The following is a 144,179-nucleotide window of genomic DNA, read 5'->3' as shown; positions in this document are numbered from 1 at the left end:
GAAAAATTTGGACGCTAATTCTTTGGTGCTTAGAATTGAATATTGGAGTTGGGACCCATGAACTTTTCCTATTTATGACATAATCAATGCTCGTGCCAAATTTCAAGTTTCTATGACATTGGGAAGTGAGAAAATTAGATTCTGTACGTAAAATTTGGACGCTAATTGTTTGGTGCTTAGAATTGAATATTGGAGTTGGGACCCTTGAACTTTTCCTATTTATGACATAATCAATGCTCGTGCCAAATTTCAAGTTTCTATGACATTGGAAAGTGAGAAAATTAGATTCTCTATGTAAAATTTGGACGCTAATTCTTTGGTGCTTAGAATCGAATATTGGAGTTGGGACCCATAAACTTTTCCTATTTATGACATAATCAATGCTCGTGCCAAATTTCAAGTTTCTATGACATTGGGAAGTGAGAAAATTAGATTGCGTACGAAAAATTTGGACGCTAATTGTTTGGTGCTTAGAATTGAATATTGGAGTTGGGACCAATTACCTTTTCCTATTTATGACATAATCAATGCTCATGCCAAATTTCAAGTTTCTATGACATCGCGAAGTGAGAGAATTAGTGGCAGTGATGGAAATCAAACGATCTACGTGGGGGGGGGGGGGGGGCGCAACCATCGACGACGCTCGCACGCGCGCCATTTATCGTAGGATAGTTTTACTATGCCTATAATCTTCCCAGGAGTGTACTCAACAACTTCCCAAAGTTTCATGGCGATCGGATGAATGGTGTAGTAGCGCATAAAGGACAAACACACACACACACAGACAGACAGACAGACAGACACGCATACATTCAATTTTATATATATAGATAAAGTATTACTGATCCTAGGATTTACAACTCCAATTCCAAAAAGTTGGGGTGCTGTAAATAAATGTAAGTAAATGTAAAGAAAAAAAAGAATACAATGATTGGGAAGTTTCATATAACCATATTTTATTCACAATAGAATATATCCAAAGTTGAAAGTGAGACATTTTTCGATTTCATTTGTGTGGATGTGTGGATGTTGTTCTAAAACCTCTATATACTGCTCAGCATCAATTGTGCCTTTTAAGATGTGTAAGCTGCCCCTGCCATCGGCACTAATGCAACCCCATACCATCAGAGATGTAGGACACAAGAAACGGCATCTATGGTTTCCAAAAAGAATTTCACATTTTGATTTATCCCACCACAGAAAAGTTTTCCATTTTCCCTCAGTATATTTTAAATGAGCTTTGGCCCAGAGGAGACATTGGCAGTTCTGGATAGTGTTGATATATGGCTTCTTCATTGCATGGTACAGCTTTAAGTAGCATTTGTGGATTGGAAAACTAGCTGTGTTCACAGACAATGGTTTCTGGAAGTATTCCGAAGTCTATGCAGTAATTTGCATTAGAGAATCATGCCATAGATCTGAAGCATCTAATATTGATGTCGGCCTTGTCCTTTGTGCACATTCTCTGAATCTTTTGATGATATTACGCAATGAACAGGGTGGGATATTCAAAGTCTTTGTAATTGTATGTTGAAGAGCATTTTCCTGAAATTGTTCCACAATTTTTAGATGCTGTTTTTCAAAGATTGGTGAACCTCTGACCATTTTTGCTTCTGAGAGACTCTGCCTCTCTAACATGCTCTTTTTATACACAGTCATGTGACTTAGCTGTTTTTCATTAGTACTTACTTTCTAGATTTTTGTTAACTCTGTCCCAACTTTTGTGAGATGTGTTGCTGACACCAATTTCTAAATGAGTTCATTTTTTAAAAATGAAATAGAAAAAAGTCTCCCTTTCACCTTCTGATATGTGTTCTGTGTTGTATTGTGAATGACACATGGTTATATGAGATTTCCACATCATTGCATTCTTTTTTTCTTTACATTTATTTACATTTTACACAGTGTCTCAACTTTTTGGCAATTTGGGTTTAAGTTAGTCACAGTTAGCGTTAGTTAAATCTACGGTAAAATGTAAACTGCTTGTTATTATAACATCATTCACTTTCATTCCTTTGATCGCAAATAAATGTCATATTGGTTTGTAACTTCTTCTGCTGCATCGTATCCTGAATCTGCTCTGTGACACCAACCACGCTTGCTAAAAAAGATAAAGATAATAAGCAGTACATTGAAAAGAATTTACTTTAATAATATTGTGGGTTTGTGGAAAAGCTACCACTGAAAATCAGCTTATATCAAGTTTTATGATTAGACCATAGTTTGGAATTTTATATACACTGTTATCAAAAAGCACTGGTCTTGACAATTACTTTCATCATATACTTCCATCATAATATTTTATTAAATATTTCGTCACATAGACATTTATGACATACCAATAGGTATGGTGTAAATGTCTGAATGGTCGAGGTCTGGATGCTGAACTCTACTACTTTCTAACAAGGGTGCAGAATATTTGCTACCAGTGGATGAAGCGGTCACTCAAGCACAGACACTCTCTGATGAAGACCCTAAAGCTATGTTTTCATCTGTGTTCAGGGGTTCCTTTATGAGAGCAGGAAAGTAGAAATCTCTGGCCCAACGGACCCGTCTTATGACGGAACCGAATGGCACCAAATGCACTTCATTGATTTTAATGGTTGCCCTTTCGTCTCTATTCAGCTATCCGGCATTTTACTGGACGTAAAAGTCCTTCATGCAGGACTTTTCTTTCCAGTATTTTGTGCTGCCTCTGCAATGGAAGCTCCAAATGGAGTTTCCTTACACAGATGTGAACATAGCCTTTGGCTCCTTTGATATCTGCGTTTGAGCTCTGTTAGAGCTTTCCATTTCTCCGTTCCATTTTGGAACGGAGAAACTGAAATTAACCTGAATTTAAATGGATCCGTTTTTTTCCCATTAAAATCATTGATAGAAAAAAATGGAAATGTTTCCATTTGAATCCATTCTGTTTGACTTCCGTTTTTTATAGGACAAATAGCGTTGCAGACTGTGCAAAAAAAACAGAAGCAAACGGAAGCTTTTCCGTTTTTTTTGAAAACCCGTTGAAATCTACGGGGAAAGAAAAACGGATGATTTTTTTCAATTTTATTTCAGTGTCTCTCCTCAAAACAGAGCAGAGAGATGGAAACCCTGAACTGACCCTAACACAGGTGCGAAAGCAGCCTTAGCTTTTCCGTATCTCTCTCTTTCACTAGAATTGAGAACAAGTGCGTGAAGAGCTTTGCAGGGGAGTCAGAGGTCAGATCCCTACTGATCTGATATTTATGGCATATAATATTGATATGTTATAATGTATTTGAAGGAATAATCATTCTATTCCTGCCGCATTTCTAAGTTTGGCGCCCTTTTTTTTAAAACGAATGAACAGAATAATTCAAACACATAAAACGCGTCGGCAAATTTGCAGTACGAGGGGTTAAAACCTTAACAATAGTATTTTCTAAAAGCTTAAGTGGATTATAAGGTCTGCCAGCGAACTAACCCCCTCCTCTCTGTGCCTCTAGGTTGTTTTTTGTGTCTTCTTGGATGGAAGCCTTCATACCTCTCCCTGGAGCCAAGATTCGGGGGACCCTACAATCTCTCGTCATTTTCCTTTCCATCGATAGCTGCTTTCCCCACTCAGATATTAAGTATTCAAACCTCATTTACATCCTTATTTTTCAATTTGCTGCCACAGTAGTTTAATTTATTCGATATAATTTCTTTTTCTGAGGGGACATTAATCATTGCCCTGTGCTTTTTGGCGCCTGTGGGATATGTGTGTGTGTTTTTTTTAAATCAATAAAATAAAGCAACTCTCTCTCCCCCCCCAACCCTTTGCCACAGGAGAAAAATATAATTTCTTCCTTACTTTTTCCTTGTTTCCTTTATAAAGAACATGGGTTAATTTGTCCTTTTTTCTAACACAGAGCTATGTCTATTTCATACGCAATCAAAGCGTTGCGGTATATTTTAGATTTTTCTTTCTTGCTCCTAGAATACAAATCTGCCACGTTGATATCACAAAGTGTAATCATTTAGCTGTCACGATATTTCTTTAGTATTAAGTTCAAAAGTACCTCTGGTTAAAGGCCTCTTCAGATGAACGTATTTGCGTGCTTTCTTGCATGCGTAAAATAGAAAACAGAATGCATTGATGTCAATGGGTTCTTTCACATGAATGATTTTTTGCGGGCATGTCGTCCATGCGTAAAAAAATAGGACCTGTACTTTTTTTCTGTGTATTTGCGCAGCAAAGGTTCCGACTCAAGGAGGTACACGAAGGCGTACGCAAATGTGTAATACGCTGCACAATTACGTGAAAAAGAGAATGCATCTGCACCTCATTTAGCTAAATAGCCTTTTAAATTGGGGATTGTGAACATGCACTGCGTGCGCAAAAAAGTACATTTCTTTGCACAGGCACGCACGCAAATCAACCTTGTTCAATGCGTAAATACGTTGCGCAGAGGCAAATGTATTTGCACATATACCCGTATGAAGAATCACTAAGGGCCCCTCTACATGAGCGTAAGCGTATTTGTGCGTGTTTTTATGCAGCATTTTTGTGGAATTAAAGCTGCATATTTGCGCGTGCAGCCACTTTTTTTACTGTATTTTTTGTGCACAGAGCCTTTCAGCAATTGATATGGCCAAATTCTTCAATGAGTGCAAGACCTCTTCTTTTCTTGCACAAATAGACAGGAAAATAGAGCATGCTGCATTTTTTGCGCAATGCAATTGCGTACTCAAAATGCGCATTTTGTGAACAGATCTATTGAAATCAATTGGTTTTCTTTTCTGCGTATGATGTGCACAGATACACCTGTGTGAAAGGGCCCTAAGGCCATATTTGTATTGGCAAGTACAATATAGAAAATCGGAACTAGACCGCATTCATAAATTTGCGCTTTTTCAGGCTTCTGCGCTGTGTTTCAGTGTTAAAAACATGTGATTTGTATCGCTTGGAATAATACGTGAAAAATCTGCATGTTGTTCCAATAGCTGAAATGGGAAAAAACACATCACACTCACATGCAAATCTCATGGCATACGAATGCCATGCAATTTTTTTCACACTCCCATAGGGAAGAATACATGATTCTTGCAGTGGAATCGCCCACTAATAAGACAAGCTATAATTTTTTGATCTTGCACTATCGGTACAAGCAAAAAATCGCTCATGTAAAATAATCCATTGAAAATAATCGGTTCTTTTAATGCGTGAGTTCTGCGCATCTTGCTATTGCACAGAATGTGTGCTTGAATATCACCTGTGTACATAAAGCGTTACAGTATTTATATACCACATCACAGCCGAAATGTCTTTCACATACAGTTAATAAAGGAAATAATCCAAATAATGGAATTGATCCCAAAAACGCAGAAGGAAAATTGCATTGAGTTCTTAGAAAATCATAGACTTGTGTTAACTCCTTAAGTGAGAGAGATCCAAGAGATCCAGTGACTCTCCCCGGTCCAGTCTAGGACTTACCTCCTCGTAGAAGCTGATCAGATTAGTTTGACAGGACTGATCCCTCATAAACCCATACTGATATGGAGTTATACAACTATTTTCCTTGAGGTCCTCCAGGACGGCATCTCTTAGAAACCCTTCAAACATTTTACCCACAATAGAAGTAAGACTTAGCAGCCTGTAGTTTCCAGATTCACTTTAACCCTTTCCAGTCCAATGTTGGGCCTGCCCCGACATCATCATTTCCCTCCACAGCTCCGATGTCGGGGCAGGCCCGACACTGCAGTGCAGGAGTGGATCTGCACCCGATCGTCAGGCACATCGGGTGCAGATGCACTCCTTTACTGGTCGTCATCGAGGACCCCTGAGGAGAAGGCAGAAAGGGTTTTTAACCCTTTCTGCCCACTTCTTTATACATTACATAGCACTCAATTAGCGCTATGCAATGCATAGATTCCGGCCGGCGATCATGTGACCGCCGGTGTTACCTGACCCCCGGCGGTCACATGAACGCCGAGCCGGGAGCCTGCACCGTGCAAGGACCTGCTTACCTGACCAGCGTCTTGTGCATTCTCCTTCTGTCTCCCGACCCGGCGATCATGTGACCGCCAGGTGTCACCTGACCCCAGCGGTCACATGATCGCCGAGCCGGGAGGCAGAAGGAGAATGCACAAGACGCCGGTCAGGTAAGCAGGTCCCTCCCTGCACCCTCCTGAACTCTGTCAGATCAGGAGGGTGCAGGGAAAATGTATTTTTTCTCACCCATTCTCCCAGCTCCAATTTATTTGGAGCTGGGGAGAATGGGTCAGAAAAAATAAATGGATTGGAAAGGGTTAAGACCCATTTTTGAATATTGGCACCACATTCATGACGCGCCAATCCAGTTGAACAGACCCTGTCACTATTGAGTCCTTAAATATAAGAAACAATGGTCTATCTATCACTTTACTTAATTCCTTTAGAGCCAGGTGGTGCACGCTATTGGAACCTAGTGATTTTACTATTTTAATCTTTTTAAGGTGGCTCTGCACTTCTTCCTAGGTTAAGGTGGGTACATTTAGTAGAGAGTTCACTTTATCACTCTGCATCTCACCTGACATTTAATTTTCCTCTGTGACTACCCTGGAAAAAAAAAACTATTCAATTGATTTGCTTTCTCTTCATGCCCCTTTTACAATTATTCCTGCATTATTTAATAACCCATTCCCGCTGTAGGACGTAAGTTTACGTCCTGGCAGCGGGTACTTCCCGCAACAGGACGTAAACGTACGTCCTGGAGATCATATGTGATCCCGCGCTATCCCGCAGCGGGAGCCGGCTGTCAGTCACAGCCGACGTCCCGCTGCAACAGTGTGGGGGGGGGGCATCGGAGATTCCCCCCCTCCGCTGTTAACCCCTTCCCTGCCGCGATCTAAGTAGAGCGCGGCAGGGAAAGAGTTCACAGAGGGAGCGCGCTTCCTCTGTGTCTCCAGCCGGCTCTCGCGTCCTGTATTGCCAGTGCCTGAGATCGCTGTATAAGCGATAAGGCATGGCAGAGCAGTAGCTCTGCCATGCCTTATGACAGCGATCATCAGGGCTGTGGTTAAAATCCCCCAGGGGGACATAAATGTTGTTAAAAAAAACAAAGATTAAAAAAATGAATTAAAAATAATGTAAAAAAAGAGTAAAAATTAGAATAAAAAAAGGTAAAAAAAAATAAAACCCCACATACTTGGTATTGTTGCGTCCGTAATGACGCGTACAATAAGATGCACATGTTTTTGACTGTGCACGGAAAAAAATGCAAAAAAAACCGCTAAAAAACTGAGGCAAAATGCTAATTTTTAGCATTTTGCCTCACTAAAAACGCAATAAAAGTGATCAAAAAAGCCATATGTCCCCCGAAATGGTTAAAGTAAAAACTACAGCTCGTCTCGCAAAAAATAAGCCCTCATAGAGCTCCGTACATCAAAAAATAAAAAAGTTACCGGACTTTGAATGCAGCGATTTAGAAAAAAAAAAGATTTCCAAAAAAAGGGTTTTTATTGCAGAAAAGTGGAAAAAACTAAAAAAAAGTAAGAGTTTTGGTATTGTTGTAACCGTACCGGTCCGCAGAAAAAATGGAATGTCTCATTTATGCTGCATGATTAACGCTGTAAAAAAAAATCTATGGCAGAATTGATGCGTTTTCTCTCCCTGCTATCATAAAAAAGAAAAAAAGAAAGTTCTACAATATAGTTAATGTATCCAAAAATGACGCTGATAAAAACTACAGTTCGCCACGCAAAAAACAAGCCCCTATATGACCGCGTCGACGGAAAAATAAAAAAGTTATGGCTTTTGATAAACGGAGAAGAAAATCCGCTAAAAATTGTTGCGTCCTTAAGCCCAAAATAGGCCATGTCATTAAGGGGTTAAAGGGCCAACACTTTCAGTATTCATCTTTTTACTATTTATATAGTTGAAGAACAGTTTATGGTTAGTTTTACTCTCTTTAGCAATAAGTCTCCCTGTCTCCATCTTTGCTGCCTTTATCTGGTTTTTACATAATTAATTTTTGCCTTACAGGTTTTGGGTTCTTCTTCGCTGCCTTCTTGTTTTAGTAGTTTAAATGCTTTCTTTTTGTTGTTTATATTACCCTTTTTACATCTTTATTGAGCCACATTGCTTTCCTTCTATTCCTAACCCTTTTATTCCTGTAAGGAATTAACCGCTCACAGTAGGTATTTAAGATGGTTTTTAACATTTCCATTCATTGTCTGTTTGCTTATTTTGGAGGACATTATCCCAGCCAATAAGGTTAAGGGTATCTCTGAGCTGATTGAACTTTGCCTTCAAGTTTCACATTTACGCAGCTCCTTGATAAAACTCCCTATTGAAAGACAAGTGGAAATGTATTATATTATGGTCACTATTTCCCAGGTGCCCTTCAACTTGCCCCCCTGTAAACCAAGGGTATGGCCATGGAGGAGAGCGCTACTAGCGCAACTGAAGCTTTTGTCCAAAAAAAACCCAGCAACAGCTTATGACTGTTATCTAGAGATGAGCGAACGTACTCGTCCGAGCTTGATACTCGTTCGAGTATTAGCGTGTTCGAGATGCTCGTTACTCGTGACGAGTACCACGCGATGTTCGAGTTACTTTCACTTTCGTCTCTGAGACATTAGCGCGCTTTTCTGGTCAATAGAAAGACAGGGAAGGCATTACAACTTCCCCCTGCGACGTTCAAGCCCTATACCACCCCCCTGCAGTGAGTGGTTGGCGAGATCAGGTGTCACCCGAGTATTTAAATCGGCCCCTCCCGCGGCTCGCCACAGATGCATTCTGACATAGATCAGGGAAAGTGCTGCTGATGCTGGAGTTGCTATAGGGAGAGTGTTAGGAGTTATTTTAGGCTTCAAGAACCCCAATGGTCCTTCTTAGGGCCACATCTGACCGTGTGCAGTACTGTTGAGGCTGCTTTTAGCAGTGTTGCACATTTATTTTTTTTTTGTATATCGGTCGTGCAGAGCATTGCGTCCTCAGTCTGCAGTAATTTTACATAGTATAGGGCCAGTAGTGGTGAGGCAGGGACAGTGGGAAAGGTGAAAGAGATATACTGTCTATATAGGCAGTGGGCTTTTTAAAAAAAATTTGGGAAAAAAAAATCTATTTGGGCTGCCTGTGACCGTCCTGACTGTACTGCGTCTCTGCTGGGGGTAGTAGTCCTAATTAATACGCAGCTAAGTGTTACAGCAGGCTTGCGCAAAATTCTTTCCTGGCTCTGCGTTGCCCGTTACATCACCGCCGTCATCCTATCCAGAGGGAAACAGTCTGCAGTAATTTTACATAGTATAGGGACAGTACTGGTGAGGCAGGGACAGTGGGAAAGGTGAAAGAGATATACTGTCTATATAGGCAGTGGGCTTTTTCAAAAAAATTTGGGGAAAAAAAATCTATTTGGGCTGCCTGTGACCGTCCTCAGTGTACTGCGTGTCTGCTGGGGGTAGTTGTACTAATTAATACGCAGCTAAGTGTTACAGCAGGCTTGCGCAAAATTCTTTCCTGGCTCTGCTGTGCGTTCCGTAAGCGAAGTCAGCCTCCAACCACATTTAATTACAGCGTTCTGTTTCTGCACTACTGGTAATACAGCATGCTGAGGGGTAGGGGTAGGCCTAGAGGACGTGGACGCGGGCGAGGACGCGGAGGCCCAAGTCAGGGTGTGGGCACAGGCCGAGCTCCTGATCCAGGTGTATCACAGCCGACTGCTGCGGGATTAGGAGAGAGGCACGTTTCTGGCGTCCCCACATTCATCTCACAATTAATGGGTCCACGCGGTAGACCTTTATTAGAAAATGAGCAGTGTGAGCAGGTCCTGTCGTGGATGGCAGAAAGTGCATCCAGCAATCTATCGACCACCCAGAGTTCTGCGTTGTCCACTGCTGCAACTCTGAATCCTCTGGCTGCTGCTCCTCCTTCCTCCCAGCCTCCTCACTCCATTACAATGACACATTCTGAGGAGCAGGCAGACTCCCAGGAACTGTTCTCGGGCCCCTGCCCAGAATGGGCAGCAATGGTTCCTATCCCACCGGAGGAGTTTGTCGTGACCGATGCCCAACCTTTGGTAAGTTCCCGGGGTCCGGGGGATGAGGCTGGGGACTTCCGGCAACTGTCTCAAGAGCTTTCAGTGGGTGAGGAGGACGACGACGATGAGACACAGTTGTCTATCACTCAGGTAGTAGTAATTGCAGTAAGTCCAAGGGAGGAGCGCACAGAGGATTCGGCAGAAGAGCAGCAGGATGATGAGGTGACTGACCCCACCTGGTTTGCTAAGCCTACTGAGGACAGGTCTTCAGAAGGGGAGGCAAGGGCATCAGCAGGGCAGGTTGGAAGAGGCAGTGCGGTGGCCAGGGGTAGAGGCAGGGCCAGACCGAATAATCCACCAACTGTTTCCCAAAGCGCCCCCTCACGCCATGCCCCCCTGCAGAGGCCGAGGTGCTCAAAGGTCTGGCAGTTTTTCACTGGGAGTGCAGACGACCGACGAACAGTGGTGTGCAACCTTTGTCGCGCCAAGATCAGCCGGGGAGCCACCACCACCAGCCTCACCACCACCAGCATGCGCAGACATATGATGGCCAAGCACCCCACAAGGTGGGAAGAAGGCCGTTCAGCGCCTCCGGTTTGCACCACTGCCTCTCCCCCTGTGCCCCAACCTGCCACTGAGATCCAACACCCCTCTCAGGACACAGGCAGTACCGTCTCCAGGCCTGCAGCCACACCCTCACCTCCGCTGTCCTCGGCCCCATCCAGCAATGTCTCTCAGCGCACTGTCCAGCCGTCGCAAGAGCAAGTGTTGGAGCGCAAGCACAAGTACGCCGCCACGCACCCGCACGCTCAAGCGTTAAACGTGCACATAGCCAAATTGATCAGCCTGGAGATGCTGCCATATAGGCTTGTGGAAATGGAGGCTTTCAAAAGCATGAAGGCAGCGGCGGCCCCGCGCTACTCGGTTCCCAGTCGCCACTACTTTTCCCGATGTGCCGTCCCAGCCCTGCACGACCACGTCTCCCGCAACATTGTACGCGCCCTCACCAACGCGGTTACTGCCAAGGTCCACTTAACAACGGACACGTGGACAAGCACAGGCGGGCAGGGCCACTATATCTCCCTGATGGCACATTGGGTGGATTTAGTGGAGGCTGGGACAGAGTCAGAGCCTGGGACCGCTCATGTCCTACCCACCCCCAGAATTGCGGGCCCCAGCTCGGTGGTGGTATCTGCGGCGGTGTATGCTTCCTCCACTAAACCACCCTCCTCCTCCTCTTCCTACGCAACCTCTGTCTCGCAATCAAGATGTGTCAGCAGCACGTCGCCAGCAGTCAGTGTCGCGCGGCGTGGCAGCAGAGCGGTGGGCAAGCGTCAGCATGCCGTGCTGAAACTACTCAGCTTAGGAGAGAAGAGGCACATGGCCCACGAACTGCTGCAGGGTCTGACAGAGCAGACTGACCGCTGGCTTGCGCCGCTGAGCCTCCAACCGGGCATGGTCGTGTGTGACAACGGCCGTAACCTGGTGGCGGCTCTGCAGCTCGGCAGCCTCACGCACGTGCCATGCCTGGCCCACGTCTTTAATTTGGTGGTTCAGCGCTTTCTGAAAAGCTACCCATGCTTGCCAGACCTGCTCGGAAAGGTGCACCGACTCAGCGCACATTTCCGCAAGTCCCACACGGACGCTGCCACCCTGCGCACCCTGCAACATCGGTTTAATCTGCCAGTGCACCGACTGCTGTGCGACGTGCCCACACGGTGGAACTCTACGCTCCACATGTTGGCCAGGCTCTATGAGCAGCGTAGAGCTATAGTGGAATACCAACTCCAACATGGGCAGCGTAGTGGGAGTCAGCCTCCTCAATTCTTTACAGAAGAGTGGGCCTGGTTGGCAGACATCTGCCAGGTCCTTGGAAACTTTGAGGAGTCTACCCAGATGGTGAGCAGCGATGCTGCAATCATTAGCGTCACCATTCCTCTGCTATGCCTCTTGAGAAGTTCCCTGCAAACCATAAAGGCAGACGCTTTCGCTCGGAAACAGAGGCGGGGGAAGACACTATGTCGCTGGATAGTCAGAGCACCCTCCTGTCTATATCTCAGCGCATTGAGGAGGAGGAGGAGCATGAGGAGGAGGGGGAAGAGACAGCTTGGCCCACTGCTGAGGGTACCCATGCTGCTTGCCTGTCATCCTTTCAGCGTGTATGGCCTGAGGAGGAGGATCCTGAAAGTGATCTTCCTAGTGAGGACAGCCATGTGTTGCGTACAGGTACCCTGGCACACATGGCTGACTTCATCTTAGGATGCCTTTCTCGTGACCCTCGCGTTACACGCATTCTGGCCACTATGGATTACTGGGAGTACACACTGCTCGACCCACGGTATAAGGAGAACCTTTCCACTCTCATACCCGAAGAGGAAAGGGGTTTGATAGTAATGCTATACCACAGGACCCTGGCGGACAAGTTGATGGTAAAATTCCCATCCGACAGCGCTAGTGGCAGAAGGCGCAGTTCTGAGGGCCAGGTAGCAGGGGAGGCGCGGAGATCAGGCAGCATGTACAGCACAGGCAGGGGAACACTCTCTAAGGCCTTTGACAGCTTTCTGGCTCCCCAGCAAGACTGTGTCACTGCTCCCCAGTCAAGGCTGAGTCGGCGGGAGCACTGTAAAAGGATGGTGAGGGAGTACGTAGCCGATCGCACGACCGTCCTCCGTGACACCTCTGCCCCCTACAACTACTGGGTGTCGAAGCTGGACACGTGGCCTGAACTCGTGCTGTATGTCCTGGAGGTGCTTGCTTGTCCTGCGGCTAGCGTCTTGTCAGAGAGGGTGTTTAGTGCGGCTGGGGGAATCATCACGGATAAGCGTACCCGCCTGTCAACCGACAGTGCCGACAGGCTTACACTCATAAAGATGAACAAAGCCTGGATTTCCCCAGACTTCTCTTCTCCACCAGCGGACTGCAGCGGTACCTAAACAATACGTAGGCTGCACCCGCGGATGGAAGAATCGTTCTCTATCACCATCAAAAACGGGGACCTTTTAGCTTCATCAATCTGTGTATTATATTCATCGTCCTCCTCCTACTCCTCCTCCTGAAACCTCACGTAATCACGCCGAACGGGCAATTTTTCTTAGGCCCACAAGGCTCAGTCATATAATTTTTGAAAACAATTTTTATACGTTTCAATGCTCATTAAAGCGTTGAAACTTGCACCTGAACCAATTTTTATTTTAACTGGGCTGCCTCCAGGCCTAGTTACAAATTAAGCCACATTAACCAAAGCGATTAATGGGTTTCACCTGCCCTCTTGGTTGGGCATGGGCAATTTTTGTGAGGTACATTAGTACTGTTGGTACACCAATTTTTTGGGGCCCTCGCCTACAGTGTAATCCAATTAATTTTTTGCCCACCTGCATTAAACCTGACGTTACATCAGCTATGCTGGGCACTGCAATGGGATATATTTATGTACCGCCGGTGGCTTCCTGACACCCACCCATCCTGTCGGTCCACACAGAGTTGTAACTGCATGTGTCCACTTCTAAAGAACCCCAGTCTGACTGGGGCATGCAGTGTGGGCCGAAGCCCACCTGCATTAAACATGACATTACCTCAGCTGTGATGGGCAATGCAATGGGATATATTTATGTACCGCCGGTGGGTTCCAGGGAGCCACCCATGCTGTCGGTCCACACGGAGTTGTAACTGCATGTGTCCACTTCTAAAGAACCCCAGTCTGACTGGGGCATGCAGTGTGGGCTGAAGCCCACCTGCATTAAACATGACATTACCTCAGCTGTGCTGGGCACTGCAATGGGATATATTTATGTACCACCGGTAGCTTCCTGGCACCCACCCATGCTGTCGGTCCACACGGAGTTGTAACTGCATGTGTCCACTTCTAAAGAACCCCAGTCTGACTGGGGCATGCAGTGTGAGCCGAAGCCCACCTGCATTAAACATGACATTACCTCAGCTGTGCTGGGCACTGCAATGGGATATATTTATGTACCGCCGGTGGCTTCCTGGCAGCTACCCATGCTGTCGGTCCACACGGAGTTGTAACTGCATGTGTCCACTTCTAAAGAACCCCAGTCTGACTGGGGTCTGCAGTGTGGGCCGAAGCCCACCTGCATTAAACATGACATTACCTCAGCTGTGATGGGCAATGCAATGGGATATATTTATGTACCGCCGTGGGTTCCAGGGAGCCACCCATGCTGTCAGTCCACACGGAGTTGTAACTGCATGTGTCCACTTCTAAAGAACCCCAGTCTGACTGGGGCATGCAGTGTGGGCCGAAGCCCACCTGTATTTAATCTGACGTTAGCTCTGCTGTCCAGGGCACTGCAATGGGATGCATTTATGTACAGCCGGTGGGTTCCAGGGAGCCACCCATGCTGTGGGTGCACACGGAATTCCCATTGCGGAGTTGTACCTGCCTGTGACTATTTATAAAAAACCCCGGTCTGACTGGGGCATGCAGACACCATGACAGAATGAATAGTGTGTGGCACATGGGTTCCCCATTGCTATATCCACGTGTGCAGCTCCTGATGGAGGTGGCACAGGATTATATTTCTCATTGCTTCTGTACAGCATTGTGGGCTATTGCCCCGCCCCTTTTAAAGAGGGTTGCTGCCTAGCCGTGCCAACCCTCTGCAGTGTGTGCCTGCGGTTCCTCCTCATGGCAGACGCACTTATAAATAGACATGAGGGTGGTGTGGCATGAGGGCAGCTGAAGGCTGCACAGGGACAATTTGATGTGCGCTGTGGACACTGGGTCGTGCAGGGGGGGGGGGTTGGGCAGCATGTTACCCAGGAGAAGTGGCAGCGGAGTGTCATGCAGGCAGTGATTGTGCTTTGTTGGAGGTAGTGTGGTGCTTAGCTAAGGTATGCATTGCTAATAAGGGCTTTTCAGAAGTAAACGTTGTTGGGGGGCCCACTCTTGCCGCTATTGTGGCTTAATAGTGGGACCTGGGAACTTGAGATGCAGCCCAACATGTAGCCCCTCGCCTGCCCTATCCGTTGCTGTGTCGTTCCCATCACTTTCTTGAATTGCCCAGATTTTCACAAATAGAAACCTTAGCGAGCATCGGCGAAATACAAAAATGCTTGAGTCGCCCATTGACTTCAATGGGGTTCGTTACTCGAAATGAACCCTCGAGCATCGCGAAATTTTCGTCCTGAGTAACGAGCACCCGAGCATTTTGGTGCTCGCTCATCTCTACTGTTATCATAAAATTTTTCCACTATGGGCTTCTCATAGGCATATAATCGGACCATGCCCCGTGTGTATATTTCACGGACAGCACACGGTCCTGTAATAGCCTATGAGGCTATTCACAGGCCCAAAACTTGCTATATGTCCTGTTCTTGTCCATTTTCATGGGCGAAAATATGACATGCTATTTACATGGTTCATGCTGATTGGACTGCTGATGTATCTGTGTGCTGTCCAATGCATATTGTGTCTGAATTTCTTGGGTGCAACACACATATGCCCATGGTAATATGTGCTACTTTACTGGGGGTAGGGGATTTCTGCTTCTCTTGAAATTCAGATAGCAGGATATGAAATGTGTTACAAGGATGAACTGAGATGTTTTATCGTCCTTCCCAATCATACTAAGAGCCCCTTCACATGAATATATTTGCACATATAAGTGTGTGCAAAATTTGCATGCCCAAACCCTCAGAGAATAGCAACTATTGATTTCAATAGGTTCATCTATATTACTCATTTTTGTACATGTGAAAAAAAATGCAAAACCCTCTATTTTTGTGTGCAAATGTCTCCATAGAAGTCTATGGGAGGTGTGCAAATGAGCAGCGCTATTCTGCGGGAAAAAGAACACACGTGGAACTCATCAGGCCTTTAAAATCGTGGTGGAATTAGAGATGAGCGAGTGTACTCGGTAAGGACGATATTCGCTCGAGTACACGAATATTCTCTAAGTGGAATTGTGTCCCATGCCCATGTTAACTGGCCCTGCGAATGCAAAAACTACAGTGATGAATGCAAAAACACGCACAAATGTGCATTGTTCATAACGCAAATGTGTTGTGCCTAAGCAAGTGTTTTTGCACATATGCTTGTGTGAATGGGCCTTAAAAGTGTTTTTTTTTTTTTTTTTTAAAACTACCATTGCATCTTTTTGCATTTTTTTTAAGCTTAAGGGCATCTACCCACTAGCATTTGTTTTAACTCTGCGATATCGCTATGTTTTTTTTTTCAATGGGACTTTCTATTTTTAAAATCGCATCGCACAAAAATCGCAAGTTTGTGCTTTTGCGATTTTTGTGCGATGCTATTTTAACATTAGAAAGTCCCATTGAAAAAACGCAGCGATATCACAGCGTTAAAAAAAAATGCTAGTGGGTAGAAGCCCTAAGCCAGAAGCGGATCCAGCATCAAAGAGTAGTAGAAGTCCTTCCTTTATGTCTCTCCTTCCCTTTGAATCCACTTTTGGCTTTGGCTCAAAAAACTGAGATCAAAAACTGCCACAAAAACTGCAGCTTCTCTCTTTCCCCCTGAAAAATAAAAAAACCTATGTGTGAAGCCACTCTTCGGGCGGCTTGACACGGGCGTATTTATGTGTGTAATATGCAGAGAATAAAACCCACTAATATCAGTGGGTTCATACACATTTTCCATTTTTGTGCTTGCATTTTCCGCACGCAAATAAAATACGACCTACTCTATTTTTGTGCGCATTTGTGCACCAAGGATTCCCAGAGAAGTCTATAGGAGGTGCACAAATGCACAATATGCTGCGCAATATCATGAAAAAAAAAAACACTTTTGACCCTTATTAGGTTAAATAGGCATTTATATCAGGGTGGATTTGTTTGCTGCGTGCAAATGAACATGCCCTGCATGCGCAAAAAGTACATTAAACCGTGCATGACGGATGTGAAGGGAACGACTTCTTGTTCATCATTCAGTCGGTGCATGCATTTACATTGAACGATAATCATTCAGATTGTTGCTGTATCATGGTAATCCAAATGATTATTAGACTGTGTAGTAGGTCCTTTAAGGAGACCCACATGGACGAACTTACGAGCATAATATGCAGAGAATATAACCCACTCTGCATTTTTGCGCATGTGTTTTTGCACGTGCAAGAAAAAACGCAAAATGCTCTATCTTTATGTGTTTTTGCACACCAAAACCTCTATAGGAGTCTATGTGGGGTGCACAATTGCAAGGTATATAAAACCCATTCTGGTACTAATTAGGCTGCTCAGCCTTTTAAATCACCACATGCACCGATGTAAATGTGCTAAAATGCGTGGAAAAAAGACTCCTTCATAGCACAAATATGTTTCTCTTATGCAAATGTTTTTGTGCTTACGCTCATGTAAAGCCGCCCCTAGGGCTTAAACACATGGCCGTGTTTTTGTTATGTCTTATGGCCCCAAAATATGATTAAACGAAACTATTGATTTCAATGGTTTCATTTTGAATAGTGGGATTCTCATGCGGTAATACTATGCTCGAGAAAAGGTAGGACTTGCCCTATCTTTCTCGCACATAGTTTTTCTACGTGAGAGAAAACATAGGGCAGGACCTATCTTAAAGCTTTTTTTTCCCCGTGGCAATTGCGCAAAATTTCAATGGTAAAAAAAAAGAAAAAGAATTTGACTTGTTCATGTGCCAATACGCTCCATAGCAGCGAGCATATTTGCACATGCACCCATCTGAAGCCACACTCAGTCTGTTGTTAAAGGGACTCTCCAGTTGGGGCTCACATTAAAGGAAGAGTATAGTAGGTAGCTGGATAGTGGAATTAATTTCTTACTTTTTATTGTATAGCAATGGGGGTAAACATATCTTCCATAATGTCAGACTACTGCTTCCCCCACTGGTCATAAGAGCATTGATTTCTGTAAGCCCCATTCAGATGAATGGCATAATCACAGAATTTCTTAAACACATATGCCACACATTAATATACCTAATTTATGTCAGGGACAAAGAAGGGGGCTCAAGTCAGATAAACCTGGAAGTTATTTCATGCAACATGATATTCTGCCCTCCATATGCAAAGCCCAGATCTCAAGTATAAAACTGGAGAGGCAGCCCTTTTCCATATGCTTTAAGGGAGGTGAGAGGGTACCATACTCCAAGAATTACCCAGAGCAGAGAGCTGCTGCAAAGAGCTACTTACACTGGTTGACCCAACACAACCATGTATTACATGGTTCCGCATTTGTTTGAATGAGCTCCATAAAATACATAATTTCTCATGCAATGGCACGCGATTACCTCTAGTGTTAACTGCTAGTTGCCAAGCATTAGAGAAACTGGGAGCAAGTGATGTTGAGTTGGGACAATTTCCTTACTATTTCACTAGCCCCCAGATAGATTTGGGTCTATCTGGGACTAGTTTTTTCTCTTGGCTGTTCGGTTAAGCTAGTTAACTAAATACCAACAGTGCCAAAAGTCTTGCTCCATTAAATTTTTTTCAAAGGGGTTTTCCAAGACAAAAAGAAAAGTTAATAGGGTTTTAAAAAAAGCACAAAAGTTGGATGCTAACCCAGCATGAGCGTTACAAAAACATCAAAGTTTTACAATCAAAATCATTTGCAGACAACACACACAATGTCAGTGTTACATATCTAATTGTAAAGAAGAAGGACCAATGCACATAACAACAAGAGTCTGACCTCGGTATTACATTATCTCGAGGTACTAAAATCGCTGTCCTGCTAAAAATTAATGTATCTCTAGACTTGGAGTAAAATAAAGGTAAATAGTGAACTTTTGAGAAAATTGTGGTGCAAAGTAGTGCAGAAAATGTATTTTATGAAATGTTGTGACATATGGCTAATAAATAGCTTCAAAATAACTAAAAACACATTTGAGAGGATAGAGCGGCTCATAAGAACTACAAAAAGTCTAAAAACACTAATGCCGAACGTCAAAAGGCTTATTGAGAGTTTCTCCAAGTTAAGGTGGCCAAGCGTCGTGAGGTGAGTTCTGCACTACTGCTGCCCCACCCTAGCATATTTAGTGCCACAGTTGTGTGGCCAGAATTGAAAAATGATTTGGAACTCATGGATGTGGATATTAATCATTAATCACATCTAGAATTTGTGACTTATGCTTGCTAAACTCAAATTACCGAGGCAACCTCAGATTCATTGTGGGTTATGTGTATATTCATACCATTGTCTCAATATCTGATTTGGAAATGCTGCTGATGGGGGAATGATGACTTACTCTGAAACTACAAAGAAGATCAGTGAAGACATGATAGTCGATACACAAGTGTCCATCGTACTAGGTGGAAATTTTAATAACGATGCCAAGCTGAATTTACAGGCTTAAACTTGGGGGTAAATCTTAACTTTTGCCTGTAATGTTGACGTTGATCTCTTACCGTATGTACGTTATTTCTCATATTACAGACCCATTGGACATCCACTTTGGAAGATGTGGGAAATTAGTTTAGAATTAAGAAATTAGATTTCAAAAATTAAATTTCCAACCTCTACTGACTGGATAATTTATTTCGACAATACCTATCATGTAGTTCATATTCTATGTCCCTAAAGACTGGTGGTCGTGCCCCAACACAGCCCTGTATTTTTTGGGGGGCGGTGGACGGGGGTTCTGAACTCTCCAGCATAGTTTCTTTTGCATTTAGAACAAACTTCAAAAAGCATTTCAAATATACAGTGCCATGTTTCATTACTAACAAGAATGAATTGTTGATACTCCTGAATTTTGTGCTTTCCTCAATAAAGATTTGCAATGGTTACAGTGAGCAAAGAGAACACAAATAACTAGCTGTAAAAGGCAAATTGCATTATATAGCGGAGTGCTTGAGTCATGTTTATAGAGGGAACAGAGGAAAATGTTTGTTGCCTCAAAGCAGGCAAATTCCCTGCCTTGGTCGAAACATTTTAGCATGTCAATGTTAAAAGCATGAAAAGTAGTTTGCACAACATGCTTACCATGCTATAAAAAGTTAATGTGCATTACATTGTTATTTATCCTGTTTGCATTTAGCATAGAAGTAGCATTTTACTAGGTTTTAATACAGATATCAATCTTGACCCTAAAATGGCTTAATAAAAATCGGCTCCTAGATATTGGTCTAAAAGAAAAAAATAGATGGCTAAAAGTTCTTGGAGCATGGGAAAAAGTGTGAAATGTAATATTTAACCCACATTTGAGTACCACAGTCCTAGACTCTATCTAATCTCATGGTAGTTTCAGAATTGTACTATTTTACATAGTCATTGATAGCCAAAATCCGAACTTTATTACCTAATTCTTAGTTGGCTACGTTAAGGGTGCTTTCAGATGGAATTATTATAATAAATGAATATATAGTGAGTGAAGAATAAAAAGTGAAAGACTCTCGTTCGTTGTTCAGTGATTGGCTGTGTTTGGATGGGACAATTGTTCAATTTCACTGATTTGAAAATCTTTTTGAATGATAATTACCATTGAAAAAAACGTTCAAATCAGTAAAATTGAACAATAATTATCATTCAAAAGGACGTTCAAATTAGTGAAATTGTACAATAGTTGTCCCATCCAAACACAGCCAATGACTAAACAAGGAACAAGAATTTTTTTACTTTTCATTCGTCATTTATTAAATGCAGGTATGGAAACCATTGTTGGCTCGTTTGCTTATCATTCCATTTAAACAGCATTCCGTCAGTCTCTCTCATTTGCTTATAAAGCAATTGTGAAGGACTGAACGATTTTTGTTTGAACGAGCCAAACAATGCATTTGCCTGTCTAAACAGGCTGAACAAGAGCGAATGAGTTAGCAGTAATGCCATTCGCTCGTTTGCTAGTTCAAATGAGAATTGGCTTTCCTAAAAAGACTCTAAGCACTCATCCACAAAGTAGAATTGGCAGCATAGTACTATAAAGGCATTGGCACTCCATGTACCACAGTATGATTCCTTGGTATGATGCCATATTATGGAGATATTCTCCCCTGTATATAATTCTACATAATATAAAACAAACTTGCTTTCATAACTAGAGATGAGCGAGCACCAAAATGCTCGGGTGCTCGTTACTCGGGACGAGATTTTCGCAATGCTCGAGGGATCGTTTCGAGTAACGAACCCCATTGAAGTCAATGGGCGACCCGAGCATTTTTGTATATCGCCGATGCTCGCTAAGGTTTCCATTTGTGAAAATCTGGGCAATTCAAGAAAGTGATGGGAACGACACAGCAACGGATAGGGCAGGCGAGGGGCTACATGTTGGACTGCATCTCAAGTTCCCAGGTCCCACTATTAAGCCACAATACCGGCAAGAGTGGCCCCCCCTCCCAACAATTTTTACTTCTGAAAAGCCCTCATTAGCAATGCATACCTTATCTAAGCACCACACTACCTCCAACAAAGCACAATCACTGCCTGCATGACACTCCGCTGCCACTTCTCCTGGGTTACATGCTGCCCAACCCCCCACCCCCCCGCACGACCCAGTGTCCACAGCGCACACCAAAGTGTCCCTGCGCAGCCTTCAGCTGCCCTCATGCCACACCACCCTCATGTCTATTTATAAGTGTGTCTGCCATGAGGAGGAACCGCAGGCACACACTGCAGAGGGTTGGCATGGCTAGGCAGCGACCCTCTTTAAAAGGGGCGGGGCAATAGCCCACAATGCTGTACAGAAGCAATGAGAAATATAATCCTGTGCCACCGCCATCAGGAGCTGCACACGTGGGCATAGCAATGAGGAACCTATGTGCCACACACTATTCATTCTGTCAAGGTGTCTGCATGCCCCAGTCAGACCGCGGTTTTTTATAAATAGTCACAGGCAGGTACAACTCCGCAATGGGAATTCTGTGTGCACCCACAGCATGGGTGGCTCCCTGGAACCCACCGGCTGTACATAAATGTATCCCATTGCAGTGCCCTGGACAGCAGAGCTAACGTCAGATTAAATGCAGGTGGGCTTCGGCCCACACTGCATGCCCCAATCTGACCGGGGTTTTTAATTCATAGACACAGGCAGGTACAACTCCCTATTGTGAAGGCCCTGTGGACCGACAGCATGGGTGGGTGCCAGAAAGCCACCGGCGGTACATAAATATGTCCCATTGCATTGCCCATCACAGCTGAGGTAATGTGATGACTAATGCAGGTGGGCTTCGGCCCACACTGCATGCCCCAGTAAGACTGGGGTTCTTTAGAAGGGGACACATGCAGTTACATCTCCGTGTAGACCGACAGCATGGGTGGGTGCCAGGAAGCCACCGGCGGTACATAAACATATCCCATTGCAGTGCCCAGCACAGCTGATGTAACGTCAGCTTTAATGCAGGTGGGCAAAAAATTAATTGGATTACACTGTAGGCGAGGGCCCCCAAAAACTGGTGTACCAACAGTACTAACGTATGTCAGAAAAATTACCCATGCCCAACCAAGAGGGCAGGTGAAACCCATTAATCGCTTTGGTTAATGTGGCTTAATTTGTAACTAGGCCTGGAAGCAGCCCAGTTAAAATAAAAATTGGTTCAGGTGAAAGTTTAAACGCTTAAATGAGCATTGAAACGTATAAAAATTGTTTACAAAAATTATATGACTGAGCCTTGTGGGCCTAAGAAAAATTGCCCGTTCGGCGTGATTACGTGAGGTTTCAGGAGGAGGATCAGGAGGAGGAGGATGAATATTATACACAGATTGATGAAGCTAAAAGGTCCACGTTTTTGATGGTGATAGAAACAATGCTTCCATCCGCAGGTGCAGCCTACGTATTGTTTAGGTATCGCTGCTGTCCGCTGGTAGAGAAGAGAAGTCTGGGGAAATCCAGGCTTTGTTCATCTTGATGAGTGTAAGCCTGCCGGCACTGTCAGTTGACAGGCAGGTACGCTTATCTGTGATGATTTCCCCAGCCGCACTAAACACCCTCTCTGACAAGACGCTAGCCGCAGGACAAGCAAGCACCTCCAGGGCATACAGCGCGAGTTCAGGCCACGTGTCCAGCTTCGACACCCAGTAGTTGTAGGGGGCAGAGGCGTCACGGAGGACGGTCGTGCGATCAGCTACGTACTCCCTCACCATCCTTTTACAGTGCTCCCGCGACTCAGCCTTGACTGGGGAGCATTGACACAGTCTTGCTGGGGAGCCAGAAAGCTGTCAAAGGCCTTAGAGAGTGTTCCCCTGCCTGTGCTGTACATGCTGCCTGATCTCCGCGCCTCCCCTGCTACCTGGCCCTCGGAACTGCGCCTTCGGCCACTAGCGCTGTCGCATGGGAATTTTACCATCAGTTTGTCCGCCAGGGTCCTGTGGTATAGCATCACTCTCGAACCCCTTTTCTCTTCGGGTATGAGAGTGGAAATGTTCTCCTTATACTGTGGGTCGAGCATTGTGTACACCCAGTAATCCGTAGTGGCCAGAATGCGTGTAACGCGAGGGTCACGAGAAAGGCATCCTAACATGAAGTCCGTCATGTGTGCCAGGGTAGCTGTACGCAACACATGGCTGTGCTCACTAGGAAGATCACTTTCATGATCCTCCTCCTCCTCCTCCTCAGGCCACACACGCTGAAAGGATGACAGGCAAGCAGCATGGGTACCCTCAGCAGTGGGCCAAGCTGTCTCTTCCCCCTCCTCCTCATCCTCCTCATGCTCCTCCCCCTCCTCCTCAACGCGCTGAGATATAGACAGGAGGGTGCTCTGACTATCCAGCAACATACTGTCTTCCCCCGCCTCTGTTTCCGAGCGCAAAGCGTCTGCCTTTATGCTTTGCAGAGAACTTCTCAAGAGGCATAGCAGAGGAATGGTGATGCTAATGATTGCAGCATCGCCGCTCACCATCTGGGTAGACTCCTCAAAGTTTCCGAGGACCTGGCAGATGTCTGCCAACCAGGCCCACTCTTCTGTAAAGAATTGAGAAAGCTGACTCCCACTGCGCCACCCATGTTGGAGTTGGTATTCCACTATAGCTCTACGCTGCTCATAGAGCCTGGCCAACATGTGGGCACGTCGCACAGCAGTCGGTGCACTGGCAGATGAAACCGATGTTGCAGGGTGCGCAGGGTGGCAGCGTCCGTGTGGGACTTGCGGAAATGTGCGCAGAGCCGGCGCACCTTTACGAGCAGGTCTGACAAGCGTGGGTAGCTTTTCAGAAAGCGCTGAACCACCAAATTAAAGACGTGGGCCAGGCATGGCACGTGCGTGAGGCTGCCGAGCTGCAGAGCCGCCACCAGGTTACGGCCGTTGTCACACACGACCATGCCCGGTTGGAGGCTCAGCGGCGCAAGCCAGCGGTCGGTCTGCTCTGTCAGACCCTGCAGCAGCTCGTGGGCCATGTGCCTCTTCTCTCCTAAGCTGAGTAGTTTCAGCACGGCCTGCTGACGCTTGCCAACCGCTGTGCTGCCGTGCCGCGCGACACCGACTGCTGGCGACGTGCTGCTGTTGACACATCTTGATTGCGAGACAGAGGTTGCGGAGGAGGAGGAGGGTGGTTTAGTGGAGGAAGCATACACCGCCGCAGATACCACCACCGAGCTGGGGCCCGCAATTCTGGGGGTGGGTAGGACTCCACTAAATACACCTAATGTGCCGTCAGGGAGATATAGTGGCCCTGCCCGCCTGTGCTTGTCCACGTGTCCGTTGTTAAGTGAACCTTGGCAGTAACCGCGTTGGTGAGGGCGCGTACAATGTTGCGGGAGACGTGGTCATGCAGGGCTGGGACGGCACATCGGGAAAAGTAGTGGCGACTGGGAACTGAGTAGCGCGGGGCCGCCGCCATCATACCTTTGAAAGCCTCCGTTTCCACAACCCTATACGGCAGCATCTCCAGGCTCATAAATTTGGCTACGTGCACGTTTAACGCTTGAGCGTGCGGGTGCGTGGCGGCGTACTTGCGCTTTCGCTCCAACACTTGCGCTAGCGACGGCTGGACGGTGCGCTAAGAGACATTGGTGGTTGGGGCTGAGGTCAGCGGAGTTGAGGGTGTGGGTGCAGGCCAGGAGACGGTAGTGCCTGTGTCCTGAGAGGGGGGTTGGATCTCAGTGGCAGGTTGGGGCACAGGGGGAGAGGCAGCGGTGCAAACCGGAGGCGGTGAACGGCCTTCGTCCCACCTTGTGGGGTGCTTGGCCATCATATGTCTGCGCATGCTGGTGGTGGTGGCTCCCCGGCTGATCTTGGCGCGACAAAGGTTGCACACCACTGTTCGTCGGTCGTCTGCACTCTCAGTGAAAAACTGCCAGACCTTTGAGCACCTCGGCCTCTGCAGGGTGGCATGGCGTGAGGGGGCGCTTTGGGAAACAGTTGGTGGATTATTCGGTCTGGCCCTACCTCTACCCCTGGCCACCGCACTGCCTCTTCCAACCTGCCCTGCTGCTGCACTTGCCTCCCCCTCTGAAGACCTGTCCTCAGTAGGCGTAGCAAACCAGGTGGGGTCAGTCACCAAATCGTCCTGCTGCTCTTCCTCCGAATCCTCTGTGCGCTCCTCCCTCGGACTTACTCCAATTACTACTACCTGAGTGATAGACAACTGTGTCTCATCGTCATCGTCCTCCTCACCCACTGAAAGCTCTTGAGACAGTTGCCGGAAGTCCCCAGCCTCATCCCCTGGACCCCGGGAACTTTCCAAAGGTTGGGCATCGGTCACGACAAACTCCTCCAGCGGGAGAGGATTCGGAAGCATTGCTGCCCATTCTGGGCAGGGGCCCGAGAACAGTTCCTGGGAGTCTGCCTGCTCCTCAGAATGTGTCATTGTAATGGAGTGAGGAGGCTGGGAGGAAGGAGGAGCAGCAGCCAGAGGATTCAGAGTTGCAGCAGTGGACGGCGCAGAATTCTGGGTGGTCGATAGATTGCTGGATGCACTTTCTGCCATCCACGACAGAACCTGCTCACACTGCTCATTTTCTAATAAAGGTCTACCGCGTGGACCCATTAATTGTGAGATGAATGTGGGGACGCCAGAAACGTGCCTCTCACCTAATCCCGCAGCAGTCGGCTGCAATACACCTGGATCAGGAGCTCGGCCTGTGCCCACACCCTGACTTGGGCCTCCGCGTCCTCACCCGCGTCCACGTCCTCTAGGCCTACCCCTACCCCTCAGCATGTTGTATTAGCAGTAGTGCAGAAACAGAACGCTGTAATTAAATGTGCCGCTTATTGGCCTGTGGTTGGAGGCTGACTTCGCTTAGGGAACGCACAGCAGAGCCAGGAAAGAATTTTGCGCAAGCCTGCTGTAACACTTAGCTGGCTGCGTATGAATTAGGACAACTACCCCCAGACGAGACGCAGTACAGTCAGGACGGTCACAGGCAGCCCAAATAGATATTTTTCCCAAATTTTTTTGGAAAAGCCCACTGCCTATATAGACTGGATATGTCATTCACTGTCCCTGCCTCACCACCACTACTGGCCGTGGACTATGTAAAATTACTGCAGACTGTTTCACTCTGGACAGGATGATAGCGGTGATGTAAGAGGCAACGCAGAGCCAGGAAAGAATTTTGCGCAAGCCTGCTGTAACACTTAGCTGGCTGCGTATGAATTAGGACAACTACCCCCAGCAGAGACACAGTACAGTCAGGACGGTCACAGGCAGCCCAAATAGATTTTTTTTCCCAAATTTTTTTGGAAAAGCCCACTGCCTATATAGACTGGATATGTCTTTCACTGTCCCTGCCTCACCACCACTACTGGCCGTGGACTATGTAAAATTACTGCAGGACGCAATGCTCTGGACGCATTGCTCTGCACGGCCGATATACAAAAAAAAAAAAATGTGCAACACTGCAAAAAGCAGCCTCAACAGTACTGCACACAGTCAGATGTGGCCCTAAGAAGGACCGTTGGGGTTCTTGAAGCCTAAAATCAATCCTAATGCTCTCCCTATAGCAGCTCCAGCATCAGCAGCACTTTCCCTGATCTCTGTCAGAATGCATCTGTGGCAAGCCGCGGGAGGGGCCGATTTATATACTCGGGTGACACCTGATCTCGCCAGCCACTCACTACAGGGGGGTGGTATAGGGCTTGAACGTCGCAGGGGGAAGTTGTAATGCCTTCCCTGTCTTTCTATTGGCCAGAAAAGCGCGCTAACGTCTCAGAGATGAAAGTGAAAGTAACTCGAACATCGCGTGGTACTCGTCACGAGTAACGAACATCTCGAACACGCTAATACTCGAACGTGTATCAAGCTCGGACGAGTACGTTCGCTCATCTCTATTCATAACACATTTTTCTATATTACATGACTAAATAAAGGAGAAGCTAGAGAAAAACCAAAGATATGTTATGTTATGTAGCTGCCTATAGGGAGCACACTTTTGTCTATCAACGAAAACCCCAATCAAATAGTAAATCCCACATTAATAACTGTAAGTGGGTTGAGAACTGTAACTCCAAAATTAAGTCAACAAGACCTCAAACTGTTGTCTTACATCTGTATTCAATCCCTCTTTGCAAAATGTTCATTGAAATGTATAGAACTCAATTACATAATGAATGGTAAAAATGGATAAGTCATATGTATTCATGCTTCCAGTTCATAAGATTACAAACCAATTAAATAATTATTAATTTGAATTACACTTTCTAATTCCACATGACAAAGAGAAGAAAGGAAAAAAACAATTAAATTGGCCTTAGATTAATGAGCTGTTTAATTGACAACAATTAACAGTCCAATTAGCTAAATTTATGTTAATTAACATTTTTCCAATTTCCTCAATGAATAATTATTAAATCAACAAAAACAGGTAAAACAGATAGCTGGTAAATATGACTTACATTAATTGCCAACAAAGAAGTTCTAAAAACCATAAGAATTTTGAAATCATTTTTGCATTTGCATGAAGCCCCTCCCATTTGAACACAAAAGACATTAATATATAGATAAAATTAGCATTCATGTGTAAACATAATCTGTACGCAAGAAAGAAAAGAAAGGCCCATATAGGGTTTTCTAGAGCTTGAAATATGAAAGAATGGTGCTCTGTTGCAGGATCTACACTTCCATCTGTTTGGACCTGTAATGATTGGGCCACTCTGTAATGATTGGTACTCTGATTGGGCCAAGGTCGCTAGTGCAGTGCCACAGGGTTCAGTATTAGGCCCCATTCTGTTCAATATGTTTATCAATCACCTGATAGAGGGACAGCATGGTAAAATATTGATATTTGCAGACGATACGAAATTTTGCAAGGTAATTAATACAACGGAGGACAATGTGCGGCTAGAAAAGGACCTAGATAGGTTCGGGGCTTGGGTAGAAAAATGGCAAATGAAGTTCAATATTGATAAATGTAAGGTTATGCACATGGGCAGGAGAAACAGATGTAACCAATATGCACTAAATGGGGTACTGCTAGGGAAAAGTGATATGGAAAAAGACCTGGGATTACTAGTTGACTATACACTTAACTGCAGCAATCAATGCCAGTCAGCTGCTGCAAAAGCAAATAAAGTCTTGGGGTGAGTTAAAAGAGGTATAGGGGCGAGGGACGAGAACATTATTCTTCCACTATATAAGGCACTTGTCAGGCCTCACATGGAATATTGTATACAGTTCTGCACACCAGTGCTCGGGAAAGATGTTGCAGTGCTTGAGGGGGTTCAAAGAAGGACAACCAAATTAATAAACGGAATGGGAGGACCAGAATACCCAGAGAGGCTATCAAAATTGTGATTATTCACCCTGGAAAAAAGATGGTTAAGGGGCGACCAAATAACTATGTATAGATATAATAGGGGATAGTACAGGGATCTCTCCCATGATCTGTTTAAACTCAGGACTGTGTCGGTAACAAAAGGGCATCAGTTACGTCTAGAGGAACAAAGGTTTCATCACCAACATAGAAGGGGGTTCTTTACTGTAAGAGCAGTGAGACTGTGGAACTATCTGCCTGAGGATGTGGTGATGGAAAAATCGATAAAGGAATTTAAGAGGGGACTAGATGTCTTTCTAGAGCACTATGATATTACAGGATGTAGACATTAAATGACCGGCGAACGGGGTTGGTGTTCCGGGTCTTGGAGTCAAGTAGAAACTTTCAAAATGTTGATCCAGGGATTATTCTGACTGTCATTATGGAAGGAATTTTCCCCCCGAATGGGCTAAATTGGCTTCTGCCTCATTGGGGTTTTTTTGCGCTCCTCTGGATCAACAAGAGGGGTGGAAGGGAAACAGGCTGAACTAGATGGATGTTGTATCCCTTCAGCCTAACATACTACGTTACTATGATTGGGTTTTTTTAATTCACACTAATATGTAGATGACTTCATAACATCATGATACTTCGGCAACATAACCTGTGCTATGTCTATTACCTTCCTTGCTAATTTACATACTCTCTACAACTCCTGACTTCTCCTATGCCTCTTCTTTCCTGTGGAATTCCCTTCTACCAGCAGTTCAACATTATAATACTCTCTTGGCCTAAATCAAAAAACTTTAGCTCTACAGAAAAATACGGTATATAATTTATCATACATTTGCACTTCAATTACTGTTCTCGCCATACCTGCTCCACTATATTAATGCATTTGACACATCCTCCCACCTTCTTTATTTCTTTTAAATAATAACTTGTGAGATTGCTGACTTCTGGACATGGCTCTACAATCCACTCAAAGACATATTGCCCACTTAACAGACTTTGAAAGGGGGCACATCATTGGAATGAGAGAAATAGGATAGTAATTTCAATGAATTGCCCGCCATCTAGGTCATCTGACCAAGCTATTAGGAAATGTTGGGAGCAGTGGTTACATAAGGGCATATATGCCTCTATGCCAGACCATATCTCATCATGTATTGCAGGTTAGAAGCTGCCCAATAAAGTACTAAACCCTCCTTTGATTTGTATAGTTTTCCCCAATAAACATAACCTTTCGCTCTAATATTGTACATTGCTATTGAGACAGAATATCGATTCATCACTGAACAAGACATTGTGCCATTCATAATGCTAGATAGTTCTGAAGCAACACCACTGCAAGCATTGACAATGATGGTGCGATGTGGAGGGAAGTCTTCAAAACCAATGGCATGACCACAAACCTGCTGAAGCCAATCAATGAGAAACTGTCAACGTTGACAATGAACAATTAAAATCTTTCTGCACAGTCCATAGAATGTCTACTGCATGGAACTAGATGTGTAGATCTGTTTATCGTGATACTCATCTCAGTGCTCCAGTCCCATTATAATCATGCACATATTTGTTCTGCTGACCAAAGTCTCCAAATCTGACTCAAGGTTTTGGCATCCCATTGAGTTTTTGCTGCATTCCAACACAAATACCAACTTGCTATGCCCTGAATTTGCGCAAAAAGTTTGATTAGGTCTGAATTAGTTCGAGCTGAACCAGAATTAAACCAATATTACTAAAACTGATGTATAACACTAAGGCTGGATTCACATGGGCGTATGCATTTTTACAAGTGCCTGCCGGTGCCATACAAATGCGTGAACGGGTGCACAAACGTTCAGACAGCACAGGCCCGGCGCATATACACCAAAGCCGCAATGCTGTTGGGCATGGGGAGACAGTTTAGCTCTGCTAAGCTGTTTCTTCCTTCCCTCCCCCTTGCCAGCTCACCTCCTCTCTCCTTTCCTCTGGCTGTTTGTAATGGGTTGGGGTCGGAGCTAAGCTTTTTTAAGGCCAAGTTATTGAAATAAAAGAAAAGGGAAGGGGAAGGAAAAAGAAGAAGAAAAAGAAGATTTTTAGTGGATCAGAGAAGATAAACCAGATTTGGGTTCACACTAAACTAAACTTTTAGCAGAATTTGACTAGAAACTGAGTTTGAATGTTTCGGCTCTCTCATAGTACATATGATTAAACCTTTACAAAACTCATCAATTTGATTAAATGGCTCTCAACGGCATCTTAGAGGCATCTTCACTCCTTAAGGCCTTGTTCACACAAGCGCATGAAAACATTGTGGCTATACTGCATTGAAGATAGCATGAATGGATTAATTCCAGCTATCTTAATTAGCCCATTCACAGGATCGTAGGTGCATGGTGCATGTTTTCCAGATCCGATAGGAGTCTATGGAAAGCACACGCTGTCAGGTTCTATCTTTTCTTGCACAACAGACCTTAGATGCGACCTTGCAGTCACATGTCCTATCTTTGATTGGCTTGAGAATTTATGGTTCAAAAGTATTTTATTTGACTGCATCATCCCTAATAATACATGCATAATCGTCATAAGGTTGTAATAAAACAATATCTAATTAAAACGTATCTATCTCATTTGTTAAATATTCATCTTTGTATGCAGTAATTTTTAATAAGGTCCCCCATAACTTATTTCATACAAAGACTGGGGAAACTGTGAAGATCAATAAAAGGAAGAGATGGAAGAAAGAAAGATGGAAAAACAAAAGGGAAAGGAGCTAAGGCAATGGGAACAGGGATGGGGAACACCTGTTCAGTTGGGTCCATTCGAGAGGCTAAGCCCAAAGTCTAACAGCGGGCTGTAATCAGTAGATGACCATCCATTTGTGCGCAGTTAAGTTGTGGTTACATCGTCACTAAGCTAAGCACTCAATCCTGGTGAGGAATGAAACTGTATCCACACAGCCCATGTAGCATAGAATTTGGTAAATCTCAACTTGTCTTTAGAGCATAGTTCCTTCATGTACTTTAGGTTGTCCAATTATTCCAGCCACATCAGTCTTGAAGGAGGGGGTGGTATACTTCCACTTCCTAGGGATGATCTGCCTCACGGCAAATATAAAAAGTTTCAGAAGAGAGCTCTTTATTTGAGCCATCTGGCCCGGAATCATTGACAGCAGAGCGATTTCCGGGGTAAGGTCGATCAGGCTTTTGCAAATCGACTTGTACAGATTGGCCACCTCTTGCCAGATAGGTTGAATTAACAAGCAGGACCACCATATGTGGTGTAACATTCCCTGTTCCTTTAGGAAGCTCCAACACAGATCTGAATACTGGGGGTAAATTTTTGCCAGGCCAACCAGTGTCTTATATCACCTTGTCAGGATTTTGTAGTTCAACTCCTGAAACCTGTTTGATATGTTCATCCATAACTCCCCTGAGTGGCTGCTACCCAGGTCCCGCTCCCAGTCCAGCTCATGTCTCCCACTCCCCTCCCCCACATCCCCCTGTTCAGGGGCTTGTCCAGGTCTGATAAGCACAAGCTCTCAAAAGTAGTCACAGGCCTCTCCAGATTTTGCAGACTACTGAGGGACCTCATGTAGGGGCAAAGTTGCAGATATTGGTACCACACTCCGGTCGAGGGATCTCCTCCACCCAATATCTTTCGCAGAGACTTGATCCCAGAACCTGCCAGCAAATCCCTAACCCAAAGAACCAGATCCGCTATCCTGGCTGTCAGGGACGTACCCCGAAGGAAGGTCAGTACGTCTGGGTTACCCACTATAGGGGTCAGGGGGCCTGGTCTAGTTATAAGTCCTGATTTCGTGAAAGGATCGATCCATGCTCCGATTAAGTTTCCAGGAAAGGGGACATCCCCAAATTCCTGTGTCTCTCCCTCACTGGCAACCAGAGGCACCACCTTTCCCCAAACGGGGCCAAATCCTGTTCAGTCTCTACCCAATGTTTGGATGATCTACCATGGAATAGGTCCAATATGCATTTTGTCAAGGATGCTTTGTAATATATTGAGATATTATGTACGCCCATGCCTCCAAACTCTTTGGGACTAGAGAGGGCTCTCTAGTTCCGCCTAGGCCTCTGACTTTCCCAAACGAACCTCATTACAGACTTCCAAACTCGAGATAGGAACCTCCTCATGAGCTTTACGGGCACTGTCTGGAAGATATATAGGAACGTTGGCAGGGAATTTATTTTGACCTTATTCATTCTTCCAAACTTTGAGAGCAGAAAAGTCTTCCTTCTATCTAGATCAGCCTCAAGGGCTGTGAGCAGGGACCTATAGTTTCTTTCAAAAAGATTTTCAATACCTGTCATTATCACGTACCAAGTATTTAATCTCGTCCCCCTTCCACACAAAAGAGAGCGTTGACTGCAGTGAATCTACCACTGCCTTTGGTAATGTTACATTGGGTATTTGAAACTTATTTAAGTTTACCTTAAAATTAGTCAATTTTCCGAACATCTCCAATTCTTTCAAAATACTTGGTAGTGCTATTCTGGGGTTGGTTACATATATCAGAAGGTCATCTGGGAACACAGCGACCTTGTGCTCGGTATGGCCGATCTCCACCCCTTTAATACTGGTGTTTGCTCTCAACACATTCACCAGTGTTTCCATTACTAATATATATAGAAAAGGAGACAGGGGACAACCTTGCCTGGTACCATTGTTGATCTGAATCAGACACAATAATTTTTCATTAATGGGGCCATCGGGCGGCGGTAGAGGGCCATGACCCAGTTGAGAAATATAGGGCCTAAGCCAATCCTTTTTTTAACCCCTTACCGCTATAGGACGTACAGCTACGTCCTGCGGGCTCGGGGTATGTATGAAGAGAGATCGCTCGGCTATTTCTCTTCATACATTGCGGGTGCAGCCTGTTTATTACGGCCGACACTCGGCGGCAACAGCTGAAATCGCCCATGTGGCCGATTGCGGATGTTAACCCTTTAAATGCCACCGTCAATTCTGATCTATTAAAGTAATGCATTATTTACCACACATGGTGAACATTGTCCAAAAAAAAAATACCGCCAGAAATGCACTTTTTTGGTCACAAGAAAAAATGCAATAAATAGCAATCACAAATTCATATGCATTCCAAAATGGTACCACAGAACGTACTGCACAAAATGAGCCCTCGCACACTTAAGTCTACGGAAAAAGTTATTGCATGGAGAAGATGGTGACAGAGAATAATTTTAAAAAAATGTTATGTTTTGAAAAAAATTAAAAGTAGTACAGCAAAAACAAAAATATATACGTTTGGTATCGTAGTAATCATACTGACCCATGGAATAAAGTTATCATGTCATGTTTGTTGTAATTTGTGCGCTGCAGAAGCAAGACGCACCAAAAGATGTCGGAATGTCGTTTTTTTTTTTTCATTTTACTCCACTTAGAATTTTTTTTAAAGTTTTTCAGTACATTAAATGGTACATTGAATAGTACCATTGAAAAATACAACTTGTACCATAAAAAACAAGCCCTCATACACCTACATCAATGGATAAATAAAGGAGTTACGATTTTTTAAAAGGGGTGAGGAAAAAACAAAAATGGGAAAAAAATGGCCGCGTCATTAAGGGGTTAAGGCCATCTCGAGGAACCCCAGTCCACTCTATCAAATGCTTTCTCAGTGTCCACCAACAGTACTCATAAGGGGTCCTCCAACTGATGTGCCCTCAAAACAGTGGCCAGGGTTTTAATTGTGTTTTCCCCTGCCTCCCCCCTGGGACAAACCCCACCTGGTCTTTATGTACCAACGAGGGAATGAGAGGCCGAAGACACGCGACAAGCATCTCGGAATATATTTTGGTGTCAATATTTACCAAGGAGATCGGCCTGTAACTGCCGCACAAAAGATCCCTCTCAGCATGCATTTAAGTGCCTCCCATTTGATGGGTTCCGGAGTATTATCCAATGCGAGATCTGCCTTAAAGTGTTCTATTGCTCACTGGATGTTCTGCATGCATAAAGCATCATTCAGCAAGTTATTGTTCAGCCTCCCTCTCTGCCCCCCCTCTAGTGACCCCCAGACCGGAGCATGGTAAGATCATAAGAAAGACCCAATGGGGCACCTAGGGCCCCGATCGAGCAGTCTGTGTGAGATGAATAAATAGTCCAGGTGGTGGTAACTGTTGTAGGCCAGTGAGTGGAAACTGTAGTCTGTCTACCCAGGGTGCAGAATTCACCACAAATCTTCTAAGTGCAAACTAGTGAGTTCCCTCTGCAGTCTCTGTAAGGTCGTGGGGGAAACCCCCAACTTACCCCCACTGAGTCGAGGCCATTATTCAGCTCCAAATTGAAGTCTCCTCCCAAGATTATATTGGATTCATCCACAAAGGTCACCAGGGCCCCCAGCATCCGGTTCCCAAACTGGACCTATGCCTGATTGGAAAGCAAGCATTTGCAACGGTGAATATTTCTGTACCCAGCTGTATCTTCAAAAATATATATGGCCCTTCTTTATATATTTCCGATGAGACGAATTTATGTAGGAGTTACTTATGGATGGCTATGGATGTACCTCCTGTTTTTCCTGTGGATGAGGGCTGTGGTGCCAGGAGGTATAGTGCGCACACTTGGGGACTGACTCTGACTGAAAGTGCGTTTCCTGGAAGAGAACTATCATTATCTTTTGTTTGTGCATGTGATCAAGAATCTGCCCTCTCTTGGCCGGTTTATTCATGTCCCTTACGTTGAAGGTGGCAAAAGAGAGACTAGCCATCATGTAACTGCTGTGGAACGACCCTTGACAGCTGAACAGGTGGGGGACCAAGGGCAGGGAACCGACGAATAAAAAGGACAGAGGAAAAAAGAACAAGGGAAAACACACAGAAAGGTTTCCAGCAGCACATAGTAGCCGTTGTTGCTCTCATGGTGAGTCTTAGGCTCTGGCGACATGCCAGAAGGCACACTCGTTCGTGTGGTAAATCACCCCACTGAAAGATTGGGGGCATACAGCAGGCCCAAACGCGGCCCCCATTTGCACCCACCCCGTCTACAATAGCAGCATTGCGACCTCTAGGAGATCTCAAATTTCAACTAAGAAACTCCGGGCACCGGCAGCCCAAATGACGTATGCTGTAACTATATGAAAATCTCCCCACAACCAGGAGACCTCTCAAACAAAGATTAACATGTGAAACTCAACCCCACACTACTCTTGGTAGCCCCCCCCCCCTTTCCCCTGCAATTGGTGGAAGTGGGGGAGGCAGAGTGAAGACAATCCACTTCATGCCTCCCCAAACAATAGTCTGAAGCTCAGCTAATGATGGATAATGAAGATTCTTTTAACCCCTTCAGGTTCGGGAGTTCAAGTTCAAGTATTTTGTACACTTTTCTTTCAGTTCTCCCATTGATGCCTGGGCTGGGACACCTGCTACTGATCCTGTGTCATAAAGGTGAACAGAGACAGACCTTTAGGCAAGTCAGGCAGTACGATCATTGGGAGCTCAAACACCCCCAGAAATATGCGGAGATCCGCCAACGTGCAAAGGACAGCTGATCTGCCATCTTTTCTGGCCGACAAAGAGAAAGGGAAGCCCCATCTATGTTGTATCCCCTGGTCTTTGAGAGCGACTAAGGGCTTTTCTGAGTTGGAGCGTGTGGCGTGCTAAGTCCTGCAATACGATGATTGGTTTACCATCATTAACAAGGAGATCAGGTGCATCTCTGGCTTTGAGAATCAGCTGCATCTCTGGCTTTGAGGAGAGAAGAGCCTCCTGTCCCTCTTCTCTCTGCTGCCGTCTCTCTCTCCTGCAGTTCCAGAGGAGCGAGCGCCATCTTGGCCATATGTCCCACATAGCACGGAGTGCTGAGGAAACGCTCCATCCCTCCACTATCCTCCTTCTCTGTCGCTGCTTCAGTTCTACTTGCCCTCCACTTCCCCATCACTTGCTGCAGATGGAAAATCAGTCTGTCTGCCAGGGTCTAGAGCCCACGCTCGGGTGAGTACAGTGGGAGCTCACAAGAACAGCGTCTCAGACCGCCATGTGCAGGCCACACCCTCATCTGGTTCGAGAATTTAGGGTGTCTAAAATTCTTTCATGAGAACGCTTCTATAGGAAACCATCGGTTCTTATAGTAGCACTATTTTCACGTGCCTTTAATCTGCGAAAACAGCCCTCATGTGAACAAGACGTAATCTGTATCCATACGCAAAAAACAACACAAAGCAGTTTTCATGGGCACGACAATATCCTTATTACGTAAAAATAAAGCTTGTGCCCAGGTCTCCAGCTGACTTCCCTCAGTCTCTTCTGAGAGGTCCCTGATGCTCAAATTTTTCCTTGTGTGCCTATTTTCTAGGTCATCCAGATGCATTGTCAGACCTGCAATTTGATCCACCTGTGATTGTATGGCTTGCTTATGGGACTCTTAAATGGCCGCCGTCCCATCCTGCACTTCCTTAACCTGAAGGAGCCTGTGACCTATCTGGTGCACTTCAGTATGGATCAAATCAAGTGCCTGCTTGTTAGACGTTTTAAAATTTTGTAAAAAGAGCACTCAGTTTGTCCTTGGTAGCAATGGCGACAATGCGTGCCTTCCACACTTCCTCTCCTGTATCAGTGTGGACTGATCCCTCAGATAGCCCACCTGATGGCCACAGTGCCAGTCAAGTGCGAGGGTGTCTTGTCCTAGATGGGACTACTACTCCTATCATGCGTCTGGGATTGCATCTCATGTGCCTGAGAAGGGGGTGATGTCAGGGGTGCAGAGGGGCTGATGCCAGCATTACTCACTGTCCCATATGTATTCCTGGGTCCAGGGTCCCCAATGCTACTGGTTCTTGTAGTGCTCTGCATGAGAACTTCCTGTGTGAAGGAGCTTTGTGCTGAAGAGCCCTCTTCCATCTCCTTGCTGGATATACTCTCCACTGAGCCTCATGTCCCTCTTCTCTCTGGTGCCGTCTCTCTCTCCTGCAGTTGGCCACATGTCCCACATAGCACGGAGTGCTGAGGAAGTGCTCCATCCCTCCACTATACCCCTTCTCTGATACTGTTTCAGTTCTGCTTGTCCTCCACTTCCCCATCACTTGCTGCAGGTGGAAAGTCAGTCTGTCTGCCAGTGCCTAGAGCCCACGCTCGGGTGAGTACAGCGGGAGCACATAGGAACAGCGTCTCAGACCGCCATGTGCAGGCCACGCCCTCATCTGGTTCGAGAATTAAAGGGGTTGTCCCGCGGCAGCAAGTGGGTCTATACACTTCTGTATGGCCATATTAATGCACTTTGTAATGTACATTGTGCATTAATTATGAGCCATACAGAAGTTATAAGAAGTTTTTTACTTACCTGCTCCGCTGCTGGCGTCCTCGTTCCCATGGAGCCGACTAATTTTCGCTCTCCGATGGCCAAATTAGCCGCGCTTGCGCAGTCCGGGTCTTCTGCTCTCTTCAATGGAGCCGCTCGTGCAGAATGCCGGCTCCGTGTAGCTCCGCCCCGTCACGTGCCGATTCCAGCCAATCAGGAGGCTGGAATCGGCAATGGACCGCACAGAAGAGCTGCGGTCCACGGAGGGAGCAGACGCCGGCGGCCATCTTCAGCAGGTAAGTATGAAGACGCCGGACCGCCGGGATTCAGGTAAGCGCTGAGCGGTTTGTTTTTTTAACCCCTGCATCGGGGTTGTCTCGCGCCGAACGGGGGGGGGGGGGGTTTAAAAAAAAAAAAAAATCCGTTTCGGCGCGGGACAACCCCTTTAAGTGTGTCTAAAATTCTTTTATGAGAATGCTTCTATAGGAAACTATTGGTTCTTATAGAAGCGCTCTTTTCACGTGCCTCTTATCCGGCGAAAACAGCGCTCATGTGAATGAGGCCTAATCTTTATCCATTCACAAAAAACAACACGAAGCAGTTTCCATGGGAATGACAATATCCTTAAAGTTAGCTTCAGGGTGGCTTTACCAGGACTTTTTTGCACACAAAGAATAGAGCCCACTGATTCCAATGTGTTCAGTAACATTTCCTATTTTTGACCTCGTACTTCTTGCACAAAAAAATAGGACCTGCTCTACCTTTCTGCATATTTGGGTGGTGCGCAGATGAGCTCAATACACAATGAGATGCGAACGCACCAGGGCCTCATTAGGTAAGTAGCCTTTTAAATCAGGGCAGGGGTGTGTCGCGTGCACATATGGATATGTTCTGATGTGTGCAAAAATCAACCTCGTTCACTGCGCAAATACTATACACTGAGGCGAGTGTATTTGTGCATGTGCTTATCTGAAGCCGCCTTAACAGACTGGTTTTTCCATTTTATCACACTCCCAAATCATGTGAATGGCCAAAAACTGTATCAATTCGCATATCTTATTTGTCTGAACATACCATGAAAATTGCATAATGCTGTGACAAAATCTATGTTTTATCTGAAAATCTAATATTGCACATTTGCCTATGGGAATCTGTAGTATTGGAATGAAGCATGAGAATTTGTTAATAACAGGAATGATGCACATTATGACGCTAGCGCATCTCACTGCCTTTTACTCAGACAGCAATCCCTCTCACAGTCAAGCGGTTTAGCTAGGTTGTTTAGTAGTTTATTTCATCTCTTTGTAGAATTCTTGTAGTTTTGCTCCTGTTTAATTTACAGTACTTGCCTTCCATGCCTTGTTGACTCTCTGACAGCTTTAGCTCTTTATGTGCTCTGTCCATGGTACTGATATGATATTACGCACTGCTGCTTGAAACAATAAAAACTACATAAACAATATGTTTACAGTCTCCATCTCTCTCACTTCCACAGTTACAGGATTTTTCTCTTTATTCACATTGTGTGATGCTGTCTTGGAATATTAATGCATCTTCTAAGGGATTTAAAAAAAACCAAACATGGTGTCAATGTGCATGTATGACCTGGTAGAAGGACTGCACAGTAAAATAGCAATATTTGCAGTTGATACAAAACTATGTAAAGAAATTAACCTAAGAGAGGACAGAATGTGGTTGCAAGTGATAAGTTAGGGAGTTGGATAGGAAAGTGGCAAATGAGGGTTAAGAGCGGAATCACGCTGGTGTATGAGCAAAAATACTCACGTAAGCCCAACGCTGTTGCACCATGAACAACAGGTTTTTGCGCCTATTACTTTACTTTTTGCAGTGCCATTTCACATGCTGCGCCCCGACTCAAAAGGCAATTTAGCCTAATTAGTTTCAGGTGTGTTATTTTTCCCGGGATATGGCGCAATGCAATTGCGTAATGTATTGTGCAATTGCGCAGGTATTGAGTGCGCATTTGTGCACCTTCCAAGGCAAATAGGATCATAGAGTACATGAAAAGAGGTCTAGGAGCACATGATGAGAACATTGTTCTTCCTCTTTACAAGTCACTGGTCAGACCACACATGGAATATCGGGGACAGTTTGGGGCATCGGTACTCAGGAAGGATGTATCAGAGCTTGAGCGGGTACAAAGGCGGGCAACTAAAGTAATAAATGGATTGTGTGGACTGCAACACCCAGAGATGCTATCAAAATTGGGATTATATAGTTTTGTAAAAAGATGGCTGAGGGGCGACCTAATAACTATGTATAAATATATCAGGGAACAATACAGAGATCTCTCCCATCATCTTTTATACCCAAGACCGTTAGAAGGGGGCGCTCTAATAACTATGTATAGATATATCAAGGGACAATACAGAGATCTCTCCCATCATCTATTTATACCCAGGATTGCGACTATAACAAGGGGGCATCCCCTACGTCTAGAGGAAAGAAGGTTTCTATACTGACCTAGAAGGGGGTTCTTTACTGTAAGAGCAGTGAAATTTTGGAACTCTTTGTCTGAGGATGTGGTGATGGCAAACTCAATAAAAGAGTACAAGAGGTGCTTGGATGTCTTTCTTAAGTGATGCAATATTACATGCTATATCACTGATCATTTCAGAAGGGTCGGTGATCCAGGGAGTATTCCAATTGCCCTATTGGAGTTGGGAAGGATTTTTTTTCCCTTAAATGCGGAAAATTGGCTTCTACCTCATTGGAGTTTTTTTGTCTCTCTCTCACTCAACATTGGGGAGTAAGGCCTGATGTCCACTAGGAAATTCAGGCCCGTGTGGATTCTCCATGCAGAATCCCGCAGCGGGACCCTCCTTTCCCGCCGCCACGAGGCCTGAAAAAAGATTTAACTCACCTGTCCGGACGCTGCGGGTTCCCGTCCGTTGCGGCCGGATCTTCTTTCCCTCTGCCCGGCGGATGCGCTCGGCACGCAATTTTTTTTTCTTTTTGAACTCCTGCTCTCCTGCGCTCCCGCGCCGGAGAGCAGAAATTCAGCTGTGTGTGCACCGCGGGACCGGACGGCTTCCATACGCTTCTATGGAAGCCTCTGTGAGCCGTCCGCGCTGGAGACCCGCAGAAAATGGAGCATGCTGCATTTTTTCTCCCGCATGTGAGAAAACGCAAATCCATTAAAATGCCATCCGCGGGTACAAATTTCAATTTAATTGACCGCGGATGGCCAATGATTACCTATGGGCAAAATTTAATGCGGATTCCGCAGCGGAAATCTGCAGCGGAATCCGCAATTCAATTTTGCTAGTGGACATGAGGCCTTATAGGCTGAACTGGATGGACATGTCTTTTTTCGGTCTAACATGCTGGTACTATGTTACTATATATAAAAAGAGAGAGGTAAGAGGAATTTCCTCACTTTCTGGTACACCTGTAACGGTATGCTGTAACACCAATAAAGATGCCATAGTCATGTTAATTTTTTGCAAGTAAATCAGGCAACATTGTAAAAGAAGGCATATGAGCTCTCAAAGGAATATTTATATTTCAGTTTTCAACAGGTGGACATTCGCGTTATAAAAATGACTTCCCTATACAGTGAAACACAACTAGTAAAAGTCTCTAAAAATACTATTTTAGTACATTTGCCTCATTATCATGAATATGTATACTTTTTAAAGAGATAATAATAATGTTCGGGTAATCACCTAATTTAGGCGATACTCAACGGATATCGTAGTCTTATCAATCAAGTATGCTTAGTTATTATTTGATGCATTGGAGAAGAAAACAATGAGAAACATTTACAGGGGGTGGGCAACCATTTGGAAACAACGTACAAAATGCATGCCTTAAAATCTGTCTCTACATGTCTTATTGAAATATGATTTATAATTCCATGTGGAGGTAATATGACACAGATGCTGCCGTGCATAAGTGAACATCTGCCCAAGCTACAAGGTTCTATTGGTCAGGGGTTTGAGCTACTCAGCTGCTGTTATCAGCTGGCTCCAAAAACCACCCAGAGCAGGGCAAGAGGTGAAGTAAACACAAATTTGACAGGAAAGATTTCAGCCAAGCAGCGGTCAAAAGGGCAGCTCAGTGCTAATAGTTAAAACCCATGCCTTTATATAGCAAAAAATTTCCAGTATTTCTCAGGAGTTGATCCTATCAACATCCAATCATAATTCAACCAGAAGTTTATAGCGAATCATAGCAAAGGTTTTGCTTTGTATGCATGTATCCATTATTGCATATTCATGTATCTATAGCTGCATAAGCATAGAAAATTATTTCATACCTTATGTTCTAAAGAAGCAAAATAATCCTTGAAACAGACACATCCAGCACATAAACCAAGAAAGAATGCCAAACTATCTAATAGCATGATTATTAAAACAAGGACATTTGTTTTGTAGGAAGAATTCATTATTATGATTAATGGTATTTTCCACAGCTGACCCCATGCTTCGTGAAGTGAGAGAAATGGCTGTAGGAATAATGTGCTTTTAAGACTATTATACTTAAGTTACTCTCACAATATAATTATTACAATTACCAGAAGTAGTAACAACATGTGGAATCACAATGTTTGACTCTTGTCAACACCATAACTAATGTACTTGGTTCTGGTTGGCTATTTTGATCTGTCCACACTGTTGCTCATCATATATTTTGCCTTTTGCTTTTCATTCTTCTAAGCATGACTGTCCAATATTCCCATAACTTGGGTCTTTGCTTGAGACCGTATGTCCAAAATGAGAACATGTGCTTTAAAGGGAGTCTATAAACAGTTTTGGCAATGCAAAACTTCTGTGAGCACTAGGTAGGGCTAGGGGAAAGGGGATTATATAGTTACATTTGTCCAGGATTTTAGTAGCAGCTACCCCAAGAATATAAAGTTTAAATCTACTATGTACTGCTAATCCAAGAACTCTGTAGTCGGGTCTCCTTGCTAAAGTTCTCTCGTACTTCTTCATTGAGGTGTTCCATAGCTTTGATTGACAGTTGTAGCATCCAACCAGGAGATCACTAAACTTCCTCCCTGAAAAATGGTTGTGTTTGATTTAGTCTAGTTCACTACTTCCTCTACTTTGGTCCTCTGGAAGAAACTTGCATAGGCCCGATGTGACATCATGACGTCAGTGCCAGATCACATGACGTGCTTGCCGGCATATGTGCATTATCATTTGGTGCTGGACACCATGGGAGAAACATCTAGCTTCTGTTATTTTACTTACAGTCCGGCTGAGCTGTCAAGTGTTGTAGTCAGGCTATCAGTGTCTCTTTTTAGGGTATTTATTCTGATACCTCTGTTCAGAGGGTGTCGGTAATACTTTTGTATACTGATCCTTAGTAGGTATTTGGTGATTTTGAGCTTACAGTATTGGTTTTCTCTTTATTGCTTTTGGACTTCTGACTTTGACTTTTAGCTCTTCCCTCCGAAACTTACTATACTCTCTTTTGGACTCTGCTCTTGGACTTTTTTGCCTACCTTTTTGTCCTTTCCCTTTGATGCTGCAATTTTGGCCTGTTTCCGCTCATTCCTTCTGTATTCCCTCTTTCCTATAGGATATCAAGGGGATTATAGGGAATCCAATTAGGCTCTCGTCACCGGGTCACCCTTTTCAGGGTGGGTGCCCCACTTCTCTTTCTAATTCAATTAAGGCAGATCCAGAGATAGGGCCCAGACTACCCTTCTATGCCTTTCCCTGTTTCTGGTATTGTATGGTACATTTAGTACCCTGTTATCTCTTGTGTTCTTACATGTCATTCAGCCAGTCCCTTTGTTTTATGACTTAGAACTGATAAGGCCTGACACTCCATTACCTTATTGCTGAATCTTTTCAACCTGTTTATCTATTATTGTTATCAAGTATTATCTTTGATTTCTTTTGTGTACAGTTCTATGACCCCATTTACACTGACAGATGATCGCTTAAAAGTTGCTCAAATGATAGTTTGAGTGACAGTTTTGAGCGATAATCTTTGCATAGTCTATAGTAACTAAGTAGCTACTTAAAAGCTATGCAGGCAGAGCGGGACACTGCTGCTATCACTCGGTGAACAATACAGCTGTTCTGCATAAGCAAACAGCTGTATTATTCTCCACAATTACAACTCCCGTCCCGCCGTGAACTACCAGCAGGACACGAGTTGAAAGAATCTTATCAATGCTGCCGACTGTGGTAACAGCCTGCACCACAGATAAGAGTTCATTGCTCAATTCAAGAAAACTAGAATTGATCGATGAACAACTCATGCACGAAAACTGCACAATGTCCGTGCATTTAAACGCAACGGTTATCGCTCAATAGATGGCTTTGAGCGAATTTTGAGTGAGAATCGTTGTGTCTAAATGGGCCTTAAACTACTTTTTTCTTGTACTTTGAAATTTTGCCCCTGATTCCTGCTGATCTTCTTCTCTGTCATTTTTGTACCTGCAGGCATAGATTGGCCCATCAGAGGATCCTCCGGTGAGTCTTGACCCTGAGATAATAATAAACCTCAAAATTTGAGCAGTAAATAACCCCAATTGAAGTGGAATTTGGATCCAATATTATGCCACCATTCGACCTTAATGATGTAAAAACCTGTATTTTCAATGGCAACAAAGTTTACAATATTAGGCAACTTAGTTAGTGTTTATACAGGAGCAATTATTTCACTGTGTTAATCTCCCTATCTAAAGTTTGTGATTCCAAAGTCGTGAGCTTTAAAGTGAAATCTGCAATCATTTGTAAGGAAAGAAAAGAAACTGAAAGAAAGAAGTACACACTGCTGAAGTCACTGCAATGTCTTGCAAGAAGCCGGAACAGACCAGAATAGACTCTCATTGTAATTTCTAAGAAAGATTGTCCTAGCCGTGATATGACACTGATAATTACCCACTGATTAGTAGGTGAGCTCCCCATGAAAGTCTAAATTAATGGGGAGGCTGATTGATTGCTTGGTAGCAGGCAAAGGAGCAAACAAAGAACTTGTGATGGTAAGTAAAACAAAGTATGTTCTCACAGAATAGGTTTTACACGGTAGCCATTAAGTGACGTTTATATCAGTTTTAGATAATACTTAGATATACATGTCTGTCCTCAATTCTTTTTTTAATCATGTTAAATTAGTGATTTGACATGACGGTTTAGAACATTCTTCTAAAGACAATCAGTTGATATTGACAAGGAAGTGAAGCAAACTAACTGAAAGTGCCGGTCTGGAGCCCCTGCTAATCGTAGCTAACACGATCACAATTTGCTAGTTTTGTGCTTCTTCTTACAACTTTGAGTATCACTTCTTTCTCAGCCTTGCAAATGTTTTCTAATGGCATTTATGACCAAGAAAAGTTAAAAAGTATTTCACTGAAAAAAAGGGTTTTTTTATGTATATATCTTATAGTCATTTTTTGGTGTTTGCTGTAAATGTAATTCCAAAACTAATATCACTACAAGCAGGGGCATAATGGTACCCCAGAATTGTTATACTGCTTTCCCCAGATCCAGACTGACACAGCAGCATTTCTATGAAGATCAACTCTCTGTACATATAACCCAAAAGCAAGAAAAAAGTTGAATAGTCGCAAGCGCCATTATTCCATATTTACTAGTTGCTGTGTTTGAGTATTGGTTATTCTGATTCTCCAAATAAACAAGTATATATTACTGATATCACATCTTACATAAGGCTAAAGGAATACATCCAAATGCAAGTGTTATTACATCACATTCAGAGGCTTACTGTAACTTGTAGCTGCTGGGCCCCAAAGTTCATAAAAAGTCTCCCTCATCCGGCAAGCTATCACTCATTCTTTATAGTCCCTTTCTTAATAAATGGGACAGAAGAACCTATTGGATCTGGGTGTGATCACAACCTCTCAATCCTCTATAGTCACACCCCTGATTATTGTCACCTATTGTATTATTGACTAGTAGAAAAGTAACTTCATGCACATACAGTAGGTATCCTCATGTGCAGTCATTAAATTAATCAAACACTGTGATGAAATTGTCTCTCACGAGGACTGCCCTAGGAAAGGAAGACCAAGAGTTATCTTTGCTGCAGAGGAAAAGTTCATTACAGTTAGGCATCTCAGAAACTGCAAATTAATTACACCTCTGATTAGAGCCCACATAACTGCTTCACAGAGATCAAGTATCAGACAGATCTCAACATCAACTGTTCAGAGGAGACTCTTGGAATCAGGCCAAATTGCTGCAAAGAAGCCACTACTGAGGAACATGAACAGGAATAAAATTGTTTAGCCCAAAAAACACAAAGAATGGATATTAGACCAGTGGAAATCTGTACTTTGGTTTGATGGGTCAAAATGTGAGATTTTTGGTACCAACTGTCTTGTCTTTGTGAAACGGAAATAAGATGAGCAGATGGTTTCCACGTGAGTGGCTCCCACTTTGACGCAAGAAGGAGGAGGTATTATAGAGTGTGGGTGCTTTGCTGGTGATTTATTCAAAATTCAAGGCACACTTAACCAGCATGGCCCACCACAGTAGAATACTGTGACATGCCACTCCATCTGATTTGTGATTAGTGGGCCCATCATTTGATTCTCAACAGGACAATGAGCCCAGACACACCTCCAGGCTATGTAAGGGCTATCTGACCAAGAAGGAGAGTGATGGAGTGCTATGTCAGATGACATGTCCTCCACAACCCCCAACCTAAGTTCAAATAAGATTATTTGGGGTCAGTTGGAAAGCAGAGAGAAGGAAAAGCAGCCAACAAGTGTTCAACACCTCTGAAAACTCCTTCAAGGCTGTTGGAAAGCCATTCCAGGTGACAACCTCATGAAGCTGATTGAGTGAAAACCAAGAGTGTGCAAAGCTGTCATCAAAGCAAAAGTAGTCCACTTTGAAGAATCTATAATATAAAACATATTCTGGTTTGTTCAACACTTTCCTTATCTACTACTACATGTGTGTTCCTTCAAAGTTTTCATGTCTTCAATATGAATATACAATGAAGAATATGAAGAAAAAAGAAGAACCATGAAATGAAAAGTTGTGTCCAAACTTTTGAATACTACTGTATAATGGACAGTTCTTACTTGTGTTTTAAAACTCAACACTGCCTTTTGCAGAAACAGAACACAGATCCCAAAAGGCAGGTATTCATCACATCAAAAATAACTTAGTCTTCCTGCCATTCCTGGTTACAAAAATCCATCTTTATGTTTTACTTAACAGCTCTTTATGACAATTTTTCCCTTTCTTTGAACTTATGAAAGCTAAAGTAGAACAGATTGTGATCATTGTAAGGAACCGGTATTATATTGACCTAGAATTATATTGTACTACTCTTTCCATCGTATCTTTGTGGCCTCATGGGGAATGAAAACATATTTATCAACGTCAACAAACCTGCTGGATGTGGAGATCTTTTTTTATGGGTTCACTGTATTATATCAAATCGCAGGCTATATATTGTATAATGAGAAAGGAATTTCCAATGCTTGGAAAGGTACTGCGTTCATTTGAATAATGGGCAAAATCAAATTAATTCTACATTAAATAGTTCTGAATAAAGGGTTTAAGTCAGCAGTTTCAAACTTGTTTTCCTTAATTACTTTCCGTGTTTAATGTCATTAAGAAGATTAAAAATTCATTAACAAGAGTACTAAAGTGGCAAATCAGTAAAGCTATCACTCCAGGTTAAAAACTAAGCTGAGGTTGACACTTTATGTACTTCCACACTACCGGCATGCTGTGGAGTGTTCATGGGGAGCAGGAATAAGGATCTTAAAATTAGAAGTATCTAGCAGTACGCTTGAGATAGGAAGGGGGGGTGGAACAGCTTGTAGTAAAAACACAGTGTAACCCTTGTGTATTGCATTTGCATAAGCACGTTGTAAGCAATCTACAGCTTCTGTATGTAAACCATTACAATTACAGGACATTTATGGCTTGTGACTGCTAATGGAAATATTGCTGTTTTCTCACGAAGTCGACTTGAAGACATAACTTGAAATATTTTGGGACATGCAACAACAAGTGAAGGAGCACTAGAAAGTTATCACTTGGATCAAACTGGGATCATGCTGGTCAGGAGGATTGTAGAAGAAGGTGAAGTCGTAATCAAGTACAGTTGTAGTTATCCGGTTGAACTGGAGCATGTGGGGTGTATTCTTGAATGTTAGACATGCTGTAATGCTCCTTTTATGTGGCAAACTTTTCAAAGCAATGCAACAAACTCCGATCATCACACATGTTGATCAGTACTTGTTTCATTTCTTTGCACAGGTTTATAGGGACAAACAATCCTTATTCCGATTGTACAAAAAATTGAATAAGCGGGCATAACTATATTATATTACACTAATATGTAAAAATAGAGGATGCTCAATGTGCCATAGACTATGTAGCAAAAAACTAAACCCTTGTGCCGAATACAAGGCACTCCAATCAATAAATAATCACATTGATAAATACAAGTTAGCTGAAAAGTTAAAAACATTTAAAAATCTCCAAAAGGAGAATATAAAAAAAACAGGTAAAGGGACAATATATATATGATAAGTATTAGTCCCTTGATGCAAACCGCTCTGCAAATTGAATTACTGAGTATAACATCTGTAAAGGAATCAATCACTTCATTATAATCACATACCATACATAACGCCTGATCAGAGAATCCCAATAACATTAGGAGATTTAAAAAAAAAAAAAAAAAGGCATATATACCCAAGATATCACTAATAATACAAAGGTAATGACATAGCAAGCCCAAGGAGAGCACCTAGAAGGTGAGTGAAGAGACTTATCAGGCCATGCATGCTCCTCTGGGAAATATTTAAATAAGGGAGATGGAACAATACCTTTCTTTCTCACTATCTTTCTCACTCTCGCCACCGCTGGAGTATCCAGGACCATTGCGTAATTTATTGTCTATGGAGGTAGCTGAGCATTGTGCTTCGCCATCAACATCAATTCAATAGAAGTGAATAGAGCAGCGGTTACACATACGTACCGCTGCTTCATTCGCTACAGGGAACAGTTAATATAGATTTCAGTGCACATTTGGTGCAGAAATTTATTGCAGATTTACAGGATAAATTTTACACTATGTATGAAAATAGTCAAAATATGGCCTTTTTCTGTGAAATGCCGTAAAGGGCCCATTCACACGGACATATTTTTTGGCCCGGGTGCTTTCTGTACATCCCAAGGACAACACATGGGCCATAATAGCTTATTCACATTAATGATTTTTTACACAAACTGATTGTGCAAAGTGCAGGGTCCGTAGACATCATACAGCATGCAAACGGCCAGCTATGTTCAGTTGATGCAAGTTGTGCCTTGGGCACAACTCACATGCGACCATCTTAGGCTGGTATCACATGATTGGTATCACATGCACTGATGCTCCCACCCATTTAAATGGCCAAATTCTTTAATGATGTGCAAATGTGCAGGAAAATAGAGCATGTTGTGTTTTTTTTGTACTATGCAATTGCACACGCAAAATCCGCATTTGTGAACAAACCTTTTGCAATCAATGTGTTCTAGCTTCTATATATGTCACAGCAAAAGTTTAATGCGAAAATGTGTGCACAAATACGTCCGTGTGAATCTGGCCTTGTGGCAACATACATACGAGCGGTTATGCGCAATATGTATACCAGCACCTTGTTTGACTTAATAGCCATTTAAATCAGGGTGGGGTGAGTCTCCCACACATGTGAACTAGCAGTGGCTGCGAAAAAACATACAGTATTGTGCGCATGTATGCGCACATACCATAGAGCAGGGGGGGGGGTTGACTTGTCAAACTTCGTACTAGTGCGTGTGACTTTGAAAAAAAGCGGGAAGTTAGGTCCTGCCCTATCTTTCTCACATGTAGTATTAACTATATGCAAGAAAGATAAGGCAAGTCCTATCTTTGCTCATGCATAGTAATAACGAGCGAGAATCCGAATAGTGAAAAAAAACAAAACATTGAAGTCAACGGTTTAATTTCATCCCTTTATGTGGCTGTAATTTTCACAACCACATAATGGGAAAAAGCACACCTAACTGTTTGTAGGCCTAAGGGCTTCGCCAGATGGACATTTGTGTAAATATACTTGGGGTAACGGAGCATATTTGTGCACGAACAAGGTTTGGAGATGGCAATACTCAGCCTGAAGGCTTCTTCACACGGCGTATTTTTCAGAAGTATTTTGTGAGCCAAAACTCGGAGTGGAATCCTGCATTGAGCAGGGGGTTGGACCCGATGACTCTGGAGGTCCCTTCCAACTCTACCGTTCTAGGATTCTATAAACTTTCTGACAGTGAGGGTGATCAATGAGTGGAACACTTTGCCATGGGAAGTGGTGAGTTCTCCTTCAATGGAAGTATTCAAACAGAGGCTGGACAAATATCTGTCTGGGATGATTTAGTGATCCTGCATTGAGCAGATGGTTGGACCAGATGACCCTGGAGGTCCCTTCCAACTCTACCATTCTATGAGCCTATGAAGGTACAGAGTGAAAGTATAATGGAAAGATTTGCATTTCTTCCATATTTTGCGCTCGCACTGATTGCAATGGTTAATTAGTCTAATGAGTTTTGGATATGTTCTTTTTCCTGCGCAATTAAGCAGTGTTTTACGCATCTCTTAGTGTTTTGTGCATGCATTTACACATTCCCATTGACTTCAATGGGAACTTTTGCTGAGCAAATACACAGAAAGGGCGGATTCAGGTGAACGTTGTTGTTTCCCCTTATGCGGCCATAATTATCACGGCCGCATAACAGGACAAAATGAAATCACTGATATCAATGGATTTCAGTAGTATCATCTTCACTATCGGGATTCTCGCCCGTTAATTGTACGGGCAAGAAAAGATAGAACATACTCTGTAGTGAATGCTACGTGCGTGAAAGATCGGGCGGCACTTATCTTCCCGCAGTTATTTTAAAACTCCTACGCTCTGGTGCAGGGTTTGAAAACCTGGCGAAGGGAAAGAAATTCCCCTCATTCGGGCACAACTACGCTCTGTACTGCCGAGCATAGTCGTGTCTACGATTATCGGGATAACCTGAAAACACAACATGCTGCGTTTTTTTTTGCAGGACCAAAATACGCAGGAAAATAATATGCGCATGTAAATGAACCCTTTGACATTATTGACAAACATGTATAAAAACTAGCAAAAAGAAAAAAAATCCTCCCTATATTTACATACATATATATACAATTTTACTAATTAGTTTCCATTGTTTCCGAGCGCTCGTGTACCGAGCAGTCCTTGACTTCTATACATGGGTACTTGTTTACACCCGTATTTATGCACAACCTCCATAACCTGTAAGAGCTCATTGTGTTACTGATGTTCTGTGATCAGCTTTGGCGGATGTTCTTCCTTTAACACAAAGAACAAGGCAAAGGACTGGATGAATAAAACTAGATGGTGGCTTTGGAATGCCAAGATGCGGTCTTTTCCTTGTAATAAGTATGAGATTACTGAAAATGTTTCAGTGTGTCCAAGTTTGGAGAAAGAGACAGGTATTGCTAACCTGGGAGGGGGAGGGCAGAAACTTCTTATACATTTTAATTATTTAAACAGAACTTGAGCCGCCACAGTTGAAACCCTTCTTTTTTCTCTCCAATGTTTCCTGGAGAACAGGGTCATTGTTGCAAAGGTCTGTAATTTATTTTTCACAAGAGATCTAAGGCTGCCTGGATTGTAATCTGATCTGAAGCTCCCACAGTCGCTCTACCTGCCAATGCCGCATTCATGAACCTCCCTTTTCCAAAACAGAATGGTGGCACTGATTGGCTCGCGGAGGTCCACAGCAGCTATAATTAATACTCTACCTGCACCTTTTTTTCAGCTGAGGATAATTAAATGCAACAATCATCAATAGCAAGGTCTGAGCCACCAATATCCAGGGTCCACCTTAAGGACAAACATGATAAGGTTACAAGGGAGAGCAGCTTGCAAACTGTAACTGCTTTGATGAAATAACATTTCATTATCCACCCAGCGAAAAAGATCTTCTATTGTCTAAACTAATTTGCTCCTTTCAGAGAGTTTTCCAGTTTATGTCTTGGCAGGCTCAGGTTTTAGTTTCTTCACCAACAGACTTCTGCAACCTGACCAGTCCTTTGATATTTGACTTTGATTATCTTCATCAAGATGTTTCCATTGTTTACTATGTTTAACATTCGTATGAAAATTATTTTTGATATATATATTTTAAGAAATTTTTTGGACTTTGCCCAAATGGCTTTGATTTAATGATGTACAAGTAGATGACAAGAGATCCAACACTTCTCCATATTCACCATCTTTCTAACACCACCTACTGGTGCAAGTATAAGTTTGACCACAATGTAATCACAACTATGGTCATTGATTAAATATAGATGCATACTGTAATTTATATTATATGGTGTCAGTGCTTTTCAGTCTTTATGCTTAGGGTGACTCTCCAGTTTCGATACAAAATTCTGTTTGTGGACTAGAGGGGAAGGGGGTACTATATATGACCTGCAGTTGTTCTTCTAGGCTGTCCCTCCGATCTGCGGGTCTAGGTATGGCTTTCAGCCATCCAAGATGGCCAACACAATCTTCAGACTACCTAAGCCTCACAGTGCACTGGTGGTCTTAGACTAGCAATGCACTATACCTACTCTCTAAATAGCCAGAGCTGCTTATGTGATCAGCAGTGGCCAATCAGAAAGCAGTGTGCATTAGGTAGTTAGAAAATTGCTTCGACAACAGGGCTCACAATCAGTGGATCACGGGGACGGTAGAAAAAAATAACTGCACGTAGTATATCCCCTCTTTCCCCGGTTCCGAAACATAATTTTGTCCTGAAACCAGATGGTCGCTTTAAATACTCCATTGTAGTGTCAGTATTATGTTGCTTCTTCTACATTTAGAACATTCTCAGTACTACCTGCCAATTCTTACAGCCGATAGGCAGATTTATAAAGTGATTTATACTGTATATATGTATGTCTTCCGACAATCGCCACCTCCCCGAAGTGATGCAAAACGATTTTGATATCACACTCGCCCATGTGAAATTAGCCATATTGAGCATGAGAACCTAAAGTTCCTCATCAAGCAGGCACCACTAGAGTTAAAGAGGATGTCACCAAGATAGTGACCAGTATTGGTCTTGGTTCTCTGCGTACCCAGCCAACCAAAAATTGGGGGTCAAGAGCAAAGCTATAAGCAGCCATGTGAGCCAAGTGTTGCTTATTTCTTTGGATGATATTTTATGGTTATATGCAGGTGTGCAAACAGCAGATCAACAGTAGACAACACTCTAAGGCCTCATGTCCACGGGGAAAATCAGGCCCGCTACGGATTCTCCATGGAGAATCCGTAGCGGGTCCCTCCTGCCCCGCGGACATGAGGGCTGAAAATAACAATTTACTCACCTCTCCGCATGCTCCGGATCTTCCCTTCTTCGCGGCTTGATCTTCTCTCCGTCGCGCCGGATCTTCTTTCTTCGGCCCGGCAGATGTGCTCGGCATGCCGGCTGCGTGCCGCGCGCATGCGCCGGGCACATCCAACGGCCCGAAGGAAGAAGATCCGGCGCGACGGAGAGATGATCAAGCCGCGAAGAAGGGAACACCCGTACCGTCCGGAGCAGGTGAGTTTAAGTCAGGCGCGGGTCTCCCGCGGATCCGGACAGCTTCCATAGGCTTCAATAGAAGCCTGTGGGAGCCATCCCCACGGGAGACCCGCGCCTGAATGGAGCATGTCCGGATTTCTTCCTGCACGCAGGACCCACGCCTGCAGGGAAAAATGACATCCACAGGTATTTAACTACCTGCGGGTGTCTAATGCATCCCTATGGGGCGCGGATCCGCGTGCAGGAAAAACGCTGCGGATTTTAAATCCGAATTTGCCCGTGGACATGAGGCCTAAGGGCTAAAACCCACGAATCGTAGTTGAGCATGCACAAAGTTTTTTTTGCCTTCTTGGGCTGTTCAAAGTTTGAAAAAAAAAATAGTGGGAAGACGGGTCCTGCCCTATCTTTCCAGCATGTAGAATTAACTATGTATGGGAAGGATAGGGCAAGTCCTTTTTTTTCTCAAGCGCAGTGTTCTTGCTCAAAAAAAGAGCTAGTGAAAACAAAACCATTGAAATTAATGGTTTTGTTTTGTCCCGTTATGTGGCTGTGATTAAAACATGCCCTAAAGCTGACTTACAGTATTATCCACGGGTAAGAACAATATTGGTCAGAGAAAATCAGACTGATATCGCATTTGTAAACCTGTGATTTTTTTCTGTAACTATGATGTATTTTGGGAGAAAAACGCATGGCTGTACACGCAACTTTCACACGCGTGAAAAAAAATTGCATCCTGGTCCTATACTTATAATGAGAAACACATTCCACATGTGCACAAATTGCATAGCATGCAGGTGCGATACACTTTTTCCATGCACCCATAGGAAACAATGGGGAGTTCTTGAACAGAATCACCCAAAAATAGGGCATACTGCGATTTTTCCAACTGCGATTCTTGCTGCCAGAAAAAGACGCTCAAGTAGATTAAGGCATTGGAAATAATGGGATCTTTTTACATGCAATTTCAGTGCATCTCACAACGCACAGAAATTGGGCATGAAAATCGGCAAGTAAGCATTACTCACATGAACAATATTCTCGCGAGAGTTTTCTGCAATGTGCACAAAGGTCGTGCGAATATGAAATCCATTCTTTTGAATGGATTAATTCAAACTAACGACGCATTAAAATCGCAACATGTTCTACTTTTGAGCTTTCCATCGAAATGACTCGCTCGTTGTTTTCAATGGGACCTTAAAAGCCATCGCATGGCGCTCGCATACCATGTAATATGTATGTGAGTATGATGTGATGTTTCCCATTTATGTCAATAGCAAACACTTGTGATCCTAAAACGTGCATAAAACACACGCCTGAGGATAGCAATTTCACAGAAGCAATGCCATTTTGAATCAAATACACTTTGCACCACCGTGGAAAATGCACAGTGGTAGGCCTCAGTCACATGGGCGTTTGTACATGCGTCAGACAGTTGCGTTTGCCAGCCGCATCTAAACAGAACCAGTGCCTTTCAATGGAATCGGGCACATGTGCGAATTTTACATGAGCACAAACGCATGCGGTGAAAATTATGGGACACCAGTTCGCAGAATGCATGTAACTGCGTTCTGCGACAAACCGGTGTTCTGTGTATGTGAAACCCCTGGATGCTGTAGCATCCAGGGGTTTCACCTTGCGCTCAATAGGGCCAGCGGCAGCAGCGCCAACCCCATTAGAACGTATAGTGAAGATCGTGATCCTCAGAGGGGGCCGATGTTCTACCATTGAATTCAATGGAGCCGGCAATACGGTCGGCTCCATTGAAAGCAATGGGCTGCCGGCAAGCGCTGTAATGATTTTCGGGGAAGGGCTTAAAATATAAGCCCTTCCTTGAAAATCAATCCAAAAATGTGTAAAAAAAAAAAAAAAGTATACTCACCTCTCTGCATCTGCCACGGCTCAGCCGCGTCCATCCGGCTCTTCTCCTGCACTGCTTTGAGGATTTTTCAGCAGGCATGGATTTAAAATCCCCACCTGCTGAATGGGCTACATCTGATTGGTTGAGCACTGTGACCAATCAGAGGCAGCTCAAAGCTATTGAATGACAGCTGAGAGCTGCCTCTGATTAGTACCTGCGCTCAGCCATTAATTTATGAATGGGTAAGTGCTGCCTCTGATTGGCTGAATTATGTGAATTTTAGCTATTTCTACCAGATAAACTTGACTGCTACTTACTACTGTTTTACTGCATTAGGGCACCTTCACATGACTGTATGCATTTATACATTCACCCATATGCCGCGTATATTCTCATGAATACATTTTTGACCCGATTGAGTCCAGATCTTAATTAGCGCATTTAAAGCCATTCATACGTGGCGCTGCTGTGTGAATGTAAAAAAACACGCTGAAGCAATGGCAACCACGATCGGAATAAAAAGTTCGGAATGACAATGCCTAATTAGGGCAAGCCGTCTTCTTTTCCTAGCATTCTTCGCAGGGTAATTCCCTCCTCCTCCCTTTTCTTTCAGCTGCCATAGAAGTCTATGGGAGCTTGCTGCATATCATGGCGAAAGATAGGGCAAGGCCTATGTTTTTACGCGCCGTATAAAAAAGACAGCTGAAAAAGATCGAGTAGGTCCTATTTTGCGTTAAAAAAACACGTCTGTCTGAATGAAGACATTAAAATCCAATGCTTCGCATGGTCGCTTGTCTCTGCGATTTTTAAACATGCGTAAATACCTGCGTAAATGTGATCACCTGAATAAGCCTAAAGGTTGGACTCACATTGATGTATTAGCACGCGTACATGCACACGAAAAATTTGTGTGCGCAATGCACAGAAAATAGCCCCCATTCTTTTCAATGGCTTTTTTCACATTATCACTTTTGGGTGCATGTTCTGCGCACGGAAAAAAACGCAACATGCTCTATTCTAGTGCACATTTGTGCCCCAAATGCCCCATGTGAGTATATGGAGGGTATGCAAATACACACCTGAGACCCGCACAGTTGCCCAATACGCTGCACAATTTTGCGGGGAAAACAACACACCGAGGACTAAATTAGGCTAAATAGGGGCATGGCTGTGTCCCACTCCCACGTAAACGGTCCTGGTCAGCACAAAAAGTACTGTAAAATGCGCAGATACACGGATGATAGTATGATGTTCATGCCGCAAAAAGGTTGCGCTATCATGCGTGTTTTGCACTTACGCTTGTGTGAGGCTGCCCTAGGACATTGCAAATGCTGAAGTACCGCCAGTAATAACTAAATCCAAAGCCACAGCTCTCAATGTTAAAATTAACCTGAGACTACATTCACACAAGCGCGAAGCTTGTGCAAGTTATGTGCATTGCGAGATGCACAAAAATCGCACGAATATGAACTCCATTCCTTTAAATAGAATTCACAGAAAAGACCCTAATTCTTTTGAATGGACCCATATCCATAAACGATATTTTCCCTCACAACGACGCTGCAAGGTAAAGAATTGCTGCAGGTCCTCTTTTTCGCATTCCTCAGAACGCTTCGCCCATTGTCAACGGGTCAGTAAAACACATCACATTGTGTGTGATAATAATAATAATCTTTATAATAATTATTATATAGCGCCAACATATTCCGCAGTGCTTATATAGCGCCATGTGGTATATGATATGCATGCGAGTGCCATGTGATGTTTTCCTTAAGCCATGCAAGGCATTTGTGCATGAAAAACGCCTGACATCTGCGGGTAAAACACACATTGACAAACGCGCTATTGACCCGGATGTTTTACAAAAAAAAAAGCAACATGCTCTATTTTTGTGCACTTTTTCACACCTAAGGAACTGTGGGAGTCTATGGGGGTGCGCACCCGATCCCCACGAAATTGAGCAATGAACCGCACAATATCTTGGGGAAATCAATAAGAGCCTTTTCAATCACAGTGCGGGTGCATCCCACAATGATTCAAACTATTCTCAGCAGCGCAGAAAGTACAGTTAACAGTGCTGATACACACGTGCAGCCTTCACAGCCCAAAACGTTGTGTTATTGGGAGCTCTTTTTCCGTGCACATCGTTTGTCTTGCGCAAAGGCATGTTCATTTCTGCATGGGTGAAAAAAACACTGATTGAAATGGCTAATTAGTGTAATGTGTTTCAGATGTGTTCTTTTTCTTATACATTTAGGAAGTGCTTCACGCATCACCTATTGCATTTTGTGTGTATTTGTGCATCCCTGTTGACCTCTATGCAGACTTTAGGTGTGGAAATGCTCAGGAAAATAGAGCATGTTGCGTTTTTTTTCTTTTGCGCATCCGAAATGCACAGGAAAAATATGCACAGTTAAAGTCAATCAGTTCTATTTTCTGCATATTGTGCACACATACAGTTAGGGCAAGAAATATTTGGACAGTAACACAATTTTCGCGAGTTGGGCTCTGCATGCCACCGCATTGGATTTGAAATGAAACCTCTACAACAGAATTCAAGTGCAGATTGTAACGTTTAATTTAAAGGGTTGAACAAAAATATCTGATAGAAAATGTAGGAATTGTACACATTTCTTTACAAACACTCCACATTTTAGGAGCTCAAAAGTCATTGGACAAATAAACATAACCCAAACAAAATATTTTTTTGCGAATCCTTTGGAGGCAATCACTGCCTTAAGTCTGGAACCCATGGACATCACCAAACGCTGGGTTTCCTCCTTCTTAATGCTTTGCCAGGCCTTTACAGCCGCAGCCTTCAGGTCTTGCTTGTTTGTGGGTCTTTCCGTCTGAAGTCTGGATTTGAGCAAGTGAAATGCATGCTCAATTGGGTTAAGATCTGGTGATTGACTTGGCCATTGCAGAATGTTCCACTTTTTTGCACTCATGAACTCCTGGGTAGCTTTGGCTGTATGCTTGGGGTCATTGTCCATCTGTACTGTGAAGCGCCGTCCGATCAACTTTGCAGCATTTGGCTGAATCTAGGCTGAAAGTATATCCCGGTACACTTCAGAATTCATCCGGCTACTCTTGTCTGCTGTTATGTCATCAATAAACACAAGTGACCCAGTGCCATTGAAAGCCATGCATGCCCATGCCATCACGTTGCCTCCACCATGTTTTACAGAGGATGTGGTGTGCCTTGGATCATGTGCCGTTCCCTTTCTTCTCCAAACTTTTTCCTTCCCATCATTCTGGTACAGATTGATCTTTGTCTCATCTGTCCATAGAATACTTTTCCAGAACTGGGCTGGCTTCTTGAGGTGTTTTTCGGCAAATTTAACTCTGGCCTGTCTATTTTTGGAATTGATGAATGGTTTGCATCTAGATGTGAACCCTTTGTATTTACTTTCATGGAGTCTTCTCTTTACTGTTGACTTAGAGACAGATACACCTACTTCCCTGAGAGTGTTCTGGACTTCAGTTGATGTTGTGAGCGGGTTCTTCTTCACCAAAGAAAGTATGCGGCGATCATCCACCACCGTTGTCTTCCGTGGACGCCCAGGCCTTTTTGAGTTCCCAAGCTCACCAGTGATTTCCTTTTTTCTCAGAATGTACCCGACTGTTGATTTTGCTACTCCAAGCATGTCTGCTATCTCTCTGATGGATTTTTTCTTTTTTTTCAGCCTCAGGATGTTCTGCTTCACCTCAATTGAGAGTTCCTTTGACTGCATGTTGTCTGGTCACAGCAACAGCTTCCAAATCCAAAACCACACACCTGGAATCAACCCCAGACCTTTTAACTACTTAATTGATTACAGGTTAACAAGGGAGACGCCTTCTGAGTTAATTGCAGCCCTTAGAGTCCATTGTCCAATTACTTTTGGTCCCTTGAAAAAGAGGAGGCTATGCATTACAGAGCTATGATTCCTAAACCCTTTCTCCGATTTGGATGTGGAAACTCTCATATTGCAGCTGGGAGTGTGCACTTTCAGCCCATATTATATATATAATTGTATTTCTGAACATGTTTTTGTAAACAGCTAAAATAACAAAACTTGTGTCACTGTCCAAATATTTCTGGCCCTAACTGTATATGCTTGTTTGAATCCGGTCTTAGTGACAAAAAGCCAACCCTCCACCCACCCTCCTTCCTAGGTCCCATGGATATCCTGCACATAAGCTGTCCTCTCTGACATAATGTGGTAGTTGGGATTTAGACAAGAAAAAGTTAATGCAAGTAAGATGGTGGGTGTTGTAAAAAGGAGGGCAGAAGTATGCCTATTTTAGGGCAGGAGATAAGACAGCAATTGTAGGGTTAAAGAGTTAGGGCTCCTTCCCACGGACGGATTTCCGCTGCGTAATACGCGGCGGAAATCCGCTGCGTTGCCCGCAGCTATTAGGTTCTATTGAACCTAATAGCTCAATACTCACGATGGAATTCCACACCGTGAAATCACCCGACCTCACCCGCGGCATGCTCTATTTGCCGCGGGTGTACTCGCGGCCGGCTTCCATTGCAGTCAATGAAAGCCGTCGGTCACGCTATCTTCCGCTGTAGCACAGCGGAAGATAGCGTGAAACCGCTTCCCCGCCCACTGCCAGCCGTGTCATGTGACGCTGTGGGCGTGTCATATGACACGGCCGGCGTGTCATGTGCTCTATTGCACATGTGCGCCGAAGCATCATGCGGGACGGAAGACACCAGATCCGGAGGTAACTATTGGGGTCTCTGGGGGGCGTCGTGACGGGCTCCGCCGCGGAATTCCGTGGCGAAGCACGTCACGGCCGTGGGAAGCCGGCCTTACGGTGCCTGTGTAATGCTGTAGTGAAATGTAACCAATCAGTTTGTTTTTAGATAACAAAGGAAAGTGTTTGTGTGGATTGTATAAGAGAGTATGTATCCTTTTGTCCTTGGTTCAGTCTTGGGAAACAATTCCACTGAACACATATATATCCCAGGGATGTCAATCTGTTTGGAATATTGGGGTGCAGTGGGTGAATTAACTTGAAATAGGTTTCTCTTCATCTCTTATTTACTACTTACTTCTCACCATGTCCAAACCTTCCAAATTCTTTTTCTGTAGCTCATGGTCCTAGAATTCCCTTGCCATGGGTTGAACAACTTTGTCATTCTCATTGGGACCTTCTCTTACCTAACAATATAAGAGGAAAATTGGGGCTTTCATTGCAAGAGTAGTGCTCAATAGATCATAACTGGTGCTCTTATATTCTTGTGTCTTGAATAGTTTGAATTTTGTTATCCCATTATTAACCCTTATGGTCTGGGATTCAAAGGTACATAAATATATAATCAGAAGCTTTGGGGATCTGGTCAGGAGTAATGGTGTCCTCATTGCTGATAAATACAGGCAGATACTTATCCATGATGCAATACCATCATGGAGTGGTATAATTGACTCCATATTTATTCTGCAGCAGGAAAACAACCCCAAACATCCAGCCAATGTCATTAAGAACTATCTTCAGTGTAAGGGCTCAGGCAAATGAGTAGGTTTTTTTGTGTACCTTTGTGCGTAAAAAATAAAAGCACTCCACGCATAATTAAAATGCCTGTGACTGTGGCAGCCGCCACAGTGATTTTTGGGGCAGGGCCTGAAATATAAGCCCTTACCTGAAAATCATCCCTAGGTGTAAAGAAAAAAACAAAAGAACATTGCTGAGTGCTGCCTGTGATTGGCTAAGGGCTCAGCCAATCAAACCAGCACTTTCAAGTGTCAGGGATTTTTAAATCCCCGACCAGAATAAAGTGCTTTAACTCAGTGCTGGCATGCAAGAGAGAAGACGTGCCGGAGCCCGGACAGCACTGCTATGTGAGTAATGTTTGGGTTTTTTCTACACCTAGGGATGATTTTCAGAGAAGGGCTTATATTTCATGCCCTTCCCCGAAAATCACTGCGGGAGTTGCCTGCATTCCATTGCTTTCAATGGGGCAGCTGCAACACAGGCCCCATTGAAAGCAATGTGACAGCTGTGGCAGGGGATTCTTTTGTCCCCATGGGGAGTCCCATCAGCACTGAACACTATAACAGTGCTGTTACAGTGTTCAGTGATGAGGGGACTCACCATGGGGATTCAATACACACAGCATGGACTTTGCTGATGCCCGCATGTCCTATCTTTTGCAGGTGCAAAGATTTTGTGCCTGTAAAAAACAGACATGTGAACACTACATAGGAAACCAATGGTTCTATCAGACACATTTTTTTTGCGCACATAGGTGCGCACAAAACAACTCTCGTCTGACTTCTCCCTAAAGAAGAACAAGGAGTCCTGAAACTGATGATATGGCCCCACAGAGCCCTGATCTCAACATCATCCAGTCTGTTTGGGATTACATAAAGAGATAGAAGGATTTGAGCAAGCTTACATCCATAGAAGATTTGTGGTTAGTTCTCCAATACATGTGTGTATATATACAGTACATATGAGTGTGTGTATATATATATATATATATATATATATATATATATATATATATATATATATATAAATATATATTTAAGGGTCGTACATAAAGTAATGCAAAAGGGGTCATAACTTCTTTATATGTATATAACATACTAGCTGATATACCCGGCCTCGCCCGAGTTAATTTGATATAGGTGTTTACATGTTGTTCACACAGAAAATTTTATGAAGTCAAGGTTACTTTAGACTAACCAAGGAATAAAATATGTATACATATAGAGGAGCACTAGATTCAGGCTACATGTACCGATGTCCATCTGGCAGAATGTGCCACCCCTCCCAATCTCCTTATTTAGGACCTAAAGAATGTTTGCGTCAAATTTCACGCTTGTACGGCACAGAGAAGTTACATTACATAGGGGTGCACCTACTTTTGCAATTAGCATTGAATAATCGCGTTGTGACTAGAGATGAGCGAACGTACTCGGCCACGCCCCTTTTTCACTCGAGCACCGAGATTTTCGAGTACTTGAATAGCGATGCTCGATCGAGTAATTATTGAAACGAGTACGTTCGCTCATCTCTAGTTGTGACCCCTTTACTGGGTGCTAAATTTCAGGTTTGTGCGGCATTGGGAAGTTAGAGAATTGGAGTAGGTACATTACACAGGGGCGCCAATACGTTTGCACTAAGCATTGAATAATGAAGCTGTCACCCTTTTACTTTTCCTATTTAGGACCAAAAAGAATGGTCATGCCAAATTTCATGTTTGTACGACACCGGGAAGTTACATTACATAGGGGTGCCAATACTTTTGCACTTAGCACTGAATAATCATGTTGTGACTCCTTTACTTTTCCTATTTAGGACCTGATGAATGGTCATGCCAAATTTCATGCTTGTACGACACCGGAAAGTTAATGAATTAGATTAGGTACATTACATGGGGTGCCAGTGCTTTTGCAATTAGCATTGAATTTTCGAGTTGTGACCCCGTTACTTTTCCTATTCAGGACCTAAAGAATGCTTGTGCGAAATTTCATGTTTGTACGACACCGGGAAATTTGAGAATTAGATTTGGTACATTTTTCTATTTAGGACCAAAAAGAATGGTCATGCCGAATTCCATGTTTGTACAACACCAGGAAGTTACATTACATAGGAGCACCAATACTTTTGCACTTAGCATTGAATAATGCAGCTGTCACCCTTTTACTTTTCCTATTTAGAACCAAAAAGAATGGTCATGCCCAATTTCATGTTTGTATGACACCGGGAAGTTAGAGAATCAGGTTAGGTACATTACATAGGGTTCTAATACTTTTGCACTTAGCATTGAATAATCAAATTGTGACCCGTTTACTTTTCTAATTTAAGACCTAAAGAATGGTCATGCCAAATTTCATGTTTGTACGACAGTGGGAAGTTAGAGAATTAGTGGCGCGTCAGTGAGTCAGTCAGTCAGTCAGTCAGTGAGGGCTTTCACCTTTATATATATAGATATTGATAATTACAATACCAGAGCAATAGGATAATTTATTGCAGAAAACTAGTACCCTGTTGTACTGCCTCTATTTTGGAAACAAAATGTGACATGGGCGGCCATGTTGGCTCTAGTACCCTGTTGTACTGACTCTAGCTTGGATACAAGATGTGATACGGGCAGGCATGGAGGCTCTAGTACCCTGTTGTACCACCTCTAGCTTAGATACAATGTGTGATACGGGTGGGCATGGAGGCTTTAGTACCCTGTTGTACCGTCTCTAGCTTGGATACAAGATGTCACACAAGTGGGCATGGAGGCTCTAGTGGCCTGTTGTACCGCCTCTAGCTTGGATACAAAATGTGATACGGGTGGGCATGGAGGCTCTAGTACCCTGTTGTACCGACTCTAGCTTGGATACAAGATGTAATATGAGGGGCATGGAGGCTCTAACACCCTGTTGAGCTGCCTCTAGCTTGGATACAAAATGTGATAAAGGTGGGAATGGAGGCTCTAGTGCTTTTTCTTCCAGTATATTGAGGATGTGATGGAACCTCCGACCGCAGATTTCAGCGCAGATGTGAAACCGGCCTTAAAACAAATTTTGTCAAATTTTTGTTTTTAAGAAGTTGCAACATTATTATTTCACCTTCTAAATCAAAAATTCTTTGAAACCACAATGTCATATTCATTTTATTGTTGAGCAACATCCCAACTCTTAATCAGTTCACTCTATTTTATATACTCATGCTAATATTTAATGATAGCCAATTAAAAAAAAAATATCATTTATATACCACAAATGCTTAAAAAGAAGCAAAAGAGGATTATATTGTTATATATGATGGGAAAAAAGTAAACAAAGTTAATTATCTGTGAGATGAAACCAAACCCAGTGATCATTTTATAAAGCAAGAGAAATGTTTGGTTTTCTTAAATTGCTCAACCCACGGAGGCCCACCCTTCCTTAATGCATCGGATGGTGTAGGGCTTTACTTCAATACTTTCGGCAGTAGTGACTTATGCAGATAACAGTCCTCACCTGGAATGTAACTGCACATTTTGCGTAGTGTTTAATGTATTTGTTTTCCTTCAAAGCACGTAATAAAACCTAAAAAGGAAAGATCCATGGCATGTTTCAAGAATACTTCCCAATTAGTCAATTTCCATAAAATAGTCATTAGCCAATGCCCTGGTCTCAGGAACATCCATTAACATCGTACAAGAAGTAATTATCCTCCCACAATCCATTCCATTGACCTGATAGCTGTTATAGTAAATGATTAGGAGAATGAATAAAATACCAAAATGTTCAGGATCCACAAGAGGCTTCTCGGGAAAGTCACTTTCTTCAGTCACATCCTTCTTGTAAATGCTTTTCTTCAACAAAAAAATCTCACTACTTGTAGCTCACTCTCGGAAAAAAGAAATAAAAAAATAAAAAATATACTTTTTTTTTTTTACCAACCAAAACCATTGACAGGTGAAATGAATAACAATGATTATCTGGCTACAATGGCACCTATCAAGGGATGGATAGCAATAGCAACAAAAGAGAACATGAGTTGAAACAAAGTTTTTTTTAATTCAAACTTTATTGTTACATTATTAAAAACTCAGGTAACATCCAGCAAGACAACAAAATCAATCTGTTTCTGATATTTCATGCGTCCTTAATTATGGCAATTGCTTAACAAACCCATGTAATTACTAAGTGGGGGTTTAAATAGGTGGCGGGTTTATTACAGGGGTTAAGAACAAAGAAGCTAATACCTCTCCCGACTCCCCGCATCTACTGAGTCACAGCTGCGACCTCTGTGTCCGGTCGGTATTTGTAGGCTGCTGCAGCCTGTGCGCATTACATCACAAGGGAAAGCCGGAGCTGTCGGAATGGAAGATATGGGGACCTGGGAGGGGTATTAGCTTGTTTGTTATTTTCTATGATGGGAAGTATGTTTTAAAAATTGTCAGACAACCCCTTTAACCAATGGACCTGCTGCAGATGGAAACCCTGTGAAGAGACGCAAAAGAGGGCAGTGAAGGGTATGTCTTAAACTTTCTTACAGCACTGTCTGAGACAAGAGTGGCCATATTGCAGAGAGTGAAATGAGAAAGGGGAGGCAAAGTGGAGAAACAGAGGCATCATGGACCCCAGAGACTGAGCCATGCTAATTCATGGAGTGTATCTCATGTTGTAGCTCAGCCCCAATGACGTGAATAGGGCAGAACCACCATAGCAGGTGAAGCCTGTGAACAAGACTAGCTGCATTCCTTAAAAAACAAAAGTTAGTGCCGGCATTAGGCAGTACTGTGCCCTGTGCAGAATTGCCCTTTGGTGCCCCCACTGTATTTTTCACTGCACAGTATGTAGTTGGCTGTTTTGTTCATGTTTTTTTTTACTCGGTTTCCCCAGGACATATGTGTGAGCAGAAGTCTAACTTTTATATCCTAGGAAAGTTGAATAAAACCACTGCACATGTGGACAGTGTTGGTAGTCTTAATTATATTCTTATAGACGTGTCCATGAACAACCACCTTGTTCTGCCTTTTCTTCTTCATGCACAGTAATGGCTGCCTTTGCAGACCGTATAAACGATAACAATAGCATAATCACAGATCACATCCTCTGACTGGAGTCATTCAGTTTCAATTTTCTTCTGTATCTGGCCCAGACCGCCATGATGATTTCTCTCAGCCACAACTTGTTTCTGCAGTATTTGACATACAGACATCTTGTATTCCTTGCTTTTCCAACATCCTGCATATGTTGCCCACACCTTTACACATTCCCACTTCTATAGTACCCTATATAGTAACAATGCAAATTGTGGAGCCCCACACTGGAGGAGTATCCCCATTTTTGTGCTTCCCTATAGACCAGTGATGACGAACCTTTTAGAGACCGAGTGCCAAAACTGCAACCCAAAACCCACTTATTTATCCCAAAGTGCCAACACGTCAGGGGGCGGGGCTTATCACAACGTATGACTTTTACCTCTGTCATTCTTAAAAGGACAGGGCTATTTCAAAATAGACAGGGTGCAGATTTTGACTGCTTTTGGATGCAGAAATGCTGTGGAACTTGCCACGGAAATTTCTGCTGAGGACATTCTGCAGCATTTCTGCCACGTGTAAACATACCCCAGCAGTAATAGTGACACCCCCCCATACCCAAGCAGCCCCAGCAGTAATAGTGACATCCTGCAGCAGCCTAAGCGGTAATAGTGACACTCCACAGTGGCCTGGGAAGTAATGCTATTACTACTAGGGCTGATATAGGGGACAGTATTACTAATAGTATCCCCTATATTAGCCCAAGTAGTGATAGTGCCCCCCTGAGACCCATATACTTACCCCCTCCTCCTCGTGAAACTGCCGCTGCTTCTCTGCTCGGTGCTGCTGTTGATGTCAGTGTGCTGCCAGACACCTCCTCTCCTGCTCTCGCGGAATCTAAGAAGAGACGTCAGGGGAGGATCCCGGCTGCACACTGATGTCACTGTGTGCGCCGGAATCAGCGCCGCTAGAAGCGCAGCTGACTGAATACTGGCAGAGCAGCCGTGTCCCCTGCCGGTATTCACTAACTGGGTGAGTAGCTGACGGCGGCGCATGCCAGCGGGAAGAGCTCTGTGTGCCACCTCTGGCACGTGTGCAATACGTTCGCCACCACTGCTATAGGCCCCATACAGTAAGTGCTGTTTATAGTAACCCTCACACAGTAAAAGTGTCCACACTTAGCTATAATGCCTTTGTTATGTCCCCATTCAGTATTAATACCCCTTTTACCTCCACTCCTTTTGACATTATTCACTAATAATACCTCCTTTTAGAAATAAGGCCACCTTGAACCTCTTTTAGAAATAATTGCTCCATTTGCACCCACTTAGAACTAATGTCCCCTTTTAGAAATAATGCCACATTTGCAAAGCAATGCCCCCATTTTTTTCCCTTTAAGAATAATGTCCTGTTTTGCAACTTTTTAGATATAATACCTCCTTTGCCCCATTTGAAAAATAATACCCCCAATGTGGCCTTGTATATAATAAAGTAAAAAAAACAACAGTACATACTCACTTCCTCTGTTGCTCCCCAGCTGCTGAAGTTGGCACCGCTGTCCCCCACTGACTTCTGGGTTATGAGATCATGTAATAAATGCACATGATCGCTGCAGTTAGTTCCCAGTCTCATCGCTAGTGATGCCAGAGAATATCTGCGCTGATCATGTGTGTTTGCCCCATGATCGCACAACGCAGGAGTCATCGGGGAACAGCGGTGCCGACTAAAGCTGCCAGGGAGCGACAGAGGAGTTGAGTACATACAATTAAAGAGACATCTTGTCACTGTCTCTTTCGGTACACTATCTCCATCTCTTGCATAGGTCGCATATAGCTAAGGCTGGCTATAAAAAAGGTATAATATATTTTAATACATAGCAAAATTACAACTTTCGTGATTCAGGATTCCATCACAATAGACAACACTGTAGATTAACTGAAGACAAAAATCAAGCAGATGAGAGGAAAGCGCACAAACAGTATAAAGAGTCCAATACTATAAAACTAGATAGTAGTATAATACCCAGCATTGCTGTATTTCGCATTCCCTCTATTGAAAGTATCCAAACTTTTCTTTCATGTAACCAGACAAATTTAATTAGCTTGGATACAAATAATCACTGCAATCACACACAAATATAGATATGTATACGATAAGATACACGGAGAAGGCAGCAAGGCCACCATGACAATAAATTCAGGGCAGCCAGGGACGGCACGCAGCCTGCTGCAATTTAAAGTAGTGTTGATTTGCATATTGAATTAAAATTAAGAGCTAATTATGCAAATAAATTATGACATTTGGCAGCAGAATTTGCTTCAATATCATTTATTATCTTCCTTTTTATAACGGTGTGTGCATTTAACGGTCAAAGACAATATTTTAAAGGAGAATTAACGAAGGATTATTAGTCTAAAAACAATTTCACATTAATGATATGTATTTCATTTCTGCTTCTCACACCTGGTTAGCTGATGAAGCTCTTCCCAAGGCAACGTTGTGACGACTTGCATACAAACTCAGACGCTGGACTTTGCTCTGCAGCTTAGATTCTTTGCAGTTTAATTTTAACTATACTATATTTTGTTTTCATCTGAAATTAATGGGGTTTTCCAAGTTATTTATTTTGTATAGTTTTGAGCTCCCCGTGCCCAAAACTATATAAGATAAATATACTCACTGCGACACCGTACTGTTGTTTCAATGGTCTTATGCCACGGCATCTGACTGGTGATTAGAGATGAGCGAGCACCAAAATGCTCGGGTGCTCGTTACTCGGGACGAAATTTTCGCGATGCTCGAGGGTTCGTTTCGAGTAACAAACCCCATTGAAGTCAATGGGCGACCCGAGCATTTTTGTATATCGCCGATGCTCGCTAAGGTTTCCATTTGTGAAAATTGGGGCAATTCAAGAAAGTGATGGGAACGACACAGCAACGGATAGGGCAGGCGAGGGGCTACATGTTGGGCTGCATCTCAAGTTCCCAGGTCCCACTATTAAGCCACAATAGCGGCAAGAGTGCCCCCCCCCCCACACTGTCAGCATAAAGATCGTTCTCCTCTGCCATAGCTGTAACAGCTGTAGCAGAGAAGAACGATGTTAGCCCATTGAATTCAATGGAGCCGGCAATACAGCAGGTTCCACTGAAAGCAATGGGCTGCCGGCGTGTGCGGGATGAATTGTCGGGAAGGGCTTAAATATAGAAGCCCTTCCCTGCAATTCATCCAGAAATGTGTAAAAATAAAAAAAATATACCGTATATACCGGCGTATAAGGCGACGGGGCGTATAAGACGACCCCCCAACTGTCACCTTATACGCCGGGAATACAGCGGAGCAAAAATAAAAATCATTACTCACTTCCCCCGGCGTTCTGCGGCGCTGCTGCAGGATGTCGCTCCCTCCTGGTCCCTGGCAGAGCATTGCTTTCTGGACGCAGGGCTTGAAATCCCCGCCTCCAGAAAACACACGTGCCTTCAGCCAATCACAGCCAATGACAATGATGTCATTGAATGGCTGTGATTGGCTGACGGCGTGTGTTAGCTAATCGCTGCTGCCGCCGGCCCCATTGAGCGCATATAGAGAAGAGAACAGAAATCGCAGATAGGTGCGATCTGAGATTTATATGGCCTAAGAAGGACCGTTGGGGTTCTTGAAGCCTAAAATCACTCCTAACGCTCTCCCTATAGCAGCTCCGGCATCAACAGCACTTTCCCTGAACTATGTCAGAATGCATCTGTGGCGAGCCGCGGGCGGGCAGATTTTAATACTCGGTGACACCTGATCTCGCCAGCCACTCACTGCAGGGGGGTGGTATAGGGCTTGAACGTCGCAGGGGGAAGTTGTAATGCCTTCCCTGTCTTTCTATTGGCCAGAAAAGCGCGCTAACGTCTCAGAGATGAAAGTGAAAGTAACTCGAACATCGCGTGGTACTCGTCTCAAGTAACGAGCATCTCGAACACCCTAATACTCGAACGAGTATCAAGCTCGGACGAGTACGCTCGCTCATCTCTACTGGTGATATCTCGTAAACGTGTCATGTGGGCATTTAATTTAGACCTCAGGTAGGGTTACGGGACATCATCAGTGTCGACTCCCCTCAGGCCTTTTATTGGCTGCAGTGGTCACATGGGTAAACAACCAACGTGACCGCTGCAGCACTTAGAGGACTGCTGGAAGACCAAAAGAGTGGAGCAAGGGAGCATTGAGGCAGCAGGAGGTGATTACTGTGTTTATTTTTTATGTACTCTACATTCCCCCTACTGCCAACAATGCTACCCACTGCCACCAATTTACTCAGAAACCCCCTTTAATAAATATGATAGAGAGAAATTTTGTGGCTACTGGTGGCTTTCCTTGGCAATATCAACTGATTACGAGGGTGAGAAAGGGGAGGTCCATAGTGATCAGCTGATCGCCATGCCAGCTTCATTTTTTAAAAGGCAAGAAGACAATATCTTTAAGTTGTTTTCCAGTGAAAAATTCTGTAAATGTACTAAAGATGGAATGGACTATAAAAGTTTTATCTTCCCCAAGTAGTGTAATTGGCTTGATACTTATTTATATAATCAAATGTGAAGAAACTGCTCTAGTCTTGCAAGAAACACCTCTACTTTGACAAGTCTAGCACTCTAAGTTGATGAGGAAGAGCCAATATGTAAGCAAAGCTAACTCATGTTGAGTACCATGTATCCCATTATAAAAGTATCTAACCATTAGGAGTGATATATGATCTTTTGTGTGTTAAAGGGGTTGTCCCGCGCCGAAACGGGTTTTTTTTTTTTCAATAGCCCCCCCCGTTCGGAGCGAGACAAACCCAATGCATGTGTTGAAAAAAAAAAACGGATAGTACTTACCCGAATCCCCGCGCTCCGGTGACTTCTTACTTACCTTGCGAAGATGGCCGCCGGGATCTTCACCCTCGGTGGACCGCAGGTCTTCTGTGCGGTCCATTGCCGATTCCAGCCTCCTAATTGGCTGGAATCGGCACACGTGACGGGGCGGAGCTACGAGGAGCAGCTCTCCAGCACGAGCAGCCCCATTCAACACGGAGAAGACCGGACTGCGCAAGCGCGTCTAATCGGGCGATTAGATGCTGAAAATTAGACGGCACCATGGAGACGGGGACGCTAGCAACGGAACAGGTAAGTGAATAACTTCTGTATGGCTCATATTTAATGCACAATGTACATTACAAAGTGCATTAATATGGCCATACAGAAGTGTATACCCCCACTTTGTTTCGCGGGACAACCCCTTTAAGTAAAGCCTGTACAGGATCAAGACTGGATCCACACATGAAGTTTCTGATAAAGTTGTCCTTGTTGTTTTTGAGTCAAGGACTGGAGGGAATATAAAAGAGAGAAGGCCTCAGTATTTGCTTTGTATCTTTTTCTTCTGGATTGACTCCTGGCTTTAGATAGAAAATGCATCAAAAAGGCATCAGAATGTTATTGCTCTTAGTAAGAGAAACAAAGCAATTTTGTAGATATAACACCTTTTAATGGCTAACAAAAAGAAATGATGTTACAGCAAGCTTTCAAGGCTACTTAGGCCTCTGTTACACCATGCCTGATGAAGAGGCCTAAGTAGCTTGAAAGCTTGCTGTAACATCATTTCTACAAGATTACTGACAGCAATAGCATTTTACTACTTGCTAAGATAGTACCAAACTTTTTTTCTTTTTACTAATCTGCATCAGGAACTATATAGTTTGTGACCAATTATGTGTCAGAAGCATGAATATGGGTTCTTACAAAGTGTTTTACAGATCGCCAGTGTGACTGAGCCCTTACTGCACAAAGAAGGTGGCCGCACTTCAGGACGGATGACCCCGCGCAGCGCTGCAGAAAGAACACATGACCGGCAATGGAGCCGGTCACATGTTGCTTCTTCCGGCGGTGCTGAGATTTGTCCACATCTGCAGTGTGGCCATCTTTTAGTGCAGTAACATGGGCGCCGATGCGCCCATGTGACTAAGCCCTGATAATGTGTTTTAAAAGAAGCATTTCCTACTTATATAGTTTGAAGAAAAGATTAAAGCATGGTGGTTATCAGAAATATAAGAATTTCTTATTTTCTCAACATTTCAAAAAAAAAAAAATAGGGCAGATTTACTATTGAAAATGTGCTGTATTTTTATGGAAATTGTGTCAAAACTAATTTCACTTCCTTGCACATTCATCATGGGTTTTAGAAACTTTTAAATACTTTCTGTTTCTTGCCCGGCAAGGGCGATACTTTGCTAAAGGGGGCGTGGCTTGATGGGAAAGTAGTGTGGCCTAAATGCTACATCCTGCACTAATACATGCGCCAAAAGTTTGACACAAAACTGACTTAAACTAAGCCAACTACTATTTGGTATATAGTTAGACAAATGTGTCTAAAGATACACCATATTTATAATCCGGCATGAGTGACGGTGACTAATCTTGTATATTTTAACCTCTTAAGGATGCTGCCTTTTTTTTATTTCCATTTTTGGTTTTTCCTCCCCTCTTTTAAAAATCCTAACTCTTTTTTGTATCTATCTACGTAGGTGTCTGAGGGCTTGTTTTTTTTTTGTGGGACGAGTTGTATTTTTCAATGGTGCTATTTAATGTACCATATAATGTACTGAAAAATGTTTGAAAAATTATAAATAGAGTGAAATGGAAAGAAACAAAATTCTGCCATCTTTGGGGGCATTTTGTACACACTGCAACAAAAATGACCTTATAAATTTATTCTATGGGTCAGTAATATTACTATGACACCAAATATATATAGGTGTTTTTTTTTGCTGTACTACTTTTGTTTTTTACCAAAGATATTTCATTTTTATTATTTCTTGCTTGCCCTAACCTTTTTACTTTCCCGTTGAAATAGTTGTGCAGGAGCTCATTTTTTGGGGTACATCTTCTAGTTTCTATTTATTTTGAAGTACACATGACTTTTTGTTTGCTTTTTATTACACTTTTTTCTTGGAGACAGGGTGACTAAAAAGTGAGTTTTTTTCTGTCAACGTTCACTGTGCGGGGTAAATGCATTACTTAGATAGATTGGACTTTTACGAATGCGGCGATAATAAATATGTTTTTTTGCTTTATTATTTCGATTATTGTACTATAAATATGGCAAAATGTTTTTTTAAACTTTCATCACCTTTCGCTTTTTTAATAATAATAATAAGACATTTAAAACTAACTTTTAGAGTTTTTTAGAACCCCCATAGGATACAAGAACTTGCGATGCTTTGAGTATTATGTAATGCCGTAGAATTACATTATACTGCAATCTGACAGGCAATCTATTAAGCCACGCCATGGGCATGGCTTGATAGGCAATCTGCGGTGGCAGCCCTGGGGCCTTTCAGAAGGCCCTCAGCTGCCATGGCAACCACACGGCAACCCACAATTTCATCACACTGCAGGATATCCGATCGGGGCATTTAAATGCCGCTGGCATTTAAAGGGTCAACAGCTCCGCTCAGCAGTGCTGCTTATTGGAGCTGTTGCAAGCAGGTGTCGGCTGTAAGAAGCAGCCAGCACCCACATTTTATGGAGAGGGATTGACCCGCGATCCCCCTTCATCTGTAACTGTATGCCTCGTAGCATTAAAGGGTTAAGACTATCTACCTAAATTTGCACTGTCTAACTACTGTATAGAGCAAGAGGAAATGGGTTGAGCAAACTGAATAATGTCAGAAGCTTGAAACCCAGATATGTGACCAGGATTTAAAAAGCCTTGAGGAGAGTTATGAAGAGTAGGCGATGCAGGTGCTATCAATCAGGTTGACCCACCAAAGAAGAGTTGGATATTTTATCCTATTGTCTTCTAACTTTTATTGGAGAGTGGCGTCAAGATACCAGTTTTTTGTTTTTGCTTTTGCATAACTATTGGATAGACTTAAGCCCGATTTAGGCTGCCTGTCCACGGCCGTTATTGAATTGCGTTCCCCGTGGCTATAATCCGGCTGTGACGAACGCAATGCATGTTTTCCATAGCGTTGCTATGGAAAGCGCAGCCCCTCTGTCCACGAGGGGAGAATCATAGTGATTCTCTGCTTGCGGGCGGCAAATCGTAGCATGCTTCAAATTGCCACGATTTTCCGCGGTCAGTCTATCTGTCAGATAGGCTGACAGTGGAGATCTGTCTGCCGGCTCCTGCTCGGCAGACGTAGGACAAACTATGCCTGACACTCATTCCCGCATGTACTCGCTCCCATGGTGTCACACAGGAGTGAGTATCACTGGCTCTCTGACAGAGTGGCCAGCAGGGGGCCGGGATGGCTGCAGAAGATTTCTCTCTCGCTCTCCCCACGCCTCTCCATTCACTTAACATAGCGGCCATTCAGTACTGAACGGCTGCTATTTACACTGAATGATCATTGTTCAGGATCATCACTCATCGTTTAAGCTGCATGAAATCCAGAATGATGATCATTCAGTGTAAATAGCAGCCGTTTAGTACTGAACGGCTGCTGTTTTAAGTCAATGTAGAGGGACGGGGAAGAGCCAGGAGAGAAATCTCCTCCAGCTTCCCCGCTGCGAGCCAACGATACTCGCTCTTGTGCATGCACGGATGAGTGTCGAGCATCATTTGCCCGACATTCATCCCAGATAAATGGGGCTTTAGCAAAAGTGCTCCAGTATTTCTTCTTTTATAATCAAAGAATGGCAAAGTCTGTCCTTTATGTATTAAGAGACCGAAGCAACCTCTTACAGATCGTTGTGATGACCTTTTCATAGCCATGTCTTATGCTAGTCACCTCAACCCAGTCATAAATAGATGATCTGCATGAAGAACGTATGAGACCATTGTTGTGTATTACAATGCTTTGTTAGAAAAAAAAAATAAGAACATTTTTTTTATACTAAAAGTCCTCCTCATCCCGTGGTTAATTTAAAAGGTTTATTTCTTGAAATGAATCCTCTTCATCAAACCTGCGATCCTTGAAAATCTTTGCAACCTGCCTGTGTGGATAATGAATTGATTTGTAATGTAAATTACATAGAGTACCCCTCCCATTCAGCATTTGTGTGTGAGTGTGTTTAATCTAGAACGTTTAAGTCTCAAAATGAGCTTCTCCATCAAAAGTCTCAATTCCATTTACATTTCTTGCATACGAGTCAATTTGTGTCTGACCCAGCGTATAAATCACTGCCAACCACTGCTGGATCTGTAAAAGTCGGCACTTTTTCCCCCTTCCCTCCTCTTCCCTTCCCCCATAGCTATACAATACATTGAAAAGCTAATTTCAACCTTCATTTGAACACATTAAAAATAAATAAATAACGATATAAGGGAATATATGACATGGTGACCAATGGCAGCCACGCTTGTCGCAATTTTTCACTTAACCTCTTCCTCACCAGTCGATTTCATGCCAATTTGACTTGCACAATTTTGCAATAAATTTATGAAAGAATTTTTTAAGAGGTTTTTCTATCATTGCCTACTAAAATATGCCATATCTTCTATCTATCTATCTATCTATCTATCTATCTATCTATCTATCTATCTTTAATTCTCATATCTATCTTTCTATCTATCTCTCTATCCTTCTTCTATCTAAAATCTATCTATCTATCTATCACATAACTATCTAACTATCCTTCTCATATCTATCTATCCATCCATTATTCTGATATCTATCTATCTATCTATCTATCTATCTATCTATCTTTCTCATATCTATCTCTCTTTCTATCTAGCTATCTCATTTCTATCTAGCTAATATCTATCTATCTATCTATCTATCTATCTATCTATCTATCTATCTATCTATTTCATATCTATCTATCTATCTATCTATCTATCTATCTATCTATCTATCTATCTATCCTATATCTATCTATCTCATATCTATCTATCTATCTATCTATTTATTTCATATCTATCTATCTATCTATCTCATGTCTATCTATCTATCTATCTATCTATCTATCTATCTATCTATCTATCTATCTATCCATTTATTTCATATCTATCTATCTATCTATCTCTCTATCTATCTATCGAATATCTATCTCACATCTATATATCTATTTATCCATCTATCTCATATCTATCTATCTATCTATCTATCTATCTCATATAATATTATAATATAATCCAGGACATAAAGAACCCACAGAATCAGTGCTCCTTGTTTTCCATCTGCCAGTGGGGTTTTAGCCATTGATCCCCTCATCCATGACCTACCAGAAAATCCCTCGCCACCACCTTTTCATGAAGTACTTTACCCTGATACAGCTGGAAAGGTTACCTATAAAGGTGCAGATAAGTCTAAGGCCTCATGCCCACGACTGTGACAGACTTTTCAGGTGGAATATTGCAGCGAAGTCTGCCACAGTGCCCCCCAAAACCATCATACTCACCACTCCGGATCTGCTGTACGCATCCCGTCTGGCAGGCCGGCGCGTATGCGCAGTACAGCGCGTGACACGCCGGCAGTGGGCAGGGACGCATATCTATGTGATACTTCTGCTGTGCTACAGTGGAAGTATAGTGTGATGGCTGGCTTTCATTGACTACAATGAAAGCCGGCCGCGCATATTCCCGCGGCAAATAGAGCATGCAGCATTTTCTTTCACGCTGCGGAATTCCACGGTGGAATTCCCCAGCATGAACATTGAGCTATTACGTTCAATAGAACCTAATAGCTGTGGGACAAAGCCGCGGATTTCCGCCACGTAAAACGCGGCAGAAATCCAGCCATGGGCATTAGCCCTAAATTAGTTAAAAACCATACTTTGTCATGATACAAATCCAAGACATTATTGCTAGCAGAACCATCAACAGGCTGCAACTCAAATCGTAACCACTGGGGGGCCAGATGTAGATGAAAATAGTATTTACATCTCCTGACAAAGTATCACAAAATCGTGTTTTTTTTCCAAAGCTGGTCATCTTGCAGCCACAAATTTTGTTGAACCAGAAGAAGGGTAAAGAAGGACAGATGTGTATGTCCATGCATTCTATGATCAAATTTGCTATATGAACGTTAACATTGCTTACTGTTTACCTGGCATTATACTGTATCTGTGTTAAGGACAATAAATATCATACTGACTTTATAGTCAGTTAACGTTCTTCTTCTTACAGCATTAGGGCTCACGCACACAACATCCTCATGTGTCTGTATTATGGACTTGTTGGCACTTTATGTGGCACTATAAAGCACAGTATGGCTGCTTGCCCATACCTCTCAATTGGCTTGTATTACTGATCTGTGTTGCAAGGATGCATGAGTGTGTCACCAGGAAAACTTAGTTTAATCTATCAGTGTCATGTTACAGAGTAGGAGGAGCTGAACAGATTGATATATAGTTTATTTTATTCATTAACCCCTTAACAACCAGGGTGTTTCGGTCATGGAGGACCGAACACTTTTCAGCAATTTTACACTTTTGTTATTCTATTTCCTTATTTTTTTCCTGGTCTGGCAAAATTATTTTTGCTGCATTTTTTTGCCATGACATATTGAGCTAATTTTTAATACTTTTTTTTTCACTGAAATTGTATTTTCTTTTTCATTAGGGGCAGTGGTTGTCTTTTTTATATATACAGGGTGAGTAAACTGTCATCATACCCACCCTGTAAACCTGTCCCTGCAGGTTTTTATTATTATTATTATTATTATTTACTTTTTTCATAATTTCTTTACTTATTTTTGTAACTAGTTTTTTTTACCATCTATGTCCTCCATGATGTCATATAAGACCTCTGGAGGACATCATTTGCACCATCATTTTGTATTTTGCAGTTTTCCACTGTAACTGGAGCATCCATAAGGCCTCCCTCACACAGACATTTTTTTACAGCGTTTAGCACTGCCTTTTCAGCCCTGATTCATTCCAATGGGGCTGTTCACACTAGCGTCAAAATGCAGCGTCTTAAACGCTGCGCTTTGACAGTGATGCATGCTCTATCTTTGGCCGTTTTCAACCCTGCGTCGCCCATTGAAATGAATGAGCAGCGTCAGCAGCACTGCTGAAAGCGTTGCACAACTTGGTGCCGCGTTTTGGGCAGCGCTAAATGCGGCACTAGCTGCACTACCAAAAAAAAGTTATATCCGCCAATGCTCCCACTGTCGCGTCCCTGCACTTGCTTTCCGGGGCTCCGGGCACTTATCAGAGGATTTTTTGCTAGTGATGGGGTTTGAAAACCCCGCCTCCAGCAAAAGATTGCTCTGATTGGTTAATCCAGTGTCAATCACAGCTAGCGCTGGATGCACCAATCACAGCCATTCAATGAATTAATGGCTCGCAGCTCAGCCAATCAGAGCAATTTCTTCCTGGAGGTGTGGTCTTGAAACTCCGTTACCAGCAAGAGATGCTCTGCAGGCATAGACAAGTGCCTGGACGCCTGCAGGGATGGCGGACGGCGCCTACTAGGTGAGTATTTTATTTTATTTTTTTTCATTTTTCTTGGCTGCGTTATCAGCTGTGCTAAAAACACAGTCAAAACGCTGGCATAACGCATGCAAATGCTGCTGAAATCACAGTAAATGTGAAAAACACTGCATTTACTGCAAACACCTGTGTGAGGGAGGCCTAAGAGTAACAATTACAGGGAAAACCATCTCCCTGTAGTGGCAATAGTCATGGCCAGTCCTGATCTGGGTCTGCTAAGACCCAGCAGCATTGCTATGCCAGGGGGTGATTGCTGGGATTAATAGAGGAAACAACATTGCCGCTTTGTGTATTCTCTGCATAGCGCTCATTGAGTTCTATGTAGCCTGCATAAGAGAAAGCAGAAGCTGTTAAAAAATGTTTTTGTCTTCTCCAGGAACTCGTCTGTCCGACTTGATTCAGGAACAGGCGCTTAAATCCCATGCCGTATGTGTACTATGTCATGGAATTAAAGCCCAGGCCCAAACACTGTATATTTATGGTGCTTGGTCATTAATAGAATAAAATTGCTGTTCATTCTGGGCCAAAGAGTCCAGTGGGCGGGCTCATTCAGTGATTGACAATCTTGATACAGAGGTAATTAATCAATGATCAGGACTACTCATTGGACTAATAAGTGCCAGAATGAACAACGATTTTAATGAAGATTCAAGTTCTAGTAAATGTTTCCTCACAACACTAAACACTGTCAGTTCAAATTGCATAGCAACATATTGTAGTAGTGCACTACCAAAAATGGCCAATAGGGGCTATTGGGCAGAAAGGGTTTCTGTTTCTAATTAATCAACCAACACCTGTAGCTGCAGAACAGAAATTCCCCTCTGTTGCTGGTTTCTAGGTCCACATTCTGGTCCACTTAGTCCCTGAGAGGTCCATTGGAGAGAGACCTTGGAGAGGTCCATGGAGATCATTGTGGAAAGAGAATGAGCTCCTGCTGCCGGCTGAATAGCCATGAACCTGACAGGGTGGACGGCCCCTAGGTTGGCACCCTAGATGGGTATGACGTGAAGGGTTCTGAATGCAATGTGTTAATGCGCTAGGCCTGTATTGGTAGACAGTATAAAGTCTATGTTATGTAGTGACCAGACAGCAAGGGTCGTGTATATGGTATACACTGTGACCAGGAACAACAGTGTGAAGCCTATATTATTGCTGTTGACTTGCCAGAAAAAAAGGACCACTTTAGCAAGTTTTGCTAAACTTCTGGTCTGGATGTGGTGTACTTGCGTGCGACCATCCATCTGGTGGGGAAAAGTTGGCAATCCGATGAGCTGACAATCCCCAATTTGCCACAATAGGCAGTATCAAATTGACAAAAAAAATTTATTTCTGCAAAATATGCTTCAATTAATAGAATTTAATTGAATCCTGCACTGAGCAGGGGGTTGGACCCGATGACCCTGGAGGTCCCTTCCAACTCTACCATTTTATGATTCTATGAGGTATCTTAAAGAAACACTGCATTTAAAAATAATACACTCTGGTATATCTAGAGCAGGGTCTGAGTGGGGTTGTGCATGGCATCCTGGGGTCCTGCACTAAGCACAACATACTAGATAACCTGCAACCATCACCTATTGTGAATGATGGATCCTGTGTTATCTATATATTTTGTTACATTTCATTGTAATCCTGTCTGCAGTAAATCTGCTACCTGTGAACACACCCTTATATAGAACCACAGGGACTTGGTGTGCTGCCATATAAGCTCTGTGTAAGACTTTACCATGTGCATGAGTCCTTAAGGTGTGACAAGACTAAGGTCGCCGAGGTACTGATTGGACCATCTATTGTGTATTAAATGCTTGGCTGAGGTTCATTTGGAAAAAGTCGGAGAAAAAAACGACTGGGCATGATGAATGAATGATGAACCTGCCTGATGCTTTAGCTCTCAAGGGAGATAAGCCACAACCAGAAGCATCTAGCAGCAGGGTAATCCATTCTCCCTACTGAGAATACATGCACACTTGGCCGAACTGAGTATACATGTGTATGGAGAGATAGTGAGGAATAGCTGTTGGCCAAACAACATCTATTGAAGGTGTATGGCCAGCTTTAGGCATGAGGTTCGATGTGTCTTGTGTCTCAGTCACTTACTGAACATTGATACAAGACCCAAAATTACTTTCTGTTGTATGCAGGTAAGGAAAATAAGAAAAATACAGGGTGATTAAAAAAGAATGGAGCAAAAGTAAAGCTTATTTATTTATACATGAACTGGCATACAACAGACAGAAGGACATGAGAAGATAGAAGAACTCTTCAAGTTTTTATTGCACCTTTCAGATATTCGATGTGGACACCATTGATTTACTAGACGACCTAAAACAATGCATCTCCACTGCATTGGAATCAATAAGAGGTCATCATAAGTTGATCGGCTGGGGTCCGTTGCTCAGGACACCTACCGATCAGCTGAGCGGGAGCTTCGTGTCAACGCTGCAAATACGCAGGGGTCAGAGCAGAAACAGCAGAAGCCTCTGCGCCAACCTCTGTGTAGTGGATGGCGCTTATAACTGCAGGCACGGCTCTCATTGAAATCAATGCAAGCTGTGCCTGCAGTTACAAGCGGCAGCAACTACACAGAGGTCGGCGCAGAGATTTCCACTGCTTCCGCTCCGACCTCTGTGTATTTGCGGGGCTGACAAAATGCGCCCGCTCAGCTGATCGGTCAGGGTCCCAAGCGATGGACCCCAACCGATCATCTATTGATGACCTATCCTGAGTATAGGTCATCAGTAGTATTCTCCCTAGAAGACCCCTTTAAATCAGGGTGGGGGGTTCGCACACGTATATGAACAGGGCCCGCGTGCGCAAAAAGTACAGTTCTATGCCCAGACACGCGTGCAAATCAACCTCGTTCATTGCGCAAATATGCGCTGATACAAGCATATTTGCACATATGCTCATCTGAAGAAGCCCTTATAGAGGTCAGTGAAAGCATAGCTAGACTGAGACGTACTTTTTTTTTTCAACACTCCAGACTAGAAGCAGCAAAAATCTGGCGTTGTCCGTATTCTTCTGATTCAGAAACGAATAATAATAATAGTAATCATAATCATAATAATAAAAATTTCCATGTGCTCAGCAAGTCTAAAACGGCTTCCACTGTATGGGATTGTAAGAGCCAAGATTTCAAGGACTGACTAAAATGACCCTATTTAGGAGTCTTTATCGCATGTGATTTTATTGAAACAGAATTAACTTTTTATTAAGATTAAATGTGAGTGACATTGTATGGGAAGGCGCCAGATATGGAGCTGGCAGTTGCTGTAAAGTAGATTTCCATAAAGCCTTTCCAACACAGATCATTCATGATTTGCAGGAATATACTGCGAATACGCTGCCCATATGCAAGGTCCAATAATGGCCCTGATTATTTTTAATTAGGTCACTTAGATCTCTAATAACAAACAAGGCTGTAGGTTGTTTTCTAAAGATATTGTCTATCTGTGTTTTATGAGCATTTATGTTAATATTGAAGGCGAGCCGCGCTGAAAAATTATACCTGCTATAAATTATATTTTCTGTGTGGCCGATTAAAGCAAGTGTACTCGGGTGTCTCATAAATGACTACTGGTCCTGGATGCAGTGTGACAGAAATGTAATGCCTCTGTCTGCCAGTGTGTGGCACTCTGCTGCCTAGAGGTAACAGGTCAGCGTGCATTGTGGGGAAAAACTGAATAAGCTCTACTACAATTTTGTATTAGCAGAGCAATAACGTATCTGACAGCATATGTCTGTCCACATCACTCTCCCTGAACACAGTGGATCTCACAATCCACTTTTTCTGCCTCACACTTGATCAATAAGAAAAGCAAAAATGTGAATGGACTTGCTTTCCATATATGCTAGAGTGTGTTAATATATATATATATATATATATATATATATATATATATATATATATATATATATATATATATATATAACACATATGATTATATCTTGCTGAAAACCATCTACATCTTCTACATCTTATGGTCTAAAGTCAGGGGGGGTTGATAGATCCAGAGTAGAGATGAGCGAACGTACTCGGATAAGCACTACTCGTCCGAGTAATGTGCTTTATCCGAGTACCTCCCCGCTCGTCCTGAAAGATTCGGGACGTGCTGCGGAGCGGGGAGCTGCAGGGGAGAGCGGGGAGGAACGGAGGGGAGATCTTTCTCTCCTTCTCTCCCGCCCGCTCTGCCCCGCTCCCCGCTGCGACTCACCTGTCAGCAGCGGAGCGCCCCGAATCTTTCAGGACCAGCACAGCGGTACTCGGATAAGGCACATTACTCGGACGAGTAGTGCTTATCCGAGTACGTTCGCTCATCTCTAATCCAGAGACCCCTAACTTTTGCCTTAATGATCCGGCGGTGTGCTGATGGATCATCAGGAGAAATCTGCAGCCATACATACTACAGTTGCACAGTCCTCCCTCTCCTGCCCCATCAGTCCCCTTCCGTAGATCACTCTGTAGATCACTCACATATCTCCCTCAGGCTTCTTTCACATGAGCGCATATCGGCCGGCCGTCTGATATGTGCTGTGATCTGATGCATTTGATTCAAATGCATCAGATCACATGGGCGTATTTCTGAGACGTAAAAACGCCCAGCCAAGCTAATATAGCTCCAGGTGTTTTTATGTTGGGCCAAAAGATAGTCCTGGAACTATCTTTTGGGTCGGGAATACGTCTGTGGCTGCATGGGCTCCTATAGGAGCCTGTGGCAGTAGCCGTAGGTGGGAGGGAGTTTAGCAGCGTATCTGCTAAACTCCCCCCCCCCCCTCCGTTCTCCCCTGCTCGTTCTGTGCAATAGGAGGGGGAGGGAGGGCGCAGAGCAAAGCACCTGTCCGCTCCACCTCCTTCCATTGATGGCTTGGGTGGGACGTGGGAGGAGATAAGCGCCCACCCTCTCCCCACCCCTTGTCCATAGCCATCAGAGGGCGGAGGCGGGGTGGACTGGCGCTTAGCTCTGCCCCCGTCCCGCTTCCTCCCATTGCACAGAATGTGCGGGGAGGAATGATAGGTGAGCCTGCGATGGGGAGGGAGGGGAAATGGGTGATGGTCTAGTGAGTTCGGCGCATTTCCCTCTCCCAACAGCCGGCTAATATCTGCTCATGTGAAAGAAGCCTTAGAGTGCAGATCCTCTTCTGTACACACAAGGACTAATAATAGCAAAGATCAAAGGGCTTGCAGTAGCAGCAGGACTTTTGATGATGTCATAACCATGTGAGCAGCTAGAGGATGTAATTACTTAAAGGGGTTGTCTCGCGGCAAACCTCAAAACTTTACCTTACCCCATTCCCCCTGTCACCCCCCTGGCATAAAATAGCAAAGTAAAGCGGTTTTTAAGCCGCTTGCTACTTACCGATCCGACGAAATAAGGACTTTAAAAAATCTTCTCCCAAGATGGCCGCCGGTCCTTTCCCAGGGATGCACTGCGGTTTTCTCCCATGGTGCACCACGGGTCTTCTCCCATGGTGCACCATGGGCTCTGTGTGGTCCATTGCCGATTTCAGCCTCCTGATTGGCTGGAATCGGCACACGAGACGGGGCGGAGCTACGCGATGACGCGTAGAAGGGGGCGGAGCCAGAACGCCGCTCGTGCCTGGACCGAGCAGAAGGGGAGAAGACCGCACAGCGCAAGCGCGTCTAAAAAAGCAAGAAGACATCAGAATTAGACGGATCCATGGAGACGGGGACGCCAGCAACGGAGCAGGTAAGTGAATAACTTCTGTATGGCTCATATTTAATGCACGATGTACATTACAAAGTGCATTAATATGGCCATACAGAAGTGTATAACCCCACTTGCTGCCGCGGGACAACCCCTTTAAGGTCCATTTACACTTGATGATTATCGCTCAAAATTCATTCAAACAATGTACAGAGATCAGAACTTATTGCTTTCAATCGGTTCATTCTCATTTTCACTTTTCCACACACATTTCACATGCGCAGACAAAAGCGCAGCATGCTTTATTTTAGTGCGCACTGAAGGCCCCATAGGAGTCTATGTGGGGTTGCAAATGCACACCCGAGCCCCACGCAACTGCACAATACGCTGCACAATTTAATGGGGAAAAGAACACGCCGGGAACTAATTAGACTAAGCAGCCTGGTTCAGCTGTGTCCCACATCCATGTGAAAGTTTCTGGTCAGTACAAAAAGTGCAGTAAAAATGCAAAGATGTTCACGGCACAAAAACGTTATCGTGTGAGTTTTGTTGATACGCTCTTGTGAGTATGCCCTCAGGGCTCAGTCAGATGGGCGTTTTTATATGTGAATGTATGTGCGCAAAAATGCATGCCTAAAAATATTTGCAGGACTGGGCGTCACGCTGAAAAAAATTGCACTTGGCCACGTTTTTGTACACATAAAGCGTGCTTCCCACTATCCCCTGCTGCGGCTGTGACAGCTGCAGCAGGGGATTCCTTGGGTGTGAAACCCCCGGATGCTGTCACATCCAGGGGCTTCACCTGGCTATCAACGGGGCCGGTGGCAGCAGTGGAGGCCCCATTGACACACAGAGTATCGCGCTCCTCTGCCACAGCTGTGACTGCTGTGGCAAAGGATTTCTTCATCTCTGCGAGGAGTCCCCTTGTCACTGTGTTCAGTGACAAGGGGACTCCCCGCGGAGATGAAAAAAATCCTCTGCCACAGCGGTCACAGGTGTGGCAGAGGAGGGCAATGTTCTCCCATTGAATTCAATGGAGCCACCGCTACAGCCAGCTCCATTGAAGGCTATAAGCTGCCGGCAAGCCCTGCAGTGATTTTTCAGGGAAGGGCTTTAAATATAAGCCCTTCCCTGAAAATTATCCCTAAGATGTGTAAAAAATATATATGCAGCTGCCGGGGCTCAGGCGTGTCCAGCCAGGCCTTCTCCTGCAGAGCTCTGAAGTGCTTTCAGCTGTCATTCAATAGCTGAGTGCTGCCTTTGATTGGTCACAGTGTTCAGCCAATCAGAGGCAGCCCTTTCAGTAGGTGGGGATTTTAAATTCCCGCCTGCTGAAAGCACTTCAGAGCAGTGCATGAGAAGACCCGGCTGGATGCGCCTGAGCCCCGGCAGCTGCAGAGAGGTGAGTATATATATTTTCTTATTTTTTACACATTTTAGGGATGATTTTCAGAGAAGGGCTTAAGTTTAAAGCCCTTCCCCGAAAATCACTACAGGACTTGCCGGCAGCCATTGCTTTCAATGGAGCCGGCTGTAGCGCTGGCTCCACTGAATTCAATGGGAAAACATCGCCCTCCTCTGCCACAGCTGTGACAGCTGTGCCAAAGGACCGCGATTAGAGATGAGCGAACGTACTCGGTAAGGCCGATTTCGCAATCGAGCACCGCGATTTTCGAGTACTTCACTACTCGGGTGAAAAGATTCAGGGGTCGTCGGGGGGAGGGGCGTGGCGTGGTGGAGCGGCGGGGCGTAGCAGCGCGGAACAGGGGGGAGCTCTCTCTCTCTCTCCCTCTCCCTCCCCTCTGCAACCCCCCGCTCACCCACGGTGCCCCCGAATCTTTTCACCCGAGTAGTGAAGTACTCGAAAATCGCGGTGCTCGATTGCGAAATCGGCCTTACTGAGTACGTTCGCTCATCTCTAATTGCGATCCTCACTGTATGTTCTCAATGGGGTTGGCGCTGCTGCCGCCGGCCCCATTGAGCACAAGGTGAAATCGCTGGATGTGACAGCATCCAGGGGTTTCACATCCAAAAAAGATGGATGCTGCAGTTACATGAGTTTTACAATTTTCTGCCCTATATTTACCGCTGTGCATTTTTGTGTGCAGGTAAATATCGGACATATGACCGCTGCCATTAAAGAGCATTGGTTCTTAATTAGAGATGAGCGAGCATACTCGTCCGAGCTTGATACTCGTTCGAGTTTTAGGGTGTTTGAGATGCTCGTTACTCGAGACGAGTACCACGCGATGTTCGAGTCACTTTCATTTTTTTCCCTGAGAAATTTGCGCGCTTTTCTGGCCAATAGAAAGACAGGGAAGGCATTACAACTTCCCCCTGCAACGTTCAAGCCCTATACCACCCCCCTGCAGTGAGTGGCTGGGGAGATCAGGTGTCACCCGAGTATATAAATCGGCCCCTCCCGCGGCTCGCCACAGATGCATTCTGACATAGTTCAGGGAAAGTGCTGCTGGTGCCGGAGCTGCTATAGGGAGAGCGTTAGGAGTTATTTTAGGCTTCAAGAACCCCAACGGTCCTTCTTAGGCCATAGAAATCGCAGATCGCACCTATCTGCGATCTGCGATTTCTGTTCTCTTCTCTATATGCGCTCAATGGGGCCGGCGGCAGCAGCGCCGACCCCATTGAGAACATATAGAAGACAAATCATTCTTCTCTGCCACAGCTGTAACAGCTGTGGCAGAGAAGAACGATGTTTGCCCATTGAATTCAATGCAGCCGGCAATACAGCAGGTTCCACTGAAAGCAATGGGCTGCCGGCGATCGCGGGATGAATTGTCGGGAAGGGCTTAAATATATAAGCCCTTCCCTGCAATTCATCCAGAAATGTGTTACAATAAAAATATATACCGTATATACCGGCGTATAAGGCGACGGGGTGTATAAGACGACCCCCCAACTGTCACCTTATACGCCGGGAATACAGCGGAGCAAAGAATAAAAATCATTACTCACCTCCCCCGGTGTTCTGCGGCACTGCTGCAGGATGTCGCTCCCTCCTGGTCCCTGGCAGAGCATTGCTTTCTGGACGCAGGGCTTGAAATCCCCGCCCCCGTTTTCTGTTGTCTAAACCTGGGGTGCGTTTTGTTGTACGAAAAATATAGTGTATATATGAAATTTTTTAATTAGCAATTTCCTATTATACTGTTATTATCAATATTGATAATAGCATATAGATACCATTTCTTTTCCCAGAGACTATTGACAGAATGCTCCTACTTGCCCAGTGTGCTATTCAGATAATAAGATGATACACTGCTCAAAAATTAAGGGAACTAAGGGAACACTTAAGCGTCACAGTATAACCCCAAGTCACTTGAATTTCAAGGATATCAGTCTGTCCAGTTAGAAAGCATAAGCAGTTGAGAAAAAATGAGGTGACATGCGGTGACATCCTGTAGCTTTATTGGCATTTGTCAGAACACCAGAATTGGCAAGTCCACAATTGTTACCCTGTTCTCTTCACAGATGATAGCAGGTTCTGAACACATGTGACAAATATGGAGGAAACCAACAATGTCTGGGCATTAGAGATGAGCGAGTATACTCGCTAAAGGCAATTGCTCGAGCGAGCTTTGCCTTTAGCGAGTATCTGCCCGCTCGAGACGGAAGGTTCGGGTGCCGGCAGCGGGCAGGGAGCTGCGGGGGAGAGCGGGGTGGAACGGAGGGGAGATCTCTCTCTCCCTCTCTCCCCCCCCGCTCCCTCCAGCTGACTGCCGCTACTCACAGCTCCCCCGCGCCGGCACCCGAACCTTCCGTCTCGAGGGGGGAGATACTCGCTAAAGGCAATGCTCACTCGAGCAATTGCCTTTAGCGAGTATACTCGCTCATCTCTACTGGGCATGTGTTTCATCAGGCGCATGCCCAGACATTGTTGGGAGTGTATACAAGCATGTGGGGTTCATACATGCTACTGAGTCCCACTATAAATTGCCATGATGAAACTGATCCTCTGAGTGATTTGGAATCCAGCCCTCAGTTGGATGATGATTTGGGTTTTCATTGACCATTCCTACATCATTTTGTTCTTAACAAATTACTTAATTTATATTAGTAAAGATTTTCAACTTGTATATTTCCTTTTTTGATTTGATGTGTGATTTAAATGTTTGTCAAAGTAGATAAATTATTACCCACTAAGACTGGTTATCTCTCAAGGATAATTTTGCATACAGATAAAAGCTGGATGGAGAGACACAGACCTCACATAGACACATCTGTGAAGCTAAATGTACTCTGCTTTATTGAGAAAAACATATTTATAGATCTTCTTATCAGTAAATGACCTACCTAGTTTGTGCACAGAAAGTGAGATTTTACGTTACATTGGAATTTCTCAAACCACATGGCTCATATCTGCAGGTTTTTAATTAGCATCATGGTCAAAAGACCAGGAATAAACAATAACTAGTTAATTAGAATTTTCAAAGACATGAAACCAAAATATCATCTGTGATTACTAAAATTGTTCTGTGAACCTGTCATAATTTACATAAATGAGTAGTCCAAGTTAAGAAAACCCCTGTCACTGGGCCCTCCATGCCTTAAAATAACAAATATGCAGTTATTCACCTCTTCCTACTCCCCCCCCCCCCCCCACCCTTCCCATGTTCTCTGCTGCTGTCTCTCTCGTAGGCTGCATAGATAAAAAGATGTACAAGGCAGAATAGGTTAGGTGCAATAAAATTCAAATAATTTATTCCTCTATGACAAAGTTAAAAAGTCAACATTTCAACCACAGAGGGTTTTTATCAAGTAGTCAGCCCGAGTCAGTCTACAAACAAGCTGTGGTAGCCAATGACAGTGTACAGCAATCATGGCTGAGCACTGTCATTGGCTGCTACAGCAGATTTACGGAATGTCACAGCAGCCTGTAAACAAAGACAGCAAAGACTGCAGCCAGCAGTGGAGGATAAGTAGGGAGTAGAGAGAGGTGAGTGACTGCTGATTTGTTATTTTAAAGCATAGATGACCAGGTGGCAGGAGTTTTCCTTAACTCGGACAAACCCTTAAATGTCACCTGGCTTCATTAGTGAAAAGAATACATACAAAAATCAAGAAATAGAGAGCATATGAATAATTACAGAGACACCTGTCTTATAAATTAGAAATAATGCTCGGGAATTTTTGTGTATTCAATACAGCTGTACAGACAGTTGTATTGAAAAGGACAGCTGACTAACATTTCTTAATATATAGCTGAAGCTGTGTTATTTTGATGTATACCAATCCACATATGATAAAAGACAAATATGTCTGAAAAAGTTTTCTAGTGTCCATGATCATGTATTGTATAATTTGTTGTAATACCAATAATAAAAAAAAATGTTTACATGATATTTTTCAGCAATGGAAAAATCTATACAGAATGCAAAAATTGAAAAAGATTACAGTCGATTTGAATAAATGGCATCTATTCCTGAATATGTTCCTGCTGCTGCTTTAGTAAAATATGTACAATGAAAACCTTGAACTATCATGAGAATGAGATCTAATCAGAGACCTTTCACACAGAACGGAACTACGCTGCTGGATGGAGCCAAATTTACAGCTGCAGAACTCCGTACCAAAATCCGCAGGTCTAGCTATGGATTTTGATGCAAAATTACAGGTTTTCGGCTATTTTCAATTACACTGGATGGCCTATTCTGTCCTGTGTGAAAGGTCTCTTTAAGGTCCTTCAACACAGAGCAATTAATCATTAGAAGGAACAAACGATGACCAAGTCGTTTGCTTTCAAATGACGTCCATAAACAGATAATCGTTTTAAATTTGTTTGTTATTTTTTTGTCATAGCTAGAGATGAGTGAGCATACTCGCTAAGGCAAACTACTTGAGCGAGTAGTGCCTTATGCGAGTACCTGCCCGCTCGTCTCTAAAGATTTGAGTGCCGGCGCGGGTGAGAGGTGAGTTGCAGCGGTGAGCAGGGAGAAGTGGGGGGGAGAGAGAGATCTCCCCTCCGTTCCTCCCCGCTCTCCCCCGCCATTCCCCGCCCGCTGCCGGCACCAGAATCTTTAGAGAGTAGTGGGCAGGTAATCGAATAAGGCACTACTCGCTCGAGTAGTTTGCCTTAGCGAGTATGCTCGCTCATCTCTAGTCATAACGCTTTCAGACCATCATTGGTCTGTCAGGGGAGTCTGGAAATGGTCTGCAAACGACTGAATGATCGCCTTTTATGCCTCATACATACAACGACTGGCAAATGATGAACGATGATATTTATGTTTGTATAAAATGAACGATAAATGATGAGCAAACAAATTATCATTCGTCATTCAATAGTTGGCCATGGTTACACAGAACGATTCCTTCATTTTCATACAATTCAACCATTATTATTTTTTTATTTTTACGAATTCTGCTTTTATTAAATTTTCCAGCGAATAACATAGATAGTTGATACTTTCAATAACTTCAGCATAAAATATGAAATAGCAAGTCAGTATAAGGGCTCAATCAGACGAGCAAATTTTTCATGCATGTATAGGCACTAGAAAAAAATTGCACATTTCATGTAGAAAAAAATGGCGTGACCAGGTGCATTTGCATTCACATGTCCTATCTTTCATAGGTGCAATTTTCTTCCGCTTGTAAAAAACGCACATGTGACCGCTTTTATTGGAAAGCATTGGCTCTAATAGATCCGTTTGGAAAACGCGCCTATACATGCGTGAAAAATTCTGACTGAGCCCTCATTATCGCTAAATTGACTGAGAAATAGAGGGGAGAGTGGGAAGTGAGTTAGGGACGCAAAAGGAGTAAGCTACATAGACGGTAAGGAGGGAAAGAAGAGAAGAGGTTAGGATAGGAGGCTTTCAGAGCAGTGCACTACCAAGGAAAATACAAAGGCAAAGACAAACCCTAGGAATAAAACAAGTACAAGTTGCAGTGGACCCATTTAAAGTTCAGAGGAGCATGTGCACTGAAATCAATTTAGACCAAGGGGCCCAGGTAGCTCTAAATTTATCATGAGATCTCTAGGCCACAATTCAACCATTATATGAACAACAATTGTTACATGTAAAAGAGCCCTTAAATTGTAAAAAACAATTATCCATCTATCATCTATCTATTATCTATCTCTTATATTTATTTATTTATCTGCCTCATATCTATCTATTTATAATCTAGCTCATCTATCTATATCATATCTATCTATCTATCTATCATCTATCTATCTATCATCTATCTCTTCTATTTGTTTATCTATTTATCATCAATCTAGTTGTTATCAATCTATCTCATATCTAACTATTTATTATCTATCTATGGTATCTATCTATTATCTATCTCTTATATTTATTTAGTTATCTGTCTCATATCTATCTTTTTATAATCCAGCTCATCTATCTATCTATCTATCTATCTATCTCATATCTATCTATCTATCTATCTATCTATCTATCTATCTATCTATCTAGCTATCTATCTATCTACCTATCTCATATCTATCTATCTATCTATCTCATATCTATCTATCTATCTCATATCTATCTATCTATCTATCTCATATCTATCTATCTATCTATCTATCTATCTCATATCTATCTAGCTATCTATCTATATATCTCATATCTATCTATCTATCTATCTCATATCTATCTAATATCAATCTATCTACTATCTATCTATCTATCTATCTATCTATCTCTCTTCTATCTATTCATCTATCATCAATCTAGTTTTTATCTATCTATCTATCTCATATCTAACTATTTATTATCTATCTATCTATTTATCATATATATCTGATATCTATCTGTATCATATCTATTTATAATGTATCTCTTATATCTATCTATCTCATATCTATCTATCTATCATCTATATCTGATATCTATCTGTATCATATCTATTTATAAGGTATTTCTTATATCTATCTATCTATCTATCTATCTATCTATCTATCTGTCATCAATGTAGTTGTTATATATTAAGCTATTTCATATCTAACTATTATCTATCTATTTAATATCTATCTCTTATATAGATCTATCTATCTATCTATCTATCTATCTATCTATCTCATATCTATTTATCTATCATCAATCTAGTTATTATCTATCTGTCTCATATCTAACTATTAATTATCTATCTATTTCATATATATCTATTTATTTCTTAGATCTTATATCTATCTCTCTCTCTCATATCTATCTATCTATCTATCTATCTATCTCATATCTATCTATCTATCTCATATCTATCTATCTCATTATCTATCTATCTCAAATCTATCTATCTATCTATCTATCTCATATCTATCTATCTCATTATCTATCTATCTCAAATCTATCTATACTGCTGTGTTTCCATATGAATAATGATATGCAGTAATTATATTGTACTTTATTATTTTAGCTAATTTTTCTCATTTTTGGACATGTCTAAGACAAGAAGAAATGCATAAACCTCTCCAGCTATCCATGTTATGCAAATTAGATTCATATATATGTGGATGCGTGAGTCAGTAACTGAATTATTTCTCTCTTTGCAAGATAAAATCAATAATCCAATAAGAAAACCTACTAAACAAGTTTTGCCCTCTGGTGGAAATCCTCTTATCTGCTTGGCAAGAAGTTTAATGTCATTGAAATGACTTTAGATAAACACAATTTAACCCACAATGGCTCTGCCAGTGGTGATATCTGTAGGAGAAAATTAGGAAACAGACTACCCATTTTAAAGCTGTTGCGCATATTTCAGTACGACTTCATAATGGGGTTGCTTCACAGGGAATCAATTTCATCCAATACATAACAAAAGAACCCCAACCTGCCTAATTGGGACATTAATTATCCTTACAGAGCTGACACTTTGCATGCAAGAAATGGGACAGTTTTCAAGCTACACAAGCTATTCCATCTTTCTTATTGAAATCTCTCATTTTATTTTTGACACGAGACAAATGTTCTCCATGTAAAGTAAAAATCATCCTGTTCCAGCTTTTTATTTTCACATTTCATTTTTAAAAGTTGGAAAATGTCCACAAGGCATAACTTGTGAGAATTCAACTTTACAGGCCATCCTGGACTTTACTTTCACATGAGCCGCTGGACACAGCGAAATCCACAGCTGCGGAATTCCACATCAAAATTTGTAGGTCTAACTGCAGAATTTGATGCGGAATTGCAGCCAGGTTTTAAGCCATTTTCAATTCTGCATCAAAATCCATTGGTAGCCTGTGGATTTTAATGCAGAATTTCCGTGGCTTGCGGTGCGTCATGCATCCAGTGTGAGAGGTCCCTTATTGTATGATTCCTCCCATAGGCTGACGTCATACCTGAAGTTTAGGTGAAGTTATTTACATCCAACATAAGAGCGGACACAAAAGAGAGGAGAAGTATCAATCTTTCCTTTGTACTTTTCCTTCCCTTTGGCTCCACTGCCAAATTTGTTTAAAAAAATGCATCACAAACCTCCCCAAAAATTGCTATAATTAAAGTAAAGTTTTATATTCTTAAGATTTATTGGCTTCTCTAATAATTATATTTAATCAAAAGACCAGAAATCACTTGTATCATTTACGTAATAACTCTTTAAAGGCCCTATTACTTTTTCGGTAATGTTTTAAGATCTTTTACTTACTTTTTTCTTCAAAAATCTCTAGAATAGATGTCTTTATCAAAGGACTCTTCATTATATAGCGAAAAGCAAAAAGTCATAATACCGGCCCATGAAAGTGGCCATAGATTGACATTGGCATCACAGGTCAACTATAAAGTGCTACATTCTGATAAATGAACTGCCTATAAAAAAAAAAGCTGGGAGGATATATTAATAGAGGTAAAGAAAACACAAGACCCATAAGCCTAAATTCACACTATGTCTCAGGTATATTATAAGTGTAGCTTCCCGCGACACATATCTGCTGCTGGCTTTCTGCAGCAGTAAACTCACAGCTAATACACTTCAAATCCACAGTAGCCATCTGGGGCCTCTTCTTCTTCGCATGAGCATAAGTGCAAAAACACATACGATAGCACGATTTCTTGTGCAGTGAAGTTTGCACTATTGTGCATGTATCTGCACATTGTACTACACTTTTTGCACTGCCGGGGGCCTTCACACCTGTGTTGTTATTAAAAAAGGCTGTGCAGGCTTAATTAGACTCCGCTATGTTGTCATCCCTATGAAATTGCGCAGTTTATTGTGCAATTTCGGCGGTATTGGGTGCTCATTTGCTTACCCCCTATGGTGCGAAAAACACATCAAAATAGAGCATGCTCATGTGAAGAAGCCTTTAGGACGCATGCAATTTGCAGAGAATAGAACGCATTATTTTCAAGGGGTCATTCTTATTTTCACTTTTGCATGCCTGAAAAAAAACTTGAAGCATGCTCTATTTTAGTGCGCATGTGCGCACCAAAGGCCCGAGGCCCTCGCGATTGCACAATTTCACGGGAACAAGAACACTCTGGAGACTAATTAAGTTAAATAGCCTTTTAACTTGGGGCACGGCTGTGTCTTGCTCCCATTTGAACGGTCCTGGTCAGTGCACAAAGTACAGTAAAATGCGCAGATACGCGTGCAAAAACCCGACGTTTCGCACATACGCTTGTATGAAACCACCCTAAGTGGTGCAGAGATCTCCTCCACATGACTTGTAGTGTTTCGCAGCAAATTCCACAGCATTTGCACTGCATGTGAAGACAGTCTAAAATCTCCTGATATGTTGATCAGTCGACTTCAATAGCCAAATGTAAGTAGAATGTCTTTTTGTCATATGACTGGTCAATATACACTGTAGTCCGGCAGCTGTAATGGCTTCTTCAGACGAGCTTATGCTCAAAAACGCTCACCTCAGTGCAACGTATTTCCATGCCTGTCTGCGCATAGCCCTGTACTTTTTTGCACATGCAGAGCATGTTCATAGGTAGGGAAGGGTATCAGTTCTCCTTAAGGAGAGCACCTAGAAGGTGAGTGAAGCAACTTATAAGGCCATGCAATCTCTTCTGGGGAATATGCAAATAAGGACGATGGAGCAAAACCTCTGCAGCGCCACCTATTGGATGGCAGCATTCCTGCAAGTCAATGCCAGACTCTTTATACAGTACAAGCCTTATAACCACCTTCTAGGTGCTCTCCTTAAGGAGATATGATACCCTTCCTGACCCACATCTATAGGCATCTCACTAGCCAAGCCAGAAACCTGCTGCACACTGATGAGGCGCAAACACCCCGAAACAGCTGTCTGTATATGGATTCTGGCTTGGTTTTCAATTTCCAGTCATTGTTATAAGGCTTGTATTAAGTCTGACATTGACTTGCAGGAATGATGCCTTCCAATAGGTGGCACTGCAGAGTTATTGTTCCACCTTACTTGTTGGGCATGTTCATATGCACGTGTGATACCCCTCCACCCTGATTTAAAAGGCTATTTAGCCTAATGAGCTCCAGATGTTTTTTTTATTTCACAGAATAGCGCAGCATATTGAATGTGTTCCTGTGTTTTGCGCATGCATTTGCCCACCTCCAGTACCTTTCTTTGGGCCTTTGGTGCGCAAATACATCTTTCTGAAGAAGCTCTAATTGTATTGAAAAGTGCAATTAACTTTAATTTCAATACAACTTCATACAAAAAATAACCAATACTGTGCATTTTTTCGCAGACACCGGCAGTTGCATGAGGCTAGTTTCGCACACAGCGTAAAAATGACACCGTAAATCCACACAACTGGAGGGAGTGAAATTTGCAGTTACTTCCGTCCCAAAATTATGTGCAGATTTCATTTTAGAATTTTTGTGCCAATTTACAGCATAAACATAAATGATTCCCTTCTATATAAAATACATTTATTCCAGAGATGGCGTCACTTTTCAAATACTTGTCAGTATTTATCAATCAGAAGATCAATCCAAGATCAGTTACTCTGCTGAAGAAATATCTGATGTCTATTCCGTACTGAACGCAAAAATAATTCAAATCCGAAAATGACACAAATACACTAATATATTTAACATTTCATTCTGGGGTAAAATGTATTGACCTCTAAAAAGTGTGAAGCTCCGGCAGAAACCTTGGCTCTATACCAATTGCTATTTATTTACTAACATTTTATGCTTTTCAATCTACGCCTATTTATTTGTGTCATTAGAAAGTGAGTTTAGTTCTACCGATATATAGGCTATACTAAAGTCTATCCATCAAAAAGCAACATTGTAATAACAGGTAAAGTTAACTAAAAGTTCAAGACTAACAAAACTGACAGAGTCTAACACAAATGACAGTTCTGTTCTAGTATGTACATGGCAGTAGTAATGCATGGACCCTACAGTTTATTCTTGCAAGTATTACTAAAGAAAGAAATATAACATTTTAGGAAATGTATCTTTAAAATAGAGACTAAATGCATAATTTGCTGCAAATTTAGATTTTTGCATAATTCTGTAGTCCTTCATTCCAAACGTATGTGTGGCTTTAGAATCACGTAGAGTCACTGATCCAAGATGCAGGTGACACAGTCTCAAAGCAATAAGTGCTGAATTGTAGAGTAGCATTGGCTCCAATGTAAACTTATTTACCCTCCTCTGTCCTTCAACAATTTCCTAGTGCCTGCAGTCCCGCTGGCCACTGCTGAGGGTTTAATAAAAAGTGAAACCAACAGTTTATCTGAGCACAGCAGGGTGATGAAGCAGCTTAGAGGGGGGCTTTTGTCAGGCACTGATGAGACAATGTATCCATATGGAGAACAGAAGGAAGGCTGAATTCCGTGTAAGCCAGGCCCTGGTGTTCTGAATGAGCAGTACAGTCAACGCTTCAGGGCAAAGGATCTTTTAACATAACAACTGAGCAAAAGAGGGTTAAGAGAGGGGGGCATGTTCTCATTACAAACCCAGATTCCGTGAATCATCTGTAGCGTCTCCCAGATACTAAACTCAGGCAGATAAGCTCTTTGGATGTAGGATACCCAGCTCTCCCAGCTAATAGCTTACCCAGCGGAGCTTTTGTCCCTATGCCATTTCAATCTGAAAAGCCTGCCCCTGGGTCTCTTCTGTAAAGACCAATAAAATCAAAACAAATTTCCTTTAGGGAATTAGGTCTTTGTACTTAGTGCTTAGCTATCAAAATTACATGGGATTCAAAAAATATGCTTGTCGTAAAAAGTCTTCCCAAGGGTATGGACCGATAACTTGACACAATTTGAATAATGTTTGGGCTTTTATACTCAACATACTTAGAAGGCACCATATTTTGGCAAGCATTTGCATCATCTGCCTGTCCTACCGTTTACTTTTAAAGTTAATCTAGCTCCTTTTCAATTTTTAAAGTTGTTTTATGGCTCATACAGATGGCCAAGCTGTGTGCATGGATCTTGTACAGCAATGCATGGAGGACATCCGGCTCTCTAGTACAGAGCTGCATCGTCTCTATCCAGTGCCATAAAAACTCTGTCCAACAATGTACAAATGGAGGTATTCTCCACTAGAAGCAAAGCTGAATCTGAAGGAACATGCCATAAAAAGCTGTGTGCCTCTGTATAAATGTGGAGGCATAAAGAGGCACAGTAAAGCCCCATACGCATGGGCATCATACTACAGCTCCAACAGAGGTTGCCTCAGCTATAATATGGCCATGGACCTGAGTTCTAAGGCTATGTTCACACTAGTGCATGACTTCAAAGTTAATTCTGCTATATTTGCTTATAGGCCAGAAAATTGGAGATTCCTGCCCAAAACAGTATATATAGTCACACAAAAAAGTAAATGAACCCTTTGTAATTACTTAATGATTACTATTAAAACGTGGTCTGATTGTTATCTAAGTGACAATAATAAACAATTCAACTAAACTAATAACACACAAACCGTTATGCCGTTCATGTCTTTTATGGAATACATTGAGTAATCCTCTACAGTGCAGGTAAATGAACCTCAGTGTTAACCACTTTTTAGATATTTAATTGGCAAGAGGTGTTTCATTTAAGGATATGAGATTGGAAATGTGGGTTTTACTGGTAATTTGCCCATTAAATAAAGGTACACAAAGCCTGGTTACTGACAAATCTCTTCCACAGACCCCCTCCCCCCCGCCCCCAAAATAAAAAGATTGTTTAGTGTGAACCATACTGTGATGCAAACAGCTTTCAGAAAACTTCAGAAGTTGTGCTATAGAAATATATGAAGCTGTAAAAGGCTACAAAGGCATTGCTTAAAACCTGGGTGTACATCAACACATGGTTGAACAAATTCTACAAATAGAGAACATTCAGGGCTGTTTCTACTTTCCCTAGGACTGGGCATCCTGTTCCTTTACAACATTGTGCAAATCTTATTTGCAGTTACAGGAAATGTTTGGTGAAGGTAATTGCCACTTCATTGTAGAGTCTTTTAACACATGCTGAATTCTCAGCTCAATCTAATGAATGCCAATCCATAAGCATATCAATCGGTGCTTGTTCACTTTTCATTTACAAAGGATGAGAATCACTTATGGGCATGAATGATCATAACTATGATCTTTCATCCCCATAGCCTGGCTGTGCATCTCCCTGTTCATACAGGAAAATGTACAGCCAATCATTGAGCATTTTTGTGCTAGCTGAAAATCAACGAGCAGCCAACAAATGCATGCTCACTCGTTGACCGATAATTGTTCCTTTTACACGGCCCAATGATTAGACAGAGGGATATGTGTGCCTGATAATTGGTCTGTGCAAGGGTACATTACCATAGGTCAAAAATGCTGCAGAATTTCCACTACTGAATTCTGTGCAAATTCCACAAAATTATCGCATCATAGAGTCAAAATTTGCAGGAAAGGTATGGATTTTGACTCGAAATCAGCTGCGTATCTGGAGCTGATTTCAGAAGATTCAGTGCTACTCCTCACCTTTGAAGTCTTAGCATTATCAGCGCATCCTAGCGGCCTGTAGTGAGCGCCGCTAGTTAGGTAACAGAAGTGCCATCACCTGACCAGCAGTGTGGCATTCACTATAGGTCACCAGGTACCAGGTGCTGGGATGCACTAACAACATGAAGGCTTCAGAGGTGAGGAGGAGCGCTGTATCTTCTGAAATCAGTTGCAGATATGCAGCTGCTTTCGAGTCAAAATCGACACCGATTATGCTGATTTTGACTGCTTTGGATGTGAAAATCCTGCAGAATTTGCAACTGAATTTTTCATTATGGAAATTCTGCAGCATTTCCTTACTGTGGGTAGCTAAAGATAAAGTTCCCTGGCACAAGCCTCGAGTTATGACTGACTCCTCGAGTGATGTCACATTGTGACATTTTCTTAACAGACTGTTTTTGCGAGGTGGTTTGCCATTGCCTTCCCCCTCCCCCCGCCAAGCTAGGAACTCATTCTACCGACCTCCGAAGGATGGAATGCTGAGTAATCCTTGAGCCAGCTACCTGAACCATGCTGGGATTGAACTCACATTTCTTCTGCCTTAATACTCTGCGCAACATGGAGAACATACCCTAAAAGGGTACTTTTTCTCCTTGCATGTAGATGTTTGCTCAATAAAAGACATGAATTGTACCACAATTATGTATTATTAGTTTAGTTAGATTATATGTATCTGTAACATCTGACTTGGATAACAGTCAGACCACATTTTATTAATAATGAGAAAATCCTGGTAATTACAAAGGGTTCACTTACTTTTTACCACAATTGTAGTTATGATGTAGGGTGATATACAGGCACAACAGGACAATAGTTTATGCATGTTTCAAGAACCAAAACTAGAGAGATTGCTTAGATTGCACAAATACTCCCCTCACATATCTAGGACAGCACTTTCTGTGACTTGTAAGGCTCATTTACTTATATTGAATTCACATACAAACTTTACACTGTAGAAGTCAGACTCATTCTTTACCGTTATCTGATTTTCACAAGAAAAAAGCTGATTGTTCATTATATGTTGTGGTTCAGTGTAAAATCACCATCTCTATTTTCGTTCTTAGCTAATGATGTAATCCTTGACCCAGTCTAGAAAGTTTACTGTTGCATAGATATTGCTAAGTTTAAGTATAGTCCAAAACTACTAGACATAATAAAAGTTTTACTTTAAACCCGACTATATGATCCCACTATTTTCCACAATTTTTTTTAAGACCATAAAAGTTTGATTACCACACTCCCTACATACAGTATGTTAGTGACAGCCGAGGACCTGGAGGAGAAGGCAGAAGCATTTTTTAACCACTTCTGTCTTATCTCTTGCAGGCTACATAGCGCTCAGTGAGTGCTATGTAGTGAATAGAGAAAGCAGAAGTGCCACTTGCGCTATTTGACCCAGCGATCACGTAACCGCCGGGTGTCCCCAGCCACAGCAGAGCTGCAGAGTCCTAGAAGACACCAGATCAGCTCTTGTTAGTGACTATTGTCACTACAGGGGATGTTTTTTTCCTGTAACTGGGGCTCCTATGGATGCTCCAGGTACAGTGGAAAAGTGTGAAATTAAAAAAGAGACCCCCAAGGACATAGATGTTAAAAAAGAAATATTTAAAAAAATAAGTAAGAAAAAATTACAGGAAAAAATGAAATCAAAGTACTAATAACCACTTGTCTGTGAGTGAGTGAGTTACATGCTCTGCCACTGATCACATGACTGTGACATCATCACAGGTCCTAAACCAGCAGAGCCAGACAGCAGTCCTCTGCTTACAACTCCAATCCCTTTCAATATATTATATTAGTAAGTGCCACTGGTACTATAATATATAACTAATAATTACTAGTTATATATATAAAAATACAAATGTATTATGTAAAAGACGTAATACATATTATGTAAAAGACATAATACATTTGTTTTAACCCCTTAAACACCCTGGTCTTTAAGGGGTTATGAAAAACGTATTATGTAAAAGATAAAAAGGTGTAGACTTCATCATTTCCTATCTTTCATGCAGGCCGAAGTACACCAAATTTATTAGGAAATATGTGTTTTCAAAAAAATCAGGTGCAAACCGCTTTAGTTACATTTTTGAAACATAGCAATACGTACAAATCCATATTGAGGAGACTGTTTTGTCTACAGTAGTTGCAATTTCTGCATATCCCTAATCACTGCTGGGTCATCAAATTTCTTCATTGCTTTGCAGCATATTCATTAGCTACAGGCATTACTCAAAAAAGGGATAATCTGCTCATTCCTTTCCAGAGCGAGTCATTTGTGCATATATCACAATGTGATGATCACCTGACCATCTTTTCCTATTAGCATATGGTTTATCCTGTTTCGGGGTTAAATATGTAGTGTTTTATAGACAATACGGACTTACCATTAGAGTACCTGAGAACACGTTAATTATACCATGATGACTATTGATCGTACCACAAGACACACACTTGTAATGCATATTATAGGGTCTGTCTCATCTGTATACTAAACATAATAGCGATTATTGAGCAGTAATAAATATAGTTAGGTCCAGAAGAAGGCCCATCTACACAATAATCCATTATACACAGCATTATATCTCGTTGCGGTATCGGCTGTTATAGTTATCTGTGCTACGTGCAGGTTTTTTTATCAGTTTTTCTGACACTTTCATGCAGCTTTTTGAGCTAAAGCCAGAAGTGGATTCAAAAGTTATGGGATATATAAAAGAAAGGCCTCATGTCCACGGGTGGGTACAGATTCCTCATGCAGGAGCCCGCAGCAGAATCCGACCCTGCCCTTGGTTGCGGGCACTGCTTACCTCTCCGGGTCTTCACTGCTGATGTGTGTGGAAGCGCCTGCCAGCGCACATGCGCAGTAGAGGTTTTTTTTTTCATCTCCTGACTTCCCATGGAATCCGCGACCCGTCTGCAATTCAATTGCGGATCAGACGGCTTCTATTGACTTCAATGGAAGCCGTCCGTGCGGGAACCGCAGCGAAATTGAGCATGCTGGGATTTAAAAGCCGCTGTCAGAATTGACAGCGGCATTTAAATGGGTTAATAGCTGCGATCGGCAGCGCGGCCATATGCAATTTCATTAGAATAATTTCTGAGGAACATTTTTAAGAACTGCACGGGAGGTGGTGAGTTCTCCTTCAATGGAAGTCTTCAAACAGAGGCTGGACTGACATCTGTCTGGGATGATTCAGTGATCCTGCATTGAGCAGGGGGTTGGACCCAATGACCCTGGAGGTCCCTTCCAACTCTACCATTCCATGACTTTATGTTTTAACCCTTTCCAATCCAATTATTTTTTCTCAGCCATTCTCCCCAGTTCCAAATAAATTGGAGCTGGTGAGAATGGATGAGAAAAAAATACATTTCCCTGCACCCTCCTGAACTGACAGAGTTCAGGAGGGTGCAGGTGCTCACTGCACCGTGGGGGGGCTGCTTACCTGTCCGGCATCTTCAGCATTCTCCCTTCTGCCTCCCGGCTCGGCGATCATGTGACCGCTGGGGTCAGGTGGCACCCGGCGGTCATATGATCGCCGAGCCAGGAGACAGAAGGGAGAATGCGGAAGACGCCGGACAGGTAAGCAGGCCTCCCACGGTGCAGGCTCCCGACTCGGCGTTCATGTGACCTCTGGGGGCCAGGTGACACCGGCGATCACATGATCGCCAGCCGGAATCTCGGTGCATTACATAGCGCTAATTGAGCGCTATGTAATGTGTAAAGGAGAAGGCAGAAAGGATTAAAAACCCTTTCTGCCTTCTCCTCGGGGGTCCTCGATGAGGACCAGTGCAGAATTGTATCTGCACCCAATGTGTCTGACGATCGGGTGCAGATGCACTCCTGCACTGCAGTGTCGGGCCTGCCCCGACATCGGAGCTGTGGAGGGAAGTTATGATGTCGGGGCAGGCCCGACATTGGATTGGAAAGGGTTAAAAAAGCAAAATCCTGGTATCATATGTACTGTTGAGTTAATTACCAGAGTGGTCATCCACTCTAATTAGGGGGGGGGGCCTTTGTTAGACCCCTGGCAGCTATGGTAGCCCACTTGTATTGCATGATTATAGTATGGGGGCACCAATAGCCTGATTAAAAGCCCTTTTACGTGGAACGATTATTATTAGAGATGAGCGAGCGTGCTCGTTAAGGCAAACTACTTGAGCGAGTATTGCCATTTTCGAGTACCTGCCTGCTCATCCAAAAAGATTCCGGGGCCCGCAGCGGTGAGCGGGGAGTTGCAGGAGTGAGCAAGGGGAAGCGGGGGGGGGGGGGGGGGGAGTGATATCCCCCCCCCCCCCCCGTTCTCCCCCGCTCTCCCCCCCGAATCCTTTCAGGCAAGCAGGCATGTACTCACTCGAGTAATTTCCCTTAACGAGTACGCTCGCTCATCTCTAATTATTATCATTCAAAAAAATTGTTTGAATGTGTGAAAGGGAACAATAATTATCGGTCAATTTTCTATCGTTGTTCATTTTATGCATAGCTAAAAATCATTGTTGGCTCATTCACTTATTGTTCAGTTTCAATAGCGCTATACAGAAGTATAGTAAAGTATCCATAAATCTATAGGAGGCCACATAGTTACTCCAATAGTCCATATGCCTCCATTTTCTATGTTGGAATACACAGGTTTCACTATCAAATTCATATGAAACCTAATAGTAAAAAAATCATGCTAAGCTCCATCGGATGCCATATTAAGGAATTATTCTCTCCCACGAAAGAACATCTTCATACCGGTTATGTAGTACACAGTCCTAGGGGCTACATGTGTTGCTGTGCAGGGTCAGCCTGGTGCATGAAGCATACACGAAGCTTTAATCAATCACTCCTGATTCTGCCACATGGAGTATTAAGGACTGCAAAATGTTACATGTGTGTATGCAAATGCTAAATGTTAAACAGTAGTCAGAATAAAAAAAATGACTATTGTGCTAAAACTACTTAACACATATAATTCACTCCAACTTGTTCAAAGGAGCAAATGAGCTTAATTATTAGTTACAATCTTGTCAATAATTATCACCCCATCTGTGTGTTATAAATGGCTACATCTCCAAATCTGCATCATTATTTTTAAGGACACCAATGGGTGCATTAAAATGCTGAAAGAGGCATTGATCTGATGTACAGAGAAAAAGCATTGCCTGCACTGATCAAGACACATGTTCCCGCTCGTCCTTTCCAAGTTTTCTCAGCGGTTGCAGAAAAATCTACAAAAAGTAATATTGGAGACATTACACATGAATAGATGACAATTAAAATGCTTGTGATTGATCTTGATATAAAACACTGTGAGGAGTCATTGGATTATGTAGAATTAGCTGCACATTAACAATTCTATATGAATCCATGGACTTTAAAATGTGAAAGCTACAAATACGTGAACAACACAAATATTAGCATAAAGAATTTGAAATATGTTAAATGCTCTATCTATCTATCTATCTCATATCGATCTATCTATCTATCTATCTATCTATCATCTATCTCATATCTATCTATCTATCTATCTATCATCTATCTATCTATCTATCTATCTATCTATCTATCTATCATCTATCTATCTCTTATATCTATCTATCTATCTATCTATCTATCTATCTATCTATCTATCTATCTATCTATCTATCTATCATCTATCTCATATCTATCTATCCATCTATCTATCTATCATCTATCTATCTATCTATCTATCTATCATCTATCTATCTATCTATCTATCTATCATCTATCTATCTCTTATATCTATCTATCTATCTATCTATCTATCTATCTATCTATCTATCTATCTATCATCTATCTATCTCTTATATCTATCCATCTCACATCTATCTATCTATCTATCTATCTATCTATCTATCTATCTATCTATCATCTATCTATCTCTTATATCTATCTATCTATCTATCTATCTATCTATCTATCTATCTATCTATCTATCTATCATCTATCTATCTCTTATATCTATCTATCTATCTATCTATCTCATATGTATCTTTTTAATCTCTATATCTTATATCTATCTATCTATCTCATATCTATCTATATTTTTGGAAGTAGTGTAACATTTGCTATACCTATCTCTTTAATATATCATATAGTGTGAAGGACTAGCACATAGGGGATCTCCGGGTGTAGCAGCTCCTTATCCTTCCTCCTGATATCTCTGTCTGGTTTTCTGGAGTTAATGCTGAGATATCTGCTGCTGTTTATACACATGTACTCTGTTAAATCCTGCTGTACACTCCTACATGATGAGGTTATGTTTGTGTGTGTAACAGACAATTAGAGACCAGAATCTCTGCAGGTCTTTGTGCAGCGTCTGAGAAGTGGGCTACAGCCTAGGAGACTGCAGGGGATAGAGTAGTTCACTTGTCACTGTGGCTCTATCATCTCCTACCCGGAGGATAGCTAGTGATATGTCCAATGGGCGCAGGCAGTCTATGTAAAATAGGGAAACCCACAAGTGGATTACTTTAGTTGTTTTTGTCATGGATAATGCCACCATTCCTTCCTCCATGGTGATCTCCCAGGAAGCAAATAAGAGCACACACGGAGTAGAATTTAAAGGCCGAACTGGGAACAGTCGGTGAAGCTGTTTACTGGGAAACTTGAGTAAACAATCCCCAACAGTCCTCTTTACATCCACCGGCAATACAGTGAGGGATCAGAACATGTGATGCAGCAGGGAGGTAAACATGGGAGAACAGGGTAGCTTACACAGGCCTAGTTATCTGTGGTTCCCTGGTCCCAGACACCATTACTTGAAAAACTCCAGCAACACTCTACCGGTCCACTCTCACGGATCTCTACAACCGTTCACCTCACACTACATGGCTGGAAACTCCACTTCTAGTCCACAGAACAGGAGCAGGACGAAGGGGGTCTGGGGCATTAAAGGGGTATCTGTTCAGCCTTTTCCATCTCTTCTTGTACTCAGACTAAACGTGTTTGAGTACAGGCCCCAACTCTCTAAGTCTCACTCAGTTTCCTTCTGTCTCCCCAAAGAAACAGCCAAAAGCCCCTCTCACACACCTTGCATCCTTATATATATCACAAGGTCACATAGCAAACAAATAGATATTTTTTCAGACATAACCCAGATGGTAACCCATTCAGTGCTGCAAAGGTGCAATACACCTCATATTCACTCACATAGAAGACAATGGAAATACACAGAAATGCAAGACAACATAGACCATCCAGACACTTCCAGAACATGTGCACATCAACTTCTGTATACTACATTGGCACAGTCTGTAGATCACAGCACACAAAGCATAGCAGTAGGCTCCTCACAATAGTCACGAGAGGACTAAGAATCAGATGTATACCCTGCAGAGGGGGTAATGGGGAAAAATCCAGGATACAAATCATATAATGGTCAGAAAGAGTGTTATTCCTCATGTATATACAGTAGCTTATCCTGAGAAGCCATTTGAAAACTCAGGTATACTTTAAGGTGGCCACATACCTAGATAACTGTTGAGATCCAACATGCCTGATCCTTCATTTCCACAATATCAGCTGTTGGATTGCTCACATACACATTAGTTGGCCAGTCATGCAGAAACGTAGTTACACACACACACACACATATATATATATATATATATATATATATATATATATATATATAAAAATGTGCAAAAAGGAGTAGACAGGGTTCATATCTGATGGGTGTAGCAGGAATTGGTTGCATATAAGCCAGTTCCTGCCAAAAGGAAAGGGGAGAGACACAGTGCAGCAGGGCTGAGGTGCTGCAGGCTGGTGGTCAAGCAAAGGCCCGAGTCCAACAAGGATGACAACCCTGGACTCATACCCAAGTCGGGGAGATGTTGGCTGAGAGAGCCAGAGAGACAGCTCAGTGGAGCTAAAAGGGCTGCTAGCCCAAGGTCCAGTGCAGATCAGGAAAGGCGGGAGTCAGACAGGGATGACAACCCTTGACTCACACTCAGGTGGGTTGCTTATATGGACTTTATGATTTGCTAAAGGATGTCATATGGACTATGTTTACGTTGATGCTGTGAATAAATGCTGGCAGGCGCCAGATTATAAAAGAAAGTCCACGTCTCAAGAGTGTTTCTACACGATTGGTGCCCATTCCGGTCTGAAAGTTGGCGATCCGCAGAGACAAGTGAACCCCGCTTGCTTACAATACTTATATAATTCTGACTTTATAGGATGAAGAGGGAGGTGTCAAATTCTAAAATACATCTGAATAATCCAATTTTAAATCTTTTGTAATTTATATTCTGTGACGACAACCAGAAGGAGCTCAAGGTTGGTCAAGACCCCAGGAAAAAAAAGTTGTGTGTAGGCCTCTTTCTCAATAACAGTGTCATTTAGTGTCATATAATGTGTAGATAAGGTAAGTTGGCCACACCGGCTAATTGCACTAATTTCGACAGGATCTGCCAAATATCTAATGTGTATGAGGTTTTATTTTAACAGACCCAATCTATTGTACCACAAAAATAAACCATACCATAGGTGTCTGACATTTGCTTATTCTTGACACTGTAGGCCAATGAATGTAGATGCATAGTCACTATTTTTCTTCCAGTTAGCAGTGTAGGTAGGTGGGACTTCGGTGCTTCAAACAACAAATGTGCAGCTCCAACCCTTAGTGAGATACATTATTGCAAGCTGCTTTATTACATCTTCTGATACTTTTTAAAATACACTTAAACATTTTAAGTGTTTAAAACTCCCAGGTCTTGCTGTTAGGAGTATTAGACGGGCACTTGACAGAAATGAGAGATAGAAGCCCCTATGTAGTGGAAGCCTCTAAGCAGTAACCCATTTTCCTTTTTAAATTTAGCCCTGATAGAAACAGAAAAAGCCCACAAAACACTTCCCTCCTGAAACTTAATGATACCTATAACATATTTACAACTTTTCATCATGGCCCCCCTCTCCCTTCTCTCCTTCAGGCTATGCAAATAAAGTTATTTAAGTCTTTATTGATGTTTTATTCTTGAGACCTTCCACCATTTCTGTAACCCGTCATTGGACTTGTTCAATTTAAAAATGGCTTTCTGTAGGTGAGGTCTCCAGAACTGAACATAGTATTTCAGATGTGGTCTCACCAGACCTTTATACACCGGGATCACAATCTATCTCTTTCTACTTGTAATACCTCCAGTCATGCAGGCGAGCATGCTACTTCCCTTCTTTGCTGTCTGATCTAGTTTTTGACTCATTTTGAAGCTGTAAGAAATTAGAAGCGCCAAATCCTTCTCTTCTGAAGTTCTGGATAACACAGAACAGCAAATAGGATACCCAGTCTGAGAACATTCATCTGTCTGGAATACTTTAGTGAATCCTGCACTCAGCAGGGGGTTGTACCAGATGACCCTGGAGGTCCCTTCCAACTCTACCACTCTATGATTTCTTCTCCCCAAGTTCATTAGTTTACATTTGGAGACATTAAACTGCAATTTCCATTTATCTAGTAAGACTAAAGTCCCTTTTACACGGTATGATTATCATTATGGTTGTTCAGGCTCATGCGCTCCCGTGGGATTCTGAACAGCAATCGTCCCGTGTAAAAGCATGCTAAAACTGAATGACTGGGCGAGAATCGTACAGTTGTTCAGTTTTAAGAATGCTTAAAATCCTGACTGACGATCATTCAGTGTAAACAGCAGCCATTCAGTACTGAATGGCCACTGCTTACAGTGAATGGAGGCAGGCGGGATGGGGGGGCGAGCGTGTAGAGACCTCTCCTCCTGCCTCCCCACCTGTGTGATGGCCGCACTGTGAGTGAGGATACATGGGGACGAGTGAAAGGCAACCTGAAAAAGGGCCTTTCTTCGTGTTCAAGAAACCACCAGGAGTACCAAACCTATTACACACTTTTGTGTCCTTAGCAAACAGGCCGACCTTATCTATTAAACCTTCTCCAAGGTTACTTTCCAACATATTAGAAACAATTGGACCCATAACAGAGCCTTGTGGTCACCACTTGCATCTAGTCCCAGTTCAGAATGATGACAGGATGACATTACTCCTTCTAAAAGACTTCTCTTCCCGGAACCATATAAATCTTTGATCAGGACAATCCTCACTAGTAAATACCATGAGTTTTATGACTACTTTACATGGAATAGCAATTACATTACTACAATTACAAATGATTTTATAAAAAGGTGGATGCTACTGTAATTAAGATGCTGAGTGATTTGTGAACTCTGTAGACTTGGCTTTCTATAGAGGTTTGCTCATGCTTTCTTTGATGGTCTTAGAAACGTATTGGACTTTCGCTGAACCCATATAAATTATTTGCTCATCTGTGTCTTTGGAGATCAATATTATTTACTCTCAGGAGTTTCTAATTTGCTTTAATACGGTTATAGTTAGCGGGTGCTAGAAGTAGGATGACAAACAAAGCATTTTTGGAGTGTTGAATTCAAGTGGTTTAGGAGCTCAGGGGTTAAGTACTTGTCACTAGGTTTAACATGGCATTTGGACTTAACTTAATGAGATGCACATTCTACCCAAGAGCCCTTTTAGTTTACAGCAGTACTCAAGATAAGCGAATATTTTAATGCTGACACAGAAGTGATGGCAATTCTATTATGCCTGGGGACATTCTGTCCATATATATTGTAGCACAACAGTAATAATCAAGGGATTATGACAGCACTCGCCATCTCTACACAATGATATATAACCAATAAGGTGACCAAGGAAATATGCCTTCCATTGTGAGGGCTGTGAGACTCAACTGGATGAATAAAGTTAAGCTGATGAAATGGATTCTTGGTCTTACAAGGCCATTTTATTGTTAATGAAAAGGGAAAGCACCATATGATATGCAGGGTCTTCTCAGTGTCAAGATGGATAAAGACATCTTCCGAAATGTGATTATGGAATTATGTATTAATTCATGCTGGTTCGAGGGCACAAGACTCGAAAATTGAATATGTAGAGACACAATCCTAGAGATGGCTTTTAATAAGACGCCTTGTGAATACTGTGTAATATAATGCATTTACATAGCAATACAGAGAGCAGAGAAGAAGGGAAGTGTTTAACCAAGTAAACTCAATTCTTTATAGATGGCATGCTAAAATATCAGACAGACTGGTAATTTGGCAAGAACTACAAGTTTTGTAATGTTAAATGACAAAATCACAAATAGCAGCAAACACAAACAATTGAATGGAAAGACGGAATGTTTATCCAAGCATACAAACATTCTATTCCTTTCCAAACCCCAATTTACTAGAGGTTTCAGTATTGAAGGTATCCTACAGCTATATAAAACTTGCCAGTTCATTTGATTTGTTTGATTTTTTTTTCTCTCATGTAAACCTATGAGATTGGAAAAAAAAAAACAAAAACCCTCGGTGTCAGGATACCGACTGCAAGAAAGGAAAATGTGATTTCAGTAAAGTGTTATTTGAGAGATTTTTCCTTGTTTCTTTCCAGAGAACCATATAGCTTTGAGAGACAGGTTGCTACACCCCATGGACTGAATTCTATTTAACTAGTGGTTCTACCAGGCACTTTGCCACCGCATTTAATTGCTAAAATCTGTTCGAATTGTTTTACAGGATGCAGCAGAATTAAAAATTGCAGAATTCTGCATCAAAATCTGCATCTACACATGTAGATTTTGGGGTGGAGAGAAAGTTTCATTTGTGTGGAGGGCAGTATCCATTCTCATACTGTATTTATATAATAATATTGGCTCTAGTACTGTATCTATGAGGCTTATAAGCTTGGTTCTGTTATAGTATTTATATATTTAGTTTAATTCTAGTAAAGTATGTATGTAATAAACTTGGCTCTGTTACTGTATCTAGGTAGTAAGCTTGGTTCTGGTAACACATCAATGTAATAAGCTTTTTTTCTGGTACCACGTCTATGTAAAGAGCTTGCTTATGGTACCATATTCATCTACCTAGCCTGGTTGTGCTACTGTGTCTCTATAGTAAGCTTGGTTCTGTTATCGTTTTTATGTAGTAAACTTGGTACTGTTTCTATGTAGTTAGCTTAGCTATGTTACCACATCCGTGTAGTAAGGTTGCTTTTGTAACTGTATTTATATAGTAATCTTGGCTCTGTTGTCATATATATGTTCCCCAAAGAAAACCCAGGCACTCTTGGCCAAGTATGCACGTGTGTGGGGAAGTTGGAAGCAAAAGCTGTTGTCCTAATTAGTGAATAGGCAGCAGCTTTACCTGACTGACCAATAGGGGGCGTGAGCACTAAAAGTGCTTGGGGCTGTGTTTTATGCAGCAAAACTGCTCTTTAAGCCTATGGCAGGGGTAAAATTATACAAGAGAAAGGGTGTATAGTAATGGGAAATATATACTTATATAATGATAGATAGCTATGAGATAGATAGATAGATAGATAGATAGATAGATAGATAGATAGATAGATAGATAGATAGATAGATAGATAGATAGATAGATAGGAGATAGATAGATAGATAGATAGATAGGAGATAGATAGATAGATAGATAGATAGATAGATAGATAGATAGATAGATATGAGATAGATAAATAGATAGATTGATATGAGATCGATAGCTAGATAGATAGATAGATAGATAGATAAATAGATAGATATGAGATAGATATGAGATAGATAGATAGATAGATAGATAGATAGATAGATAGATAGATAGATAGATAGATAGATATGAGATAGATAGATAGGAGATAGATAGATAGATAGATATGAGATAGATAGATAGATAGATATGAGATAGATAGATAGATAGATAGCTAGATAGATAGATATGAGATAGATAGATAGATAGATAGATAGATATGAGATAGATAGATAGATAGATAGATATGAGATAGATAGATAGATATGAGATAGATAGATAGATATGAGATAGATAGATATGAGATAGATAGATAGTTTGGGGATGTAAATGTTATATTTTCCTTCCCTGATGTTCCTCCCGCTCAGTGCATTGAGTGAAGTTCTAAGTAGTCCGTCCATTATAAAATTAGAGCGGGCGAACCTAGCAGCACCACACAATGCACTGAGTGGTACCTTCTGGCGCTGACATTGGGAAAATGATGGGAGAGGTAATTATAACACTTACACTCCCGGACTTAGAGGGTCACCTACTTTTATCCCATCAGCTTAGTTTATAGGGATAAAAGTAGATGACAGATTCCTTTTAAGATCTGTCTAAATAAGCAAAACAGTCTTTACATCAATCTCCCTACTTTTATACTTTCTCTGCTTTTGGCTTCTTACACAAGCCTTAACTTACTATAGTCATGCGTCCCGTTGAAGATCTGCCCTAGTCTTGGCTTGTTGCTTTGACAGCCGTCCATCTCTGCTCCAGTGTAGTTGCACTGATCAGTTGCTGGTTCTCTCCCTGCAGACCAGTCCTGGTGCACTGCAAATGACTAAAGGCTAGTTTCTGCCACTGCACACATGTAATTTTCAGCTCTTTCAGCTTTAGGGCTTCTCAACAACACATACACTGTTCTTACACCCTGGCAGCAACTCCTACTCGTTGGTGCAGAAAGCACCTCTTCTTACAGTGACTTGCTCTCTGAGCTACAGATGGACAGCCCTTTTGATCATCCTCGTGGTAGCTGCAGCTTACATATACTATACAGCCAAAAGTATTTGAGCATCTGACCATGGCATGTTGGACATCCCATTCTGTGGTTGTTAATATGGAGTTGGGCTCTCTTTTGTGGCTTTATCAGCATCCACTCTTTTAGGAAGGCTTTTGCAGAGCATCTTGCAGAGAGTATTAGTAAGGTCAGGTACTGGTGGTGGAAGTTGGAAGGATACAATTTTTTAAAATGTTTTTGTATTGTCTAAAATTAACAATGCTTCTCATTGGAAGTAAGGGCCCAATCCAAACCTTGAAAACCAGCTCCATTTCATAATTCCTTCTCAGGCAAACTTTACAGTGGGTGCTATGCATTCTGATAAGCAGCATTCTCTTGGCATCCACTAAACCCAGATTCATCCAGAAGACTGCGAGAGAATGATTCACCACTCCAAACCATGCTTCCATTGCTCCAAAGTCCATTGGTGGCATGCTTAAACCACTTCAACTGATGTATTGTGATTTTAGGCTTGTGTGCAGTTGATCAGCCATGGAAACCCACTTTAGGAAGCTCCTGATGGACAGTTTTTGTTTCAATGTCACTTCCAGAAGTAGTTTGTAACCCTGTAGTGAGTGATGACAATGTTCACGCACTACTCTATGACTTTGCATCTATTATTTTGTGATTGAGCTATTGTTACTCCTAGCACTTTCACTTCTCACTAATGGAAATTACAGTTTCCCGAGGCTGACATTGCATGAATTGACTTGTGGCAAAGGTGACATCCTATGGCAGTGCCGCAAAGCTCTTCAGTATGACCCATACTACTACCAATGTTTTCCTATAAAGATAGTGCTTGATTTTCTGCATCTTTTTGCAGTGGCTGCGGCTGGATCTCTGAACTAATTTAGGAGGAATGACCACATACTTTTGGTTATATAGTGAGTATGCAGTGGGTAGACCATCATATAATCTAGTTTTTCCAATCTCCTGTCCTCACAACCTCACAACAGGTCATATTTTCAGGATTTTCTCAGTATTGCGACAGGTGTTCCTACTGTAGGATACCCTTAAAACATGACCTCTGGGGGTGCTTTGACGACTGGAGTTGGAAAACACTGATGTAGTCAAATGTGGCTTGTCAGTTGAGACGGTGTCATGGTATGTTAACCATGATGCAGAGGCAGACTAGTCGCTCTGCTCCAGGTCTTTTTCTGTGGGCACTGCCTGCCTTGTGTGGTTCAGTGTGTTAAGGCAGCAGAAATAGAGTCCTTAGCTCTTGCTCACAATCTGAAGGTTGCAAGTTAAATCCCCACGTGGTTCAGGTAGCCAGCTCAAGGTTGATTCAGCCTTCCATTACTTGAAAGCGCTGCAGAATAAGTTGGTGCTATACAAATAACAAGATTTATTTATGTTGGTACTTCTCTCAGAGTCCCCCACCTCTGAGAGAGGTTTTATTAGGTGTGGTTTCTTCTCTGGCTTCTCTGCTTACCTATCAGCAGGTAGAGAGGGCTTTATATTCCTTAGCACATTGCTGTTTTTTGCCATTCAGTTGGTCGTGGTGGTTGGAGCGGTGTCCAAGTCCTCCTGGAGTTAGCTATGCATCTTTCACTTAAGTTGTGGTCTATTTCCTCTCTCTTGGTTATTCATACTGTGGTTTTGTCTTCTCCCTTGCCCATGTTAGGGTCAGGTACCGGCCCGAGAAGCGTTCAGCAGGTTCACACTTATCAAAGCGGTTAATCTGCTTTTAGGTAGGGACTTTTCCCAGATAACAACAGTGTTAGTTGTTCCTCTTAGTTTGTGTTTTTCTTTGTTGAATAGGTGTTTTACTTCAGTATTGCGTTTCCCATTTGTCTGGAGTTGACACAGTCTTGCGTCTGTCCTGGGTGAGGTGTACATTGCGCGGAGGTCAAACGTGATAGTCTTGTTGATGTTTTCTGAAGAATCAAGCCCCAATTTGGCTTCTTAACTCGAATAGACTTTCTAAGATTCCCTATAAAATAGCCCCTTATTGCCCTTTAGCTGAGATAACATAATTTAAAAAAAATATGATCAGGACCCCTGAGATACCACTTTACGTGTTCCATATATTGATTATCTTCTTAACAATGTAAGGTAGGTCTTACCATTACATATGTTAAGCAGATGCAAGCTTGAAGAAAATGTTGCCTAGAGAGATCATTTTAATACCTGCCTAAAGCTAAAAAGCTTAAATTACAAAAACGGTTTGGTGTACATATATCTGAACGCCTGCATTTCTATATTTAATGCTTCAATAAACAATAGCTTTTTCTTTTATTATTCATGATTTTCAGCCTGAAAGAAAAAGTTGGTTCTTTATGCCCTTCCCCGATTGGAACCTATCAGTTTTAGAAAATACTGCACTAAATAAATCGCTGTTGATATTGCAGTATCCATTGCACTGAATATTCCCCTAGATACGCCAGAGCAATTTCTCCTTTTGTCCTGTTCACAGAACAATCTCGGTGAAATACGGCAGCAGACCTTTCCTTGAGTACTGTACTAAACATCATCCACATCAGAGGCTTAAACATTCCTCTGAACACTACATTAAGCACACACCACATTTAAATATCACAAATAGAATACAGGCCGTCTTTTCTACACTACATTACATGCCCGACGGCCATATTAGATTCCAAGAGCGCTTCTTCTTTTATCCACCTCTGATACAAAAAAAAGACATTTACACGAAACCTTCTTTTACTAGGAAAACACCTGATACCACCATAAAAAGTAATGATTGTTTTTAATCTGGTCCACATTGAACTTATTTAGCATTAGAATTAGTTCTAGACTAAGGTGAAAATTAATTGAAAGCAGCAACTTCAGATGAGTTTCAAACTGGTTGAAAATGAGTATCCTTACATCGAGGAGGTGGCAGGCGGTAATTAATGTAATAGGAGTTAATGAACTGGAAGGTTCTCAATCTACCTGGTTGGAAACTCATTTTGCAGAGAAGTTGGAGATCACTTTGTAACACATTTCAAGAACATTTAAAAAAGAACTCTTCACATTTTTATTCAGATCCGCATATGTAAATAACCCAACGTGCAATTCTTCTTGAATGTATTTCCTTAGTGAACATCAGTTCAATGGAAGTCAATGTAAATAGGACATGTCCATGCTTTAGTATAAGCACCAGGTACAGTAAATATAGCATGATACTGTGTTAGCCCCCAAAAATCTATGTGATGTTAAATATATATATTATAGAAGTCAAACCTTTAATAGCTAACCAGAAAAAGTATATGAAAGGCTTGCAGAGCTCAGAGGCTTCTTTAGCAGGCCTAAGAAATTATTATAAGCATGTTAGTTATACAGCAAATGTTGAAATCTTGACCCTGCAAGTTGATGTCAAGAAGTTTGATCAGACAGTAATATGATCAGGATAGATCTATAACTTTTCATAGGTCACTATAGAGATTCAGCTTGTGCCATCTATAGATATCACCAAGGACATAGGTATTGGGATTGTAGTCGCTACCGAGCCCAACATACTTAGGAGACCCAAAGGCCCCTCTGTAATATAAGAATGCACCAGTATTATAAATAACACATGGATGGTTATCACAGATTTTGCATTGTGGCCCCCTACATTTAGCCTCTGCCTAATCTTTTAAGAGTCTAGCAATGTGCCCACCTGTTGGTGTTGCATTCATGGGGTCTTAAGAGATCCAACGATGCAGATGAAGGGTGTGGTAAAACCCTTTTATTTAATATGTTTTTATTATACATTTTCCAAATTAAACAGGATCTCCGTTCACATACAGGGTTTGCAGTAATAATCATGCATTTATATTAGGCTGTCTGTCAGATTCCATAGTACAGAAGTATTAGGATATACTTCCATCAGTAAGTCCATTATGGCTTTTAAAATTACTTTCCTTTGAGTTTCTGCCCCAGTATGTGCGGAGAAGGGGGGTGAGGGGAGAGGAAAGGGAGGGTAGAAGGGAGGGGGTGGGTGTAAGGTTAGGAGCCTTGTCTTGTCGAAAATCTGTTTTATTTCGACAAAGTTTTATCGAGCATCTTTCCATTGAGCAGGGTTTCTGCTTACACCCAGGACATGCACTAGGGGATACATTTTTATACGGAGCTGTACACATTATTACATCATAGGGTGGCATATTATATCTTTTGTCAAGACAGCTACTGCTTCTCTCCAGATTTCTATTTTTCTCCTTTTCCCTTAGCGTACACAGGGAGGGGTGGGGGATCGAAGAATCAAGGTAGTGGGGGGTTAGTAAAACCCTTTTAAATAATGTGGTCGTTGAATAGTTTGGGTCACTACTAGAGATGAGCGAGCGTACTCGCTAAGGCAAACTACCCGAGCGAGTAGTGCCTTATGCAAGTACCTGCCTGCTCATCTCTAAAGATTCGGGTGCCGGCGGGGGGGCGGGTAGCGGCGGGGGATCTCTCTCTTACTCTCTCCCCCCCGCTCCTCCCTGCTCACTCACGCAACTCACCGCTCTCCTCCACCGGCACTCGAATCTTTAGAGACAAGCGGGCAGCTACTGGCATAAGGCACTACTCGCTCTAGTAGTTTGCCTTAGCGAGTACACTCGCTCATCTCTAGTCGCTATGGACACAGCAAAACCAAGTATGTGTGTCTTTTTGTTTTATTTTTGACACAAAGTAATTTTATGTTCACATTTTTTAAACATTTTTAAATTGCTTTTTACTTTAGTCGAACTTCATGACTTGAACTTCTGTGAACCTGATCACTCATAATGCACTGCAATACTTTTGCATAATGCTCACAGGCATCGTAAAGATGCATTCACATGGATGACAGAGCGAATCTAGCTCGACATTCTAAGACACGTATCGCATCACACAACACACAGACCATATGTTGTGTGATGTGCAGGAGACCACACATCTGCATGTTCTTGCATGAATATAGAGCATGATGTAATTTGGCTGCGAGAGAAAAATCACCCATGTAAATACACCCATTGCAAATAATGGGTTGTATTTTCATATGAGCTTTGTGCATCTTGCAATGCATAAAGCATGGCAGGATTTGTGGCTGAACTTTTTGTAACTGTCCCACGAATATGGCTCAGGCTCACACGGGCGCTTCAGCACATCCACAGAGCAGAGCGAAGACACCGGACAGGTAAGCCGGAGGTCACTGCTGGGGCACAGCGTCGCATCTCGCTGCCAGAATGTAGTAGTTGGAATCCGACCCAGCCTTCTGCATTCAGCCTATATCCTGAGACAGTGTTGACTAATAATTTTGAGAATATAAAGAATTTAGTTATACATTGCAGCAGATGTTGGCAATCATTTGAAGTGATCACTTTAGTTGAACCACTTTGTCATAGATTTTATTAAATATTTTAAATGACAGCAACAATATAGAAGAAATATGAAGGAAACTTTGCTTGAAAATAGATTTTCTGACTTAAAGGGCCACACCAGGCAAAAGCACATTTTTGCAATCTTTACACCCTTCACCTAATTGTCTATCACACTCTGAAGTTCTCCTATGTATATTTCAGTCACTTACATGCAGTGCAGCCTACTGTCTGATACTTATCAGGCCACATCTTGATGTTCCTTTCACTTTCACTAGAATCCCATGATGTATCAGCACAAAATTACCTAGAGATTGTACCATTTTTGCCTTCTGGGAAGATACTTTAATTACCATTACTTTCTATATTGGTCTTAATAAGCTACAGACCACAGATATACATTCAGGAGTATGAACTGTGATCTCCTCTATTATAACTATGGGACAGGAGTTCGTTGATCATCATTAATAACAGGGTGTGTCTGTGTCCCTTTCTATGCAATTTCCGTGCCAGGGTCCATCATAGAGTTTATGCTGACTGAATAACTGACTACTTTGAGAACATATAAACCCAACTAAATCTGAGCAGGTCAGAAGTGAGATCACATGACCACCTGAGGAGAAGGACTTCAGGAAATTCTATAGAAAGAAATAACTAACCAAGGTAAAACTAGTCAAGTTATATACTCTGCAGGCACTGGTGTAACTATAGAGGATGCAGGAGATGCGGTTGCACCCGGGCCCTGGAACCTTAGGAGGACCATAAGGCATCTCTTCTCCATATAGGGAGACCAGTACAATGAATAAAGCATTATAGTTGGGGGCCCTGTTACAGGTTTTGCATTGGGGTCCAGGAGCTTCAATTTACACCTCTGCGTTAAGGGGTTAAGAGAAGTTGGGTGGGCCACAAGATAAACTTTTGCACCAGGGCCTGTGAGCCTTTAGCTTTGTCCCTGACTGCTGGTCTAGCTGCATCATGAATGAAAATAAACTCATGAAATGCTGCTATAGAGACTGATTTAGACTTTATTAGATAAAATTGAAGCAATTTTTTGTAAATCAGCATAAGGCCGGTTTCAGATGAGCGTATTGTAACACGTCCGTAATATCTGTAATACAGATGTGTAACAGATGGCACTGACTATATGTCATCAGCATTTTCCTCATATTTAGTTCATTAGTTTTATTTTCTACTGGACAAATACTGTTCTGTATCCGCCCGATAGAAAATAATACCAATAAATAGACATACAGAGGCAAACGGGCAAAAATAGGTCATGCTGCATTTTTAAAACACAGTCAGGGCTCAGTCACACGGGCGTTTATTGCCGCGATTTGCGCATGCGCATGCGTCCGGCGATTTTTTAAAACCATTGCTTTGCAATGGTATCGGACACATGAGCGCTTTTTATGCGCTCGTCCGATAAATTAGAGAACAGAAATCGCAGATCGCACCTATCTGCGATCTGCGATTCCTGTTCTCTTCTCTATATGCGCTCAATGGGGCCGGCAGCAGCAGCGCCGACCCCAATGAGAACATATAGAAGACAAATCATTCTTCTCTGCCACAGCTGGAACAGCTGTGACAGAGAAGAACGATGTTTGCCCATTGAATTCAATGGAGCGGCAATACAGCCGCTCCATTGAAAGCAATGGGCTGCCGGCGTGCGCGGGGTTAATTGTCGGGAAGGGGTTAAATATATAACCCCTTTCCTGCAATGCATCCTGAAAAGTGAAAAAATAAAAAAAAGGATGTACTCACCTGCTCCCGGCAGCCTGAGATCCCTGCGGCGGTCCTGCAGTGGGTGTGAAGGGGGTGTGACTCAGGCTTGCCCCTGATTGGCTCAGCCTGAGCCAATCAGAGGCTGATCTCAGTCACACCCATTCATGAATTCATGAATGGGTGTGACTGAGACTTGCTTCTGATTGGCTCAGCGCTGAGCCAATCAGGGGCAAGCCTGAGTCACACCCCCTTCACACCCACTGCAGGCCGGCCGCCGGGATCTCCAGCTGCCGGGAGCAGGTAAGTACATACATTTTTTTTATTTTTTCACTTTTCAGGATGCATTGCAGGAAAGGGGTTATATATTTAACCCCTTCCCGACAATTCATCCCACACTCGCCCGCAGCGCTTGCATTCAATGGAGCCGCTGTATTGCCGTCTCCATTGAATGCAATGCGCTGGACAGCTCCGGCCCGTTTCTAATGAAACGCGGCTAGGAGCAGATTTTCGGGCGATTTTTGGGCCGATTTTTCGGCGCCGGTCACGCGATTTGCGCATGCGCATCCGTCATGCGATGCGCAAATCGCGTGAAAAAACGCCCGTGTGACTAAGGCCTCAAAGCACAGCCAAGTGAATAGATATATAGATTTACATTAGCTCTATATTTCGGTCTACAAAACTAAAAATAAATATGAAGTTGAAATACGCTGGTCTGAAACTGGCTTTATAGGGATGTGAGACATTTATTTACAAATAGGCTTTTTAGTCTTAAAATAAAAAACAGAATACATTGTAAAATAAACCCTGGATTCATTCTGCTTAGCAAAGCTAAGTACATAGGTGAGTGCTCTAGTCTATGCCAGATATAGGCCCAATGTCCACGGATGAGTTTGATTTGCAGTATCCACGTGGGGCACACGCAAATCAAGCCGCCTATAGAAATGCATGGTTGTCCGCAAATTATTTAAAGCATGTGGATTTAATCTGCAGACCTTCTGGTCCAGAAAACAAATCGCAGCATGTTCCATTTCTGTGTGGATCCCGTACGGCCGGCTTCCATTGAAGTCAAATGGATGCCAAAATTTTGGCACAGCTGAAGCCAAAATTTTAGTACAACAAGAATAGTAAATTTGCCTCTGTATTTTTTGAAAAATCACCACTGCAGTTTTTGATACAGCTTTTTTGAATCCTGCCGTTATAGCTCCCATTGCTCTTGAATGTACTTCTGGCTTTAGCTTTAAAAACTGCATGAAAAACTGCCACAAAAGCTACAGCATTTTTTCAAAAAGCACTGTGTGTAAAACCCAAATCAGAAAAACCCTTAAAACAACCACTGAACACTTTCTAAGAGCCCTGAAATGGTGGTGGCTCAATGGATGTGGCTTAGTGGTTAGCACCAAAGTTCAAAGTCCTTGCAGATATTGTCCTTGGTGAGATTTGAACCTAGGACACCAGCACTGCAAGGCAACAGTGCTAACCACTGAGCCACATTCATTGAACCAACACCACCATCCTCTTCCTCCTCACCCTTTTAGAAAACATTCAGTACTTGTTTTAGGGGTTTTTAAGAACTTCCGTTTCAGTTTTAAGTAATTCGGACTGAACCAAACTTGTTAATGAAATTTGCCAAAACAGCCTAATCAAATTTTTCAGATGTTCGCTCAGCTCTATTTCATTAATACCGATGTTAGAGCATACAGTCTTGGAACATGTTGTGCTCTAATATTGAGAACAATGTAAAAGAAGAGTATAATATTTCATTATGTGTCAGATCATCTCTGTATACATTCTATAGTGTTGATCTTTCAATGGTTAAAGGCTGTTTTGTTCAGAGTGGTCGGCCTGCATAAAAAAGCAATTAAATGTAGCAACATCAAAACAGACAAGAGATGCAGAAATATTACACGCCTGTGTCGTACAAATCTGTAATAGACTATCTGTAGCCTACTATTACCCAATACTGTAATTCCTTATGTTAGTAATTTTGCATTCTGTTAAAATGTGCAAGAAAAATTTTTGGCATGCTCCACCTCATTCTGACTTATGAAGATGTTTTTTGCAAGAAGCACATATGACGACACATTAAGTACTTATGGGCTGAGAGCTGAGACCAGAGGATCCTCTGCTGGACCACTCCTACTCTGTATATAAGGAGGTTGGGAACACAATCCTATGTGTGGCATGTTGCCAAGGGTGAGGGGGCAAATCTGAAAGGGCAAGTGTTCAACACGGCACTCATTATGACAGCGGCCACCTTGGAACCAAGTCGATATTTGTAAATGGGAGGGGGTACATGTAACATATGTATCTGGTGTAGAGATTTATGAGGAATCAAACACTTACATGTGGCGTACCTTTATTCCTGCAAAGTTCTCATCAATTTTCTTTTTGTTACAGACACAGATATGGATGCAAGAGTAACACTCAAGGAGAGGACAGAGATTGTACTGAGATCTGGGGAGTGCAGTACCTGAGTCATTGCAGTGGATTTCAATGGTCAGCACCCTAACAGACAATCCATCCACCATGGCACAGTTGCCAAATTACTTGCCAAATTTCGCCAAACAGATTCTGTGTTGGATCTGCCAAAAAGTGGATGTAACAAAACTGCCACAGACAAAACAACAACAATGGCTGTCCGGGTGTCCTTCTACAATAGCCCACATCATAGCACCTGACATCTGTCACAGTAGAGCAGATTGGTCGAATCACCATTGGGAGGATACTGACTACACACAATTAGCACCTGTACAAGATCCATTTGCTGCATGATCTCAATGAGTATGATCCCGATCACCGTTGCGGAATGGGTGTCACAGAAATTGCAATTGGATCCATATTTCATAGAGATGGTACTGTTCATGGGTGAAGAAAACTTCTACGTGAACAAACAAAACCTTCGCTACTGGTCCTACACAAACCAGCAACAGACAGGTCCTTCCAAGATGGTTGGTACACAGAAAGTCATGGTGTGGTAAGGTGTGTGAGGTATGAAGATACAAGGCCCATTTTTCATTGATGGCAACCTTACTGCTGCCAAGCATCTGCAATTGTTGCATGACAAGGTATTCCCATCACTGTGCAATGAAGATGGCACATTCCCAGTGTTCTTCCAGCAGGATAGTGCCCCCCTCCCCACCACATTACGGACTTGATGTCTGTGAGCTTTTGAATCTGCAGTTTCCAGGGAAGTGGGTTGGGTATTGTGGCCCAGTGGAGTGGCCCTCTTGGTTGCCACATCTCACCACCTTGGACTTCTACCTGTTGGGTGAAGTCAAGTCTAGCATTTATGCAGTGAAAATCCAGAATGTGGTGCATGTGCAACAGTGAATCCTAGATGCCTTTGTAAGCATTTCTGATGAGGTTTTGCTCTCAGTACATTGGGAGAAGATTGCTTTGATGATTTTAAACAGCAGGGAGCACACTGACCATATCCCGTAGTGTTCCATGTCACAAAAAAATTGTTAATACCTTTAGCAGTAATAAAGGTACATGATATTTAACCACAGATTTGGATCCCTCACCAAATTCTCTATCCCATACATATGTCATATGCATCCCTTCCCATTTACAGATATTGACTTGACTCCAAAATGGCAGCTTTCAAAATGGCTGCCATGTTGGACACCACCCCTCACAGATTTGTCCCCTTCCCCTTAGCAACATGCCACACACAGGATGACATTCCAAAACACTTTTATCCAATTATTAGGTGTCTCAGTATCTTTGAACCACCCTGTACATGTATTGTCTTTCTCTATATAATACTATATTGACCGCTACTATTGGACAGCATCACATTTTAATTGCAATCCTTTGAATTTAGGATCTTCACACATGCTGTACCATGCCAACAGCTTGTCTGCGAAAATCCATAGTATTGTTAAATCCCATGAGTGCTACTTATTGTAAATCTCCTGTTTAGGGAGCCTTTGATGACTGTATGTTGGTAAACCGTTAACACAAAATGCGCACTTACAGAATGACTCATGCAGCGCATCAAGATTCAAACACGTATATAACTTAACCTAGATTCCATAAATGTTACCAAATAAATCCCACAGTCTGCGCGAGACGCGTTTTGTTGGAAACAGAGAAAATCTGCCGCCCGTAATATCCGGTTATAACACATTGTTTGTATTCTACAGGTGTGTCATTTGGCGTTGTTAGAATCACTGTGCACAAATAGACAGCTGTGGATTTATCTATGAGCGAGTGCTTAAGAGCCAGTGACTCGTCTCTGCTGCTGACAAACAACTAGGAGTCAACCTGTGGTTTTGCTTTCTCCCCAATCCCTCCTGATTTTTTTTTTCTTTTTTATACATTTTTTTAACTAGCAATTTGATGTTTGATCATTTGAGGCAATGAGGCGGAGGGTAATTTACGTTATCAGAGAGGAATAAGGGGTGTTCGGAACCCAGATGTAAGACCCATTCCATTGCTAAAAAGCCATTGTAATGTAATGAGGCTCCAGTCAAGTGCAGATAGTAATGGAGAGGAACATTTTACATTCATCTACCTACCTGAGCCTTCACAGATTCAGGCAATAACTTTAACATAGGGGGGGAGACATATCCAAATTGCCGGGCCATCTCTGTATCACTGTCACAGAATCCTTCAGGCAAGAGTGGAAAGAAAAAAGCAAACACTGGACATCTGAGTTATTATAGCAGATGCAATGTCAGCGGGACAAAAGTGTAAGCTCTTCAGCTAGAGGAAATGGTATCGGTTGATAAGGAGCGCAGAAGCAAAAAAACATTTGGTGGCATTAGCAGTATAAATGGAGAAGCAGGTGTAATTATATGACGTTATGTGATGATTTTCATAGAGCTGAACCTATTTATACTCTAAGCCAGTAATTAAGTGCAATGCAAGGGTATAAACTAATGTACCATCTGCTGGGAAGTGCTGTCTATATCAAGATTATCCACCTTGAATGCCACTAACCATCAAACAGTTCAAGACAATTCTCCTTAATGAGATTCAGAGAAATTGAATTGGAGTATTCGCCGTCAACCATGTGCTTTCATTTTTTGCAAAGCTATCTATTGGAGAATAGATATTGATTCATATATTTTTTTAAATAATATTAATACACGTTTGCCAATTTCCTGCCTATTATCTGTTAAATAATAATATATTTTCCTTTATCCCAGGCAAGGATTCAGGATTGTTTTTCTAGGCCTGCAGCTTAATACCAAGTGCTTTGTGGGCAATCCCCTTGGTACCAAGCTTCCAGAACACATGACTTTCTAGCACCCCTAGCTATGCCCTTTGAGGATGCATAACTAGTTAGCCCCCCTCTTTATGCCCTTCAAGGACACATGACTCACCAGCTCCCTTAGTTATGCCCTTCAAGGACACATGACTGGCCAGTTCCCCTAGTTATGCCCTTTCAGGATACATCACTCGCAAGCTGCACTAACTATGCCCTTCCAGGACACATGACTTGTCAGCTTTCCTAGCTATGCCCTTCCAGGACACATGACTCACTAGCTTCCCTAGTTATACCATTCCAGGACACATGACTCACCAGCTCCCCTAGTTATACCCCTCTTCCAGGACACATGACTCACCAGCTTCCCTAGCTATGCCCTTCCAGGATACATGACTCGCTAGCTCCTCTTGTTATGCTCTTCCAAGACACTTGACTCACCATCTTTCCTAGTTGTGATTGTCAAAGAAATTTAGTTTGCTTTTGTTGTTTGGTTCATTTGGCCATGCCTTTAAGGAATCAGAGAAGGTTATCTTGACCTCTCCATGGGCCTTAAGTTAATTATAATCACATACTTTTCTCAAAATTGTTGAGACATATTGGTGCACCAGTTTATTTCAGAAATGGTTTAAGGATGCCGCCAAGAATGTCAAATGTGGAGGAGTTATCCCTCAATTGTCCAGAGGTTGGTAATTATGGGTATTACGCTAAAATACTTTTCTAGTCTGGGAAGATAATTTTGTAGCCAAGAATGTATGCAATCATATACCTTGATTATGTAACCTCTTTTTAGCCATCCCATATCTATATGTTAAAATACACCACTTTTGGTTCCTAATAAAAACACAGCAATGGGCAGTTTCACCCCAGAACTAGTCAGCTCCCCTCTCTATGCCCTTCCAGGACACACGATTCACCAGTTCCCCTAGTTATGCCCTTTCAGGACACATGACTCACCAGCTCCTCTAGCTATGCCCTTCCAGGACACATGACTCATCAGCCTTCCTAGCTATGCCATTCTATGACACATGACTCACCAACTTCTCTAGCTATGCTCTTCTAGGACACATGACTTGCTAGCTCCTCTTGTTATGCCCTTCCAGGACACTTGACTCATCATCTCCCCTAGTTGTGCACTTGCAGGACACATGACTCGCCAGCTCCCCTAGTTATAGCTTTCCAGGGCACATGACTCACCAGCTTCCCTAGCTATGACCTTCCAGGACACATGACTCGCTAGCTCCTCTTGTTATGCCCTTCCAGGACACTTGACTCGTCATCTCCCCTAGTTGTGCCCTTTCAGGACACATGACTTGCCAGCTCTCCTAGTTATGCCCTTCCAGGATATATGACTCGCCAGCTCCCCTAGCTATGGTCCTGGTTAAATTTTATGTCAAAGATATATCATAGAAAACCTATGAAACCATCCTAATGTTCCATCTTTCTCTTTAGTTTTTGTGATTTTATATTAAATAGGTTGCCCCATGAAAAGAACAGAATTCATATTCACAGAATGAGAGATTTGTCTTTCATCTGTGGGGGTTTCATTGCTGTAACCCCCACCAATCATGAGAACAGGGATGCCTTTAATTGAGCCAACATTATATAGCCTTGTTAGAAGAGTATATCTGCTGCTACTCATGGGCCAGTGTTTTGTGCTTGCTCCCCATTCTAAAATTTGCCAGTCACCCCTTATGCAGCATTGTGCTCGGCTGGTAGAAATGCAGTTCGTCTTTTTTGCCTGAGGTGATGTCCCAACACTGTTTTTGCTAGTGTTTCTTACTATGGTGGGAAGGGGGGCACCTTAAAAATATTTTGCACAGGGCACCATCTAACCTAAGGTTGACCGTGGTTGAGGTTATATCATTGTTAGAATCCAATTGTTGTTTCATTACATTCTGATTAGAGATGAGCGAGTGTACTCGCTAAGGCAAACTACTCGAGCGAGTAGTGCCTTATGCGAGTACCTGCCCGCTCGTCTCTAAAGATTCGGGTGCCGGCGGGGGGCGGGGAGCGGTGGGGGAGAGCTCCCCCTGCTCACTCCCGCAACTCACTGTTTTCCCCCGTTGGCACCCGAATCTTTTGAGACGAGCGGGCAGGTACTTGCATAAGGCAATACTCGCTCGAGTAGTTTGCCTTAGCAATTCTGATCAACTTTTCTTCCCTAACAGAACCATGGTTGACCCAAATTTTATTTTTAGACATCATTATTAAAGTGTTACGCAAACAGGCAAACACTCTCCATATGCCTTATTTGAGCATATGGACACCGTAGAAGAGGATCCCCTGCTCTGCAACCCCCTCTATTGGCCAAAGCACATTCCTGCAGATGGCGGGGTGACCTGCAGCTTTTCCTTGCTATAACACCAGAGCCCCATTATTTGATTAGTTGATCGGCTTTGTATAAAATGTTTTTTACAAAAGACACCGCTATATAGTGTCTGTTTTGTGGACATAGACTTGTGGTCCCAATGTGGTAAAAACACTATGGATATATTAAAATAGTCATTGTATAGTCAAGTATTAGGCCATTAGAAAAAATACTTTTACTGATAGTTTACTGATACTGATAGTTGATCCAACTACTGTGAGAATAATCACTGGTAAATCTGTGTTTTGTATGTCATAGCAGAGAATTATGGGTAATACTGGATGTGGCAAACCTGACTGAACATTACCAGCCCCTGGAGATTGCATTGTACAGCTGGCTGCTGTGCTGTGAGAAGAGAGGAAACAGATTTACTGCTTTAAAACCACAAAATTTTCACAAGGTTTAATGCTGGTGAGTGTACTGCTATATCCCGAACTGAAATTAGAAAGTCATGATTGTAAGAATCAAGACAAAGTTTTCTTCAAGAAAATAATTTCTAAGACCTTGTTCACACATAGCCCCTCCTTAAAAAACAAAACAAAAAAACAACCAGCCTGGCTGGATGGCAACCGTGAATCCAGATTGTTTCCTTTAGAATTACATACTACATTGAAAAAATGGACTTAGACTATGCGTGTCAGGCAGGTCAGCTCTCCTAACTTGTCTGTTATAGTAAATACTTCTGTGTGATTGTTTGCACTGAGAGAAACCAAGTAATCTGGTAGATATGATACCTTTTAATGGCTAACAAAAATACATTATGTTACAGCAAGCTTTCAGATCTTTTATTGATCCTTCCTCAGGCTAAAATGAAACTGGTTTGGATGAGGCAAATATATAATATACAAATGCAGAGAAGACACCCCTCTTGAATGTAATACAAATGTTCACACAAAAATTTGAGACTGTTTTGCACTCAAAACTTAAAGCAACAGACAAACTGAGCTGAGACATAAATACTTGATCAGTCCACTGAGCTCAGGAATGTGACAATTTTACAATGTGTCTTATTTCTCCTTCAACCTGCAAATGAAAGGAGATGCAGCACAACTTATTGGTTGGCAACATTCTTACAAGTCAAGTTCTGTTAGCCATTAAAAGGTGTCATCTACAAGATTACTTGGTTTCTCTCATTGAGAACAATCACACTTTGCTCTACTGGCTAACATGGTACCAACCCACCCTTTTTTTCATTTTAGTAAATACGTCTCAAACACAGAAAATAGAAAGCTCGCTCCAACTATGCTGCATGTACAAGCTCAACTTTTATGTATCGCATCAGAGTTCCATGGAGCGTTGAATGTAGCCACATTTCATCAGACTTATTGCAAGAGCTATGTAGTCAGGATAAACTCCCCTATCCAATACCTCCAGTGCGCAGATTCACCTTCAGCTGGGCGCAGCAACAAGTAGGAAATGTCACTACATCCAGCATTCATCGAAGTCCATAAAAGTAGTCTTTATTGAATAAAGCTTAAAACATCATCAAGCCCCAGATCCAACCAAACTGGAGCAATAACTGTAGCCAATGTGTTTCATACTGACAAGCAATTCTTAAGCATGGCATATGTCGGCATAAGGATCAATGTCACATAAAAAGAGACTCCAGTAGACCTATAGAACATACACATGTAACATGTACATTAATTAGTCATCAAATGTGTACATAATCAGTGAAGTGTCGTCACAACTGTCAAACCCGATCCCATAGAATAAAAATGGTTAAAACACAACAAAATTACAGTTATTATGGCACTAAACATTCATTTATAAATGATGCTATTAAAAGAATAAACTTTACTAAAGGGAAACATGATATTTGCACAAACATGAATGGATTAAATACTGGAATATAATAAATTAGCATAAACCACATAGTTAATCAATTATGTAACATGACCTCACGTCTGAGGTTTTCAAACTTACACGCGATGGAGATTTACACAGGATTATTTTGAACCGTGAAGCGCACCGGATCTTCCAATTGAGGACATGGCTTAAATCTAAGATGTGAGGTTATGTTACATTATTAATTAACTGTGTGGTTCATGCAAATGTATTATAATTTATTATTATTCATGTTTGTGCAAATATCATATTTCCCTTTATTTATTCTATGACAACATAATTTATGTATGAATGTTTAATGCCATAATAACAGTTCTTCTGTTGGTGATCATTCCAGGCGCCCCCCTCCATTCAGAGTAAACAGGCAACCATTCCTAAATGAACGACTGCCAGTTTACACAGGCTGATCATCGTTCAGTTTTTATGCAGAGCTTCTCAAAAGACAAAAACGGGGGCTTAAGTGGACCAAAGTGTCCTGGAGTATTTCCCGACCAAATGGAAGCAGGATTGGCAAAAAACTTTAGGCATTTGCTGCAACATCTGGTGCCACAGATGCAATAAGCCATTGCAACCCTTTTTGAGGCCTGCTCCTCCCTCCCCTTATCCCTGCTAAATGTTTTGAGGCCTTGGACAATTGGAGCTTCAATCACAGATCCATCGTCAGCAAGATTACACCTCATCGTCATCACCTCCTACCAAGCAATATCCATATGGATACATTCTTTATGAAACAAGGCATGGATCTGGTCATCCTTCTGAGAGAACCCATGCCTAGTTTCATAGGCATAAGTCCTATTATGCTTCCTGCTCTGCACTACCTCTGATTCGCACATCATTTACAGATCCTTCACAAGAACCTGGACCAAGTGGTATGTGCAGACCAGCTAGTTCCGAGCCTGTGGACAGTGATTCTGTTCTTCTCATTTTCAATGATCAGTGAATGTTTTTCTTAACATTTTCAAAGTTTTCCCTCCACTCCAAAACTTTATAAAAAGTTACGAGCATTTGTAAATTTGTAAAAAATTGGTCTTACTTATTTTGAAGTAAAATGTGTTATACAAATCTATGTGTTGGTGTACTTCATTGAATAAAATGCAACACATGTTTGTATAGGTCTCAGGGACAGAGTTCTGAGCATTGTTCAAACGTTGATGCTCACAGTTGTGCTATTGAAAAATCGCTGCAGTGGGCACCATAACCTGTATCATGTATGAGCCACTGTCTGATTACTGACAATACAGACAATGGGCCAAATCATTGCTGCAGCCTGCTACAATGCTTTCCCAAAATTTGCCATGGAACTGCTCCGTAAGGACTCACAAAATAGTGCACAAAGATATCCCTGACTTAGAGACCAGATAATACTGTTCTGCCATGCAGCATGTGGTCGACCACAACTTCTGAAAGGGATAGTTGTAGGTTGAGCCTCTTCTGCATTCCATGCCATGTCCTTAGCCCAGTAAAAATTTTGCAGAACCATGCAGGCTCTAATTACCACACAAATGTTATCAGGTTCCATCTGAAGTGTGCTCTGGAAAACTCACCACTTGCTGGTGAGAATGCTAAAAGCACACTCAACAAAACACCGGGCCAACGTGAGTTGGTACTTAACGATGCGCCTCTTGGTGTCCAACCCTCTGTGAGCAAAGGAACGTAAAACTTGGGTGGTCAGACCAAAGCCCTTATCTACCGCAATAACAAATGGGGCTGGTGGACCTGAAGAGCTAGGAAGGTTGCGTGATTGAGGCAGAGACAGACAGTTGACAAGAAGTCGCTGTCTTCCATAGGCCCCAATATCTACAAATATAAATCAAAAGTTACTATCATCAAGAGCCAACAACACTACCGAGAAGAACTGCTTATAATTGTAATATCAGGATCCTGACTGCGGTGTTTCTTCACATGAATGTCTTTGCTGTCAAGCATCCCGTTGCAGTTCGGAAACTGTGCAGCAGCCTGTAATCCCCTGGCGATGTCCATTCTGTCTTGACGAGAATGTGGAGCCTTCAACAAAGTCTTCAATGCTGCCAAAGGAGATCACAGGTCTTCCTGATGATCCCAGAAGCAGTAGACTTTCCCAACAGAAATTCAAAGTGCAGTGATGCAAATTAGTTTACAGTGGCAAGGAACCTAAAAGAAAAAGAAATTAGGGAAGATAGCACTACTCCTAAACTGCTGGAAGGACCTAAGTTTGAGAAAAAAGGAACTCTGCACTACACTACACTACAATACTGAGCAATGCATTTTTCAAAACAAAGAGATTAGAAAAGAGAACAGGCCATATACTGAACTTGGGCGACCAGGAGTCTTTCCTCAGGAGATATAAAACAATGCATGTTGGTGTTGGAGTATGTGAGTCTGGATTAGAGATCCTCCAGAAGCCTATCACACAGTTGGACAAACAGTCAACAGAAAACAGTGAAGTTCTCCAGATGGTACCTCAAGTCAGCGTAAAAGGTATGGAACTGGCCCATATGTGCACACTGCAAACCCAGCAAACAGCACTAGAATCACCACAAAATGGCGTCTGAGTCTCATCAGGCACCAGGGGTGGGGTGACTGCTACAATTCACATATGGAATATTATGTACAGTTTTGGGCACCAGTACTTGAGATGGATATATAAGAGCTTGAACGAGTTCAAAGGCGGCAACTAAAGTAATAAATAGAATGGGTGCACTACAATACCCAGAGAGGTCATCAAAATTGGGGTTACTTAGTTTAGAAAAAAGATGGTTGAGGAGCGATGTAATAACTATGTATAAATATATCAGGGTACAATACAGAGAACGCTCCCATGATCTATTCATACCCAGGACTGTAACAAGGAGGCAATCTAATAACTATGTATAAATATATCAGGGGTCAGTACATAGATCTCTTCCATGATCTATTCATACCCAGGACTGTAACAAGGGGGCGCCCTCTGCCTCTAGAAGAAAGAAGGTTTCTACACCGACATAGAAGGGTTTCTTTACTGTAAGAGCAGTGAGACTTTGGAACTCTTTGCCTGAGGACGTAAGTATGGCAAACTTGATAAAAAAAAGTTTAGGAGGGACCTGGACACCTTTCTTGAGCATTATAATATTATATATTAGAATTGCTAATTACATCAGAAGGGTTGTTGATCCAGGAATCATTCTGATTGCCAAACTTGGAGTCTGGAAGGAATTTTTTCACTTTAATGGAGAAAAATGGCTTCTGCCCCATTAGACTTTTTGCCTTCCTCTTGACTAACATTGGATGGGAAATAGGCTGAACCGAAAGGACATATGTCTTTATTTGGCCTAACAAACTATGTTACCAAGGGTGGGTGACTCTTACAATTCTTTAGCTACAATCCTGACCTTTTTGGTTTTTGTTCTGTTATTTCTAAAGATAATAACATTGTGGATAGTGTACTACATATAAATAGGATAATATGAGCTGGCTTCCTCATTAAAGTGTTCCTCCACTAGTTCCTGAGGAACCTGTAAAACATAATCCTGCTGGAAGCTCAGTTACCACCTAAAATGTCTTTTGGACTTTCATGACATGTGACTGTATGGCTGATATACAGTACTGCTTTTGGTGTTCTTACTAATGAAGCTTAGCTGGATTGAGTACTGCTCTGCACTGTCTAACATTACAAAATAACTGATGCCGCTTAAGGGTTTTTATTAATGGAGCACTGAGTAAAGAATTGACTTACCATTGCAGCTAAAAGGTAATGGAACTGAGGCGCATCAATTCCAATCGGCAGCAATTCGTAACCGTCCGTTGACAACATAGAGCTAAATAGGCCCTCGGTTTTGTTTCTACCAGAAGCCACTGCTTTCTTAGAGCCCAGGCTGTGGATCTTACACTAAGAATCTTCATTGGTATTATCATTGTACATTAGCTCCCCCCTCCTCTGCAAACTCTTCACCCTGTCAGAAGGTGACATTTGCTATTAACCTTATATTGGACCATTTTGTAAATCAATGTCACTTACATTTAATAACAAGTGTAATCAAAGGAATTATGCAAATTTAATTTGATGCTTCTTGAATTATGCAAATCTGCTCCAAATATAATGAGTTCTGACATGTGCCCGGTTGGAAAATGTTTCATTACCTCTTCGGTTATTGCCCTTATTATTATTTTTGTTCTCAATTACTATTATTTGTTTGCTGGCACCAATAGGTTGACAATGGTATTTTTACATCTTTATTTTCAATCCCACCATATCCCTCCCATTATTTGGGCTCAATTAAAATTTCAACGCTTACTGCTGGTATGACGATAAAGATCATTTTCAATAACAGGGTCTCAGCAGTATTCTCATGACAATCAAGACATTAGTGTGCGAATCCTCACTTTATTTAATCACATGCCCTCGGTGACAAAACATCTTTTGGGCTAAAGCCTTCTAGGCAGAACAACAAAATTGGGTCTCATTCAGACAGACATATTGTATCTGTGTTTAACTGTCCATCATTTAGATGTAACACCTGGGCCCCTGTATCTTTATTGAACTGAACTTATGTCACCATAGTTCTTAACCAGAGCCTCCGCTGCAGATGTCCACGGAGCAAGCTACTATTTATGTCCCGAGGAGTCAAGTTTAATCATAGCTATGTTCCCAATAATACTACTAGGGTAACAAAGAAAATAAAGTTTGAATCCCTTATGTGCCATATGCTAATGAGTTGCCAATTGTCCACTATGCATTCTTGCATCATGGACATGCCTTGGCTTTTCAGTTGCAAACCCTCCACAACTCCGCCCTTTTGGTTAGAATGATCCACCAGAGTACCAGAGGATTCTCTAGTGGGCCTAAGTTCTGATACAACAAAGTCCTTATACAGCGACAGAAGATAATCCCATTTGAAGTTAATTAATTAGTAGAGATGAGCGAGCACCAAAATGCTCGGGTGCTCGTTACTCGAGTCGAACTTTCAGTGATGCTCGAGAGTTTGTTTCGAGTAACGAACCCCATTGAAGTCAATGGGCGACTCGAGCATTTTTGTATATCGCCGATGCTCGCTAAGGTTTTCATTTGTGAAAATCTGGGCAATTCAAGAAAGTGATGGGAACGACACAGCAACGGATGGCGCAGGCGAGGGGCTACATGTTGGGCTGCATCTCAAGTTCCCAGGTCCGACTATTAAGCAACAATAGTGGCAAGAGTGAGACACCCCGCCCCCCCCGCACTGTCAGCATAAAGATCGTTCTCCTCTGCCACAGCTGTAACAGCTGTGGCAGAGAAGAACGATGTTAGCCCATTGAATTAAATGGAGCCGGCAATACAGCTGGCTCCATTGAAAGCAATGGGCTGCCGGCGATCGCGGGATGAATTGTCGGGAGGGGCTTAAATATATAAGCCCTACCCTGCAATTCATCCAGAAATGTGTAAAAATAAAAAAAATATATACTCACCTTGTCCCGGCAGAACGATGTTAGCCCATTGAATTCAATGGAGCCGGCAATACAGCTGGCTCCATTGAAAGCAATGGGCTGCCGGCGATCGCGGGATGAATTGTCGGGAAGGGGTTAAATATATAAGCCCTTCCCTGCAATTCATCCAGAAATGTGTAAAAATAAAAAATATATATATACTCACCTGGTCCCGGCAGATGGAGTTCAGCGCGGCCAGCGGCAGTCCTCCTGAACTGCTCTGAACAGCTGTGAGTAGTATTCAGCAGCCGGGGATTTAAAATCCCCGCCTGCTGAATGAGCTGCCTCTAATTGGTCACAGCCTGACCAATCAGAGGCAGATTCCACTCACACACCCATTCATGAATTTATGAATGGGTGAGTGACTGCTGCCTCTCATCTGATTGGTCCCGCTGAGCCAATCAGAGGCAGCAGTCACACACCCATTCATAAATTCATGAATGGGTGTGTGAGTGGAATCTGCCTCTGATTGGTCAGGCTGTGACCAATTAGAGGCAGCTCATTCAGCAGGCGGGGATTTTAAATCCCCGGCTGCTGAATACTACTCACAGCTGTTCAGAGCAGTTCAGGAGGACTGCCGCTGGCCGCGCTGAACTCCATCTGCCGGGACCAGGTGAGTATATATATATTTTTTATTTTTACACATTTCTGGATGAATTGCAGGGAAGGGCTTATATATTTAACCCCTTCCCGACAATTCATCCCGCGATCGCCGGCAGCCCATTGCTTTTAATGGAGCCGGCTGTATTGCCGGCTCCATTGAATTCAATGGGCTAACATCGTTCTGCCGGGACAAGGTGAGTATATATATATATTTTTTTTTACACATTTCTGGATGAATTGCAGGGAAGGGCTTATATATTTAAGCCCTTCCCGACAATTCATCCCGCGCTCGCCGGCAGGCCATTGTTTTCAATGGAGCTGGCTGTATTGCCGGCTCCATTAAATTCAATGGTCAGTGCTCGTTTAATCAAGACGAGTACCGCATGGTGCTCGTCTCGAGTAACGAGCATCTCGAGCACCCTAATACTCGAACGAGCATCAAGCTCGGACGAGTATGCTCGCTCATCTCTATTAATTAGCCACTCGGGTCTATTTTATGTGGGTTGGTTCACAAATAACTTATTAATCCCTTAAGTACCAAGGTGTTTCGGTCAAATAAGGACCAGACATTTTTTAGGGATTTTACCCATGTGGTGGTTTTACGGCCTTATTTATTTATTTTTTTGCTTCAGCTACCAAAATTATTTTTGCTGTTCTTTCTCTGTGACATATCGGGCTACTTTTTTCCCTGAATTTTTTCAGCTTTTTAGTTTTATTAGGGGTAAAATGCTAGAAAATAGGATTTTTTAAATGTATAATTGTTTATTTTTAAAATTAGTATATTTACGCAAAAAAAAAAGTACAGGAATGAGTTCCTCATTTTGTTTCGGACGTTTTGGTATATTATTGTTATTTATTGACATAACATTCGTATGGTTTTTGGATTACAGGGCGCATATGGTGAAAAGGCCTTCTCCTCCGGGTCCTCGGCTTTGACTAGCAACCAAGGACTTGACCTGCTTCTGAAAGATTGTAGGAGCAAGATCTTTAATCTTGTACTGTATTTTTACCATCGACTAGGATTAAAGCCCAAGACCAAATGCCGTAAATTTACAGCCTTCAGTCATTATCAAGTTAAACCTTAAACTGTGGGCTAAAGTTATCACACATAGAATTTCATCCTTTCTCACTAAACTCATACATCCTGATCAATTAGGGTTTGTCCCGAACAGAGAGGGGAAGTTCAACATTTCACGCATCATGCATGCAATACACTACGCCAGGCTAAAGAAAACCCCTCTAATTCTACTTTGCAAATATGCTGAAAAAGCCTTCGATAGAGTCAATTGGAGGTACATGAGAGGCACCCTGTATAAATTTGGATTGCCAATGCAACTAATTTCTGCTATTTTTTCCTATATTCTCCACCCACAGCCAAAGTGCGTGTCAATGACACTTTATTGAAACCATTCACGATGAAAAATGGTACTAGATATGGCTGCCCACTTTCTCCACCCTTTTTGTACTGAGGTCACCCACAATATAGCTGCCTTTGCAGACGATCTCCTAATACTGGCAACAAACTCGAAAATGGCAATCCCAGCTATCCTAGGAATTTTGGAATTTTTGGGGAAATTCTCTAACTTCAAAATAAATTACAATAAGTCCAAAGTCTTAAATATTTCTATCTCTAACGATTTAATTCCATTTAAAAAACGACATTCTCCTTTCACATGGCCCACTGCTAGTATCAAATATCTGGGTATCACACTAGCACCGGACTTGCCCATGCTATATAAACTTAATTATGCTCAACTTTTAACCAAAATGCATAACCAACTGCAGAGCATAAATATACCTTTCCTTTCATGGATAGGACAGAAAAACTTGATATCCACATATGTCTTACCATATTTTATACAGTACCAATAGCAGTACCCAAATACTTTTTCAACAAACTTAAAACCCTCTTTAACCAATATATCTGGAACCACTGTAAAACCGAGAATAGCCTATTCCTATTTAATTCGAAAGAAACCACGGGGAGAATTTAGCCTTCCTAGCATTCACCACTACTATCAAGCGAATCACCTTGCTAGATAGCTCTCGCTAGTGGACAACTCAATAGATACCCCCTTAGTAAACATAGAAAAGTCCCTCCTGACACCCGAAAACCAGTATTTACTCTGTTTTAATTCATGTTAAAAATTTATAAACACGTCCTTAGCCCTATCACCTATGGCACAATCATGATCCTTCAAGGAATTCTCAAGGCAATACCAGGCCCACATAAACTTTCCCCTATGGCCCTGGCCTCCTGTATACCCTCAATCCTAGCTAATATACTGTTAAAAATACCTACAATTCAGAATTATTTAAATTCCATGACAGTTTATAACATGCTGAAGGATATAAAAACCAACACCCCTGTCCAAGTTGAGACTTTCATACAAAAACACCCACTCACTTGTTTGGAAAGGCTGGATATCTTTCAATCCACAAAAAGATTTCAAACCCAGTACAAAGACAAACTTGGAGATCCACTCTGGTTTGAAACATACATGTTACTCCCATCCCACTCACTGACATTGAGACTTTCTAAAGGCTTACTACTAAATTCTACTCTCAATAAACCATGGTACCTTAGGGAATGGGAGAGAGACTTAAAGACCACTTTCTCCAGAGAGTACACCGTCAAAATACTTAGCAACTTGGATTTAGTAGATGTGTCCGCATCCAGAAAAAAACCTTTAAACTTCTTACAGGATGATATATGACATGTGCCAGACTAGCTAAATTAAAGACCATGACATCAGACTGCTGTTGGCGTTGTGGCCTTAATAGCGGCTTTCCGCTAAACATCTTGTGTGAATGCCGTATGACTACACCTTATTGGTCACAAGTAATAGAACATATCGATAAAATATGCTCAACAAACATCAAATTATCCCCAGTAAACATCCTCTTGTGGAAACCCTCAGCCAACCTACACCGCTCTAACAAAAACCTACCAACGTACCTGCTGTCTGCTGCTAAACTCCTAATCCCACTTATGTGGCTGAAACCTGAAGCACCTTCTTTGTCCCAATGGGCAGTAAAGGTTTCACAACTATGTCGCTTTGAAGAAATTGCAATCTGGGAAAACGGTATAAGACACAAATTTTTAAACATTTGGAAGCCCTTATAGGAATACATTCAAACAATTTCAGCTTTTGACTGTGAACCTCACCTCATACGATTTACTAAATCACATACCCCCACATCCTCTATTCATCCAATTTCTCCATAAATCCGTCCTTTAGGAGACCCCTTAAATGTATTTGGAGAATTCAGATGATTATCTCCTTGACCACATAACAGCAACAGCCTCTTTTAAATGCGACTGCCTTAGGGCACCTGCACACGGGTGGATTTGATTTGCAGAATCTGGGGCCGGCGGCTGCCCCCAGATTCTGCAGCAAATACAGACCATAGCCTCCTATGGAGAACCATTGCTTCCTGCACATGTGTGAAAATCAACTGTTATTTCTGCTCGCAGCAGAAAAATTGCAGCATGCTCCATTTCTGTCCGGTTTCCCCCTGGACAACTTCCATTGAAGTCAATGGAAGCCGTCTGTCCCGCGTCCCTTCCACAATCATCATTGCAGAAAGGTCACAGGATCCACCTAATCTGTACTGCACATGCGTGACGGCACAGCGTCCGGCGCTTCCGCAGTTCAGATAAAAAAGAATCTACATAGGAGGGCGGGGTCACTGGATGGGCACAGTGTTGGATCTCGCTGTGGGATCCCGCATGCTGGACCCGATCCTGTCGTGTGCAGGAGGCCGAAATCGGTTACTTTATTTGTTTCTGTTTTTTGCTTATGTTTTTTGTCCTCAATCAAAACTAATATTATTGCAGGAAAGTATTGACCTGTTGTCTGCTTAAATAATACAAACCTATTTGAAATTTATGTTAACAAGAGATTAAATGTGTAACTAGTGATAGGGACCAGCATATTCCATTTTCTGTGGCCTCTTCCAGGTCTTTCAACCTGAAATTTTGTAACCTGCATTGCCACTTTGTGATGTACTCAGAAAAATGGGATTGTTTAAAAAAAACAAAAAAAAAAACATTACCGATGATTAGAGATGAGCGAACGTACTCGTCCGAGCTTGATACTCGTTCGAGTATTAGCGTGTTCAAGATGCTCGTTATTCGAAACGAGTACCACGCGATGTTCGAGTTACTTTCACTTTCATCTCTGAGACGTTAGCGCGCTTTTCTGGCCAATAGAAAGACAGGGAAGGCATTACAACTTCCCCCTGCGACGTTCAAGCCCTATACCACCCCCCTGCTGTGAGTGGCTGGCGAGATCAGGTGTCACCGGAGTATAAAAATCGGCCCCTCCCGCGGCTCGCCTCAGATGCGTTCTGACAGAGATCAGGGAAAGTGCTGTCTTGCTGGAGTTGCTATAGGGAGAGTGTTAGGAGTATTTTAGGCTTCAAGAACCCCAACGGTCCTTCTTAGGGCCACATCTAACCGTGTGCAGTACTGTGGAGGCTGCTTTTTGCAGTGTTGCACTTTTTTGTATATCGGCCGTGCAGAGCATTGCGCCCTGCAGTAATTATACATAGTCCAGGGCCAGTAGTGGTGGTGAGGCAGGGACAGAAGACATATTTATTGAATATAGGCAGTGGGCCTTTCCAAAAACATTTGGGAAAAAAAATCTATTTGGGCTGCCTGTGACCGTCCTCAGTGTACTGGGTCTGTGCTGGGGGTAGTTGTCCTAATTCATTCGCAGCCAGCTAAGTGTTACAGCAGGCTTGCGCAAAATTATTTCCTGGCTCTGTGTTGGCTGTTACATCACCGCTGTATTCCAGTCCACAGTGCAACAGTCTGCAGTTATTTTACATACTCCAGGGCCAGTAGTGGTGACGCAGAGAGAGAAGACATATACAGTGTATATAGGCAGTGGGCCTTTCCAAAAACATTTGGGAAAAAAATCTATTTGGGCTGCCTGTGACTGTCCTCAGTGTACTGGGTCTGTGCTGGGGGTAGTTGTCCTAATTCATACGCAGGCAGCTAAGTGTTACAGCAGGCTTGCGCAAAATTATTTCCTGGCTCTGTGTTGGCTGTTACATCACCGCTGTATTCCAGTCCACAGTGCAACAGTCTGCAGTTATTTTACATACTCCAGGGCCAGTAGTGGTGACGCAGAGAGAGAAGACATATACAGTGTATATAGGCAGTGGGCCTTTCCAAAAACATTTGGGAAAAAAAATCTATTTGGGCTGCCTGTGACCGTCCTCAGTGTACTGGGTCTGTGCTGGGGGTAGTTGTCCTAATTCATACGCAGCCAGCTAAGTGTTACAGCAGGCTTGCGCAAAATTATTTCCTGGCTCTGCTGTGCGTTCCGTAAGCGAAGTCAGCCTCCAACCACAGGCCAATAAGCGGCACATTTAATTACAGCGTTCTGTTTCTGCACTACTGGTAATACACCATGCTGAGGGGTAGGGGTAGGCCTAGAGGACGTGGACGCGGGCGAGGACGCGGAGGCCCAAGTCAGGGTGTGGGCACAGGCCGAGCTCCTGATCCAGGTGTATCACAGCCGACTGCTGCGGGATTAGGAGAGAGGCACGTTTCTGGCGTCCCCACATTCATCTCACAATTAATGGGTCCACGCGGTAGACCTTTATTAGAAAATGAGCAGTGTGAGCAGGTCCTGTCGTGGATGGCAGAAAGTGCATCCAGGAATCTATCGAACACCCAGAGTTCTGCGCCGTCCACTGCTGCAACTCTGAATCCTCTGGCTGCTGCTCCTCCTTCCTCCCAGCCTCCTCACTTCATTACAATGACACATTCTGAGGAGCAGGCAGACTCCCAGGAACTGTTCCCGGGCCCCTGCCCAGAATGGGCAGCAATGGTTCCGAATCCTCTCCCACTGGAGAAGTTTGTCGTGACCGATGCCCAACCTTTTGAAAGTTCCCGGGGTCCGGGGGATGAGGCTGGGGACTTCCGGCAACTGTCTCAAGACCTTTCAGCGATGACACACAGTTGTCTATCAGTGAGGTAGTAGTAAGGGCAGTAAGTCCGAGGGAGGAGCGCACAGAGGATTCGGAGGAAGAGCAGCAGGACGATGAGGTGACTGACCCCACCTGGTTTGCTACGCCTACTGAGGACAGGTCTTCAGAGGGGGAGGCAAGGGCAGCAGCAGGGCAGGTTGCAAGAGGCAGTGCGGTGTCCAGGGGTAGAGGCAGAGCCAGACCGAATAATCCACCAACTGTTTCCCAAAGCGCCCCCTCGCGCCATGCCACCCTGCAGAGGCCGAGGTGCTCAAAGGTCTGGCAGTTTTTCACTGAGAGTGCAGACGACCGACGAACAGTGGTGTGCAACCTGTGTCGCGCCAAGATCAGCCGGGGAGCCACCACCACCAGCATGCGCAGACATATGATGGCCAAGCACCCCACAAGGTGGGACGAAGGCCGTTTACCGCCTCCGGTTTGCACCGCTGCCTCTCCCCCTGTGCCCCAACCTGCCACTGAGATCCAACCCCCCTCTCAGGACACAGGCACTACCGTCTCCTGGCCTGCACCCACACCCTCACCTCCGCTGTCCTCGGCCCCATCCACCAATGTCTGTCAGCGCAGCGTCCAGCCGTCGCTAGTGCAAGTGTTGGAGCGCAAGTACGCCGCCACGCACCCGCACGCTCAAGCGTTAAACGTGCACATAGCCAAATTTATCAGCCTGGAGATGCTGCCGTATAGGGTTGTGGAAACGGAGGCTTTCAAAAGTATGATGGTGGCGGCGGCCCCGTGCTACTCAGTTCCCAGTCGCCACTACTTTTCCCGATGTGCCGTCCCAGGCCTGCACGACCACGTCTCCCGCAACATTGTACGCGCCCCCACTAACGCGGTTACTGCCAAGGTCCACTTAACAACAGACACGTGGACAAGCACAGGCGGGCAGGGCCACTATATCTCCCTTACGGCACATTGGGTGAATTTAGTGGAGGCTGGGACAGAGTCAGAGCCTGGGACCGCTCACGTCCTACCCACCCCTAGAATTGCGGGCCCCAGCTCGGTGGTGGTATCTTCGGCGGTGTATGCTTCCTTCACTAAACCACCCTCCTCCTCCTCCTCCGCAACCTCTGTCTCGCAATCAAGATGTGTCAGCAGCAGCACGTCGCCAGCAGTCGGTGTCGCGCGGCGTGGCAGCACAGCGGTGGACAAGCGTCAGCAGGCCATGCTGAAACTACTCAGCTTAGGAGATAAGAGGCACAAGGTCCACGAACTGCTGCAGGGTCTGACAGAGCAGACCGACCGCTGGCTTGCGCCGCTGAGCCTCCAACCGGGCATGGTCGTGTGTGACAACGGCTGTAACCTGGCGGCAGCTCTGCAGCTCGGCAGCCTCACGCACGTACCATGCCTGGCCCACGTCTTTAATTTGGTGGTTCAGCGCTTTCTGAAAAGCTACCCATGCTTGTCAGACCTGCTCGGAAAGGTGCGCCGGCTCAGCGCACATTTCCGCAAGTCCCACACGGACGCTGCCACCCTGCGCACCCTGCAACATCGGTTTCATCTGCCAGTGCACCGACTGCTGTGCGACGTGCCCACACGGTGGAACTCTACGCTCCACATGTTGGCCAGGCTCTATGAGCAGCGTAGAGCTATAGTGGAATACCAACTCCAACATGGGCGGCGCAGTGGGAGTCAGCCTCCTCAATTCTTTACAGAAGAGTGGGCCTGGTTGGCAGACATCTGCCAGGTCCTTGGAAACTTTGAGGAGTCTACCCAGACGGTGAGCGGCGATGCTGCAATCATTAGCGTCACCATTCCTCTGCTATGCCTCTTGAGAAGTTCCCTGCAAAGCATAAAGGCAGACGCTTTGAGCTCGGAAACAGAGGCGGGGGAAGACAGTATGTCGCTGGATAGTCAGAGCACCCTCCTGTCTGTATCTCAGCGCATTCAGGAGGAGGAGGAGCATGAGGAGGATGAGGAGGAGGGGGAAGACACAGCTTGGCCCACTGCTGAGAGTACCCATGCTGCTTGCCTGTCATCCTTTCAGCGTGTATGGCCTGAGGAGGAGGAGGAGGATCCTGAAAGTGATCTTCCTAGTGAGGACAGCCATGTGTTGCGTACAGGTACCCTGGCACACATGGCTGACTTCATGTTAGGATGCCTTTCTCGTGACCCTCGCGTTACACGCATTCTGTCCACTACGGATTACTGGGTGTATACACTGCTCGACCCACGGTATAAGAAGAACCTTTCCACTCTCATACCCGAAGAGGAAAGGGGTTCGAGAGTGATGCTATACCACAGGACCCTGGCGGACAAACTGATGGTAAAATTCCCATCCGACAGCGCTAGTGGCCGAAGGCGCAGTTCCGAGGGCCAGGTAGCAGGGGAGGCGCAGAGATCAGGCAGCATGTACAGCGCAGGCAGGGGAACACTCTCTAAGGCCTTTGACAGCTTTCTGGCTCCCCAGCAAGACTGTGTCACCGCTCCCCAGTCAAGGCTGAGTCGGCGGGAGCACTTAAAAGGATGGTGAGGGAGTACGTAGCCGATCGCACAACCGTCCTCCGTGACGCCTCTGCCCCCTACAACTACTGGGTGTCGAAGCTGGACACGTGGCCTGAACTCGCACTGTATGCCCTGGAGGTGCTTGCTTGTCCTGCGGCTAGCGTCTTGTCAGAGAGGGTGTTTAGTGCGGCTGGGGGAATCATCACAGATAAGCGTACCCGCCTGTCCACCGACAGTGCCGACAGGCTTACACTCATCAAGATGAACAAAGCCTGGATTTCCCCTGACTTCTCTTCTCCACCAGCGGACAGCAGCGATACCTAAGCAATACGTAGGCTGCACCCGCGGATGGAAGCATCGTTCTCTATCACCATCAAAAACTGGGACCTTTTAGCTTCATCAATCTGTGTATAATATTCATCCTCCTCCTCCTGCTCCTCCTCCTGAAACCTCACGTAATCACGCCAAACGGGCAATTTTTCTTAGGCCCACAAGGCTCAGTCATATAATTTTTGTAAACAATTTTTATACGTTTCAATGCTCATTAAAGCGTTGAAACTTTCACCTGAACCAATTTTTATTTTAACTGGGCTGCCTCCAGGCCTAGTTACAAATTAAGCCACATTAACCAAAGCGATTAATGGGTTTCACCTGCCCTCTTGGTTGGGCATGGACAATTTTTCTGACGTACATTAGTACTGTTGGTATCCCAATTTTTTGGGGCCCTCGCCTACAGTGTAATCCAATAAATTTTTTGCCCACCTTCCTTAAAGCTGATGTTACATCAGCTGTGTTGGGCACTGCAATGGGATATATTTATGTACCGCCGGTGGGTTCCAGGGAGCCACCCATGCTGTCGGTCCACACGGAGTTGTAACTGCATGTGTCTACTTCTAAAGAACCCCAGTCTGACTGGCGCATGCAGTGTGGGCCGAAGCCCACCTGCATTTATTCGGACGTTACCTCAGCTGTGATGGGCACTGCAATGGGATACATTTATGTACAGCCGGTGGGTTCCAGGGAGCCACCCATGCTGTGGGTGCACACGGAATTACCATT

Source organism: Eleutherodactylus coqui, chromosome 4, assembly GCF_035609145.1.
Source record: "Eleutherodactylus coqui strain aEleCoq1 chromosome 4, aEleCoq1.hap1, whole genome shotgun sequence".
In the NCBI taxonomy this organism is placed as follows: Eukaryota; Metazoa; Chordata; class Amphibia; order Anura; family Eleutherodactylidae; genus Eleutherodactylus; species Eleutherodactylus coqui.
This window is presented reverse-complemented; position numbering follows the sequence as displayed.